The 121,896-nt window shown below is 44.8% G+C and overlaps 1 protein-coding gene and 1 long non-coding RNA gene across 2 annotated transcripts; one reads left to right on the top strand and one right to left on the bottom strand.

Annotated features, from left to right (window-relative positions):
- Nucleotides 1-842: 842 nt before the first annotated feature.
- Nucleotides 843-55,760, bottom strand: LOC309333177 (inositol polyphosphate 5-phosphatase OCRL-like; the record flags this gene model as incomplete). Its single annotated transcript, XM_081846577.1, is given in 19 exon segments — nucleotides 843-982; nucleotides 1,066-1,177; nucleotides 1,992-2,119; nucleotides 2,821-2,905; nucleotides 3,431-3,629; nucleotides 13,267-13,456; nucleotides 14,320-14,485; nucleotides 15,045-15,155; nucleotides 24,273-24,408; nucleotides 37,613-37,722; nucleotides 39,563-39,591; nucleotides 39,594-39,673; nucleotides 46,038-46,280; nucleotides 48,761-48,862; nucleotides 50,124-50,250; nucleotides 50,253-50,290; nucleotides 50,373-50,500; nucleotides 51,710-51,902; nucleotides 55,624-55,760. Coding segments are annotated over 19 exon segments (2,454 nt in total).
- Nucleotides 55,761-70,196: 14,436 nt separating this feature from the next.
- LOC309333298 lies at nucleotides 70,197-70,630 on the top strand. Its single transcript, XR_014152456.1, has 2 exons — nucleotides 70,197-70,346; nucleotides 70,398-70,630. It is a non-coding gene; the product is annotated as an uncharacterized lncRNA (long non-coding RNA).
- Nucleotides 70,631-121,896: the final 51,266 nt, after the last annotated feature.

Below are 121,896 nucleotides of genomic sequence, written 5' to 3'. Positions count from 1 at the left end.
AGGTTACAGAAATACTGGATTCTCGGTGGAGAGGGGAACAGTTAGAGTATCTGGTGGCGTGGGAAGGGGCCCCTAGCTCAGAAAATACCTGGGTACCGGAGGGTTGTTTCGCTGACGAGGGGTTCGTGAAGGAGTTCCACAATTTCTTCCCTGACAAACCCAAGCCCAGGGGTAGGTTTGTCCAACAGGTGTTCGGGCCGACGGATGATGAAGAGGAGTTCTAGGGATTCCTACCGTCGGAAGAGGAGGAGGAAGATGAGGAAAGTGTTTATTGGGGAACCAGAGGAACTGCGGGTTTGCGGGAGGTTTTTGAGGCCACGGATGAGGAGGAGAGTTTTCCAGGTTTCACCCCCACCACTCCGGAGGAGGGAGAACTGGGTGCGGTCGGTTCTCCCGAACGGGGAGGGGCCTTTGAGGAGGGGGTGGATGTCAGGGAATTGGAGGCTGCAGGGGAAACCATGAGGGAGGGAGACAAATATAGAGAGCCCAAGCCGGCATTCAGCAGCGTCTCTTCCTCGTCAGAGGGGGAAACTGGCAGGGGGGAGCCTAAAGCAGGACCCAGCCATTCACAGGGCAAAACGAAAAGGAAGTGTCATTTCCGGGAATGGGCTTGTTGGCAGCATCACAGACGAAAGTCAGATGACTCATCTGGATAGCTGAGTATGGATGTATGTGTTTGATCTCTCGTAAATGGCTTTGAAGCAGACAAATAAATCTTGTGAAGAGATGGCGCGAAGCCCGGAATGTTGCTTTACTAGCTTATCAGCACCCTCACCCCTCACAGGCAGGCACCAGAGAACAGAGGCTGGGCCTTGCCTCTTCCCTCCCAACTTCATCTCCAATCATGCTTGGCACCTTTCGTAGTCATCCGCCCCCAGCAGGAAGCCCAGGAGGAAGCCGATGGCACGCTGACGCTCCTGTGGGCTCTGCTTCGACAGAATGTTGGGCAGAGGCCGTAGCAGGAGGCTGGCGAAGAGGGTGGCTGCAGGGAAGCGAAAACATTTGCATGAGAGGAGGTGGGAGCAGGAGGAAGGCCAGCTCCCAGCCAGGACAGGCAGGCCTTACCTAGCATGTTGCCACTGACGTTGTTGCTCTCAGAGTATTTCAGCAGCTCCCGCAGGAAAGCCACCACGAAGCGGAACACGTTCTGGTGTGACCGCGGCAACTGGCAGATCACCTGCAAGACAGGGAGGGGCAGTTTGGCGTTTCAGTGCAGAGCTTTGCTAGAGGAGGGGCATGGATCACTAGCACGGTGTACTTGTTATGTTTGCAGGTTTAGACCTGGCATAAAAAAAGAATGTTTAAAATGGTAACCGGACTAGAACTCTCCTGGGAACTTTGGGGAATAATACAACTGTAGAGTCGGAAGGGACCACGAGGGTTAACTAATCGAACCCCCTGCAATGCCTAAGGTGGGGCTTGAACTCAGGACACTTAGATGAAGAGTCTTATGCTCTACCAACTGAGATATCTTGGGGGAAGGGCCATAGCTCTGCAGTAAACCACCTGCTTTTCATGCAGAAAGTCTCAGGCTCCACCCCCAGCATCTCCCAGGAGGGTAGGGAACATCCCTTGTCTGAAATCCTGGAGAGCCACTGCTTGTCAATTTCGACAATACTGAGCTAGATGGCCCAGTATATGGCCGCTTCCTGGGTTGGAAATTCAAGCGAGGTTCACTGAAACAGGTGGGCTATTGTTACAAGTCCTGGTCAGAAAGCAAAAAGGCAACATGTGCGCACCCCACCCCCCTCCACAACCGAGAGGGATGGTTATCGAAGGAGACATCAGCAACCTCTGCAGTTAACAAGGCTTCCCAGACCAGACTAGCCCTCCTGCCAGTGTGCCGGTTTACTGGCTTTCAGGGATGTTTTAGTGGATTTCCTGTTACTCGCAGTAACATTTGGACTAGATGACTTTGGAAATCCCTTCTGATTCTATGCTTCTGTACACACCACAGACCAGCCAGGAAGAGATGGGGCTCTGGGGCCGACCTGGCGACAGAGGTGGCTGTCATGTGAGCACTCAAGGCAGCGCTGATACAGTTCATAGCAAAGGACTGGTTCTGGCACTGCCTCCAGGAAGATGAGCAGAGCTTCGGCCACCGAGTGGTCACTGCCAGCTATTGACAGCCTGGCAAGGAAAGTGTTCTGTCCTGTTACCTGCAGCCTGCCTCCTTCCCAGGCTGGTCCAAAGCAAGAAGCTTGGTCCTTATACATCTGGGCCCACCTTGCAAGTTCCCCCTTTTGGCGCAAGGTGGACCTTGAACCCGCAGCCCTGAGATGAAGAGTGTCACGCTCTACCAGCTGAGAAATCCCACTGTAATTATCCCACACCTCCCCTCTTGACGAAGCTGCCTGCAAAGCTGATCTGCCGAGGAAATGTCCTTCTGCAGGCATGGTTTCAATCCAAACAACAAATACTGGTGGTCAACTCCAAAAGTGCGGTCAAGAAACCCTGCTTGCCAAAGAACAATTGAATGCACCCTTGAAGCTCCTTTGCAGCCATGTCTTTACCTGTCTCCACACCTGATACCACGTATGATGCTAGATGTGGGGTCTGCGGGCCTGTCAAGATTCCCCACCTCTGCTCTATCTAGCCAGGCTGATGTTTTCAAATGGGGGTTAAAGCTGTTAAGTTGTTTGGATGCATGACTGAACTTGAAAGTGGGCATTTCATTTTGCAGTGTCCCAGAGCCTTAAGGATGGGGTGGCCTAGGAACCTAAGCCACCAGGTATATAAAAGTGAGGTCCACTCCAGCCAAGAGCGAAAGAAAACCACCAAGCAGCCCTGCTCCCCAACAATGCCCCCCAAAGAGGATACGGATCGTCTTGGGAATGCTGGTGTCCAGGCACTCAATTCTCTCCTGCAGCTCGTCCTGCGTCCCCGGCGTCTGGAAGAGGTCCTCCTGAAGCAGAGTATCACCCATGCGTTAGGAAGGGATGAGGTGTACATCCTGGATAGCATGAAGAACAATCCAGCCTTGGGGTGCATAATGTGAGGTCGAGGAATGCCACAATGGAGAGAAGCCCATCACCAAGAGAGCTGGCACAAGGGCTGAGAATTGTATCCCGCCTGCTTTCCACAGTAGCATTCCTACTACCCTTCTCCTGATTTGGGGCAATGGGAGAGTGAAATCATTCCCTGCTTCTTCTAGTGGCGAGTCTCAGAGAGCCGCTTTGCTAGGGAGAGACAGACAATGGTTGGGAACACTTGGGTTCTTCTGAGCCGCTCTAAGGAAGACCGTATGCTGGATGTCCCACCCACTGCCGCTCCACCAAGGTGCCACTATACTCACAGCAGGAGTTTGTAAGAGCGAGTTGGTAGCTAAGATATAAATAAATTGTGACATTTGGAACCTGCACACCCCAAAACTGGTACTGGATTCTGGCCAACACCTATCCTTTAAATGGTACAGTCCCCCTCAGCTCACCTGGTGGCAGGCATTCTTGAAGAGGTGGTCCACCAAAAGCCAGATCTCCATGGGTATGTGCAAAGGCCACTCAGTGGAGTCATCACCATCCTGGGGTACGATATCCAGAAACTGCTTCTCCTGGAGGTCCAATGACAAGTGGGACTGGCATGAGAGCCTGACAGAATGTGTGCCTGTATGCATTCTTTCCTTGCTCCAGCTGGGTGGACAAGTCTTGCCCTCTGAGGCCACAACTAGGGCTGGGAGATAGCTGGCTTTCAACACGGTGATATATCACTAGCTAAACATTGCAATACACCAATATATCACGATGTCTAAAATAAGATGGAGCTATGTAGAGGCATTGGCTGGCTTCACGGTTTTCCCCCACATTGTTTTTTTTGCATAGTACACACACACATCATGATTCGCAATATATTGCCAGGTCAGAAATTATGCAACCAGTATCACTATATAGACTTCAAGCTGATTTGAAAATATATATAAATTAACATATCACCTGGCCCTAGCCACAACAAGCATCTCAAGTGGGGAAACAAGAAACAAATTGCTCGCACCCCAAATCCAAGCTCCCCCTCCCCCTATTAATATGCAGCTAGTAATCCTCCCACTCCGGATGTGTAGTTCACCCCAAAGCTTACTGAATATGCAGCTGTGGGCATGAGGTTTGGCTAACATTTTATTTACATTGCTGGAACCTGCCCTGGGACCTTAGGGTGAAGGGCAGGAAATAAGTAAGAACAACAGCAACAGAACATGGATGGGCCTTCATAGGTTGATGGGCTGCAGCCCCAGCCAGCATGATGAGATGATGGGGTCACATGTTCACCACCCCTTGTCTAGAGCACGTTGCAGAGGCAGTGGTAGAAACTGAGCAACAGCTGGAGCCCCAGCCCACGACTTTGTCTGGGCAATGCAGCACACAGCAGCTGGTGAACAATGCCTCCGGCCTCCTTCCCATCTTCCTCTCCAGAAATGTTCAGGGTGGTTAGTTCTATCTCAAGCTACCACATTCAAGAGAAAGAAAAAGAGAGGAGGGGGGAGCAAGAGAGCTTTAGGAGCACAGCAATGGCAAGCAGCCCATCACTAAAAGGAGCTGGCAAGGATGGAGAATTTGATTCCAACTCCACTTCCTCTCATCCCCAAGGAAGCTGTTGATTAGGACCCAATTCATCCCCACCCCCCGCCTCCAATACTCCCCACCCCGTCTTGAGAGAGAGAGAGTGTGTGTGTATTGGTGTGGGGAATGACACATACTGTATCAGATTCTTAGTGCAAGAGTAGCTGATGCATGCTAAAGAACACAGGAGCCTTGCTAGGTTAGATCAGCATTTTGTTCCCACAATGGCCAACCACATGCCCTTGGGAGTCCATAGGGACACGGGGACAATAACACTCTGTCCATCATGTTCCCCAGAAACTAGTATACAAAAGCATGTGGTTTATGATAATAGTGGCAATAAATAGCCCTGACCGGTAGCCACTGATAAACCTATCCTCCATGATTCTAAATGTCTACAGCTGTCCAAATTGACAGTCACCACTGTCTCCTTGATGAATCCCTAGCCGGAATTAAGATTGCCGGAAGAAATATCAACAACCTCAGATATGCAGATGACACAACCTTGATGGCAGAAAGTGAGGAGGAATTAAAGAACCTTTTATTGAGGGTGAAAGAGGAGAGCACAAAATATGGTCTGAAACTCAATATCAAAAAAACGAAGATCATGGCCACTGGTCCCATCACCTCCTGGCAAATAGAAGGGAAAGAAATGGAGGCAGTGAGAGATTTTACTTTCTTGGGCTCCATGATCACTGCAGATGGTGACAGCAGCCACGAAATTAAAAGACGCCTGCTTCTTGGGAGAAAAGCAATGACAAACCTAGACAGCATCTTAAAAAGTAGAGACATCACCTTGCCAACAAAGGTCCGTATAGTAAAAGCTATGGTTTTCCCAGCAGTGATGTATGGAAGTGAAAGCTGGACCATAAAGAAGGCTGACCACCGAAGAATTGATGCTTTTGAATTATGGTGCTAGAGGAGACTCTTGAGTCTCTTGGACTGCAAGTAGATCAAACCTCTCCATTCTTAAGGAAATCAGCCCTGAGTGCTCACTGGAAGGACAGATCCTGAAGCTGAGGCTCCAATACTTTGGCCACCTCATGAGAAGAGAAGACTCCCTGGAAAAGACCCTGATGCTGGGAAAGATGGAGAGCACAAGAAGGGGATGACAGAGGACGAGATGGTGGGACAGTGTTCTCGAAGCTACCAGCATGAGTTTGACCAAACTGTGGGAGGCAGTGGAAGACAGGAGTACCTTGTGTGCACTGGTCCATGGGGTCATGAAGAGTCGGACACGACTAAACGACTAAACAACAACTGTCTCCTTGTGGCTATGATAATACACCCAAGTATATCTGATTTTGAGAGGAGTGACATTTCCCTGAGCCACCCCAAAGCAGCCACTACTGCTTCCCAAATGCCAGTGCTCAGGTGGTAAGGGTAAGCCAGAGTGGCATAGCCTGTGCAGCAGTTGCTGAGCACAGAGACAAGGAGAAAACTGGCTCTTGGGGCCAGAGGGGGCTGGCGCCTGCATCATGAGACTGGGCTTTCTGCCTCCCATGCTGCCAATCGCAAGCAGACCTAGACTCAAGCAGAGCAAAATCAGTTACAAGTAGTGATGGCAAATTCTGGTTTCGTCTCCGTTCTCCTCTTCCGAGTTCTACAAGGGCCACGTTGAGACTAGGGAAGAGAAAAAAGCAGAGAGCTAGAGCCTGTTGAATGGTTTCTTTAAATGTAAAGGTTAATCATTGTTCCACTCGATGTGTATGTCTTTAAGGGGCCAGAGAAAGGGCCAGAGCATAATAACGAGACCCAGCTTTACAGCTGTGAAACATAGCAGGTGCTGCTGAGTTGTACTGATTAAGGTGTGTCAGCAATTGGGTGTAGTATATAAGGAGCAGCACCTAGCTCTCCCATTACCCTGGGGGATGGGTTGGTGGTTGGGTCATGTTTGTTTGTTGATGTATTTAGTGTAAATGGAGTTTTTGTTTTTCTTATTAAAACCTTGTTTAAGTTATTTTTGAGTCCCTTTTTAATGCATGGTCTCCCCAGCAAGCTCTCTGCAGTGCTACCATACTGCAAATAGGCAACATCTTTGGTTATGGGCCCAGCTGCTGAGTGGATGACTGCATATTTTTGGACTCTGAGAAAGGTTTGAAAACTCCTTCTCCTGTTGGTGTAGTTCTGTGGGTCTGGAAGAGCTCCAGAATGGTTGATCGGGTTCCAGAAGCTGAGAAGGCTCTGGTCTTTGCACAGCTAACAGATGAGAACTATAGTTTATGGTCTTTTCGGGTGGAGGCGCTTTTGACCTCTAGAGAAGTATGGACCTATGTAACTGATGACCCTCCTGACCCTGTAACAAATGCTTGGTCGAAAGGAGATGCGAAAGCCAGGGTGATAATTAATTTGGCAGTCAGCGACCAGCAAGTAGTCTATATAAGGAATAAGAAAACTGCCAAAGAAATGTGGGACAGTCTTGCAGCAGTGCATGTTAGAAAAGAGTCAGTGTCTGCATTGACATTTTTCAAGCAGTTGTACCAGACTAAGTTGCAGCCTGGTGGTGATTTGGCAGCACACTTGAGACGTCTGGAGGCAATATGCGGCGAATTAATTCGAAGGGACATGGACATACCTGATATTCAGTATGTTTTTATCATTCTTTGTTCCCTTAACGAGGACTTTGATGGTATAGCTAGCCAGATATCTGCCGTTCCACCAGCACAATTAACTGTGGAAGGGGTAACGGCAAGATTAATGGGCGAGTTGGATAGAAGGGAGGCTTGTGCCATAAGCACTCCTATTTCCAGAAAGAATGAGGAACGCCATATGCAAACTTGTGGTGATACAACTGCATTTAAAGCTGCCAAGCGTTGTTGGTTCTGCAATAAGCAAGGACATTTTGCAAAGGACTGCAGATCCAAAAGAAAGCAAAGTACTCTTAAGCCTGTTTCTGTTCGTCAGTCACGGTTGTCAGCCCAGCAGTCGACATCGTACTGTAAAGACAGAAACGAGCCGCGAGCTTTTCATGCTCGGACTACAGATCCTAAAAGAATTAAAGGTGCCAAGTGGACGTCTTTTATTGTGGACTCAGGAGCATCTCAGCATATTTGCAACGATCGAAGCTTGTTTATTTCTTTCGAAGAGGAAATTGGTAATGTACATTTCGCCCATTCACAAGTCTTACAGTCACTTGGCAGGGGTACTGTTAAACTTGACTCTTTAAACATTACAATAGCAAACTGCATATACTGCCCATCAGTGGACAATTTATTATCAGTAAGGTGTTTTGCTCATCAAGGCATAAGTGTGCGTTTCTTAAATTCAATGTGTGAGTTTTTTGAGGGGAACAAACGTCTATTGTATGCCCGGGACTCTGATGGTTTATATAGACTGTATTTTCGCACCTACTCCCAATTGCCTATAAACTGCAGAGCAGCACAGTCAAGCCAGGGGTTGAGGAATGTAAGACCTCATTCCGGGTGTGTCCACGAGGCGCACAGAATTCTAGGACACCTGAATTTTGCTGATGTAATTAAGACAAAGAATATTGTTAATGGCCTCAACTTAAAACCATGTAAATTCTTTATGCAATGTCTATCTTGTTGCAAGAATAAGATTAAGGTTGCACGCAAGGGTAGGTGCTCAGATAGGAAAGTAACTGAGCCATTTGAGCATAGACGCCGCTGAAGGTTTGGTATGCAAATTAAATAAATCCCTCTATGGCCTGCACCAAAGTGGAAGGAATTGGCACCAAACTTTAGCAAAAGAATTGCTGGATATTGGTTTTTCACAAGGAAAGGCAGACAACTGTGTGTTTATAAAGGAAAGGGCAAACTCTGTAACAAAAATATGTGTGTATGTAGATGATGTGTTAATTTCTACAAAAACTAAACAGGAATATGAAGAGGTAGTTTCACAGTTACAGAAGAAATTTGATGTGGTGGAATTAGGCATAGCTAAAAATTACTTATCCATGCAAATTGAGAAAGGCGAAAATGGATCTTTTCTGGTTCATCAAACTGCAAAAATTGATGACCTTGTTGAAATGCTACGTTTCAAATCAAATCAAATTTTATTAAACGGTCACAGACCAGATTGGTTCGTACAGCTAGTCAGCGAAACATAACACCGGAAAAAACAAAGGACAATTTCAATACAGATTAGGCCATAACAACAATTTAAGATTGGACAGCATGAATAAGATTAAGTATTTGCCTTCGCCTGCATGTTGACATTGGAAAGCTCTTGTTTTCTGCGCCTGATGGCGGCTGCACAGAATTTAGCAACATTGATCGTAATTACAGGAACCTTATCTTCTACCAAGGCTCTCATACATTGAAGTTCTGATTCATTTTTAAGCTTTTGTAGAACTGGGGCAATAAAGGTCAGGCGTAGATCCTTGTAATAGCTACAGTGCAGCAATACATGCAAACTTGTTTCCACTTCCGATGAACCACATGGGCAAACACGTGACTCATATGGTTTGCCCTCATATCTGCCTAACAGCAGGGCAGAGGGCAGAACGTTTAATCTGGCCAGGGTAAAGGAATGTCTGTACTTAGGTATTTGTAAATCAGCCAGATAGTTTGCGGGTGAGAACCCTCTCCCAAAGTCTCTAATTGTGGCGTGTTTATCCATTTTGCCCATATGACATTGCAGCTCTATGTCCCTAATGCGCTGGAGCACTTGACTTTTGGCTCTCTCATATCCTGCCGCTATCAAGGTCTGCGGGGAGAATCCCAAGCTTCTTATCTTTTCAAACAGGGAAGCTTTCCAGGTAGAATGAAAGGTGTCTAAGAGTGTTAAGGGCGCCAAACCGGCCGGGAAAAAAATAAGTTTTAACCAGTAGTGTATCTTTAGAATCCACAAACGCGCGTTAACGGGTGGTTGTCCAACTTCTAAGCGGACAGCTATATTAGATACACAGGGAGGGATCCCCAATAAACACCAATAGAATTTTGCTTGAAATGCCTCCATAGGCGCAAAATTTTTAAAACTGCAAACCTGGGATCCATAAGTGAGTTGTGGGAGTATTTTTGCAGCAAAAACCTGGGAGGCCGCTGGAACGTATTTTCCCCCTTTCCCGGGAAAGAATCTTGTAAGGGCTTTGTTGGCCCTTCCTGCGTTGGCAATGGCGTTTTTCATCTGTTGGTGCCACGAGACCCTTTCCTGAAAAGTTATTCCCAGGTATTTGAAAGTTGCTACCTGGTCAATAGGTTGACCATTAATTCTCCATTTGTGTTTCCTTCTTTTTTTTGAAAACACCATAATTTTAGATTTGCTGTAATTTATTAATAGTTGTTCCGCTTGACAATAATCAGCAAGTGATCTCAAAAGCTTCCTCAAGCCAACGCAGGAAAAGGAGAGTAGGACTGCGTCGTCCGCATACAGAAGCACCGGGAGGGGCATACCTACCAGTTTGGGAGGGTGGGCATTTTCTTTCGCCATGTTTACTGCTAGAGAGTTAATATAAAAATTAAATAGCATTGGCGCGAGGACACATCCTTGTTTAACCCCATAGTGTGTTTGAATTTCTTTAGTTAGATGGCCTGACCGATCGCATCTTACCCTCACCCTGGTGTTTTCGTATAGACCACGGATAAGGCGTAATAAGCGTTTATCTATGTTTGTAGCGCCAAGCTTTTCCCAGAGTCTATCCCTTGGTATTAGATCAAAGGCCGATTTGAAATCCACAAAAGCTGCATATAAAGACCCCCCTTTTCTAGAGTATTTGTCTGCCAGGTGTTGAAGGATAAGGGCCTGGTCTATAGTTGAACGCTTTGCTCTAAAACCAGCTTGAGCTTCTGATAGAATATGCTCTCTTTCCATCCACTCCACTAATTTGTCACATAAATGAGCAGCGTATAGTTTGCTGATAATACTTAATAGACTGATTGGTCTATAGTTAGCTGGCTCAGATCTGTTTCCTTTCTTGAATATTGGAATGATGATGGCTAAACCCCAGTCCTCAGGGATAATAGCTGTTTGATTTATACTAGTGAATAAGGCGGCTAGCACAGGGGCCCACCATTCAACATTTGCCTTAAGAATTTCTGGTGGGATATTGTCAGCACCCGGGGCTTTCCCTGATTTAAGAGATTGAATAAGGCCAGTAATTTCTTCTGTGGTTACAGGGGGCCATTCCTTGCCAAATTCACTTGAAGCGGGAAGCAGAGCTGGGACCAGTTGATTTGATGAATATAATGAGAGGAAAAAGGCCTCCCATGCTCCAGCAGGTATAGAGTATTCGATTTCGATCGGGGAGTCTCTCCAGCTTTTTGCGATTGTTTTTCAGAACGTGGCAGAATCTTTCCTTCGGGAGGCCTCCACTAGGCACTGCCATTCCTTCCTTTGTGCCTGGAGCTTTTTCTTGTTAATCAAAGCTTTATAACTGTGTTTTAACTCAAACCAGTCTAATGGAAGCGAAGGTAGGTTCGCTGCTCTATAGTTCCTGTACTTATCCAGCAGGAGGCGTTTCATAGCCATGCATTCTTGGTCAAACCAGGGTTTGGATTTATTAGAGTGTAGAGATTGCCGTGGCATTTTTTTGTTAGTCAGATAAGGTTGTAGGGACGAAATCAGTTCCCGGAACATGTCTAATCTAGCCTCAGGAGTTGGGAAATTAACGAGGTTCTCCTTTCTAGCAAGAAAAGTATCTGAGTGAAGTCTTTCCGATATTTCATCACTCCGATATTTCATCTACGTTTAGAAAATGCAAATAGGAAGGAAACGCCCATGGTGTGTGGTTTCACCTTTACAGGTGAAGATAAGCCATTCCCTAACAAAACTTTGTATCGTTCTGCTATAGGCAAGCTAAATTTCATTCAAAGAATCTCAAGACCAGATATAACTTATGCTTTTCACTTTCTGGCAAAATTTGTGGAAAAGCCCACTACGCAATGTTTCTCTGCTCTTAAGAGAGTGGTAATGTACCTTAAACATACCAAACATTATAGGTTGCAGTTTACATCCAGTATTGACAAAGGTTTTGAAATTTTCTGCGATGCATCTCATGCAGTGGAACAAAATAATTGCAGGGGTGTGTCTGGTATGGTGTTTTGTTATAACGGTTGTCCATTTGAATGGAAGTCCCAGACACAAACCATTATTTGTCTCTCCACAACAGAGAGTGAATTATGTGCATGCATTCAGGCCACTCATGATGTGGAATGATATCTGCAAGTATTTGCAGACCTACAGATTCAAGTAACACTACCAGTAAAAGTTTACCTTGATTCCCAGAGTGGACTCGCTATCCTGTGTTCAGAGACCAATACGCAGCGCACTAGAGTCTTGAGATTACGTTTGCAATTTGTAAAGAAACTAATTGCTGATAAAATGATTGTATTTCAATATGTTCCAGGTGACAATCAAATTGCGGACATTTTTACAAAAGCACTTCCAAAGGTTACACATGAAAGACATGTACAAAATATGCTTTATGTTTTTGTTCCACAATGATGAACCGCAGGGGAAATGTTGAATGGTTTCTTTAAATGTAAAGGTTCATCATTGTTCCACCCGATGTGTATGTCTTTAAGGGGCCAGAGAAAGGGCCAGAGCATAATAACGAGACCCAGCTTTACAGCTGTGAAACACAGCAGGTGCTGCTGAGTTGTACTGATTAAGGTGTGTCAGCATTTGGGTGTAGTATATAAGGAGCAGCACCTAGCTCTCCCATTACCCTGGGGGATGGGTTGGTGGTTGGGTCATGTTTGTTTGTTGATGTATTTAGTGTAAATAGAGTTTTTGTTTTTCTTATTAAAACCTTGTTTAAGTTATTTTTGAGTCCCTTTTTAATGCATGGTCTCCCCAGCAAGCTCTCTGCAGCGCTACCATACTGCAAAAACTCAACAGAGCCACCACGTGGACTGGATTTGAGTAAGAAAGCAGGCAGGTGTGGGTTGCCTGAGAGGAAAGTGAGGTTGGTGGGGTAGTGCCTGGTTTCCCCTAAGGGACCAGCTGCCACTGCATGGAGCAGCTGCTGATCGTTGACAAGGGCAACTCCATTTACGTGCCTTCGAGGCACATGCACACTGCCGCAAAGCTGGAAGGGGCACTTGAAGGGGCAAAAATGTCCCCCCCAAGAGCACAAAAGCGGCAAAGTGGCATGGAAACAGCATCTCGACTCCCTCCCAGGAGCTTTTGCATCGACCTTTGAGGCCTGTGGAGAGTTGGAGCAAGGAGTTTTGCAGGGAGTCTGGCAAGTGCTGCTGGTTTTCAAAAGGCCTTTCAAAAGGGTTTCCGGAAGTTTAGAGGGTTTTTGCAGGCTTTTCCAATGCTGTCCCCAATATACGCAATTTCATTTAAATGCACGGTACCTCGGAACTCAACCCCCGTGTAAACGGGGCGTTGCCTGTACCTGATTTGAGCCCACTACAAGAACATCTAGAGGATATCAAACCAACTGTTACCTTTTCTAGGAAGCTGTCTTCTCCCTGAGATCAGAGGAGGAAGGCAAGAGCAAAAGACAACCAAGGGTGTTAATGGCACAGGCCCTGAGAAGAGAAAGAAACAGCCCGTTGGCTGAACAGTATCTGGGCAGATGGCAGGGAAATGCACACGGTTCAGTGGCCCTGCGAAAGGGCAGGTGGGAGGACCAGAACCTGGGATGACTCAGTCAAGGCAAACAAAGGGCATGAACAGCACACAGGAAGTGGATGCACAGCTACAGAAGCTGAAGCTGAATGCAGCGGAGGACCCCCAGCCCCCACATTTCTGAGTGGAAGAGCAGCTGTTTTTCAAGCAGGCAAGCAGAGTGGGAAGGGTAGACATCCAGCACAAGGCTTCCAAGGAGGTCCCGTAGCAGCTTGGTAGGTAGCTCCCACTGATGGTGAGGAAATAGTCCTTGCCATGGTCAAGGTGAAGGACAAAGATAGCCTCAATCTTATCTTCTCTTGAATTGAGAAGCGTCACAGAGTCCTTGCTGACATACACATCCAGGGAAATGTCCACCGTCTCATCTAAAATGGGAGGAAGTCAGGTAGATACACTCTGGCATAGCCAAGTTTGTTTGTTTGTAAATTAAAAGTTAAGATAGTGAATAATTTAACAGAAGGACACAATATGAGCATGCTGGATCAGGCCAATGGCCCATCTAGTACAGTGTCCTGTTCTCACAGGTGTATGTGGGAAACCTTAACTTCAAGAATTAGGAAAAGAAGCTACTCAATTCCCACCCCCACCCCACTTTCCTCTCTATTCCTCCAAAGCAGCAGCTGCACAGAAGATGGTTACAGGATACTGGGGGGGGGGGGTGTAAGAGAAAGTGATCCTAACAAAAGAATATAAAAAGGGAAAACATTTATTTGTCTCCTAAAGAATTTTTGCACCCCCAATGTAACTTTCTTTTTTAGTCTACATTTCATTGAGTTTTTAAAAGTTTGGCTAGTTCTATATGTTCCCCAATATATTTTTGTTCCTCCACAACGTAAAAATACGCATTTTTTTATTAAAAAAAAGTAATTTTTTGACGGACTGCTCTCACTGGTTCCCTGCGATGCCAAAAGGTTTTTTGGGACCCTTCAGCATTTTGGGGCTTCAATTCATTTTTGTGTGTGTGTGTGTTTGTTTAAAGCTGGTCACACACACTTTTACACTTTGGGCTCACCTGCTTTGATGTGTGGCTCTTGGAGGCTTGAGCATGGGGCAATGTAGCCCAAAATGTTAAGCCTCCCCTGCTCTACAAAACTCCCAAGGTTTGATGGAGGAGGGTTGGGAAGAGGAGGAGAAAAGGGGGGATGAAAAGGAAACAAAGGCCTTCCATAGATGACCCTTGGGGTCCCTTTCCAACTCTACAGTTCTCTGATTCCAGAGAGAGACGCGCTGGGCTCCAAGTATCCCTCGCAGGGCTCAGTGCGAAGCCATGGCTTACAATACTGGCTGTCACTGAGCTTGGGGATAAAGGAGAAATGGAGGGTGACCTGCCCGTTGTTTGTGATCTGGAACTTCTCCTTCTGCAGCTGCCGGAACTTCACATTCTCAAACGGAAACTGCAGAGCAAAGGGGGGGGGGGAGAGAGAGTGCTTGCCTTCAGATGGCAAGGAAACGTGCTCCAGGGGGAAGTTTGTCCTTGGTCCCGGGCTCTCATTTAGGGGACTGCACATGCAACATGTCTAAACGCCACCACACAGTGGCCACGTTTGTTCTTGAGTGTCTATGTGGGGCTCTCCAGATATTGCTGCACTTGCAACTTCCCATTGCCACTGGCCATGTTGGCTGGGGATGATGGGAGTTGTAGTCCAACATCTGGAGGGCACCACGCTGGCTACCCCTGGAGTATTTGCCTGTGAGGAAGAGGAAGAGGCTGCAGCTCAGTGGAAGGGCATCTGTCTTGCATGCAAAGGTCCCAGGTTCTATCCCCAGCATCTCCAGATAGGGCTGGGAGAGATCCCCCGGAAATCCTGGGGAACCACTCGGAGACAGTATAAACAAGACTGAGCTAGATGGGCCAAGGGCCTGACATGATATAAAGCAGGCTTCTCCCCCCCCCCCTGTCTTTTTGCAGCAAATCCTCTTTAAGGGGCTGGAGAGGATCCTATTCGTCTTTACCTCCCTCCTGCTGAGCTCCAGTGAGGGAAGGAATTTGTTCTCCATTCTGTCCATCAACTGAACAATATCCTCAAACACTTTCCGGTACCGTCGGTCATCCACAACCTTCTCCTATGGGGGGGGGGACAGAGCACATTTGTTGGGGCTATGGACTAAAAGGGGGGCATGTGTTAAGAGAAGAAATGCCTGATGCACCCCCCCCCCCGTTCCCAGCCCTGAAAGAGGCAAGTACTGGAGGGGCCACTAGGGGAGCATCAGAAGATGGCTGACAATAACATCTCTCCGACCCACACGAGGTAATTTGGAGGCTGTGATGGGAGTAAATAGCCTACCTACCCCCCCAGGATTGTGGGGTGGGACTGCCCTTGCCTGCTGTGCCCTATACCACCCCCAAATTTGTGGGGATGGGGGCACTAGGGACAATGCCCTCCTGTGGGATTTCGGCGCTCCTGGACGCCATCTCTGATCCGCGCCACTAGCTGCAAGAACTTCAAAAGAAACAATTTGGATGAAGCGAATGCACATATTTCAAGGAAGAAGGGGGAGTAAAGACTGCTAACAGAAGAGATCTCTGATAAAACAAGAAGAGTCGAAGGAGCAAGTATAAATCATGAGAAGATACGCCAAGACTTGGTATGTCAAAGGGACTGATGGGGGAGGGGGGAAAAAACTTCCTTTCTTTCTTTTATGTGATTAAACAAGAACCCCCCCCCCACCACAAGTCAGAAATGTCGTTTTAAGGACTTAAGCTGTGGATTTAAGGCTGTGTGGAGATAAACTTTCAAACCAAAGCATGTTTTGAGAAGAGCATGGAATGTATAAGGGCTTTGGAATGACGCAGTTAAAAGTGCCGTCGCCATATTGGGAAGTTCTGTAGGAGGACTTAAGTCTGGGAGGAGAAATAGAGAAATAGAGCTGTTTTTATATTGTGGGTGAAACGCCTCAGAGGGACTTAAGAACGACAGTTCTGTAATTAAAGATGGAAAAAGTGATGTTATCTATGAAGGCGATGATATATGGAAACCATCTCGATTTGAGGATTGGAAGAACGGAAAAATTCACACAGGATTATTATTGGTGTTTATCGGCTTAAGGAGACTATCAGAAGAGATCATAAAGAAAAAAGAGAAAATATATGAACAAGAGGTGATGTGGAAACAGCAAGATAAGATTGGATAGAATTATGAACTTTGTTTGGACTGATTTGGACATTAATGCAGTAGCAAGAAGATGATCAGAATCCCCCTTCGGATCTTGAAATATGGGTCCCCTCAACAAAATTTAAAATTCGGCTTTGTAATTTGGAATTTATGTGATGTGATGTGATTTGATTTGATTTGATTGGCCGGTTAATAAAAATTATTTTAAAAAAAGAAAGAAAGAAAGAGGCAAGTACTGTAACTCTGGGAGCTTCCCCAGGGATGGCAGCGGTTGCGTGGCAAGTCCCCTCCCCCCAAGTGAAATGAAGACACTGGACACATTTTTTAAGGTTAATGGGCGTAAAAGGCCACAACTTTATTGATTACAGGAATTGGAAGGTATTGGCCTTAGGCATTGGCTCCTATCGACTACCCGGCATGGGGACCGGGAAGGGTTATCCACCAGCCGTGGGAGTCCTGTTGAAGTACGCCAACTAGGATCCCATGGGTGTCACCGCTCGGGGGCGTGCCGGAGGCCCTCACCTCCCTAGGTTTCGGACAGGGCAACGCCCTCCGGAGTCCTCTACCAGACTACCCTTTTCCTTGGGGGAAGGTGATGGTGCTTCCTTCCCCCCTTCATTTGCATAACAATTACCCCTGCCAATGCCTAACCGCCAATCGAGCAAAGCTCGCCGCCAATACCTTCAAACCTGTAACCAACTCCTAATCCCGGCCATGATGTCCCCCAACCAAATGTCATTTCCAGCATCTGACAGATGCATGCCATCAACTTTGTAGAGGGCCTCGTTGCTGTAATTGATGGTGGGGTGGCTAATGACACACCCACCCAGAGCCGCCACTCTACGCGCCACAGCCCGCTCCAACACTTTTCTTGCTCTATTGATTGCAACCGGGCTCAAGCTATCCCTCCATGTCCTCCTCTCAAGCAACGAGGACCACAAGATAGTGATGTTTGGATAAACCGCCATCAGATCAGCAACGTCATCGAAAATGTTCCATCTCAAGTCTATAGCTTTGTGGTATGCTAGGTCATTCTCCCCCAACTGGATAACCAAGGCATCAGGTGGGCCCTCAGAAGCAGCTCTCGCCATCACGGCTGGCTTGAATTTGTTCCAGCGCATCCCTCTTCGCGTAATCCAAGCCACCTCAACATTTGAAGGTAAGTTCAAGTTTTGCCCCAAACCAGTGCTCATGGCTCGATTCTTAGCCCAATGCACAATGCTGTGGCCCACCAACCAGATGCGCACCCTCATGTATTCTGGAAGGAAAATGAACAGAAAAACCCAGGTCAGGAACCAGGCAGCTAGTCATAGATTCTTTCTACCATATGCTTTATACGCATTAGATTTCCACCGCCCCAAGTCCTTTATCCTCTCAGTTGAGAACCCAAGGTGTACCGCAGTGGTAGCGGCTCCAATCCGAAAGGAGTGAGCCGCAAATTCTGCCGCAGGCAGCCCAAATGCTGCCAATGCCATGCGCATCACGCAAGTAAACTGGTGCCTGGCCAAGAGCGATCCATCCGCGTGAATCAAGAAAGGGCCGGGTCTGTTGGGTCTTAAATAGAGGAAACGCCTAGTATCCCTAACCGGGCAAGGTCCACTCCCTTGTGCCGCTGGTAAGCGAAGGAGGGCCCCCTTACCCTGCTGGTCCGTCTTAGAGCTCCGTACTTGCACCATCAGGTCAGTACTGGACAGGGTCAGGTCACTTAGGAGGATGCCCCTTTGGCTGTGGGCCGCCCCCCCTTCACATACAACCTCCCCTATACGGAGGGCACCAAAGAACGCCATGGAATAAGCAGCTGAGAATAGGCGAGCTTCATATTTTGACCAGCATATTGTTCTTAATTTCTTATGGATCTGGGTCAGAATGTCAAAGGTTATGGGCCTCCTCTTGTCAGTGCTAGGGGGCTAGAGCCTGCACCAACCCTCTAAGGCCTTAGGCACTACAAATTCAGCGCACGGATCTGTGGCAAACAAGGCTTTACAAAAGTATGAAATCCCTGCGGACTGGATGTTAAGAGTCTTTGGTGCCCTGCCCAGCTCCTTCAGGTGGGCTAAGTAGCGGAGGACCTCCCTCGTTGAAGGAACTGAATCCTGCCTCGCATTGGGTATACTGTTGCGAAACTTTAGGAAGTTGGCCCACGCTTTCTTATAAGATCTCATTGTGAAAGGGGCAGCTGCACCCAATACTCCCTTCATCACTTCTCGCTCCTGAGGCTCCAGAGATGCTCCGGGAAAGGCAGCGGTGACTGTTGTGCATCCGGCGCTAATGAGCGAAAACGCTCCATCTGAAAACGAGACAGAGCATCCGCGATGTCATTATTAACGCCAGGCATGAATTTGGCTGAAATATATATATTCTGCTCAAGGCACAAAGGACAAAGGACCGTAACAGGTTTCCCACTCTGGTGGAATGCGCAGACTGTCTAGAAAGAACCACTACTACTGACTGATTGTCTGTATTGAAACAAACCCTATGATTGCGAAAGTCAGCCACCCATAAATGTACTGCCACTACAATAGGAAAAAATTCTAAAAATGTAAGGTCTCGAGTAATGGGCTTGCCCTGCCAGTCTGCAGGCCACCTTTGAGCGTACCACTGTCCCCTGAAATAAACACCAAATCCCAGAGAACCCACCGCGTCGGATTGCACTTGCAAGTCAGCCTTGAGAGCCATGGTATCTTGCCATAAGGATATGCCGTTATACCTGTCGAGGAATTGAAGCCAGACTCCCAGATCAGACTTAACTTCTTTGGAGAGGCGTACCCTATGCTGGGGCGCCCTAAGGCCCACTGACAATCTGGCCAGGCGGCCACAAAAGGGCCGGCCTGGTGCCACCACCCTACAAGCAAAAATTTAAGTGACCTAACAGAGATTGAATTTGTCTAAGGGTAACCACCTTTAGGGGCAGGAGCTGCTGTATCAATGCCTTAAGGGCGACCAGTTTTTCCAGGGGGAGCCTAGAAGTTTGGGCCACGGTGTCTAACTCAATGCCCAAATAGACCAGAGATGTGGCTGGGCCCTCCGTTTTTTCAGCTGCCAGTGGTACTCCGAGGTCCCCTGCTAGAGTTGTGAATGCCTCCAAGAGGGCAGAGCATCGCTGTCTATTATCTGCGACCAGAATAAAGTCGTCCAGGTAATACGACCCGCCCAGCGACCCTGTCCTGAAGCACAGGGCCCAATCGAGAAACGTACTAAAGGACTCTAATGCTGAGCATGTGACAGAGCAGCCCATAGGCATTGCTTTGTCAATGAAATACGCCCCCTCAAATCGAAACCCCAACCAACGGAAATCTGATGGATGCACCGGCAGGAGGCGGAATGCGGACTCGATGTCACATTTTGCTAGAAGTGCTCCTCGCCCAAATCTGTGAATCATTTTAACTGCCTGGTCAAAAGAGGCGTATTTCACCGTACACAGTTCCTGAGGTATCGCATCATTGACAGAGCCTCCCCTTGGGTAAGAGAGGTTGTGGATCATGCGAAACTCCCCCGGAGCCTTTATCGGTACAATGCCCAGCGGGGATAAGTGAAGCCCCTCTGGGGGGGGGGGGCTCGGAAAAGGGACCTGCAACCCTACCTGCCGTGATTTCCTTCTGTATCTTTTCCTTAACTATCCCAGGCCTTTCCCATACAGACCTCTGATTTTGGGGATCCCCAGTGTTGGGAGGAAATGCCACGGGGATTCTGAACCCCATGGAGAATCCTTCCCAAAGGTATTTTGCGGCTTTTCTATCGGGGTATTGATCTAGGAGGGTTTTGAGGGGCTGGAGACGGATGGGGGAGAAGGTGAGACCAAGATACAAGTTACTGGTGGTTACTGGGTCCTTGGTGAGAGGATCCGGGGGCACCTCTAGCATTGTTGTTGAAGTACCCCCTGCCCCCCCGAAAGGGCTGTTGCTTATTCTTAAAGCACGCAGAGGCGGGGTGATTTTCCAGGCACTGCTCACATTCGTGAAGATACTTACAGGAAGGATACGAACACACACCCCTGTTGTACTCCCAGCACTGGCGGCGCCGTTTTGCCTCTGTCTTACCCGACTTGGCCGATTCCTGGTTCTTCTTTTCGATGTAAGGGCCAACGTCCTCGCCCCAGTAATTAGGGTCCCTTAGGTCCCACCGGGTGGAGGGCAGGAGAGAAGCGTTTCTACGAAAATTCTCATCATAGGTTAATGCCACGGTCTCACTCGCCAGCGTGTGAGCCCGCCTCACGTGAGCCAAATAAGCAACCAGATCCATCGAACGTTTGGGGTAAGCTGCGCAAATTACTCCCATGAAGACCTGGTACCCATCCAACCAGTTCTCAAAGGTGCACTCAGCCCTAGGCGTCCTATACCTCCGCTTACCGAAAGAGCGCTTCTTTTCCCCTTTCCCAGTTAACTTGGTAGGAGGGAGAAGGGTAAACATATCTGCAAAGTCGCCATTAAGGATCTTATTCCTCTTCCTCTGGGACAAATGGTTCCCTAATATAAAATCAGTAGACTGATTGGTGGAAATCTTTACATCTTCTACCAACGCCCCATCCTTCCATTCCAATGTTCCATTGAACGTCTTACAGTGCGAATTAGCTCTTCTTTCATGCGCCCAAAGTGGGATCCCATGATTATCTTCCCCAAAACCCCAGTATCCATCCATAGGACCCTCGCTATCAGAATCAGAGGAAGACGTACCTGACTCATCCTCCGACTGCTTGCTTACTTTTCTTCTTAGCTGACATGTGCTTCTTCTTGGACTTTCTTTTGCCCCCTTGTACCTCACTGTTGGCTGAGTTCTCATTGGCCACTGGCTGGGCGACTTGGGGTTCCAGCTGTTCTGTATCAGAGTTGGAACCCGAGCTACCCTCCGTAGAACTGTGCTGCGGCTGCTGCTCCTGAAAAACACTGGGGGAACCTACAGCCTGTGACATGGTATTACTGCTGGCCCCCTTTGCAGGCACCTTTCCTTTACCGGCACTCTATGCGGGTGCCTTACCTTTACCGGTGCCTGAGGTGGGTTTCTTAGCAATGGCTGATTGGGCGCGAGTGTTGGGGCTTCCAACTGCCGTGGTCTCTATCTGACCGCTGACCGACGCAGCGACTGATGTGCCCTGTTGCTCCTGACTGTTAAGGGGAGTATCGGGTATAACCTCCTGTGAAGATTCCGGTGCTGGAAGTGCCAGAGCCCTCGGCCTACACTGCCTATGAAATGTTTCAAAAGCCATGAAGAATTGAGCAAAGGCTTGAGGATCACAGGGCATAGCCGGTAATTGAGCGCCTCCATTACCCGTGGAAGATCCCAGCTGATTACCGGTGGAGGAAGCCTGCTGATTACCCCCAGAAGCCATTTCGAAATAAAAAAGACACAAAGAAACCTTCTAATTATCTGCGAACCACTAGCTCAGTATTGTCCACACTGGTGGAAATGCGTACCCACTAGAAGCCGCTCAGAATGAACGACCGCCCAATAGGTATTAAAGTTAAGGGTTGTTCAGTTATCAGAGGTGAGAATTATCTCAGGTAGGATTTAGTACCAAATAATTACTGACACGCTATCCTTGCAAGAAAAAGGCAACACAGAGGGCTAGCTCAGTATTATGTACCCTGAACACTAGCAAATAAGAGCCCCTGGTTGCTTTTGTATGAGCTTGGGACAACAGTCCCCGCGGACTCTTCCCCACTGTAAGCCACTTAGACAGCAGGTCTTATAACAATCCTGACCACCTTAGATGCTTACCAACTGGGTGGCCTAAAATGCTTTGGTTTATTTATTTATTTATTTATTTGTTATTTATTTATTGTTTTTGTTTTGTTTTGTTTTGTTTGGTGTTTGGTGTTTGGTGTTTGGTGTTTGGTGTTTGGTGTTTGTTTGGTGTTTGGTGTTTGGTGTTTGGTGTTTGGTGTTTGGTGTTTGGTGTTTGGTGTTTGGTGTTTGGTGTTTTGTTTTTGTTTTTGTTTTTGTTTTTGTTTTTGTTTTTGTTTTTGTTTTTGTTTTTGTTTTTGTTTTTGTTTTTGTTTATTATTATATCTATCTATCTATCTATTTTATTTTACTTTAGCAACACAGTAGTTTTAAATTATTCAGCAGCGCCACTGCTGAATAACCAGAATATAAGCTCCAGGCACTTAAATGTAATGAGATGCAACTAACTTATGAATCAGCTCCCAAACAATTATCCCTAAATGGATGCACCCAGCACTTTAACTTGAGGCAAGCTGTGCCTTAGCAGTACTAAACATATGTTGCCCAATAACCGGAATCCTCCAACTAAACAGCCTCTCTCTGAACCGTGTAAAGCAAAACAATCAAACTACAGATCAGCCGCCAGATAATTAAACCTTCAAACAATACACCCCACACTTAGATTGCGGCACTGCTGCGGTGACAGAAAAATAACCTCGGAAAAACAGCACGCCAAACAATGCTCAAGCACTTCAAGTGAATCGCAATACCGCGACCTGTAGCCCGTGGGTAAACCTTACATACTTAAAAAGGACTTAAGTTCCCAGGCTTAAAGCTCCCCTGCTATTTACCGCCCCGCTCGCAGGAGCGATGAAGCTTACAATGCTGCCCAAGATTTAGCGCTATCTAATTAGGCAACCCCCTGCGTGGGCGACGTGCACCAGGTAATGCTTCTTCGAAACAAAAATGCCCCTGAACTGAAAACCGCTAACGAAAACACGCCCTCAAACTAGATGGTTGCAGGCGCTAAAGTAAAGGAATGAGCAAATGATACAGTAAAGACAGTGTTGTCCGTTTCTAGTACCTTACTAAAGATAGCCTGCCCACAACTCGCCACGTGGCCTAAAGCAAGATGGCCGCTGGAGCTTCACTGTAAACCACAATGCAGCACGCCCTGACTGTCGGCTATAGAACCTCACCAAAAATGGCCGCTTGCACTTTACCACGGGGCGTAAAACAAAATGGCACTCCCGTTACCCTGGCAACTGTAAATAAACCGGCGACCGAAAGTGATACTGTTAGAATTACCCTGCTCTCGCAAGATAAAGCTGCCAAGCCCCCCCTTTTTTTTAGAATGGAGGCCTCCTGGCAGAAAACGTCGCAGGGCGGGCTGCGCTGTTTACAGTCCTCCTTGCTTGCTCGGTTCCCGCCGTGCAGATTGCCTTTGGGACCAAGGAACCAGGGCAAAATAAGGCAAGGCACAGTTAAATGGTGCCTAGTGCGGGAGGGAGAAGGAAAGAACAGCCACGGAAGACCCGCTCGGTATACTTCACCCGTATTCTGGACCGCACGCTAATCCAAGGATTTCCCTCCGGGTAGCACAGCTCACCGCAAGCGAACCCAATAAGTGACCGCTGCAATACTCCCTAGTCCGGCAAGACCGCAGAGCCTGAGCGCCGCTGCACTCCCTTTCGAACCGTTCGTGCGCCCTGACCCTCTGCTACCAGCAACCACGCTAAAGCAAAGCAGTGATTTCAGCTCTGACTGAGACCAAAGTCCTGACAGTGATTTCAGTTATTGAGCGAGGTCTTGCCGAGCACGAGGGAAAGGCGAGTCCACGACGGTACCAGGCGAAAAAACTGGTCAGCTGGAATGGAGGCAAAGAGGGCTGTCCCCGGGCGCGCTGGCCTTAAATGGGCTAGGCCATGCCTCCCCAGCCCGCCGATTGGCGGGCTGGGTCGCAGACACTCCCGGGGATTCCCTCGTTCTTGCGGGGGCCTAAACCAGCCCCCGCGTGTGTGGGGGGGGGCCGCAACCCCACCTCCTCTCGAGCTCGGAAGTGGCTCTGTGACTTCCAGACCCAATGGGCTGAAGCCAAATGCTCCAAGCCAAGTGCCACAGAAGCTCCACTGCATGAATGGAGCCAACTGTTAAAGTATACAGTTCAGCCCATGTGGTCTGCCATGCCTGCAGGAGCAGCGTGTACTCAGAACAGTGGAGAATGGAAGCATAGGGATTTAACAGAGCCAAAACCTGCCCACTCCTTGCACCAGAAGTCATTTGCTAAGGAGGAGCTCTGTGGAAAGGGGCCTGGTTGTTGGTCAGGGCCAGCCCAGATTCGAGGAGGTGCCACATAGCAGGCAACTAAAAACCCTGAATAGACGATAGCCCTGGCCAGGGCAGGTGTTACCCCTGTGAGGAAGAGGGAGCTGACGGGCTTGTGGTCGCTCGTTTTCAATTCCATGTGGCTTTGGTAGCTGAGCTGATTCACGCTGCCTCCCCTCAAGAGGATTGGGTCACACCATGCTGGCACACAGCACTTCCCACTGCAAGGAGGCAGGAGAGACACCAGGACTGTTGGACTGGCTGAGGCAACACACAAGGCTCACACAGTCAAACTTTGGCTCCACACACGGTCTGTGATCTTGACCATGGTCAACAGCTGGAGATGATTGTTGGGATTCGCAGGATGATGGGTAAGTCTGCAGGCTTCAACAGGCTGATGCAATACTCTGTGAAGTGCTGGGTCAGAGTGACTCAGCGGGAATGTGATTGGCTATCACCTGTTTTAAAAAGGAAAGCCTGTGCAACAGTTGTGTGGTTGTGCTGTGGTGTGGTGGTTGTGCTGTGGTGTGGTGGTGCTGTGGTGGAGAGTATTCGTTTGCCTTAAGGAGCAGGTACTCTGTATGGACTGTTTTTGTAAATACTTGTATATAGCTCACATTAAAAAGACTGCACTGAAAAAAACCTGGGACTCTGAGCGTTTCTGCTGAAAGTGCCGTGAGGAATTCGCGACAATGATGGGGCTTGGGAGTCCAACTTCTGAAGGGGCGGACCTTGCAGGTGTGCAGGTATTTTGCCTCATGGAGAGAGTTGTTAGGAAATCAAAAGCTGCCTTCTACCAGGTCAGAATGGATTTCTGACCTACCCCAGTTTTGACTCCTACATTGCAGGGGGTTGGACTAGATGACCCTCGTGATCCCTTCCAACCCCACAATTAATTAATTAAGTCTACTCTGGCTGGCAGCAGCTCTCTGTGGCCCAATCCTTTTTCAGGTGGAGGTGCCATAGAGTTTCAACTTGAGACTCTGCATACAAAGCATATGGCACACCACCAAATTATGATCCTTCCCAAAAGCAATGGGCCCTGTTATTTTTGTTCAGACACTATTTTTTCAGTGATCCAAGCTTCAAGAAATGTAAAAATACCCTTTCTGGCACCTGAAATGCTGCCCAAAGGAGCCTGCCGTTTTCCGGCTTCGTCACTACATGTTCCGCCTGTCCTTTTGTTTTCCCCATTACCACAGCAAGAGAAATTAAACTAGCAGGCCTAGGTGGCTTCTTACAGTTGTCAATAACCACAATAATATGTAAAATCATGGATGGTGAGGCTCAATGGCCACAGAACATACTCCACCAACAGAAGCAGTATGGCTTGGAGGAGGGGAGTGTGCTGTTGCACTCAGGTCCTGTTTGTGGGCTCCCCAAGAGGCATCTCATTGGCCAATGTGAGAACAGGATGCTGGGCCAGATGGACCAATGGCCTGATTCAGCAGGGCTGCTCTCATGTTCTTATGCCCTGGCAGACTCATCTTGAGAGAGCACCAAGTCTAATTCCCAGACTTCCTTGACACAAACAGGATTCTCATTCAGCCTGCTGCACCTTTCAATGAACTGCAACACCGGTTATACACACCATGAAACAGAGGGTGCTGGTTATCAGGACAAATGTGGGGGAAAGGCTGCTTGTGGAAAAGGAGCCAAAACATTTCCAGAGACTTTGAGCAGGGATGGGTTGAGGAAGACAACATATCACAGCCTTGCATTTCACAACTCGCCTAGCAGCCTTTGGCAACCCGGAATTCCATGCAAGCAAAGTGAGCAGGTGAAGGAGAGCTGGATCTCTCTCTTCCTCCGTGGCTTGGTGTCCATTCTGGCTGCAGAGGAAAGGAAGTCCGTCCAGCCCTCAACTCTAGCCCTCCTCCAACAGCTTGCTTAGCAGAAAGCCATGTTTTTATTTATTTTATTTATTTACGGCTATTAGCCCATAAAATATGTACAAACATAAAAGCACAGAAGCATAAAAACCAATACATCTAACAACAGAAGGGGAACACCACGATGCAAGGGTGGGTCATTGAGCAGTGACAAGTAACAGCTTGGGGCCCGGAAAGATCCAAGGGACGGTTCACAGAAAAAGGAGAACTGGAGACGAGATCCGTCATGCACTCTCATCATGACTGTCCGATTAGTTTTTGTTGTTGTTGTTGTTTTTTGGTGGTTTTTGTGTGTGAGATAACCGCATTCAGGAATCTCGCCACCTGCAGAGTTACAGAAGGATCTGTATCCTGCAAGAGCAGTGCGGCATGTGACCCAACAGGCCTGCCAACCAAGCGCAGTAAAGCAGGACCCAGGAATTTAGTCCTAGCTATGCTATGTAAGGGACAGTTGAACATTATACGAGGAAGAGATTCAATTGTTTTCCCGTCACACTCGCATAGCGGAGACACCAAACCCTTGGAAAATCTGTAGCTCAACAGGTTCGATGGAAAAACATTGAACCTTGCACGAATAAATGCAAGTCGGTGTGGTACAGATGAAAGAGATGACATGTATGATGGAAGGCCAAGTGGTGGGGTTATTCCGTGATACCTGGGGGAGCAGACACCCCCACCCCTGGAGAGGTTGTGTTGATTTTCAATGTCTGCTAATCTTTGCTCAATAAGGCTTTTGGCTGAGCGTAGGTTCATCTTTAAGGAGTCCGCTGGGGAAATTCCGATGCTCAGAAGTTTGGCATGGATTTTTCCTACCCACGGGTTAACAAAGTCATCCCGCCAGAGGCACTGAAAGAGGTAATGGTTGGGAAGCCTATGCCAGCTGGACAGCCAATAGCCAAAGACTCGCTTCCAGATGACCGTCTCCAATGATGCAATCCTTAACTCCAGATGTATGGCTGCATTGTTCACACACATGGGGAGTTTCAGGAGGCGACGGAGAAACTGATTCTGCAATGTCCCCAGCGATGTTAAATTGGACCCTGGGGCCCAGAGCGGGGCAGCATAACAGAGGGTGGAAACCACTTTTGCGTGGTACACCTTCAATGCAGAAGGGATGTGGGAGGCTCCGTCGGCCGCAAAAAATTGGAGTAGAGTGTAAAGTATTGTTTTCCCTTTGTTCAGTAAATACTGTATCTGTGGCTTCCAGCTTAGGTTATAGCGAAAAAAGACTCCCAGGTATTTAAATTTGAAAACCTGTTCTAATTGGACTCCATCTAACTTCCAGCTGTAAGTTTTCCGAGACCTGGTAAAGACCAGTACTTTTGATTTTCCATGATTAATTGTCAGGTGGTTGAGTTTGCAATAAGCCGCAAAAATCTTTAGAGCTCTGCATAAACCGACTCTAGAGTAGGAAAGGATCGCTGCATCGTCAGCATATAAGAGCAGAGGGCAGCGAAAATCAGCTAGGCGGGGGGCATGAATGTTGGCTTGAGACTCACTCAGAAAGAGCTTCATGTCGCTAATAAACAAGTTGAAGAGGAGTGGGGCCAAAATGCAGCCTTGGCGCACTCCTCTATTTATTGGGACCTCATTGGATAGGTCTCACTCTAGCCGACGACCCGTGGTGTAATTGGGTTATAAGCCATAACAGCCTTCTATCTATGCCCCATCTCTCTAATTTCTTCCATAGACAGTTTCTTGGGATACTGTCGAAGGCGGCCTTTAAGTCTATGAAAGCAACACATAGGCGCCCCCGACTCGGGGCAGAATATTTTCTGGCAAGATGATACATAATTACCATATGGTCAGTGGTCGAATAATTGTTCCTAAAGCCCGCTTGCTCATGGCCAATCAAGTTTGAGTCGTATGCCCAATGGGACAGCTTAGACAGCAAAAATTGTGCATAGATTTTCCCGATGATAGACAAAAGGCTGATGTTCCGATAATTCTCTGGGTCAGCAGGGGGACCCTTTTTATGGACTGGTACGATCACGGCCTCCTTCCATGACCTAGGGATAAGCCCCGTAGAATTAATTGCATCAAAGACTTTGGCCAGAATTTCAGCCCACCACCTCGGTTGCGCAACAATAGCCTCAGCAGGGACTAAATCCGGCCCAGGGGCTTTGCCCGTTTTCAGATCTAGTATCAAGTTCATTATCAGTTCTGGGTCGGTAGAGGGCCACAAAGGTAGATGGTCGGCTCGGAATTCCGTGGGTGAGTTGGATTCCTCTGCCAAAGAGAAATATTTACTCAAGAATTGTTCCCATGTGGGCGCAGGGATAATCGCCAGTGGGTACTTCCTTCCTCTTTTGTTTATCAGAGCCCAAAATTCCTATGGTCTGCGGGATCTAGAGGCCGCAATCAAGGCTCGCCAACGCTTTTGGTACCACTCGCGTTTGGCCAGCTTTAAAGTCTGTTTGTATGCTCTTTTGGCTTGTAAATAGGAGGGTGGTAGAGCCTGGGCATTAGAGTTTTTGTATTCATTATAGATAGAATGAAGAAGGGATCTTGCTTGTTTGCAAGAGGTGTTAAACCAAGGGGCCCCAGTATTGCAATGCGCCACTTTCGCCTTTTGAGGAGGTGATGTAAAAAAAGTGGTAAGGTTTGTTATAAGAAGGTTAAAAAGTTTCAAAACCGAATTGAAATCTTGTAAATCAGTAGTTATTTGAGGTAGATAGGCAATGATTTCCCTATGAAAAAATTCCTGGTATTTTTGGGCCACAGCCTCCGACCATTTGATCCCTCTTATTTTGGTCGATGATGAGGTTTCCAGAAGGACTGAGTGTTTATAGTCCTTCTGGCACCGGAACAATGACAAAGTGGTCACTATTGGAAGGTGATCACTGAAAGGTTGGTTTTCAACTTGGAAGGAAAGTACATTAACGGCCAAATTTGCAGAGATCAAAAAGTAATCGATAACACTGTTAGATGCTAGTCCCAGGTGAGTAAACTCCCCCGGTATGTCGGGGGGGAAGGTGCCGTTCAAGAAGACTAGATTCAGGCGAATGGCCATTTGGTAAAGAGTCACTCCTGCTTTGTTTACTCTGTTGTCCTTTGAAGTTCTAATTCTGGCATGTTCCAAGTCAAAGTTGTCCAAGCATGGGGGAGTCCACCATTTGGACTTGGTTAGTGGGTCCCAATTTGTGGCAATACGAGCATTAAAGTCTCCCCCAATTAAGGAGTACGAGTTAGGGCATTTAGTATGACATGACAATAGGTGATTTTCAAATGATTCCCATCTCCAATCAAGATCAGGTGCAGAGCCTTCAGGGGGGAGATAGACATTAGTAATTAATAATGAGGACTTCCCTTCTGCGATCAGTCCAGATAGAGCAAAAGGCGGGGAAGCCCGTACCAGAGTGAATTTGGCGTGAAGTTGGAGTGAGATCCCAATCAAAAGACCCCCTTTGGGGCGACCACCTTTCAAGGAAGGGGAGGCCGGAAGTGTTAGAAGATCGAAGCCGTCTATGGTAATCTCTTCCTCATCCCATGTTTCTTGGAATAGGATGATATTAAATGAATTTATGTACTTCCTGAATTCGGGATCTGATTTTTTTGGTTCTCCAACCAGCAATGTTCCAGCTAAGTATTGATAATGTCAGATCCTTGTGCTGTCCCGGTAATTGTCACTTTGAGTTGTTTAGTAGGTTCTTGGAGGTAGAAGGAGGACCCATAAAGAAATCAGTAATTTTAGTTTGTGCGGATAAGGTCTTCTTCTGTGTTGATCGAATCCATGATTTGGTAACATTAACAGGCAGGGAGGGCTTTGCCGGGGAGGAAGAATTAGGCAAAGTTAGTGAGGTCGGATGCTGTTCATTGAGGTGAGTAGTAGTAGGTCGTTGATGGGCTATACTAGTAGATCCGTCAGAGTTGTCAGTCTTAACCAGGGTAGCGCTAAGAGGTGTTCCAGCCATCACTTGTAGTTGCTGCGCAGATGGAGAAGAATTATCACGCAGATGTATAGAAGGACGTGAACGTGGGGATGGTGCATGCATAATCATTTCCTGGTGATCTTCAGACAGGGTAGATTCTAGCTCTGGCATTGAAGCAAAGGATTCATCAACTTCCATATTTTGATTGGACATAAGGTCTGAGACGGGAGTGTTGAGTTTATCGACTTCCTCCACGGTAGAATGGTGCTGTTGGTCAACAGGTGACTGCTGATTCAGATCAGTAGGGGGTAACAAAGTAGCGGGTTGAAAGCTTGTCAAGGCATTTGATGGAGACGCCTTGTGGGACGTGGAGCGCCTGCTCTCCTCTCTCGTCGGCATAGAGGGGTCCCCTTGCGATAGGAGTCTTTGTTTGAGTAGATCCAATCTGTCGAGAATAGCCTGCTGTTCTTCTGAAGGGAGTTTTGCATAAGAGGAGATAAGATTTCTCTCTTCAGGGATATTCCAATCTCCGCTTGCAATTGGATCATTCCTCAGCGTAACTAGATGGACACTTGGGATCGCAGGTGGAACAGGGGGTAGCCGGCTAGGTGTTTTTTCATTTATAATAGGGACAGAAGGAGGTAACGAGCATTCATTGCCGGTTAAGATGTTGGCAAAAAGAGGTTTGACACTCGTGTCCTTAAAGACTCTTGTTGTTACAATCTCCCAGGCTGCCAGCCGGTCTTTTTGTCTTGCAAGAAGATGTGGGATCCTTGCAGACTGGAAGGAGAGCATAAATTTCCTTGGCCAGGGCGTGGCATTTAGGGGTACTACAGATATAAGATCTATCTGGAAAAAAGGGATATTTAGCAAATCACGTAGGTACCCTTTAGCCATCCTCAGGTTATTCCACCTAAGTCTGGGGGCGTCACGGGAAAAAATGGATAGACATATTTTATTAGGTTGAAAAATCAAGGATTGCTTGTTCCTTTGGGGCAGTGGCAGCCTGCTTCTAGAACCCTTAAGGTGAGATTTCTGGTCATGTTGTCTCTTTAAGGCACTTACAAGCTGCACAGGAGATTGATGCAAATTAGATAGCTCAGTTGAGGAAGATGGATGAGTCAGAAGGGCTTGTGAAAGTTTATTCAAAGATAAAGAAATCCCTTCCAATTCCTTGAAAATGAAGCTTAAAGTCCTGATTACTAGTTGTATTTGATCAGGTACTGATTCATGGGCAGTTTGCCCTGATGCGTCCTGTTTTAGTGACGGCGAAGGTGTAATTAAGGTGTCAGGGAGGGGAGGGCTTCCCTATGGCTTCCATCCCCCCCTGGATCAACTGGCTTTTCCAGCTCCCCTTGATCATACAGAGGCCAAAAGCGGTTGTATGTTTCGACCGCAGAAACAATTACTTGCTCTGTTTGGCTGTTATTGTTAGTACGTGGTGAGGGAGATTCAAGCTTTGACTGCTTTACTCTTGAAGGTGAACAACCTTTCTCAGCAGATCTTGGTCGCTTGCCGTGACCCATTTGTCACTGTCTCACTGACTACGGAGGTTAAAAGTAGAGATAAACGGAGATAAAAAGAGAACTTATCTTTTGTGGACACAACTCCTCTGCTACTCCTCCTCCACTGCTCAACATAACCCAGTCTTCAAGGCGGCGTTTCTAATCAGCAGCAGGCTTTCTCAGCAGAAGGTTTGAGTATCCTTGTTAATACGTATATTGGCCACGACTGGCCAACAGTAGAGATAAAACGGTTAAAACTTCTGACAGAGGTAAAATAATTAAAAGTCTAATAAAAACAGCTATAAAAACGGCTATAAAAGGCTGTAAAAGGCTATAAAAGGTTTGCAATCCAGGAGGGTTCACGGAGGAGAAGTTGTTACAGCCGCCATCTTGGAAAGGCTTCCATCTCGTTCTCATGTTTAAAATATATTTTTTACTGGACTTCCGGAGGCGGCGCGAACGGTAATGGCTGCCCTCTTCTAACCGGGAGAGGGAAGCTCCGCTGAGAACGGGTCGTCCGCTACGGCGAAGCGGAGACCCACATTGGAAAACCGCAGGCGGCAGAAGCCTGCGGTTTTGGGACCCGGCGGGCGCCAGGAGCTGCCCCCAAAACGTTGAAGGAACCCCGTAAGGGGCTCCGGATCGCGGAGGGGGTAGCGGCGCTGAGGGTCGTTCCGCAATCAACGGAGCGAAGCCGCGTAGCTGTTGCCGGTGAGCGCTGACCTTTCTTCCTGAAATTTTTGTTTCGGAAAGCAACAACCCGTGAGTAATAAGGACTTTTAAAAAATCTAAAGACTTAAAAGTTACTGAATTTGGCTGAAAGCGGAGTGACGAAAAAAAAGGAAGTCCGTCTTCCGCTGCTACTGAACTTCAAAGCAAAGAGCAGGAGGAGTGGAGGCAGAGAGTGAACTTTTAATCTAATGGATCTGAGCACCCATTGAACTTCTTTTGAAGTAGAATAAGGACTGTAAGCATTGTGCCTATTTTGCTTTCTGAGGAAGAAGCTGTCTCTCTGCCACGGGCAGGGAAAGGAGAAACTGAGGAATTACAATTGGAAGATATGGCCTCAGGAACAACTGCCTCTATTTTAGAGAAAATCTATGAAAAACTGGAATCTTTGGACAAAAGAGTGGAATCTTTGGATAAAAAAGCCGATGAGCAAACATTTAAAATCGACCAAAACACAGAATGTTTAAATAGACTAACTGGACAAGTGGCACAGAATGCACAAGCAATTGGAGAATTGAAGGAGGCTGCAGGTGAAAATCGGAAACTGGCTGAAGATACCAGCCAAAGACTCGGAAAGTTAGAGAAAGAGGTAAGACCACTCAGTAAACAAGTAGGTGAACACCAGACCTACCTTTCTATGATTGAACTGCGGAACAGGGAGACCAACTTAAGGATAAGGTTGGTACCAGAAGTGGAAGAAGACAACTTAGCTGAGTTTCTGACCAAAATATTTTCCAAGTCCTGGAACCTAGAGGAAAAAGACTTTAAAATCGTATCAGCTTTCAGGCTTGGAAGACTTATAAAGAAAGACAAACCCAGAGACTGTTTGATAACATTGAGATCAAAGGAGGAAAGGGACAAGATCTTGGGCCTGCACTATGGAAAGTCACTGGACATCTTGGACAAAAGAATTGAAATTTACAAGGACATTCCTAAACAACTTTTGGATCTTAGATCTGAGTATTTGGAACTAGCAAGATTGTTGAGGAGCAACTCAATCATCTTCAGGTGGGATTTTCCCCAAGGATTATCTTTCACTTTTAGAGGGAAGAAGATTAAAATTAGAACACCGGAAGACAAAGATAAGTTTCTGACTGCATACGGAGAGGACCTTCACAAAGGACTTGAATTACCCTCGGGGCCTGAACCACCAGGGGTACCTGCACCCTCGGACCCTGAAGACCCGGAGAATAAAGTACCACCCCCAGAAAAATAACCAGATTTATTCAGGATGTCTCTGCAACTTTTGAGCTGGAATATAAATGGCTGTAACATTCCGGAAAAAAGGAGGAAAATTTTTCATATATTAAAAAAGGAACAATTGGACATTATTTGTTTACAAGAAACACATGTGACTAGGCTCCATAGAAAAGTGTTAATAAACAAAAGACTTGGTCAGGAATTTATATCTTCAGACACAGTAAAGAAGAGAGGCGTGGTGATATATGCAAAAGAGAGCCTGTCACCTAAATTTTTATTCAAAGATGAACATGGAAGAACTTTGGCAATCGAAATACAACACCAAGGAGAGAAGATTTTGTTATTAGGAATTTATGCACCAAATGAAGGGAAATCGGAATTTTATAAGAAGTTGCATGAGACTATGCTGGAGTATCTGGACTATGACAACATCATTATGATGGGAGATATGAATGGGGTCGTATCAACTAACATGGATAAGTCACAAAGTCAAAATGTCACGAAAGATGGCAGACTACCAAAGACCTTTTTTGAAATGACAGACAATATGGACTGGATTGACATTTGGAGAATGAAGAATCCCTTGGGAAAAGAAGGTACATTTTTCTCTGAAGCCCAGCTGACTTGGACAAGAATCGACCAAATATGGATAACTAGAGGTCTGGCACCCAAGGTCAGGAAAGTGGAAATCTGCCCAAAGACCTGCTCCGACCATAATGCACTGAAAATGGACATGACATTATTACCAACCGGTTCCTTTAGATGGAAGATGAATGACAATTTGTTTAGAGATCAGGAGATTATTAAGAAGGCCCAAAAAGCTTTGAAGGACTACTTTGAGATAAACATGAACACCATGGTGGAAAAAAGAATTATTTGGGACGCAAGCAAAGCCGTGATGAGGGGGTTCTTGATACAACAGAATGCTGTAAAGAAAAGAACACAAAATGAGAGGAAAGATAAGATCTTGGAGAAAATTAAAGAGTTAGAGAAGAAGTTCAGATCAAATCCGAAGTCACAGCCGATTCTGAGAGAAATTAAACTCCATCAGGCACAATATTCTAAACTGATAAACCAGGAAATAGAGTGGAAGATTAAACTAATGAAACAAAAAACTTTTGAATCGGCAAACAAATGTGGGAAACTGCTGGCTTGGCAGTTGAAGAAGAGACAAAAGTTAAATATAGTCACAAACCTGGAAGTTGAAGGAAGAAACATCCAGAACCCCGTGGAGATTAGAAAGTGTTTTCAGAAATATTTCAAAAAATTATACACCCAAGGGCCGCAGGATGAGGTTGAGATTAAACAATTTTTGGAAAAAAATGGACTTAAAAAATTGTCACAAGAAAATAGATCACTCCTGAACAGTAAAATAACACGACAAGAGATCGAACAAGCCATTCAGAACATGAAATTGGGCAAATCTCCAGGGCCAGATGGCCTGCCCTCCAAGTATTATAAGACACTAAGAGACTATTTGATACAACCATTGATGGAGGTCAGTAATGAAATTATGGAGGGAAAGAAGGTGCCGGAATCGTGGAAGGAAGCTTTTATCACATTGATACCAAAATCAGAAACTGAAAAGACACAACTCAAGAACTATCGTCACATCTCCCTTTTAAATGTGGATTATAAAATATTTGCTGATGTTTTGGCAAGCAGACTTAAAAGAGTTTTAAATGAAGTAATTCATAAAGATCAGGCAGGCTTTCTCCCAGGTAGACACATGTTTGCTAACACAAGGAACATTATTGACATTTTAGAACTTTTGCAAACAGACATAAATACAAAAGCAGTGTTAATTTTTATAGACGCGGAGAAGGCCTTTGATAATATCTCGTGGAAATTCATGAAGGGAAATTTAAAAGAAATGGGAGTGGGACGGGGTTTTGAGAATGGAATTGATGCAATATATTCAGAACAAAAGGCAAAACTGATAGTTAACAATGTGGTCACAGAAGAGTTTAAAATTGAAAAAGGAACACGACAAGGCTGCCCGATTTCCCCTCTGTTATTTATTTCGGTTCTGGAGGTGCTCTTGAATCTGATTAGAGGGGACCGGTTGGTGCAAGGGATTCAGGTTGGAGCGAAACAATATAAACTTAAAGCTTTTGCAGATGACCTAGTTTTCACTCTGCAGGAGCCAGAACCTAGTACGAAAAGAGTATTGCAATTGATTCAAGACTTTGGTCGGGTGGCGGGATTTAAATTAAATAAACAGAAAACTAAGGTGCTGGGGAAAAAATCTGACAGACACAGAGTCAGAATGGTTTCAGAGAGAAACAGAATTAACTATGGTAAAAAAAGTAAAGTACCTAGGGCTAAACATAACAGCAAAAAATCTGAGTCTATTTAAGGATAATTATGAAAAATGTTGGTCTGAAATTAAGAGAGACTTGGACAGTTGGACAAAATTGAAGCTTTCTTTGTTAGGCCGAATTGCTGCTATTAAGATGAATGTATTGCCAAAGATGTTGTTTTTGTTTCAAACATTGCAAATTGTGGACAAGACGGAGTGCTTCCGGAAGTGGCAGAGAGATATTTCTAAATTTGTCTGGCAGGGCAAAAAGCCCAGAATTAAGTTTAAGATATTAACTGATGCAAAAGAAAGAGGGGGCTTTGCCCTGCCAGACTTAAAGTTGTACTACGAGGCCGCAGCTTTCTGCTGGCTAAAAGATTGGCTACTTCTTGAAGACACTGATGTACTAGATTTGGAAGGTTTTAACAATGCTTTTGGTTGGCATGCATACTTATGGTACGACAAAGTTAAGATCAATAAGGCCTTTAAGAACCATATTGTCAGAAAAGCAGTGTTCAATGTCTGGACAAAATATAAAGACTTATTGGAAAACAAAACTCCAAGGTGGCTATCACCTCTGGAAGCTAAGGCCCGAAAAAGACCCAATATGGAGGCCAAATGGCCAAAATATTGGGAAATATTAGAAAAAGATGGAGACAATTGGAAATTGCAGAGTTTGGAGAAAATGAAGGATAAAGTGCGAGACTGGTTACATTACGCTCAGATTAAAGAAGTCTTTAAAAATGATAAAAAGTTAGGGTTCCAGGTGGAGAAATCGAAGCTGGAAACAGAATTGTTAGAACCAAAGACTAAGGTATTATCAAGAATGTATAACTTGCTGTTAAAATGGAACACACAAGACGAAATGGTTAAATCGGCTATGATAAAGTGGGCACAGGACATTGGGCATAACATTATGTTTGAGGACTGGGAAAGGTTGTGGACCAATGGGCTGAACTTCACTGCATGTAATGCTTTGAAGGAAAATGTAATGAAAATGATATATAGATGGTACATGACCCCAGTTAAACTTGCCAAAATATACCATTTGTCTGATAATAAATGTTGGAAATGTAAAGAAAAAGAAGGAACATTCTTTCACCTCTGGTGGACCTGCCCTAAAGTGAAGGCCTTCTGGGAAATGATATATAATGAGTTGAAAAAGGTATTTAAGTATACCTTCACTAAGAAACCAGAGGCCTTCCTCCTGGGTATTGTCGGCCAGAAGGTGTTAAAGAAGGACCGAACATTTTTTATGTATGCAACAACAGCAGCAAGGATACTCATCGCTAAGAACTGGAAAACTCAAGATCTACCCACACTGGAAGAGTGGCAGATGCAGCTGATGGACTATATGCAATTGGCGGAGATGACTGGCAGAATCTGAGACCTGGGAGAAGAAAGGATTGAAGAAGATTGGAAGAAATTTAAGATTTATCTACAAAAATATTGTAATTTGGTTGAATGTTAAGAAGGATGCTTGATCATAAAATAATTGGCCACCACTAAATTAGATTGGAATCTGATGATAAGTGAGATTAAGTAAAACATAAACCTTTTGGAGAATTGTTAGACTATATTTAAATGAGCGGAAATAAGATTGTAAACAAGATGATAAATTGCTTGAAAAATTTTTTAACGATGTAAGTGGGAGCAGGAGACGTGAGGAAGTCCAAAGAAGTTATGAGATTTTGTTATGATATAACTAATGTTGTTTATTATTTGTGCATTTCTTTTATAAAAAAAACCTTAATAAATATCTATAAAAAAATAAAATAAAATATATTTTTTACTAGCCTGCTCAGGAGGATGGAAAGGCAGGACACTAGTAGCATCTCAGCAGACTAGGAAAAACAAACAAGCCTTGCAGAAGAATGATTGAGAGGACTTACTTACAAAGGCTCAACTATCAAGCAGGCGCTTACTTGGAGTTCCAGCGATCTGTTTTAGAGTCGAATTTGTACGTTGGGATGAACTTGATCTCTTCCTCTGTGAAATCAGCAAAAGCTGTCTTTTGGGTACGCTGAATGTTTAGCTAAAGCCAAAAAGAAATCGCTTATCAGCAGAGAAGCAAAAGACCCCCTGTTGCTTGACAATGGAGTCTATTAACAGCCACTGTTGTGCTGGAAGACCAAGGTGAAGTACTAGTAGGGTAAAGGTAAAGGGACCCCTGACCATTAGGTCCAGTCGTGGCCGATTCTGGGGTTGCGGCGCTCATCTCGCTTTATTGGCCGAGGGAGCCGGCGTACAGCTTCCGGGTCATGTGGCCAGCATGACTAAGCCGCTTCTGGCGAACCAGAGCAGCGCACAGAAACACCATTTACCTTCCTGCCGGAGGCGTACCTATTTATCTACTTGCACTTTGATGTGCTTTTGAACTGCTAGGTTGGCAGGAGCAGGGACAGAGCAAGGGGAGCTCACCCCGTCGCAGGAATTCGAACCGCCAACCTTCTGATTGTCAAGCCCTAGGCTCTGTAGTTTAACCCACAGCGCCACCCGCGTCCCTACTAGTAGGTTAGCCAGGTGCAAAAAAAGGGGTATACCTGCTGAAATCCTATCTTATACACAATTATTAAAGGTACAGGATGCTTGTGCATTTTTGCCCCATGTCATCTTAAATTACTTTGCTGCATCACATGACAGGAAAATCCTCTAACTCAGGAGCAGCAGACACGTGGCCCTCACAATGCTGCAGAACTACAATTCCCATCATCCCTGATTACTGGCCATGATGGCTGGAGCCAACAGGAACTGCAGCTCAGTAACATCTGGCAGACCACAGGTTAGCCATACCTACAATATGCAATGTTATAGGTACCAATAATCCATACAAACTGTTAAAAACCACCAGAATACACCCCGACACTATGAACAACTGCAAAACCATCCTTTTGCATCCTGCGTTGGCTCCCAGTACATTTCTGAGCACAATTCAAAGTGTTGGTGCCAACGTTTAAAGCCCTAAATGGCCTCAGCCCTGAAAGAGTGTCTCCATCCCCATTGTTCAGCCCAGGCATCAGGGTCCAGCACCGAGGGCCTTCTGACGGTTTCCTCACTGTGAGAAGCGAAGTTACAGGGAACCAGGCTGAGGGCCTTCTGAGTAGTGGCACCTGCCCTGTGGGACACCCTCCCGTCAGATGTCAAGGAGATAAGTAACTATACAACCTTTAGGGAAGTTTTTAATGTTTTATGATGGTTTTGCATATGTTGGAAGTCTGAGGCTGCCCCCCCTTGCCTTCCTTGCAGCATCCTTCTAAAAGGGCTAAGGCATGACTACTCTCACAAAGTTTAAATTAACCATAAGGTGCAGCAATCAGGCCTCTGTTTCAACACAAAATACCAATGATCCTTATGCCAAGTGGGAGAAAGGTAGTAAACATTATGAACACACAAACCTTGGAGAGAAAAATTAAAAACAAAAAGCATCAGCAATTTAATTTGATTTAATGGAAGTATCTGCTGATAAGAACATGTGAGCAATGCACATTTTCCAGATAGATGCAAAACCTAGAGCAGGAAACCTTAGACCTTTAGATATTGCTGGACAGCAGCTATGCTGGGGCTGATGGGAGTCCAACAAACATCTGGAGTGTGTGCTGAGCTAGGAAAGCCCTCTAACTGGGAAATTGCAGAGCAGTTCTATTTATTCCAAGGCAACCCTCCAACTTAATTGGGACTTGTTTCTAATTAAGGTTGCACAAAACTACAACCTTAAAAAGCATTTGTAGAAGTCACAGTCATTCTATGTTATAGCTACACTTTGCTCCTAACTGTCTGAAAGTGGTTTCTCTAGCCTAGGCTGGGGTATCCCAGACAGAGGAAATAAACAGGGCAATATCTTAAACCACCACATATAACACAAATATCTCTCTCACCTGGTCGTAGGTCAGAAGTCTCTGAAGTCATTTTTAGTGATCAGAGTTTTCACATCGTTGGCATCAGGAAGGCAAAGCCTGTAGCTCAGATCACCCAACCAGATGACAATGCTGGAAAAAAGCAATGAAACCACAGCTACAGGCTAGCTCACAGGGTCAGGGGGCGGGGGGCAGCCTGCTGCCACTTCCTGCAATATGCAGTAAGACTGATAACTAGGATTGGGCAGTATGTGTGAGGAGAACCTGAGCTTACAGGGTTAAACAGCTCAGAATGTGCGTCCTGCCTACTGTGGGGTGGAGAGACTCTGCGTCACATCAGAGAGTCTCAGTCCTTTGTTCTATTCTGCTTTTGTTTTTGTCTGGGACAGACACATTTGTACGATGTTCCATACTCTACTAGATAATGGATAGTTTCTGCTATAAATAAAGTGCTTTTAGTTTTAGTAACTCTGCATGAGAGCCTGATTTATGCATATCGACGCACAGAAGACAGAGGCTTATTTTCTGCCCACTGCTAGATTCTGCTTTTGCTCAGAGCTTTGGAATGCCTTTGAAGGCCTGGCGCAGCAAGGAAAGCCCGCCGGACTGTTATCTCTCTGAGCAATAAATTACTTTCAGAGGCTATGGAGCCAAAGTTTTTACGCTGTCAGAGAAAGCCTGCTTTTATGTGCTGTGTGCTGAAAAGCTTTTGGCTGCTGAAGAAGGAAGCCCAGCTCTGAGACCCTGCCTGGAGTAAAGCAGGGGGTCTCACTGGCTGCAAGCTGTGTGCTGCAAGGTGTCGCTGGAGGCCTCTCCTCGGAAGCTGGCTGGTACGCGTGAGTACTTCTGAGCCCCAAGGGAGGACTGGGGGAGGAGATGGCTGCTCTCCAGGAATCTTATGATGTCCCGTTTGAGAAGCTCAACAGCCAGAACTGGGAAATCTGGGCCAGAAGAGCACGGGGGTTGTTTTTGGCCACAGGGCTCTGGAGTCCATTCCAGAAGGAGCCGGTCCCACCCATGAAAGCTGCTGCTGGAGCTGGTGCAGCAGACGTGGAGGCTGCTCTGCTGAGAGAGAGAGAGAGAGAGAGAGAGAGAGAGAGAGAGAGAGAGAGCAGTGAGAGCTCTGTATGCTGAGAGCAAGTGTGGATGCTTTGCTGTTGCCCCACCTGGAGGGTCTCAAGACTGCTCAGGCCACCTGGCAGGTGCTGAAGAGTCTGTGTGAAAGCTCAGCAGGAGCCAAGGGCCGAGGGGAAGCCAAGGACCCGGTGGGGGCTGAAGGCCACATTCCTGAAGATACAGCTGGGAGTTACTGCTTTGTCTCCGAGAGGCCACGTCATGTAGAGGCCCAAAACCAGAGTGATGGGGAGCATGCAGGCCCAGACTGTGCACCCAAAGGTGGGGGTGCAGTGAGTGCAGGAATGGCTGGAGGGGAAGCTGCGAGAGCTTTTGCTACATGCTGCTGTTATTGGTATGGCTCTCCCTCCCACCTCGTGAGAGACTGCCCAGTGGAGGTGCAGGAAGGGCCCAAGGTTGTCTCCCGGAGCAACCAGATTAAGAGCTCTTTGAAACGTGGGAAGCAAAAGCCAAAGACAGCTGGCAGAGACGGCCCTGAACATAAACATTTAGGAGCTTCTATGGCAAGAATCAGGAGCTGTGAACAGGACGCTGTGCTGTTTTTTGTGATTGACTCAGGAACTTTGCATCATCTCGTGCCCTCTGGTGGTTTTCTGAGGAACTGCACCTCTGTAGTCTCTGGAAACTCTGTCTGTTTGACAGATGGGACTAAGCGTGCTCTGACGCAGACTGGTCACTGTTTTGTTCTTTCTTACAGAATTTGATACAGGCGTTTGTCGTTCCTGGACTGTCCTGTGCGTTGCTATCCATCGCCGCTCTTGTTGCTGACAATTATAGAGTCTGTTTTGAGAATAACATGTGTTTTATTTCCAGGGATAGGCAACAACTAGTCAGTGTGGAATGTAAAGATAGGCTGTTTGTGCTAGAAGCTTCTCTTGCAGGTCCAGATGCCACGGAGGCAGCTCAAGCGTAATGTGCCAATGTTCCAGTCCATGATGCGTGTGCTCATCTCTGGCATAGATATATGGCTCACGTGTCATGGGGTTACGTGAAGAAGATCCCAGAATGCACTGAGGGGTGCAAAATGAAATCCTGTGCTAAGTTTCTTGAGTGCAGAGCGGGTAAGCACGCAAAGGTGAAAACGTGCCCATACCCAAGGTCTGAAAGGATGACCACTAGGCCTTTTCAGTTAATACATGCAGATCTGTGTGGCCCGGTGTCAGTAACCAGTCTGGGCGGGGCCAAATTTGCATTGGTGCTGATAGATGATTTTTCGAGGAATGGCTGACTGTTCACTCTTAAACACAAGAGTGAGGCTGCACCGCTAATCAAAAATTGGATTGCGGCAGTGGAACTGCAGTTTTCCACACGCATGCAAAACTTTCAGAGTGACCGTGGCGGAGAGTTCACCAGGTCTGCGCTGCAAAGTTTCTTCCGCCAGAAGGAAATTCAACACAGGTTGACAGCTCCACACAGTCCCCAGCAGAATGGCGTTGCAGAATGCTGGAACAGAATGCTGCAGGAGATGTCCGCAGCATTGCTTTTTGATGCTGGGCTCCCACAGCGCTTTTGGGGGGAGTCTTGGTGGACAGCCAATTTTACCTTGAACAGGTCGTTTAATTCAGTGGTAGGGGACACACCCTATTTTCTGCTGCATGGCAAGAAGCCCAAGGTGCATTTCTTCTGTGTTTTTGGCTGTGAGGCTTGGGTCCTCATACCAAAGGCCAAACACAGAAAGGGTGGCCCTAGGTCCCAAAAGATGATTTTCTGTGGGTATGAGCCAGGGACCAAGGGGTGGAGATTTGCTTATCCATCAGGGAATCAGTCCAGAATTCTGCTCAGCAACAGTGCTGAATTCTGTGAGCAGAGTGGGTGGACACACATGCATGGGAACCCTGATATTCTTTCAGAGAGTCTGCTTGACTCTGCTGATGAAGAAGAGGAAGAGGTTGAACCTTCTGTTGAGGCACAGAGTCCAGACCCAGATCATGTAGAGGGGAGAACTTCTCCTAAGGCTGTGAAGCTTGAACACAGCAGTGCTCCTTCTTCTCCCATAAGGTCAGCTGAGAAGTCCAGACGGTGCAGCAAGTCAGAGGGGGAGCTCTCTGATGCCAAGGACATTCTGGCTGGCCCTAGTGGGTCAGAGGGGGTATCTGAAGTTGGGTTGCACCGTTCAACTCGGGCAATGAAAGGGAAACCTCCTGACAGGTTTGCAGTCACTAGTGTGTGGGTTGGTATGGCACAGTGTGAACCTGAGAGTTTCAAGGATGTTCAGAAACTGCCTCAGGAAGAAGCCAGGAAATGGCATGAGGTGATGCAAAAGAAGATGAGCTCAATGGAGTCTCTAGGTGTGTTCTCCCTCACGAAGTTGCCAGCGGGCAAACAGGCCGTGAGTAGCCGCTGGGTTTACCGTCTTAAACCCACAGCAACTGGAGAACCACAGTACAAGGCTAGGCTAGTAGCCAGAGAGTTCACGCAGCGGAAGGGGCTGTATTATACTGAGGTATATGCTCCTACTTCCAGAAGTGAAACTCTGCGCATGCTCTTAGCCATTGCTGCACAAAGAGGTTTGCTGGTGCATCACTTTGATGTGGATGTAGCCTACTTGAACTCACACCTCCAGGAGGATCTGTACATGCTTCCTCCTCCAGGGTTTGAGGGCAATGAGCAAGGTACTGTATGGAGACTTCACAAGTCAATTTACGGTTTGAAACAATCAGCCAGGAATTGGAACTTGTGCCTGAATGAAGCTTTAGAGAAGCTAGGTTTCAGGAAGATTCTTGCTGACAGCTGCCTGTAACTTAAAGGGTCAAGAGAGTCACAGGAAATGGTGTTAATCTTTGTTGATGACATCATTTACACCGCAAGGGCAGACAAACAGGTACAGAAGTTTGCCAAAGAGCTAGGGAAGCGGTTTCAGCTCAAGAACCTGTGTGCAGTAAAGATCTACCTGGGCGTGGAGATAGCTAGAACTGAGGATGGTAGCTTCTTGCTCAGTCAGAAAGGCAAGATAGAGCAGTTGCTTGAGAAGTTCAGAATGTCTGATTGTGCAGGGGTTAGGACACCCATGGAGACAAGCTATGTGATGGACAGTCAGCAAGCAGAACGTGCTGAGTTCGAGAACGCTGTGCTCTGGGTAGTCTGTTGTATCTCTGGGTAGTCTGTTGTCAGCTCTGGGTAGTCTGTTGTATCTGTCCCAATGGAGCAGACCGGACATTGCTTTTGCTACCAATCAGCTCAGTAGGGAAGCTTCAAAGCCCAGTGTAAGTGCCTGACATGGTACCAAGCGTTTACTGTGTTACCTGCAGGATACCAAGACTTCAGTCTCAAACTGTCAGCTGTAGGTGAGACGAAGCTCACATGCTGAGCAGACAGCGACTGGGCAAATCTGGATGACAGGAAGTCCGTATCCGGGGTGGTAATAAAGTTTGGGAAATCTCTTGTTGGGTGGAAGTCCCGGAAGCAAAGTCTTGTTGTGCTGTTCTCTACTGAGGCTGAGTTCAGCACACTGTCAGATTTGTGCCGGGAACTGGAGTTCTATAGATGCTTGGTGCAAGAGATCTGTGGGGATTGTAGCTTGCCCATCACTGTTTGGGAAGACAATCAACCCTGTCTGAAGCTAGCAGAATCTGGGCAGTTTAAGGCCAGAACCAAGCATCTACACATACTTTTCCAGAATGTATGTCAAAGTGTTCAGTCAGGTTTGATACGGCTGAAATATTGTGCCAGTCACGATAACTTGGCTGATGGTTTTACTAAACCATTGAGCTTCCAGCATCATGGGGAGTTCTGTGGTGGTTTGGAGTTGGGGTAAGTGGTGATACTTGCTTGCCCCCAGTAGTGCAGGACGAGAGGGGGTGTGAGGAGAACCTGAGCTTACAGGGTTAAACACCTCAGAGTGTGCGTCCTGCCTACTGTGGGGCGGAGAGACTCTGTGTCACATCCGAGAGTCTCAGTCCTTTGTTCTATTCTGCTTTTGTTTTTGTCTGGGACAGACACGTTTGTACGATGTTCCGTACTCTGCTAGATAATGGATAGTTTCTGCTATAAATAAAGTGCTTTTAGTTTTAGTAACTCTGCGTGAGAGCCTGATTTATGCACATCGACGCACAGAAGACAGAAGGCTTATTTTCTGACCACTGCTAGACTCTGCTTTTGCTCAGAGCTTTGGAATGCCTTTGAAGGCCTGGCGCAGCGAGGAAATCCCGCCGGACTGTTATCTCTCTGAGCAATAAATTACTTTCAGAGTATGATCATATTAGGCTAGTGCTCTGTGAACTACACTGGCTCTTGAACTGGTTCCAGGCCCAATTCAGAGTATTCCATTTGGCCTTTAAAGTGTTTCAAGGTTTGGGAAAAGGGTACCAGAAGAAGGCCCACTTATTTTTGCACTGCCTCTCCACTGACTAGAATCTTTAGCAGGGGCAGCCCCTTCCCAGGGAACACCTGCTCTTTCAAGTATGACAGGGCCTTTTCAGTAATGACACCCTACCTTTTAGAATAATATTCCCAAAGAGGTTCACCTGGCCCCTGCTTTGATGTCCTTTCAGCAAAGACATTTAGAATTTCCCCTGGTTCTTTAATTCATGGGTAGGGTGCTTGTTGCCCTCCAAAAACTGCTGTAGTACACAGGAACGTAGGAAGCTACCTTATATTGAGGCAGACCATTGACCCATCAAGCTCAGGACTGACTACATGGACTGGCAGCAGCTTTCAGGCAGAGATCATTCCCAGCCCGATCTGCACACACTGGTGACTGAGCCTGGAACCTTCTCCATGCAAAATGGCTGCTCTGCTTTTGCATTACTGCCCTTAACAAATTGCAACTCCCACCCCCCTGCCCCACCCCAATCACTGGAGAAGTTGCCCACATTTGCTATAATCTAATCTAATACATCTCTGCCACTAGGTTTATGTTGCTCTCTTTAGATCTGCTGCTATTAAGGTACTGTTTAGATGCTTTAAATTATCTTGAGGTGCATTTCTGATTATTATTTTAAATAAGCCACTTTGGGGACGAAATCCCCACAATTAATGAATTAATGAATGAAGCCCAGCACTCGCTTCCACAGATGTTTAGTATCTGTCTGCCCTGAATGAAGCAGGAGCCTACAATGCTGGGCACTTCTGGCTGCTCTAGTAGAAACCTTAGTGGTGCAGCTGCAGCAGCAGGGATTGCCGATACTGCACCCTCCTGGTGTTGCTGAAGTGGAACTCTCATGAACCCCAGTCAGCAAGGCCAATTCTTAACAATTATGGGAATTTTGGTCTATCAACATTTGGAGAGCACTATGCTGCCTACCCTTGAGCTACACACAGGCAGGAAAGTTACAGAAACGTGACTCAATTTGCTTCTCCAGATAGCGGAGACCAACAAGTTACATCAGCCAAGGCTCTCTCCCTCCAAGCCCTCGAAACGCACTCATGTTTCATGATTGTCAGCTGCGGCAGACCCTGGTCAGGGGGCAGGAAGCTCATCTGGGCACAGATATCCTTGTAATTCTGGTTTCGGTGCTTGAAGTCTTCCACGTGGGCAGCAAGGTGGGAATTGACAATGCAGAAGCTGGTATTGTTGAAGACAAACCTCACAGCCACACACCCCTTATTATCCTGCAGGGGCGGAGCAAAGATGGCTGTTAGCGAGCAAGCAGGAAAGAGGGGGAAACTGGTTGGCAGAGATTATAAAAACAGATAGACAGATAGAAAGATAGACGTAGGGAATTCCACTGTCAGGGTCTACTCCCCATCTTCCCCATGGTGCCTGTGCCCACTGTCTCCCTCATCACTTCCTTGATGCGGCTGAGCTGGTCCTTCTTGACAAAGATAATAATAATAATAATAATAATAATAATAATAATAATAATAATAATAATTTATTATTTGTACCCCGCCCATCTGGCTGGGTTTCCCCAGCCACTCTGGGCGGCTTCCATAAAAACCAGAAATACACTAAAATATCACAGATTAAAAACTTCCCTGAACAGGGCTGCCTTAAGATGTCTTCTGAATGTCAGGTAGTTATTTATCGCTTTGACATCTGATGGGAGGGCGTTCCACAAGGCGGGTGCCACTACCGAGAAGGCCCTCTGCCTGGTTCCCTGTAGCTTTGCTTCTCGTAATGAGGGAACTGCCAGAAGGCCCTCGGCGCTGGACCTCAGCGTCCGGGCAGAACGATGGGGGTGGAGACGCTCCTTCAGGTATACTGGGCCGAGGCCGTTTAGGGCTTTAAAGGTCAACACCAGCACTTTGAATTGTGCTCGGAAACGTACTGGGAGCCAATGTAGGTCTTTCAAGACCGGTGTTATGTGGTCTCGGCGGCTGCCCCCAGTCACCAGTCTAGCTGCCGCATTCTGGATTAGTTGTAGTTTCCGAGTCAACCTTCAAAGGTAGCCCCACGTAGAGCGCATTGCAGTAGTCCAAGCGGGAGATAACTAGAGCATGCACCACTCTGGCGAGACAGTCCGCGGGCAGGTAGGGTCTCAGCCTGCGTACCAGGTGGAGTTGGTAGACAGCTGCCCTGGATACAGAATTGACCTGCGCCTCCATGGACAGCTGTGAGTCCAAAATGACTCCCAGGCTGCGCACCTGGTCCTTCAGGGGCACAGTTACCCCATTCAGGACCAGGGAGTCCTCCACACCAGCCCGCCCCCTGTCCCCCAAAAACAGTACTTCTGTCTTGTCAGGATTCAACCTCAATCCATTAGCCACCATTCATCCTCCAACCGCCTCCAGGCACTCACACAGGACCTTCACCGCCTTCACTGGTTCTGATTTGAAAGAGAGGTAGAGCTGGGTATCATCTGCATATTGATGGACACCCAGTCCAAACTCCCTGATGATCTCTCCCAGCGGCTTCATATAGATGTTAAAAAGCATGGGGGAGAGGACGGAACCCTGAGGCACCCCACAAGTGAGGGCCCAGGGGTCTGAACACTCATCCCCCACCACCACTTTCTGAACACGGCCCAGGAGGAAGGAGCGAAACCACTGTATAACAGTGCCCCCAGCTCCCAGCCCCTCTAGACGGTCCAGAAGGATGTTATGGTCGATTGTATCAAAGGCCGCTGAGAGATCCAGCAGAACTAGGAAACAGCTCTCACCTTTGTCCCTAGCTCGCCGGAGATCATCAACCAGCGCGACCAAGGCAGTTTCAATCCCATGATGAGGCCTGAATCCCGATTGGAAGGGATCCAAATGGTCCGCATCCTCCAGGCGTGCCTGGAGTTGTTCAGCAACCACGCGCTCAATCACCTTGCCCAAGAATGGAAGATTTGAGACTGGGCGATAGTTGGCCATACTGGCCGGGTCTAAAGATGGTTTTTTAAGAAGCGGTTTGATGACCGCCTCTTTCAGCGGATCTGGGAATGCTCCCTCACAGAGGGAAGCATTCACCACCCCGCAGAGCCCATCGCCCAGCCCTTCCCGGCTTGCTTTTATTAGCCAGGATGGGCAAGGATCCAGGAGACAGGTGGTTGGTTTCACGCGTCCAAGCAGCCTGTCCACATCCTCGGGGGTAATGGATTGAAATCGATTCCATGCAACTTGACCAGACAGAGCTCTAGCACTCTCCCGCCCCAGCCCTGCTCCCACGGTGGTGTCTAGCTCCTTCCGAATATGAGTGATTTTATCTGCAAAAAACTTTGCAAAATCGTTGCAGGAGATCTTGGGGTCTTTACAAAGCCCCGGTGGTAAAGGTGGTTCCGTTAAATTACGAACCACCTGAAAAAGTCTCCTGCTACTATTTTCTGCAGATGCAATAGAGGCGGTGAAGAAAGATGAGCAACATCATTCCGACTAGACGCACCAGCTGCACCTAGAAGATGCAAGGTACTGGGATGTCTACCAGCTTTGTTCATTGCTTGCTGTCCTGGGCCGGCTGGATGCAGATAGGAGTGGCAGGTGGCACCAACTGGGGATCCCCCAAGGGAAGAAGGCTCAGAGCCAGGGAACTGGTGGGGGGTCGTCAGAGGGAGAAGAGGGAGCAGACTGTGAGCAAGAGGAGGTGTTGGAAACTGAAGAGGGAAGAGGGCAGGAAGATTCTGTGGCAAACAGCAGTCCAGAATCAGGACCTCAGTTTAGAAAGTAGCTGTGTGGAAACAAAGACTCTGAGAGAGGGCTCTCTGAAAAGCTATTATGTCTGCTCACCCAATGCAGTAGATATCTGGGGGTTCAGGGTCACAGTTCAGCCAAGGTTCCAATCCACTGTCTGGAGACTGCCCATTCACATTCCATGTCCCCACGAAAATCCTGCAAGGAAGAGAAGGATGTGGAACTGCAGGAATAGGACTCCAATCTGAACAGACATGCTGGTTAAATATGCAAAGACAACAGGAGTGTGCAAGGGCAGGCAAGATCAGGACCAAGAACAAACAAGTAATACCAGCCACTTCTTCCTCAGCTTAGCTATTCGGGGCCCCAAAGGAGCTTTGCTAATGAAAGAAAAAAAGCTTTTTCCTTGTATTTTTTAAGATGTGTCAGCCAGCTTGATATCTAAGCACTATCCCAGTAGCCACAGGCAACCAGAAATTCTTTGAAGGCAAGTGAGTTGGTTGATCTCTCCCTTCTTCCTTCACCTGGCAACCTGGTTTCCAGGCTGGCTTTCCGGGAGCAGAAAACCACCTCTCAGATCTGCTGTGCCAAGCTTGTTTGCTAGAAGATTACCCCGTAACACTCTTGTCCTCTTTGCAAACCTCCTAAATGGCTAGCCTTCTGTGTTTCCATGCTGGGCATGAAGGAATGGGCATTCCCCACTCTGAAAACAGCACAGAAATACAGCCTGTCTAGTAAAGGGGTAAAAAGAGCAAGCTAAACAGCCTCTGTAAAACAGTAGCATCTGAAGCTGCTAACCACATACTGATAAACATATCATAAAAGCAGACATGAAAAACAAATGGCCACTGCGTACTACTAACGGTACAAGGAAATAACCAAAGCAAAAACTTTGTCTGCAGTAGTAAGCTTAGCATTATAAGGATGACCCACACCAAGTTTTTTGGGGGGTGGGTCACACCTCCCTGTCCTCCAGCACAGCTTCTAGGAGGAGTTCCAAAGGTTTTGCTTCAGTTTTGGATTAACTGCATCTTGTCACAATGTCTGAAGCTGCACAAACCGCTTCATTTGAACCATGGCTCATTGAAACAAGCCAACTTCCAATCATGGGTTTACAAAGCTGGTAAAATTAACCACCATAGGATCTGGACACACCAAACTGTGGTTAATTTAAAATACAAGTGGAAGCTTCCAAATAGGCTTAGGGTGGGGGAGAGGTGTGCAAACCTGGAGGAGAGGCTGCCGTCCTGCTCATAATATGAAGCCACGGTTCAGTATGTGGCACCAAGGAAAATTGCCCACCACAGCTAATACTTTCCATTACCCACCCATGTGGCCTGAGTGAACAGGACAGACTTTGCCTGGCACCCAACAATAAAGCTGTCATGTAGATGTCGCTTTCTCCAGCCCCAACTCTGATACAGGTTCCACTGGTGTTTGCACTTTTGCATGATCTGACCTGAAATTCTGGGTGTTGACATATTCCTTCTCTCTCTTGGTGAGGACGTGCTTGATGAGTCCCTCTCTCTGTCCGGACTGCGTATGTGTGGAAGGCACAAAGAGCTTGCGCATAGTGTGGGTCATTGGGGTTGCTTCTTGCTCATGCTCTCCTTGTCACGGATACGCCTCAGGGAGATGAGAACAGAACTCAAGTAGTCCTTAAAAGCAAGGAGGCGGGAGGGCACAGTACACCTCTAAGGCAACTTACAGCCTGCTTGGTGGCAGCGGTGGGGGTGGAGGCTCCCGGCGGGCACTCATTTGCTGATTCTGCAGGTTTCTTTCCTTCTCCATGAAGTTATCCTCAAATCCCAGAATTCCGGAGAGAAGAAAAGACTTCTGAGGTTAGAGAGGCTTCAGAACCGTTTGGGGAAGTTTCGGGAAAGGCACTTAGAAAATACTTAACTGCAGGAAAATGTTCCTGCCTCCCCACAGCACCACATTTGTCGGACAATTGCCTCTCAGCTTATGCATGTTTAGGAAGGATTGTGGAGGCAAGAGGTCCTCCCCTCAAGGCCTTTTCCTCTAAAGGAGGTAGACTGGTCTTCTCCAATCCTCTGGCCACTGCTGAGTTTTCCAAACTTGCTGGAATATTGTGTGTAGCACCTTAACAGCATCATCTTTAACAAAATTTAATAGTTCAGCTGGAATATCATCAATTCCACTGGCCTTGTTATTAGCAGTGCTTTCTAAGGCCCATTTGTCTTTGCTCTCCAGGATGTCAGGCTCAAGGTCAGCAACCACACTACCTGGGGTGTACGAGACATCCATATCTTTCTGGTATAATTCCTCTGTGTATTCTTGCCACCTCTTCTTGACGTCTTCTGCTTCTGTTAGGTTCTTTCCACCTTTCTCCTTTATTATGGTAACCTTTAGTTCCTCATTCTTTCAGCTTTAACCCTTTTCCCGCCTCTATTAATAATTCTCTGTACGTCGGCCAATTTCCTCTCTTATTAAGAGGTTTTAATGCTAATTCTTCAACCGGTGAAAGCCACCATGGAGTTTTGGGGTCTAAAAAATCTTTATGTTTATTCCACACTTTTATAAGTGTTTTTCTTCTTATATGATTATGAAAACCTTTGTGTGTTTTTTATCTTTCCCGTACCATAAATATGAATGCCAACCAAATCTATTATCATGTCCTTCAAAATCTATTATTTCATCTCTCTCTAATTTAATCCAGTCCCGAATCCACGTGATGCAAGCTGCTTCATAATGCCATTTTAGGTCTGGAAGGGAGAAGCCTCCTCTATCTTTAGTATCTATAAGTATTTTGTATTTTATTCTAGGCTTTTTCCCATTCCAGGTAAACTTAGAAATATCTTTCTGCCAGTTGCCCTGCCCTCGCATGAAGTCTTGGGTTTGCAATTTTGGGAGAGGGAAGACTGTCTGCGGCGCTAGGGAGTGGGAAGGCTGGCAAGGCCCCCTAGATCTAGAGGCCCTAGGCTTCAGCCTACTTAGCCTATACATAAATCCGGCCCTGCCTATGTCACAGTGATCACAGGCCCATTGATCACGTGCAAGGCATTCTGCATGTTGGGAAGGAGCCTCCTGTTCTGGGCCAGGTGGAAGAGTGACACCAGCAGAAGACTGGGTGGTGGGGTCGAAGCTGATCCCGGGGAGCACGTGAGGAGTCAAGGCTTCCCGCATGAAGGCCTCGCTTCCCCTAGAAGTCCCTGCCTCCTGGTCTGTGTTCGCTTTCTTCTTCAGGTACAGCGCCAGCATGTTCTGGATGGTGCACCTGCTTTAGGGGGAGAGCTTGTAGAACTGGCCCACACTAGAAGACTAGCCATGAGACGGGTGAGACTCCTGCAAGGCGTCCCCAAAGTCAGGGGAACATAAGCGCATTTGAAGAGCTTTGCTGGGTGAGGCCAAGGCCCATTCAGTCCGACATCCTGTTGGCATAGTGGTTCCTTCCAGATGCCCGTTTTTGTCGATTCATGATTGTTTCTATTCATGATAGTAGGAGGGCAGTTATATGCAAGACTGTATTCAGTAATGTTTGTGCCTGCAAAGCTTTTGGGATAGACATACTCCGACACTTCCAACCAGTGCCCCCTAACTTCCAGCTGAAACAAGGTACCTTTTTCATACCACAAATGTTCTTCACTGGTGAACCATGGCGTCTCAAATTCCAGGGGAGCCCTGTACGATGCCAAAATTCAGTGCCCCCACGCCTCTCAACGTCCATTCAACATCATAGTTGTGGTGTCCCCTGTGGGGCCCGCAAGGCTTCACGCCAGTGTGACCAAACCAGTTGCACTCCCCTAAATCCACGTAAATGTTAGGAGGGGGATTTGTCCCACTTAAGTTGCACTTTATAGCTCAAGAGGGCCCCTCTGGCTGATAATAATATAGTAGCACAGGGGACGCATCACAGAACAACTTGCAAAGCAAAATGACATGTAGCTGGTCCACCACAATTGCAATATTATTGCATCAATGACCTGCAAAAAAGTCTGCAACAAGTCACTGACTGAAGTAATAGTGCCGTAGTGGGCTGTAGTCCAGGCACAGGCAAACTTGGCACCCGGCTGTTTTGGGACTACAATTCCCATCATCCTTGACCACTGGTCCTGTTAGCTAGGGATGATGGGAGTTGTAGGCCAAAAACATCTGGAGGGCCGAGTTTGCCTATGCCTGCTGTAGTCTATCATGCTGAAATCCTTCAGGAATTGTGTGTCCAGCTCCATCCAGGCACGCTGTAGAGCTGCATGGATGAGAGATGGGCATATTCGGCCAGTCAGGGGTGAAGAGCTTGCAAGATCCCCTGTACTGAGCAGAAAAGCAAACTCTTTGGCCTCCGAGATCTCTCCCAACTCTCAGCAGCCCTCACTGTGAGCCATACTAGAGGAATTTTGTCCTCCTTTTGCTGAGCTACAACACAGGAGCTCACACCTAGGTGGCCATGATGTGGTAACCCTGGCGAAGCATTGCAGAGCAACTGAGAAAGCAGAATGATGTTTGCGTGGACAGTCCATTAGAAAGCTGCACTATTATTGCATCGATAGCACATTGCAGAATACGGCCCCCCTCCACGCAAAAACATCCCTCTGGAGGGACAGTAGCTTTCATTTCGGAGGTTGTGGTTTTACATCTTCCTATTTATTTATTTATTCAAAATTATTTATTTATTTCATAAAATTTATACACTACCAGATGGTAAGAAACATCAAAGCCGTTTACAGAAAGATAAAACCATAAAATCAGGAAAAACCTACAGTACATTAAACACTGAAGAAGTGAATACCAGAATAAATCAGAACTCACTCCCAAGGTAAGGGGAAGAGACATGGCTAAGATGGCAGGACAGCTTACTCTATGATGTTAACCCCTTCATGCACTAATTAGACTGAAGCATGTTGGTTATATGAGACTGGTTATCCCACACAACATGCTCTCACGCAACCCATGCCCTCCAACTGAAACCCCATTTCCTGGACAATATCAACATTGTGTTTTGTGCCTGTGAACTGCACAGTGAATATTTTTATTAGAAAAGAAAACAGCCCGGTGTTTCAGCTTCTCAAAGTTGTTTTATTCAGTGTGATGCTAACAGCTTGTCACACCCAAATCCTCCAAAGGAATCTGCCAAAGTGCTTTTCCAGGCAAAAGGGAGCAGAGGGAGAGAAAGAAAGAACCTCAAATTCACTAGACCAGGGATGGGGAATTCTGTGGCCCTCTAGATGTTGTTGGATTCCATCACCCCTGACCGTCGGCTATGCTGGCTGAGGCAGAAGGCCATTGGATCTGGCAATATCTGGGAAGCGTGCTTGGAGATCTTCCTTACCAGGTGGCTCTCTGGCAAAAACACAACAGTACTAATGGCCATATGGAACCACACCTCAAAGCTGGATCAGACTTCCCAGATCCTGTAGCCTACATCAGGAGGAAGACTGGGGCAGATGGGCCTAGAGTGGGAGTCAGAGCTGCTCTTAGGGCTGCATGTCTGAAGCATGGGCAGAAATCTTTGGGTGTGAGGTTGCATGGGGCTGTCTATTTGTGTTTCGGTGATGCCAAGCCACCAGCCAGCCACAGGCAGGCAACCAACTGGCTTCAGGGGCAAGCTCCTTTGCAAAGCCAGTCTGACTTCACCAAATGCAATGGCAGAGTGACCATTCGGCCCGTGTTCTGCTTCGCTGTGAAATGGCATGTGTTCCTCAACCCAGAGAACCTCTCGTTCAACGTCAAGCTGGTCTAAGGAAGAAAAGCATAAGAGTTAGTCTTGAATCCCCCCACACATGTGCTGGGAGATGCCTGCACACCGCACACGTAAAGCACATCTCCTCCCACCCACACCCAAAAAGTCCTGGGAACAGTGGTTTGTTAAGGGTGCTGGGAATCATAGCACTGTGAAAGGAAAACTAAGGTTCTTAGGATTCTTTGGAGGGGGTGGAATGTTGAATACACAGCGGCCACATGGACAGACGGACGGACACACACACACCAGCATAGGTTCAACTTTTAGCACACCTGAACTTTAACAAAAAGTCTTCAGCCTGGGTGACTGAATTTATGGGACTGGCAGAGATGACCGGCAGAATCCGTGATCAGAGGAGAGAGACAGTGGAAGAGGACTGGAAAAAATTTAAAACATATCTTAAGAACTGTTGCAAAATCTCAGACTGATAAAATGTCAAGGGGTAAGAAACAGAGAATTATAGCTGTAAATATTTAAGTCAAGGAAACCTTGAGGGAAATTAAATATAGAAATGGAATGAAGGATTGCTAAAAAATTTGAAACAAGGGTGCAGTGAAGGGGAGGCATGGGGAAGTCATGTGTTGTTTGTGAATGTTTTTATTTGTGTGTTTTTTGTTTATGAAAATTAATAAAAATTATTAAAAAAAAAAAAAAGCCTTCAGCCTGGTGTCATGCAACCCTTTGGCAGGGGCAACTTATCATTTTATTGATTTTCCATAACAACAATTAAAAAGGCGGACAATCTTGCAAAGGAGTGTTGCCATTTAAACTGCCGGTGTGACGTAGGAACCCGTACAAAGAGAAGGAACCAACTACCCAGAGTCTGCTTCCGATTGCCCTTGTTCTCCACCTCCCTCTATCCTAATCAGCCGCAAACAAGAGTTCAGATTTGAAAGCCTTGTTATCACCTCATTCATTTCAATTAGCCAGCTGCTCTGGCAGATGACATCAGTTCCTTCCCGCTCCCAATATTCCTGCTCCTAATCTGGTTAGCCATAGCCCGGAAGCTGAATCTCAGGGGAACGCCTTTGGGCTGGGAAGGGCTCATCTTTTCTGGGCCTCTTCTCCCTCTCAGGAAGGGGTGCTTGGCTCCTGGCCTGTGAAATGCGCGCAAAATGTCAAGATGCCTTCTTTCCAGGGAGCCAAGGAAGAAGGATGGAATTTGTTATACCTCCAAACCTTCCCACGTTAGACATGCAGGAGTTGCGTCACCTCCAACTTCCTCAGGGATGAAGCAGCTACAAAAAACGAAGCATCCCACCTGGGCACGGTTTCTGAGAGAGCAACAGCAGAAGACCCAGACTCTGGCAAGATGAGCATTTGCCCAGGGGATTCTGGCCGGTCCATGAGGGCAGACAGGGGATGGCTGCGGTGGCCGCCAGCCCCTTCCCACTCCATCTCAGATACAGAACACATTTGCTCTGCCACTCCTTGGCTCTGGCGCCACCTACTGTTGGCCTCCTTGCCTTCCACCCTCCCAGTCCCAATGAGCACCATCCACCCCTGGTCCAGAGACGCAGAGCAGTAGTTAGGTGATCTTGCGCCCCGGCAGAACCGTCCAGATTGCGCCCCCTAGCCACGGACAAGTTAGCTCTTCTTTCTGCCTCTCCTTCAAAGAAGGAAAATAAAAATAAGATCAGTAGAAGACAAAGTAAATTTTTTGTATAAATACGAAGAAGATCTGCAGAAGGGACTTGGAAAAGAGCTAAGAGCATTGGACAGAAGATCACCAGGTTGATGGACTATATGGAACTGGCGGAAATGACTGGCAGAATCCGATACCAGGGAGAAGAGTCGGTGGAAGAAGACTGGAAAAAGTTTAAAGATTTATAGAAATATTGTAAAATTAATGAATGTTAGAAAAATGTTAGAATGAAGTTATATGGCTTTAGTAGAAATGTTATAAGGAATTAAGTATAAATAGATTATTAGAGTATTAGGAAAAATAAGGTTAGAATATGTTAAGATAATTATAGGACAGAAAACAGAGGAAGATGGAAAGGAATTGCTGAAACAATTAACAGAAGTGGAATACAAAAAGGGAGGTGTGAGGAGGTCGTTGAAACAAGTTAATGAAAGATATGACATTGAAATTGTATGATGTGTGTTAAACTGCTTTTGTTTTGCTTTGTTTAATTTATTGTGTTAGTGCTGTGTAATGTTTTTATATTGTATTGTATTGTCTTTTTTTCTTTCTTCTTTTTTCTTTCCTTTTTGTAGTGTTTAAAAGTAATAAACATTATTTTTTTTAAAAAACACACAAAATATTTATACGAGAAGGTAGACACCCTAGCATTTGATTCAGAATAATAAATATAACAAACTGATATGGAAAAAGGAGAAATGGGTAGAAGTTGAAATGGGCAGATTTCCCCATCCCTCCTCAGTCCTGACTTGCTTCTTGAAGTGCTTGTTCCCTCACTAGTAACAATAGGGACACTTCCAAGGAGGTCTTTGCTTTCCTTGTCCAGGTCTGCTTGATAGGCCAGAATTTCCCCTCTCTCTTTCCTCCGAATCTCCAGGCGGCGACAGATCTCTCCCTGACAAGAAAAGGGAAAACTCAGCTTTGATTGAGACACAAAGAGGGGAGATGAATATTATACTGGCTTTTGGGGTCCAGTGGCCTTGCTATAATAGGAAAATAATTTACTGCAGGAAATAAAAATACAGAGGTTTTCAACCCTTTGGGGTCCATGGCTCCCTGGACCAACTCCCTTCTTTCTGCGGCACTCCTGTGGGGCTCAGGAGACCAGTTAGGTCCCCCGTTGCTTGCCGAGCTTGCCTCCCCTCCCCCTTTCTCGAACAGCCTCCCTTGCGGAGTGCTCTCTCAGCCTCCTCTCCTCTCCCCTCTCCTTAGGAGTCCTCCTCTTGGTCTCTGAGCTGCCTCTGCTGCCCCCCAGGGGCCTGGGACTTGCCTGTCCATTCCCAACAGCAAGGGCCCCTCGCCAGTTGGCTTGCTTCCTCTGAGGCCGCCTCAGCTCCTGGCAGCCCACACCCCCTGGCCAGCCCCAGAGGCACCATTCTCTGGGGGAGAACAGCTGGGCAAGCCTTGGGGAGGCAGAGATGGCATCCGAGGAGGGAGGGAAGGAAAGAGGGACAGAGGCCAGTGTCTCCCGCGGCACCCCAGCTGCAGAACTGGGATGGGAAAGGTTTCTAGTCCAACTAACTGGTCTGGAGAAGAGGAAAGGCAGCCATGCTTGCTCCTTTGTCTTCTCCGAGGAGACTTCCAGCCTGACTTCTCATCTTGAGGCCCCAGGGAGAAGTGGGAAGAGGAGGAGGAGGAGGAAGTGTAGCACCCTGCTTGTGGTTAACGCTTAGCTGGAATGAAATATTCAACGCAGCAATAGAGAAATTAAAATAGTAATTTATTTGTCAGACAAATAAATAAGAGGCACAGTGGTACATGGTTACCAAGCTCTGGCCTGGCCTCCTGCCATTCTGGCCAGCACTTATATTCCCTTAATCCAGCCCCCTTTGCTCCTCCTGTGGCTGCCTCTGTCCAATCAGCCTGGTTGAAATTCCTATTGGCTGTTTGCTAGAACCAATCACAAAAAATACACCCACAAAAGATACACCCATTTCCTTGCCCTTATAAGGGAGACAAAGAGCTATATATATGACATATAAGTAATAATATATCTTACATGGAATCTTAATTACCAGCTCACCTCTTGCCCTTCTTGCCCTATTGCCTTCTAAAACAAATGTTTAATCTTACATTTTTATGTTCAACAGATGTCAAGGATCTTGAGTTTCACATCAACATTGAAAGATTTCCTTCATTTAATGTTTCTAAACAAATGCCTGACAACTATATATCAAGACTGCTTGGATGGCGTCTTCTGTCTGGCAGGGGGGGGGGGCTAGGCTCATTTGCCCCTCTGGTCTCCTATTGCAATATGACTCTATGAAATAAGAATCTAGCATTCCTTAAATCCTTTGCATAATTACATTTAAGCCAATATATTTAAGCTAATATATTTCATACATTTATCATAGGTAGCCTCTTAAAAGAATAAAGCTTTTCAAAGTAAAAAGGAAGAAACTCAGTAAAACAGCTTTTAAAAGAAGCCTCTTCAGTTTAAGAAAGAATGGCTTTAGAAAAAGACTTCCCCAAAAATGCTCTCTTTCTTCTAGCTAAATGTTTTTCTTTCCATTTGCTCCTGGCCTTTCAACCTTAGAAAGAAGATCTGGCTCATTTTACTGGGAGGCACATTAGTATTATCTTACCCCATTCCTAATGGTGTTTTTTCAGCCTTGGGGCAGCATATGTAATTCTCCCTTTTTATGACTTTAAGAATTGTTTTTCTACTATAAATCAATGGGGCCCTCTTGTCTTAGGAGAATGGCCAAGGTTTTCTCTGCCTGGCATGAAACATTTGAAAATCCTTTTTTAAGCTCATTTTTAAATACAAGCCTTGATTGAAATATATAGAAGCTTTGATAAAAATGCAGGCTTATGGTTAGGTGCCTCATTCCCCCCTTTCAAGCTCAAGGACCTTCATCCCAAGTGTCCTTGATAGCTTGACCTTCATCATATTCCTGAGGTAAAGCTCTGTATAGGGCCATGATATGAGGTAGAGTTTCATTTGAAACCATCTTGCTAATTGTACTTCTAAAACATGAAATGATACATGGCATCATACATAAAACCAATACTACTACTGTCAAGAAAAACAAGCAAGACAATAGTATCCCTTTGAGTCCTGTGACATTAGGTAACCAATTGGTGAGCCATCCCATATCCCATCCTTCCCATGTTTGTACTGGGACATGTGCTATATTCTCCATCTTTGTGGCCAACACACGGATTGCCTCACCATTATCAGAAATGTTAAAGCAACAGGCATTCCCTGTCAAGTTCAAGACTCCACATAGGCCTCCCTGCCTGGCAAGTACATAATCCATTCCCATTTTCAGCTGCAAAATGGCGGCTCTACTTTCATCCAACTGTTGTGCAATAAGTCTCAAACTCTGGGCCGTTGCATTGGTTACAAGTTCCACTACTGCTTGCAATCGAATTATTCTGTTTAGATTATAAATAGGATCCCGTGCCCCTTGTATGAGCTCACCAGGATTCCAGGAGGCAGGATCATAATAGGCTATAATGCGCTCTGGTGGCCAATCATCAGTACCGCTCCAACTTTGGGTACTTCCTCCTGCTATATGAGAAATATCAGCATTCCTTCGTGTTCGCCTGGCCGAACTAGTGGGCATAATCCACATTGGTGGTAATACCCAACCCAAGAAACAAGTCCCACTCCATTTGGAAGGGAGTTTCTTGTACGCCCATTCTCCACATATCCACCACAACCATCGGGTCTGAGGTTTTTGGTACGGGGAATACAGAAGGCGAAATACCAAAAGGGGTAGAGAGTTTACAGTGCAGTATGTTAGATTGCCTTTCTCTGTCACAGTTATGTTCCACACCACTTTCCATGCATGAATAAAAGGAGGTGCACAGGGCAAGGTATTCCGAGTTCGATAGGTAGTACCGTGTGCCCAGGTATGACTATTCTTCTTATAATCCCAAGTATAGTGACAATGAGAAGAGCCTATCATGGGAGAATCAGCTGCATCTGATGATTTATGTACACAGAATTCCCCTTGTACAGGTATAACTCGTAATGGTTTAGTTGAGTTCCATCCGGGGAAATTCTGTATTTCAGTTTGGTGTGGCATTTCGCTTACCATACCAATAGCATCTAATGGTATCGGTAATAAGGGCATACCTCCCTCTGAATCATCTGGCCCAAGAGAGCAAACAAGGCAATTGGTCCTATTTGCAACATTAGCTACCATTTCAGCTAAACCTACCCACATATTGTGGTCATGGCTGAATCCATATTTAGCCAATTTGGTCAGATTCAAGGACCCTTCCCCTTCCCAAGGGATCAGGATTAATAATAAAATCATGTTGATGTCTAGTATATGCATTCCTTCCACAAAAGATTACCTTATTGTGATAGCAAATAATTATTAGCCCCAATATAATTCCCCCAGTGACAGAAATGGGGAACCACCAAGACCAAAACATATATCCCGAGGATCCCCAATGAGTAATATCTCTGATAATTGTTCCACAAGGGGGGCAGTCAATCAATTGTATTAGAGAATCTTTCCGTTCACAGTCGCTGGTTCAGACGCTCCTCAAGCTTCAGGCGTGCGCAGGTCAGCCAGCTTCCAGGTTGTGGCTGCAGCAGGCCGGTCGTCAAATGTTGCCCGTGACCTAGCCCGTTCCCGGTAGGGCTAGATACAGGGGTTTTTGGAGAGAGTTAGTTTTAAAGGATTAGAGGGGTCACCTTTGCACGTCCAACTGCCTTCGGACTTCTTCAAACGAGAGTGATGAATCCAGGGGGTCACCTCAGCTACCTTCACCGCTGTTGGAGTAGAGAGCAAGACGGTGTAAGGTCCACGCCACTTAGGTGCAAGTGGATCACGTTTCCACTCTTTCACCCATACGCTATCGCCAGCCTGGAACTGATGAATCGGCTCGGCAATGCTGCACGGCGTGCGCTCGAGGGCCCACCTGTTAAGAGAAACAAAAACACGGGAGAGAGATTGCACTTGTCCCTGTGTCACATGATCTCCTATTTGTTTAAGGTCAGCTGGAATATCCTGAACAAAGGAGGGCGGTCTCCCATACAGGAGCTCAAAAGGTGACAACTTAAGTCTTTTTGTGGGTGCACACCGAACACGAAACAGTGTTATGGGTAACACATCTACCCATCCCAATCCCGTTTCCTGGGTTAATTTTGCCAATTGGGTTTTCAGAGTCCGATTCATTCTTTCAGTTTTCCCTGAACTCTGAGGCCTATATGCTGTATGCAGTCTCCATTTTACTTGTAGGACTCGACATACTTCTTGTACTACTTGATCAATGAACGCTGGCCCATTATCACTTCCAATGCATCTAGGTAATCCAAACCTTGGGATCAATTCAGTGAGGAGTCTTTTAGTTACCTCTCGTGCCTTTTCAGTTCGGGTGGGAAAAGCTTCAACCCATCCGGTAAGAGTATCTACAAACACAAGGAGATACTTGAATCCCTTAGAAGGGACCAGCTCTGTGAAGTCCACAATTAGGCTTTCCATGGGGACGTATCCCACATGCTGAATTCCAGGAGGTTGTACCGGTCCCTGCCTGGGATTGTTTTTAGCACAAAGAACACATTTCTGTGAAATGCAAGTTGCTAATTGTGATAGATTAATAATATACAACTTCCGACTGAGACTCTCTCTAGTTGCAGTACCGCCAAGGTGAGTAGATTCATGATAATTTCTTACAATTGTGCCTGCTAGATGATGAGGTACATAAATCCTATTGTCCGGCAGGATCATCCAACCGTCCTTCACAACTGCTCCTTCCTGTTCAGCCCACTTCCTCTCTTCTGGGGTATAGTGAGGTTTAACATCTTCTGGAACTACCTCTGGTATGAGGGCTGCTATAAATCCTCCCACAGGCTTTTGGGCTGCCTCTCGGGCTGCTTTGTCAGCAGCATGATTTCCTCTGGTTATTGGATCCCTTCCTCGTCCATGACCTTTGCAGTGCATTACAGCAATCTGTTCTGGAGCCCATACTGCTTCTAACAGGATTTCTACTTCAGGTCCATATTTCAAAGCCTTCCCGTGGGCTCCGATTAGACCTCTTTCTTTCCATAGAGCTCCATGTGCATGCAGGGTTAAGAAGGCATATTTTGAATCAGTATAGATGTTTGCCTTACATCCGGCTGCCAATTGCAGAGCTCTAGTTAAACCTATAAGTTCAGCCTTTTGTGCTGAGGTGCCAGCAGGCAAAGCCTCAGCTTCCACAACTTCCTCATTGGTGACCACAGCATATCCTGCTCGTCTGGCACCTTCATGCAGGTAACTGCTACCATCCGTATAATATACAACATCTGGATTTTTCAATGGCTCATCTTTCAGATCAGGTCTACTGGAATAAACTTCATCCATTACTTGGAGACAATCATGTGATTCTTCATCATCTACCTCTGGTAGGGGCAGCAAAGTCGCTGGATTGAGCATATTCACTACTCGTAGATGAATCCTGGGATTTTCACACAATAGGCCTTGGTATCTAGCCATCCTTGGGTTCGTTAGCCAATAACTACCCTTATATTCCATGAGTGTCAGAACAGCATGAGGTACATTCACATACATCGTCTGGCCAAAGGTAAATTTATCAGCTTCTTTGACAAGGCTCGCAGTGGCTGCTACTGCCCTTAGGCATGGAGGCCATCCTTTTGCTACTGAGTCCAATTGTTTAGACAAATAAGCTACTGGACGGTTCCAACTTCCTAATCTCTGGGTCAGGACTGCCGCTGCAATCCCATTCTGTTCATGTACATACAGCTGAAAGGGTTTTTCCGAATTAGGCAATCCAAGGGCTGGTGCCTCCATAAGTCGTTGTTTGATAACTAAAAAGGCTTGTTTCTGCTCAGGTCCCCATACGAATGGGTCCTTTTCTGCACCTCGAGTGCTTTCATGTAAGGGCTTGGCCAGACTACTGAAATCAGGTATCCATAGTCTACAAAACCCTGCTGTTCCCAGGAATCCCCTAAGTTGTTTTCTTGTGGTAGGTTCCTTGATAAGGCAAATAGCTTCTTTCCTCTCTGGTCTCAATGCTCGTTGTTGGTGTGAGATGTCAAAGCCCAAATATTTGACCTTTTCTAAACATAACTGTGCCTTTTTCTGGGAAACTCGGTAGCCAGCTTCCCAGAGCAAGTGGAGCAGTTCCTCTGTCCCTTCTTTACAGGTATCAAAATCCTTTGCCGCTAGTATAAGATCATCCACATATTGCAGAACCACCTTTTCTCCCGGTGTTGAGGGGTAACTTGTTAGATCCCTCGCCAAGGCAGTGCCAAATAAAGTTGGGGAATTTTTGAATCCTTGGGGCAATCTTGTCCAGGTTAGCTGGCCTTTTGTTCCTGTCAAAGGGTCTTCCCACTGGAAGGCAAATATAGGTTGGCTCTGTGGTGCCAGCCGGCAACAGAAGAATGCATCTTTCAAGTCCAATACAGTAAAAAATGTTGCTTCTGGTGGGATCAAACTCAGCAAGGTATATGGGTTTGGTACATTTGGGTGCAAGGTCTCGATAGCCTGGTTTACGAGCCTCAAGTCCTGCACTGGCCTGTATTCATCTGTCCCAGGTTTTCGAACAGGCAAAAGGGGTGTGTTCCATTCTGATTGGCAAGGTTTAAGCAGACCATATTTTAATAGGCGGTCCAAATGTTTCTGGATGCCCTCCGCTGCTCGCCGGGGTAAGGGATATTGCTTTACAGATACAGGGGTAGCCATAGGTTTTAGGGTTACTACAATTGGAGCTATATTCTTAGCCATTCCTGGTGGGCTATTTTCGGCCCATACTCCTGGTGGCACCTGTAGAGTTCGGAGGAGCTTGTTTAATTCTGTATCCAATGTGGGTTGGACTTGCAAGGCTGACATTAGGCGCCATGATTGTTCCTTAGGTACTGAGAGGGTAATTATTCCTGCTGCTTTTGATGGCAGTTTCATTTCTGGACCTCGAGGAGTGAAAGTGATTTGGGCCTGCAATTTGGACAGCATATCTCTGCCTAAGAGAGGTATTGGACACTCAGGTATATACAAAAACTGATGGGTTAAACGATGTCCCCCAATCTGGCATTCCAAAGGTTGGAGGAAAGACCTCTTAGCTGACTGTCCAGTGGCACTTTTAATGATTACACTTTTGGATGCCTTTTTCTGCAATAGTTCTGGGAGTACTGAGTATTCAGCCCCAGTATCAATCATAAAGTCTATTAAATGGCTCCCTAATTGAATCGTGACCGTGGGCTCCTGGAAGCCTAACTTTATGGAGTCCGGTCGTTCCTAGTCTTGAGTAAAATCCTCTTCTGCCAGTCCAATGAAATTGTCTCTACTCCGTCCCTGTCCTGGTCTCTGATATCTTCCATCTCGGATCATTCCCCGTCCCCGTCCCTGGTTTCTTGGGCCGGAGCCTGGGCCTGGGCCTGGGCGTACTTCTTCCAACCTCAGGGGTTCAGGACACTCCCGCTTCCAGTGACCCTCCTTCTTGCAATTTGCACATTGATTCCTTCCCAGTGGTGGATTCCTTCCTCGCCCTCGCCCTCGCCCTCCATTTAAGGGGCGGTGGTCTTGCTTCACTGCTGTGGCTAGCATTACCATCTTTTCCTTCTGCCACTTCTTCTTCTCTTGCTTCTCAGCCTCATCCCTATTCCGATAAACTCGGCGTGCAATGGCCATAATTTGGCTCATCAGCATCCCTTCCCATCCTTCTGATTTCTGAATTTTCTTACGAATGTCAGAAGTGCACTGGGCCACAAATGTAGCAGTAATCATTCTACTGTTTTCAGGGGCTTCAGGGTCAAAAGGAGTCCATATACGATAGGCTTCTTGCAGCCTCTCTAAAAAGTCTCCCGGACTCTCATTTGGTTTCTGTTCTACTTCTGAGACTTTAGACATATTAGTGGGCTTCTGGCATGCCCTGCGGATACCTTGCACAAGTGTCTGGCGGTAGGTGGTAAGTCTGGCCAGGTGAATTGCATTGTTTGGATCCCAATTAGGATCTTCCAAGGGAAAGTTATCTTGGAGATGACGGTCAATATTATAAATATTTCCCACTCTGGCCTGCTCACGCAAATATATCTGTGCCTTTTCAATTATGTCTCTCCTTTCCTCAGTGGTGAACAGAGTATTCAGGAGCTGGCGGCAATCTGTCCAAGTAGGACTATGAGTATTTACTATTGAAGTCACCAAGTCCATCATAGCCTGAGGTTTTTCTGCAAAAGATGGGGTGTGTGTTTTCCAATTCATCAGATCTGTAGTTGTGAATGGAATATATTGCAGGGTCGAAGTTCGAGGTGGCCGTGGTCCGGGTTGCCCATTAACCAGCGCAGGCTCCTCAAGTGCATCAAATACTCTTCTAAGAGGGGCTACTACGTGACCTTTCTCTTCACTTTGCTCTAGGGGCCTCAAATCATAGGGGATGGTATCTGTCGCAAGGCGTTCTTTTAGCAGCTTTATACGCCTGGCTGTATTGCTTGCTGACCGAGCAAGGTCTCCCTGTAACTTCTGTAATATTTCTCTGGGACTTGGATGTACAGGGGTTTGGGGTGGGCAATCAGTTGTTCCACTAAAGGAGACTGTAGATGGAGGTCTATTAGGAGTCACAGGTGGAATAACCACTTCTGCTTGGGCTTTATTATAGGACTCCAATGCCTCCTGAAGATATTTATCATAATCTATCAAGGAATCAAACTCTGTGACTCCACTCCCATTATTCATTCCAGTTTCTTGCCTTGGGGTTACAACTGGTGGAGTGTTTGGATTAAGCTCCCTTCGATGTGGAGCATAGGGTGGAGGTGGAAGCACCTCTTCCTCTGGCCCCTCAAAAATGGGTTTGAGTTTATTTGGCAAGATTCCTTTCCTAGCTTCGGCTTTTACAGCCAATAATTTGCATCGTTTGACTTTGCATTCCCTTATCCATGGAGGATTTTTATTTAATGTGCTCAGCCAGGAATCTATATATGGAAATTGTTCTGGGCACCCTCCAGTTTCTTTGGCGATATCAGTCCAAAGTTTGCTCACTAAATTTATATCAAAAGTTCCCTGAGATGGCCATCCAGTATTTTGTTTTGGCCATTCTAGTTCACATAACGTTCTCAAGCGCTCTGGCGTCATTTTGACTCCATATGCCCCTGAGAAGGCTTTCTTAAAATTATTTAACATACACTCAAGAGGTGTATTTTCCCCCTTTGAACCCCCAACTCCCATTGTATGGCCCTGTGAAGTATCCACTCAGTCACTCACAGACGCGCTTCGTGGGTTTCCTTGCCTAGTGAAGTCGCCTTACTAGGAACCGAAGTACTGCCCACTCCACACTCAGGTCAGCTACAGATTGCTCTGTACTTTCTCACACATACAATGCGCTGGATACTTCACCACACTCTACCTCCCAATTTTTCCCTTTCCCTACACCAGATCACCATCTGATGTACCCAACCACCTAGCGTACTCAGTTTCCCCTTACTGAGACGCAGAAGTTTGATCAAGACTTCTCTTCCTCCTAATTAATTGGAGGGCCAAAAATCCCTTTGTGCACTTACCCTTGGTTGGTTCCCTGTTTCCCCTGGTCCGTCGCCGCCAGTGAGCAGGGTATCAGACAGACGAGTCTTCTGCGTTCCCCTGGAAAAATTTACCAGTGCGCGCTTTGGGTAAGCAGTTGTCCTCTCTCTTGTACCCTGCCCAGTAGGGCGAAGGGGCTGCGTTCCAGCAGACCACTTATCCGAGTCACGGCACCATAAAATGTAGCACCCTGCTTGTGGTTAACGCTTAGCTGGAATGAAATATTCAACGCAGCAATAGAGAAATTAAAATAGTAATTTATTTGTCAGACAAATAAATAAGAGGCACAGTGGTACATGGTTACCAAGCTCTGGCCTGGCCTCCTGCCATTCTGGCCAGCACTTATATTCCCTTAATCCAGCCCCCTTTGCTCCTCCTGTGGCTGCCTCTGTCCAATCAGCCTGGTTGAAATTCCTATTGGCTGTTTGCTAGAACCAATCACAAAAAATACACCCACAAAAGATACACCCATTTCCTTGCCCTTATAAGGGAGACAAAGAGCTATATATATGACATATAAGTAATAATATATCTTACATGGAATCTTAATTACCAGCTCACCTCTTGCCCTTCTTGCCCTATTGCCTTCTAAAACAAATGTTTAATCTTACATTTTTATGTTCAACAGATGTCAAGGATCTTGAGTTTCACATCAACATTGAAAGATTTCCTTCATTTAATGTTTCTAAACAAATGCCTGACAACTATATATCAAGACTGCTTGGATGGCGTCTTCTGTCTGGCAGGGGGGGGGGGCTAGGCTCATTTGCCCCTCTGGTCTCCTATTGCAATATGACTCTATGAAATAAGAATCTAGCATTCCTTAAATCCTTTGCATAATTACATTTAAGCCAATATATTTAAGCTAATATATTTCATACATTTATCATAGGTAGCCTCTTAAAAGAATAAAGCTTTTCAAAGTAAAAAGGAAGAAACTCAGTAAAACAGCTTTTAAAAGAAGCCTCTTCAGTTTAAGAAAGAATGGCTTTAGAAAAAGACTTCCCCAAAAATGCTCTCTTTCTTCTAGCTAAATGTTTTTCTTTCCATTTGCTCCTGGCCTTTCAACCTTAGAAAGAAGATCTGGCTCATTTTACTGGGAGGCACATTAGTATTATCTTACCCCATTCCTAATGGTGTTTTTTCAGCCTTGGGGCAGCATATGTAATTCTCCCTTTTTATGACTTTGAGAATTGTTTTTCTACTATAAATCAATGGGGCCCTCTTGTCTTAGGAGAATGGCCAAGGTTTTCTCTGCCTGGCATGAAACATTTGAAAATCCTTTTTTAAGCTCATTTTTAAATACAAGCCTTGATTGAAATATATAGAAGCTTTGATAAAAATGCAGGCTTATGGTTAGGTGCCTCAGAAGCATCCCCAGAAGAAGTGTGCTCCCCACCAGTAGGTGCTTCCACCCCCCCCCACACTCCTAAATCTGCTTCTAACAGATATTGGGGGGGGGGCATCCTGCACCATCTGGTCAATTCCCGGTGTTAGGAGAATTAGAAGGTCTAAGATATAAACCCCCTTCGTGGATCACTGCCTTGCCGTGGCGAAGGGGCTTGAATAACTCAGAGAAGCTATGAACTATGCCGAGCAGGGCACCCAAGATGGACAGGTCATAGTGGAAAGTTTTGCCCAAACGTGATCCACCTGGAGCAGGAACCGGCAAGCCACTCCAGTATCCCTGCCAAGAAAACTCCATGGACAAAGACAAAAGGCATATAAAAGTTATGACGCTGGAAGATGAGCCCCTCAGGTCGGAAGGCGTCCAACATGCTATTGAGGAAGAGCAGAGGACAAGTACAAGTAGATTCAGAGCTGATGAAGTGGCTGGGCCAAAGCCGAAAGGTCGCTCAGTTGCGGATATGCCTGGAAGCGAAAGGAAAGTCCAATGCTGTAAAGAAAAATATTGCATAGGAACCTGGAATGTAAGAACCATGAACCTGGGTAAGTTGGATGTGGTCAAAAAGGAGATGGCAAGAATAAATATTGACATCCTGGGCATCAGTGAACTAAAATGGATGGGAATGGGCAAATTCAGTTCGGATGACCATCATATCTACTACTGTGGGCAAGAATCCCGTAAAAGAAATGGAGTGGCCTTCATAGTCAACAAAAGAGTGGCGAGAGCTGTACTGGGATGCAATCTCAAAAATGATAGAATGATCTCGATACGAATCCAAGGCAGACCTTTTAACATCACAGTAATCCAAATTTATGCACCAACTACTGGTGCTGAAGAAACTGAAATTGACCAGTTCTATGAAGACTTACACCTTATACAAATGACACCAAAGAAGGATGTTCTTCTCATTATAGGGGATTGGAATGCTAAAGTAGGGAATCAAGAGATAAAAGGAACAACTGGCAAGTTTGGCCTTGGAGATCAAAACGAAGCAGGGCAAAGGCTAATAGAGTTCTGTCAAGAGAACAAGCTGGTCATCACAAACACGCTTTCCCAACAACACAAGAAACGACTCTACACATGGACATCACCAGATGGGCAGCATCGAAATCAGATTGATTATATTCAGTCTACATCCCAATCCCAAAGAAGGGCAGTGCCAAAGAATGCTCCAACTACCGCACAATTGCACTAATTTCACACGCTAGCAAGGTTATGCTTAAAATTCTACAAGGCAGGCTCAAGCAGTATGTGGACCGAGAACTCCCAGAAGTGCAAGCTGGATTCAGAAGAGGCAGAGGAACCAGAGACCAAATTGCAAACATGCACTGGATTATGGAGAAAGCTAGAGAGTTTCAGAAAGACATCTACTTCTGCTTCATTGACTATGCAAAAGCCTTTGACTGTGTCGGCCACAGCAAACTATGGCAAGTTCTTAAAGAAATGGGAGTGCCTGATCACCTCATCTGTCTCCTGAGAAATCTCTATGTGGGACAAGAAGCTACAGTTAGAACTGGGTATGGAACAACTGATTGGTTCAAAATTGGGAAAGGAGTACGACAAGGCTGTATATTGTTTCCCGGAATTAAGATTGCCAGAAGAAATATCAACAACCTCAGATATGCAGATGACACAACCTTGATGGCAGAAAGTGAGGAGGAATTAAAGAACCTTTTAATGAGGGTGAAAGAGGAGAGCGCAAAATATGGTCTGAAACTCAACATCAAAAAAACGAAGATCATGGCCACTGGGCCCATCACCTTCTGGCAAATAGAAGGGGAAGAAATGGAGGCAGTGAGAGATTTGACTTACTTGGGTTCCATGATTACTGCAGATGGTGACAGCAGCCACGAAATTAAGAGACGCCTGCTTCTTGGGAGAAAAGCAATGACAAACCTAGACAGCATCTTAAAAAGTAGAGACATCACCTTGCCAACAAAGGTCCGTATAGTAAAAGCTATGGTTTTCCCAGTAGTGATGTATGTAAGTGAAAGCTGGACCATAAAGAAGGCTGATCGCCGAAGAATTGATGCTTTTGAATTATGGTGCTGGAGGAGACTCTTGAGAGTCCCATGGACTGCAAGAAGATCAAACGTATCCATTCTGAAGGAAATCAGCCCTGAGTGCTCACTGGAAGGACAGATACTGAATCTGAGGCTCCTATACTTTGGCCACCTCATGAGAAGAGAAGACTCCCTGGAAAAGATGTTGGGGGCTCCTACTCCTTTTAACATTTTTAACTTTTTAACTTTTAACTTTTTAACCTTTTAACCTTCTTCTTATCAAAGTTTGGCAACCTGGGGTTTTATATCAGAGAACGTGTGATGTTGGTGCTGTAAATTAGATCTAACGAAGTCGAACAGCTTAACAGCGGCCGCCCAGCCTATTTCAAGGACTTGTAACTCTAAACAATTTAATTTATCTTTTGAACTTTTTTCGAACTGACTCTGACTCAGGTTTTGACTCACCGTTTTAAATGAACTAAGGGAGGTGAAGCTGTGTTGGAGGAGTGTTCCGTTTGTGCTTGCCTCTGCCCTCCTGGCTTGTGGGTCCAACTGTGCTGTGTGCCTGCTCTGTCCTCCCAGCTGTGGGTCCGGCTGCCCTGCATGCCAGCGGTGCTCCTGGACTGAGACAGACTGGTTGAGTACTTGGCATGGAGCCTGGGTCAAGATATATTACTCTGCAGAGGACTCAATTGAAAGGCACCTAGGGAAGCCAGAGAGGGGGGTTCCACCCTCAAGACACCAGAGACTCTTAAGCCACAGGGCTAGCAGCTGGTTGTAGCAGAGGAGAGGTATCATGCTGTGGCCCTGAGAACACCAGCTGCGGGGAAACAAGAGGACTCCTGATGCCAAGAGGAACACCTTCTCTGCCACTACAAGTGCTAGAGCAACAGCAGGAGGAGGGCCCCCTGAGACCATCGGGCATGGCATTGTCATCGAACAGGCATTTACTGAGCCTGCCCCGCCTTCCTTTGCCCATCCCCTGATGTCGCCTGGTTGTTCAGGTTGGCAGATTCAGAGATCATTCGAGCAGACTTGAGCTGGCACGTGATGCTACAAGAACTTCATCTGCTACAAGAACTTTTTTTCTTTCCTTTTTCCCCTCCCACCTTCCTTTGCCATTTGTTTTAGTTTTTATAGTTCATTTTTTCGTGATAATATTTAAGCTCCTTGCTTACTGTTAGGTGTTTGATTGTTGTTCTTTTGCTATTTAAGTGTTCTTTCTTTCCTTAATGTATGTTATATGGTAGTTTTGTTTAGTGGTGGAATGTTTTGGGGTTTATTTTTTATTTTTTAATTCAATTAATTGGTTTGTTTGATATTATAATAGTAGGCTGACATAGAATATAATAGTTCCATACAATCAGAGAGGTAGCTGATGTTTAGTTGGTCTGTTCTACTCGACTAATTAGAGTTATCGAGTTGCTGATACTATAAGCAGAACAACTAGGCTGGGAAAGAATAACATCAATTGCCATCAATGGAGGCTAGTATTAGGCTTGGGATTGCTACCGTGGAGGGGCGAGGGAGGTATGGCGGTGGGAGCAGATGTTATAGGCGAAGGGGATTGAGATACGGATACGCTCATACCCCTTCCAATCTGTGCCCCATCCCGAGGGATGAGGGTAGGGTGAGCAAGGATTACTCACCTCCGTCACTGGTGTTGTGCAATGCCAGGTCTATAGGCAACAAAACCGCCACCCTGCGAGATTTCTTTACCTCGCAGGGGGTTGACCTGGCTTGTGTGATGGAGACCTGGGTGCACAAAGGGGAAACAGTTACCTTATGAGAGATGGCGCCCCCGGGTTTCTCTGTCCTCCACCAGTCGCGGACTGTGGGCCGGGGGGGAGGGGTGGCATTACTAATCCGGGAAGGTCGTTCTTTCAGGGCTCTACCATCGCCGATCCCCGGCATTGAATGTGTTGGCCTAGTGTGGGGCTCCAAGGAGAGCTTGGCTGTCTGGCTGGTTTACCGGCCACCTAGGACACCAGCAGCCACCCTGTCAGGCCTACTGGAGGTGGTGGCCGGCTGGGCCTTGGAATTCCCTAATCTATTGGTATTGGGGGACTTCAACATCCATGCTGATGCCACTCCCATGCTGATGCCACAGGCTCTGGACCTGGTGTCTTCCATGGCGACACTAGGGCTCTCCCAGTTTGTTTCGGGCCCCACACATCAAGCAGGCCACACACTGGATTTGATCTTTGGCGTAGGTATAGATGTGATCATGTCTCCTTCGATGAAGGTGCCATGGTCTGATCACTACGCTCTGAAAGCCAGGATTGACTTTCCACCCCCACCCTGCTTCGGTGGCGAGCCGATTTGGGCTCGCCCGCAGAGGCTGATGGACCCTGATAGATTCCGCCAAGCCTTGCAGGACCTTGCTCCCCCTGGCTCCGATCTGGTGGAACGCTCTGTCACAAGAGACTAGGGCCCTGCGGGACTTGACATCTTTCCACAGGGCCTGCAAGACAGAGCTGTTCCACCAGGCCTTTGGTCAGGGCACAGCCTGACTCCCTCCTTTGGCAATCTTCTCAGTATCTCTAGCCCAATGGTTGCCATCAATTTGACTTGAATTAATTTTATAATGAATGATTTTAGAACGTTGTACTATTTTATTATTGTTAGCCGCCCTGAGCCCGGCTCCGGCTGGGGAGGGTGGGATATAAACACCCCGATATGCACCAGCTTTATTCCCAGTTTGTGATCCAGCAACAGACAAACATACAAGAGCTGATTTACATGTATTTTTCTTCTTTGCTGGATTGGGGCATAAGCACTGAGCCCTATCTTTGTTCTTACCTTTATTCAAACGGTTCAAGGCTTCTTCAATGGAAAGTCAGTCATCTTTTGTCTCTTCTGGTTTGTTTACTACCAGTAGCCAGCAAAGCTTGTTCTGGCACCTTAGAATTCTCGTGTCTCTTCATAACAGTTTGGGGAATTAAAAATTGGTTTGTCCTGGGGGCGCTGAAGCTGTGTTCTGGCTTGAAAAGCCAGTGAGACCACTGGGCCATCGAGTTCTGTATGGTCTGCCACAGCCAGCAGCTGCGCTCCAGGATTTCACAGCTCTGTTTCCTATGAATGGGTTGAAACTGCCGCTTTTTGCATCATGTGCCTCTCCCAGTGGGCCACCCCGAGCCATTTCCTGTATAGCGTCCTACATCCCATGTAGTCCTGCTTCTTCCAGCTCAATTCAGTTCATTCTGCAACTGTGCAAGTTAGGCCGCATCTGCTTTATGCATTCAAAGCACCATCATGCCCCTTGACATTCTAACAGTTGCATCTTTGTATTCAATCCCTTCAGCACCTTGGACAGCAGTCTCTCAAGGCTCAGCCACAGTTACCTTGTGCCCCATGCTTCCTAGGCCCAGGTCCGTGCTTTAAAGGCACTGTGTCCGAGTGTTTTGTTGTCCCCGGGCTTTCTAATTGTGACTCATTTTCAGCATCCCTTTCCAGGGCAGCTTTATTTATTTCATGTCTTTAAGGAGTCCTCTGTGCGTGGCAAAGGCTTGTTGCTGGGACAATAGGAGGCTGCCTTATACTGAGTCCCACTATGGCTCTATCTAGCTCAGTCTTGTCCACAATGGATGGCAAAAACTATCCACGGTTTCAGACAGAGGACATTCTAGCTGGAGATACAACAGATTGAACCTGAGAGCTTCTGCATGTAAGCAGCTGCTTTACCACTAAGCTATGGCCCTTCTCCCATTGCTTCTGCCCTGAATGAACTGCAAGCCTGTCCTACAGTCCTCCCAAAACTCTCTTTGGTGGCTACACTCTGCAGGAGGTCATTGGTTGCAGAAGTTGAGCTGTCTGCAAAAGTGACTGAATCCGTGAGAAGGCTGATCTGTAATGAAATGCTGACTTTCAGGCATCTCTTGAAGACCTTTTTTATGCCAACAGGTCTGTGCTATCATTTAAACATTTCTTGAGCACCCAGACATTTGAATTCTTTGGACTGATTTTAATGTCCACCCTCCACCCGCTTTTGTACATTGCTCTCTTTTATGACATGCCCTAGCTTCTGAGAAGCCTTTTGCTCAAACCAGTTAGACATGACATGAATTAGTCGTTTTATCCACCCGGCATGTATGGAACAGACCCTGACGAATCAAATGACAAGGCATAATTAATCCCCCAGCTGAACTGAACAGGGAGCAGCAGCTGGGGTAGAACATGCAAACAAGAAATTATTAGTTCAAGGTACAGAAGCCCCAGAACACCCCAGCCACATGGAGTTAAGAATAGCAATTCCAGATTAAAGGGCTTGCATCTGAGACATTTGTTCCTTCCTTTTTTCCAAGACAGGTGATGTTCCTACGAATACATGGGAAATTTTGAAAGGACCGTGGGCATTTTCCCTCCGCAGCTGAAGATCCAGAGCTATCTGAAGAGGGGAAAATACCAGGTCTTGCTCAGCTGGAGATGTCTTATTTCCTTTGAAGATATAAGCTGATGAGAATTTTAGGCTGCCGGGGGTGGGGCAAAATCTGAGGATGGGAAAAATGATATCACTGGCAGTCACATGGGAGGCTGCTGAAAATGCACATGGAGAAACAATGGGTCCTTGTACTGAGGGGACTGTTTGACCTGCAGGAGGAAGCCAGTTGTTGAAAGGGAACATGGATCTGAGAAGGAGCTTCGAGGGAGATTTCAACATCCAGCTGGAGCCATCAATGGCAGTTCGTCACTAGTTTGGAGTTGGGGATTCTTTTTCAGTCTTAAGGGCCATATTCTCCTCTGGGAAACCTTCCAGGGGCCGTGTGCCTGTGGTGGGAGGGGCCACAGGTGAAAGTGGGTGGAGTGGGTGGAGTAATTTTGCCTGCAAAAATAAAGAAAAGGAGTGAGAAGATAACAAATCACCACTCAATCTCTGGGATCGGGCTGTCAAAATAGTAGAACTGCCGTACCGAGATCGCGCTGTTTAAGGACTTTTAATATTTGACAGCAAACTCTGCAAGGAAGATACTTTGTTTTTAAAGGGACTTGAAACTGTTTTCTTCTTTGAAGGGGGACCTGGGAGAGTCGGGAAAAGATACTTTATTGCACATGTACTTTGCTACTGTGTCCCCCTAGTGGAACTTGGGAATTGTAACAACTGACTGAGAAATACTTTATCTTTAACTGGCCTGGGAAACTTCTACTGCAAAACAAGCCAAGGCCATGGGATTGACCTTGATTCGAAGACAAAGTGTTATGGATTTGTCTGAGCTTAAGAAAACAAGATCAGGCAAGATCATAGCGCAGCAGCGTAGGCCATCAGCATCTGGTCCCCCTGTTCAACAGGGGGAGGACTCTGCACATGCCGGTTTAAAAGGCATGGCATCTGATGAGGGTTCGAATTCAGCACTAAGTAAAATATTTGAATCACTGGAAAAACTTAGCAAACAAGTTGCTGATGTAACGATCAAAATTGACCAAAACACTACAAGTATTAATAATTTGGGACAGAAGGTGAATTCAAATACAGAATCTATCGAGAAACTCCTGCAGGAATCTACGTTGAATCGAAAAACAGCTGAGGAAGCAAAGGAAAGAGTACTGGCAGTAGAGGAAAAGTTTCCACCGATAAATAAACAGCTTCAGGATCATACCTCTATGCTGTCTATGATTGAATTGAAGGAGAAACAGACAAATCTGAGGATCAGGGCGGTACCTGAAGTTGAAAAAGGTAGTTTAAGTGATTTTCTTACACAGGAATTTGCAGGCTTTTGGAACCTAGATTTGGAAAAGCAAGAATTTAAGATAGTAAGTGCTTTTCGACTTGGAAGAGGAGGGAGAAAGATTAAGACAAGAGACTGTTTGATTACTCTTCGAACAAAAGAAGAGAGAGATAAAATATTGAGCCTGCATTTTCAGAAGACTTTGGAAATACAAGAATCAAGAATAGAGATCTTTAAGGACATCCCGAAACATCTACTGGAGCTTAGAGCTAACTACGGAGATCTGGTGGCCTTGCTGAGAAGAAGTGGAATCATTTTCAGGTGGGAGTTCCCTCAAGGCCTCTCTTTTGCCTTTAAAGGGAAAAAAATTAAAATAAGATCAGTAGAAGATAAAGAAAAATTCCTGAGAGAACACGGAGAAAACCTGCAAAAAGAAGCTGAAGAAGAAGAGGAGCCAATAGCATCGAAGCCAGGAACTTTACCAATATTACCATCCTTGTGGTTGGACAAACCAAAGAAAGTGACACCACCGACAGAACAAGAACAGCTACTGGGTGCAGTTGGAGGAAAGTAAAACAACTACACCATGTCTCTGCAACTGCTAAGCTGGAACATTCGCGGTCTTAATTCCCCGGAAAAAAGGAAAAAAATATTTCATCTATTAAAAAAGGAACAATTGGACTTGATTTGTTTACAGGAAACACATGTGATAAGGCTACACAGGAAAGTATTGATTAATAAAAGATTAGGCCAAGAATTTATTTCGTCGGACAAGGTTAAAAAGAGAGGAGTTGTAATTTATGCAAAAGAGAGTTTATCACCGAAATTTATATTTAAGGATGATCAAGGAAGATTTGTGGCAATTGAAATTCAAGTTCAAGGAGAGAAATTTTTTGATAGTAGGAGTCTATGCTCCGAATGAGGGGAAATCTGAATTTTTTAAGAAGCTGCATGAGACATTGGTGGACTTTCTGGACTATAACATTATAATGTTGGGAGATATGAATGGTGTGGTGTCTACAAATATGGACAAGTCACAAAGACAGGTAGTGACAAAAGATGGTAGACTACCAAAAACTTTTTTTGATATGACTGACAATATGGACTTAATTGATACATGGAGAACCAAAAATCCCTTGGGTAGAGAGGGGACTTTCTTCTCTGAAGCCAAAATGACATGGACAAGAATTGACCAAATTTGGATATCTAGAGAACTGGCTCCCAAAGTACGGAAAGTGGAAATCTGCCCTAAAACATGCTCTGACATAATGCTGTGAGATTGGAGACGAATTTGGAAGTGGAAGGAAAGAATATACATAACCCACTGGAGATTAGAAACTGCTTCCAGAGATATTTTAAACAACTATATACACAAGGGCCACAGAAAGAGGTTGATATAGACCAATTTCTAAGAACAAATGGATTACAAAAAATATCTCAAGAAAATAAGACAATGTTGAACTATAAAATAACAGAACAGGAGGTGGAAGGTGCCATTCAGAATATGCAGCTGGGCAAGTCTCCAGGACCTGACGGTTTAACCTCCAAATACTATAGATCCCTGAAAGATTGGCTAATTCGACCATTGAAGGAGGTATGCAATGAAATTCTGGAAGGGAAAAGGCGCCAGAGTCGTGGAAGGAAGCTTACATCACACTTATACCGAAAACTGAGTCTGAAAAAACACAACTTAAGAACTACCGCCCCATATCCCTGCTTAATGTGTTTAATGGGGTTTGGGGTTGCTTGTGCGTAAGGGACAAACTGCTCCAAGCTGAGTAGTTTGGTTAAAACCTTCCACTGGCTGGACAGTCAGTACTCCGTGACTGTCTCAATCACTGGCAGCATCCGTCAGTAGGCGTTTCCTGAATTTCCTCCAACATAAGAGTTCTTTGACACCAACTCGCCGCCTAGCTTCCCTGCGCGGAAGCTTTCTGCGCAGAGTGGGCGTCCCAAGGGGAGGTCCTGTGCTCTCCTCGCTGGTCTCGCTGGAACCGTCCCTGAGCCTTCCCTCCGAAGTTCCCTCCGCCTCCCTTTCCTCTCTGGTGTCACATCTATTTCCTTCCCCATCAGAAGCTCTCCCTCTCTCCTTGCTGGTTCCCTCTCCAGCGTCATCGGGGAGCCTTACCACCCCCCTTGGCTCCGATGGCAGTTCCCTGACAATGTGGATTACAAAATTTTTGCAGACATATTGGCCAAAAGACTGAAAAAAGTTTTAGTTGACGAGATCCATAAAGATCAAGCCGGCTTTCTCCCGGGCAGACATTTGTCAGATAATACGAGGAATATAATTAACATTTTGGAGAAGCTACAAGTGAATATTAATACTAAAGCAGTTTTAATATTTGTAGATGCGGAGAAATCATTTGATAATATTTCCTGGAGTTTTATGAAGAAAAATCTTCAAGGGATGGGGGTGGGTAAAGGATTTGAAAATGGTATAGGTGCGATCTACTCAGAACAAAAGGCCAAACTGATAGTCAACAATGTGGTGACAGAAGAATTTAAGATAGAAAAAGGGACACGACAAGGCTGCCCAATTTCCCCACTGCTCTTTATTTCGGTCCTGGAGGTTTTGCTAAACATGATTAGAAGGGACCATTTGATTAAAGGGGTACAGGTCGGAGCTAAACAGTACAAATTGAAAGCTTTTGCAGATGATCTAGTATTAACATTACAGGAGCCAGAATCTAGTACTAAAACAGTATTGGAAATGATTCAGGATTTTAGTCAAGTGGCAGGATTTAAACTGAATAAATCAAAAACCAAGGTTTTAGAGAAAAATCTAACACCGTTAGAAAAGGAGAGTTACAGATAGGTAGCCGTGTTGGTCTGCCATAGTCAAAACAAAATAAAAAAATTCCTTCCAGTAGCACCTTAAAGACCAACTAAGTTAGTTCTTGGTATGAGCTTTCGTGTGCATGCACACTTCTTCAGATACACTGAAACAGAAGTCACCAGACCCTTCTATATAGTGAGAAGGTGGGGAGGGGTATTACTCAGGAGGGTGGTGGGAATGGGTGATTGGCAGATAGCTGTGATGAGCCTGTTGACGACTCTGCAATAGGTCTTACAAGAAAAAGCAAGGGGTGAGAAGGTGAAAAATGGCTTTGTCATGTATAATGAGATAAGAATCCAATGTCTTTGTTCAGACCAGGTCTCTCCGTGGTTTTAAGTTTGGTAATAAGTTGCAGTTCAGCAGCTTCTCTTTCCAGTCTATTTCTGAAATTCCTTTGTAATAGAACAGCTACTTTGAGATCTTGTATAGAATGTCCAGGGAGATTGAAGTGTTCTCCTACTGGTTTCTCTGTCTTGTGATTCCTGATGTCAGATTTATGTCCGTTTATTCTTTGGCGTAAGATTTGGCCTGTTTGTCCAATATAGAGAGCTGAAGGACACTGTTGGCATTTGATGGCATACACAATGTTAGACGATGAGCAATTAAATAGTCCCGAGATGGTATGTGTGATGTTGTTGGGGCCAGTAATGGTGTTGTTCGGGTGTATGTGGCAGCAAAGTTGGCATCTGGGTTTATTGCAGGCTCTGGTGCCAGTGTCCGTGTTAAGTCTGGTGTAGTATTATTGTGGGTTAGGAGTTGTTTAAGATTGGGAGGCTGTCTGTAGGCAATGAAAGGTCTTTCTCCCAGAGCTTGAGAAAGAGAACTGTCATTGTCCAGGAGAGGTTGTAGATCTCTGATGATGCGTTGTACTGTTTTAACTTGGGAGCTGTACGTGATGACTAGAGGTGTTCTGTTATTTTCTTTTTTGGGTCTGTCTTGCAGCAAGTTCTCTCTGGGTATCAGTCTGGCTCTGTTGATCTGTTGTCTAACTTCATCTGCTGGGTATTTTAGTTCTAAAAAGGTTTGCTGTAGATCTCTTAGGAGAGAGTCTCTGTCTGTAGAATTGGAACAGATGCGGTTGTAATGTAGTGCCTGGCTATATATAATGGACTGTTTGGTATGTTTGGGATGGTAGCTAGAGGCATGTAGATATGTTTGTCGGTCAGTTGGTTTATGGTATAAGGTGGTGTCTATGCGCCCATCCTGTATTTTTATAGTAGTGTCCAAAAAATGTATTTCTTGCATAGATTGATTCATTGTTAGGTTGATTGTGGGGTGAAAATCATTGAATTTCTGGTGGAAGGTGTCCAGGGTCTGTTGACCATGTGTCCAGATGATAAAAATATCGTCAATGTATCGCAGGTACAAGAGAGGTTTGAGTGGGTAGGAGTTTAGGAAACGTTGTTCTAAATCTGCCATGAAGATGTTGGCATACTGTGGGGCCATGCGGGTGCCCATTGCTGTGCCGCTGATCTGAAGGAACAGGTCATCACCGAATTTGAAGTTGTTGTGGGTAAGGACAAATTGGCAGAGTTTGGTAGCAAAGTCCGCTGTGGTTTTATCTGAAATGGTGTTCCTTATAGCTCCTGAGTAATACCCCTCCCCACCTTCTCACTATATAGAAGGGTCTGGTGACTTTTGTTTCAGTGTATCTGAAGAAGTGTGCATGCACACGAAAGCTCATACCAAGAACTAACTTAGTTGGTCTTTAAGGTGCTACTGGAAGGAATTTTTTTATTTTGTTTAGAAAAGGAGAGGTTTCAGATGGAGACAGGTTTAACATTGGTTTAAAAAGTGAAATACCTGGGGGTAAACATGACTGCTAAGAACTTAAATCTATTTAAAGATAACTATGAGAAATGTTGGTTAGAGGTGAAAAAGGACCTTGAAATATGGTCAAATTTGAAGCTTTCCTTGCTTGGCCGAATTGCTGCTATAAAAATGAATGTATTGCCAAGAATGCTGTTTTTGTTTCAATCACTGCAAATTTTGGACAAAATGGACTGTTTCAAGAAGTGGCAGAGAGACATTTCTAGATTTGTCTGGCAGGGCAAGAAGCCCAGAATAAAATTTAAGATACTAACCGATGCAAAGGATAGAGGTGGATTTGCCCTGCCAGACCTTAAACTTTATTATGAATCAGCAGCATTTTGCTGGCTGAAAGAATGGCTGCTTCTTGAGAACACAGACATTTTGGATTTAGAAAGGTTTGATAATGTTTTTGGGTGGCATGCATATTTGTGGTATGACAAGGTTAAAGCACATAAGGCATTTAAAAATCATATTGTCAGAAGAGCACTGTATAATGTCTGGACAAGGTATAAAGACTTACTTGAAAATAAAACCCCAAGGTGGCTATCACCTATGGAAGCGAAGGCCTTGAAAAAGCTCAATATGGAGACCAATTGGCCAAAATACTGGGAGATTCTGGAACAGGAGGGCGACAAACTGAAATTGCAGAGTTTTGAGAAGCTTAAAGATAAACTGCGAGACTGGCTTCACTATTTTCAAATAAGGGAGGCGTACAATCTGGATAAAAAAAATGGCTTCCAGGTGGAAAAATCAAAATTGGAAACAGAATTGTTAGATCCCAAAACTAAGAATCTATCAAGATGTCTAACTTGCTGTTGAAATGGAATACTCAGGATGAAACGGTTAAATCTGCTATGATAAAATTGGCACAAGATGTTGGACACAACATTATGTTTGCTGACTGGGAACAGTTATGGACCACAGGTATGAAATTTACGGCATGTAATGCCTTAAGAGAAAATATTATGAAAATGATATACAGGTGGTACATGACACCAGTCAAGCTTGCAAAAATATACCATCTGCCCGATAACAAGTGTTGGAAATGTAAAGAGACTGAAGGTACATTCTTTCACCTTTGGTGGACGTGCCCAAGGATTAAGGCTTTCTGGGAGATGATTTACAATGAAATGAAAAAGGTATTTAAGTATACCTTCTTGAAGAAACCAGAGGCCTTTCTCCTGGCCATGGTCGGCCAATTGGTGCCAAAGAAGGATAGAACTTTCTTTATGTATGCTACAGCAGCAGCAAGAATACTTATCGCGAAGTATTGGAAGACACAAGATCTGTTAGTGTTTTCAGAACTCACAGGGTTAAAGAGTTCTGTGTGACGTCCCTCAATTCCTGTCGCGTGACTCAGAAAGAGGGAGGAGTTGTTCCTCACTGTTCCGTCTCTGCTTCCGAGGGAGACGGTAGCCATGGCTGCTAGCAGCCCAGGAGAATCTGAGAAATGCTGATTTGTTATTTTTACTGCTGTAATAAAGACTGATAAACAAACACACTAGAGATTGGGTGTGTTTGCATGTTTTACACCGGGACGCAATAGCTCCGCTGTGTTTTACTCTGCATGTCGTGGCTGAGCGAAGAATCGGTGCAGCTTGAGGGAAACGTGCCGGACCCGGAGACCGCTGTGAGCTGCGCCTAATTGGGGTTGCAAACCAATTAGCCACGCCTTTTTTCACAGGTTATGGACGCTGATTACTGCTATAAAGCTGTTGCGAAGTGTGCCGGTGTGTTTTTTGAAGTCAGCTGGGAAGACGCTGAGTCCTGCCTGACGCTGAAAGGCAGAGCAGCTGGCTGGAAGAAGCTGAACAGGAGCTGAGAGCTGAGAGCTGAGAGCGGCTGAAAACCGGGTGCTGGAAGAGCTGACTGGTTACGTGAGTACAGCTGGGGCCCCGGAGAGAAAAATGACGCAGTCCCAAAAGCATGGCTTTGAGCTTAAGCTGCCATGTGCGAAGTTGACGTGCCAAAGCTGGTGGGAGTGGAGCTTTCACGTAGAACTTTTCCTGGTCGGAGAAAACCTTTGGGAAGCAGTCCACCCACAGAAGGCGGCTGGGGCAGCTATAAAGGCTGCAGAGCTGAGTGAAGCTGAAAAGCGTGTGCTGGCTTTTCTGGCAGAGAATGTGAGTGCTGATCTGAAGCATGTTGTCCTGGATGCTGAGAGGCCTGAGGCTGCTTGGCTGGCACTCCGTGAGGCTTGTGAAGCAGGAGTGGAACGCAAGAGCCAAGACGTGGCCGCATCCGAAGGGGAGAGGCAAGATGGCGCTGGGCACATTCTTGAGAGCTGACACACAGCTGAGGAAAGCTGTGAGCCCCCAGAGGGGGACGAAGAGACTATTGCTGGCAGCGGTATGAATGCTGCACTGTACCTGTGTGAGGAGCCAGGACAGAGGCCAAGCGTTGGGAGCCCTTTACCCACCAGAGGGGGTGCAGGAAAACGTCCTGGGAGCCCTGAGAGCAGTGGGGGGGGGCAGTGAGCGGTGGAAGCTCAGAAACGGCTTGTTTTCCAAAGGCAGCCAAGAGTTGTTTTCGTCTTCAGCTCGGTTCTTTGAAGCTGCGGAGAGCTAGACGCTTCAAGGCTAGCCACCTGCACAATGTGCAGATAAGCCCTGCAAAGTTGCGTGGGAACGCAGAGGCCAGTCCGGTCTCCAAGGCAACGGAGGAAGTTGCTTCAACGGAAGCTGCCAAGGTCCTGAGCAAATCTCCCAACAAGGGGGAGTTGGCTGCCGTGGCGACCAGAGAGAACAGCTGCAGAAGCCCAGAGGGAGGGGGCAGCGAGACGTTTGTTGCTATGGCGATGTTGAAGGACAGCTCTGAGAGAGACAATGACCGATGCTTTGTAATCGACTCAGGAGCGAACCGCAACCTGATTCCAGAGACCCCTGCTGTCGAGTTGTGGAATTGCAAGGCAATTCCAGCTGGAAAAACTGTTCAGTTTGCAAATGGGGAAAAGAAAAATGTAACTAACATTGCAAATGTCTTTCTTTCTGTTTTGCAGGAGCAGGTGGAGGTTTGCACTGTACCTGGGATGCATCACTGTATTTTATCTGTCCCTTATTTGTTGCAGAAGGGGTTTAAGGTTTGCTTTGAACATGATGCTTGTACAATCTCCAAGGGAGGGAAGCAGCTGGTCAGAGTTGAAAAGGGGCAGAATGATCTCTTTATTCTTAAAACGCCTCTGGAGGCTGAGAGGGCACAGGCTATGCGTGCTACAGTTCCCACTCATGTTTCATGTGCATGTGCTTGGCACAAGAAGACAGCCCATAGTTCTCTTGAAGAACTTCAGGTGCTACCTGAGTGCACTAAAGGCTGTAAAATTCAGGAATGTGGAAGAGCCATAAATTGTAAGGCTTGCAGAAAGGCAAAGGTAAAAGGGTGCAGTTACCCCAGGGTGGACAGGGTAACCACAAAACCTTTTGAGCTTGTTCACATAGATCTGTTGGGCCCCATGGAAGAGCCTAGTCTGGGAGGAGCCAGGTTTCTGCTAACGATGCAGGATGATTTTAGCCAGAATTCCTGGACCCATGCTCTGAAATCCAAGGGAGATGCAGCACAACTGATTAAAAGTTGGGTTGAGGAGGTGGAACTAAGGTTCTCCACCAAGGTACAGGGAGTTCGAAGTGACCGTTGTGCAGAGTTTACTGGGTCTGCTCTGCAGAAGTTCTTTCACCAGAAAGGGATACGTCACAAGAGTGAGCCTGCGTCTCCTGTTAGCGTAATGCAGAGAATTCGAAGACGCTTTAAGTCAGAGGGGGAATCCCGTGATGCAGAGGACACACCTGCTGACAACAGTGAGTCAGAGGAAATACCTGAGTTTGTGCCCAGGCGGTCCAGTCACACAACGAAGGGCATTCCACCTGAGAGGTATCAGGCCACAGGGGTGTGGGTTGGTTTCGCACAGTGCGAACCTGAGACTTGTGAGGATGTTCCACAGGTGCCTGAAAGGAACGCCAAGAGAAGGCGCAAGGCATTGGGGAAGGGATTGATCTCACAGAGGTCTGTAAAGGTAAACACCCAGGTCACCTCAGGAATGGAGGGAAGAGGGGGTGTTAGTGTTTTCAGAACTCACAGGGTTAAAGAGTTCTGTGTGACGTCCCTCAATTCCTGTCGCGTGACTCAGAAAGAGGGAGGAGTTGTTCCTCACTGTTCCGTCTCTGCTTCCGAGGGAGACGGTAGCCATGGCTGCTAGCAGCCCAGGAGAATCTGAGAAATGCTGATTTGTTATTTTTACTGCTGTAATAAAGACTGATAAACAAACACACTAGAGATTGGGTGTGTTTGCATCTTTTACACCGGGACGCAATAGCTCCGCTGTGTTTTACTCTGCATGTCGTGGCTGAGCGAAGAATCGGTGCAGCTTGAGGGAAACGTGCCGGACCCGGAGATTGCTGTGAGCTGCGCCTAATTGGGGTCGCAAACCAATTAGCCACGCCTTTTTTCACAAGATCTACCCACCTTGGAAGAATGGCAGATGAAAGTAATGGACTATATGGAGCTGGCGGAAATGACTGGCAGAATCCGAGACCAGGGAGAAGAGTTGGTGGAAGAAGATTGGAAGAAATTTAAAGACTATTTGCAGAAACATTGTAAAATTAATGAATGTTAAAATGATGTTGGATTGAAATGAAACGGTTTTAGCAACAAGGTTAAAAAGAGTATGTAAAAAATGGACTGATAATCAGATGAAAACATGAGGCTATAATATGTTAAGATATAGAATGAAGATAAAAACAAAGAGGGAAAGGATTTGCTGAATCAATCATGTGAATTGGAATACGAAAAAGGGAGGTGTGAGGAGGTCAGGAAACATGTAAACAAAATATAAGATATGAAAAGATTGAAATTTTTTTCATTTTTTTCTTCTTTTTTTCCCTCTAATTGTTTTTTATTCTTTACCTTTCAAGTACTTTATTTTTTCCCTTTGTATTTTTGTATTTGTAACTTTTTCTTTGTTGTTCTGTAACTACATTCTTTTTTTGTTGGTAAAACCTCAATAAATATCTTTAAAAAAATAAAAAAATAAACAAGCAACAGGTTTAAGGGAGACTGAGGCAGCTGAGGAGGAGGAGGAGGAGGTGGTGGAGGCTGAGGCTGCAACAGATCCCCAGGCACCTGCCATGTCCACTGTTCCCTTCTCCCCTCCTCCTCTGTCCCCAGGAACAAGGGAGGCATTACATGGAGCAGAACAAAAGGCACAGAGAGCCCCTCCACGACTGTTGGGAAGTCAGCCGACTGGGGAGGAGCCTTAGGCTAGGGATGCCATATTTCTAAAAGTAGAAACCAAGACACCCCGAAAGCTGTGGAGCTATTTTTTAGGAAGACCCCCAAATTGTTGAGCTTCTTAAAGGAAGACCCAGAAGCTGTTGATGTCTGATAGCCCTACCTTAGGAGGAGGCTAAGATCCTCCGTTCTGGCAACTGGGGCTAGTCCTGCCTGTGGAGTTTCTCTCTCGGGTTTTGTCTCTGTGAAGAAAGAGTCCACCTTACTGCTCATCTCTGAGTTTTGATGCTGAACTGCAGTTGAATCAGCCCTGACAGCCAGGCTCTGGACAATTGAGCAGATGAGACCACAAGGGGGTCCAACAGTCAAGAAGGTGGTTTCTGCCCGTGCTGTAGAGGGAAGTGACGAGCAGTGGGGCTCATCCACCTGGGAAGGTAGCTCATTTAAGAGAAGGAAGTCCCTGATCCTAAACCTGATTGATCCATTTAGCCCAGTATTGCCCACTTCCAGCCTGAGTGGCAGAAGCTCTCCAAGGTCTTGGGCAGAGAAAGGCTCCTACCTATATTGAGCTTCTAACTGCAGGTGCTAGGGACTGCACCTGGGACCTTCTGCATGCAATGCAGGTGCTGACACACTGAGGCTATGGCGCTTCCACAAAACCTTCAGTTATGGGCAGGAGGCACTACTCAGCATCATTATATCCCACCCTTCCTCCCAAAGGAGTCCAGGGCAGCAAACCCCACAACAGTTAAACAACCAAAACATCCAAAAACAGTTCCTACACAGAAGCAGACTAAGAAAAATCTCTACTTAGAAGGCTTCTTGAAAGAGGAAGAGGAAGAAGGCATTGAAAAAATAGCAGAGAAGGGACCCCCGATAAGATGGTACCTGCAGGAAGCTGTCATCTGGGTATCATCAATTGGGTATATAAGGAGGGCATATATGGGCTTCCGGTCGATCGCGGAAGCGGGCGCAAGCGGGATTCATCTCTCCGGAGAGAATCCGGCTTTCCAGAGGGAAAGGGGGGATTGCTAGGGTGCTGCAACCCCCCAAAATACTCCTGGAGGGAGATCCAGGGGTCCGGATCCCGGCAGAGTGGTTTTTGCGGTCTCTCCGTCGTCAGGTAACCTTTTTTGAGGTGAAGAGAACGGCGAGATTGAGACGCTGGCACAGCGGGACGCCATTTTCTGCCCTCGGAAAGCGCAGCCCCAGGCTTGCATGTCTCAGTGATTGATTCTCAAATACTAAGAAACCCGAATTTAATTGGAAATACCTATCAGGATACGAAGATTTGGAGTGATTCGGAAGCAGCGAGGTTCAGAAAGGAGGTCAGCCTCGTCTGGAGTCTAATTTATATGCAAAGACTACCCACAGAGCGGAAGGAACAGTGAGTTACCTCAAACGGGATTTTTTTTTAAAAAAAAAAAAAAATTATAACTGACATTTACTTAATTAAAGAACATGGATTGGAGTTGGGAAGGGGTAAAAATCCTGAGTAAGAACGTTTTATTTGTCTTTTTGGTGGACCTCTGAGATCGCGGGAAGAGGAAACTTCTAAGTAACTTTTTACTTTTGATTTTAAAAGAACTGTGCAGTCAAATTGTTTGGAAGCCTTCCTTTGTTGTTTTGGGCTCTTTTTTTAGTTTTTGTTTTGTGCCAAAGCAGTGGTATGAAGAAGCGAGAAATTAAAATAGACTGAACTGTTATTTCTGTTAAGTTGGCTAATTTATATTGGAAAATAAGGAGCAGAGGGAAGATATTTACCCACCCACCCCTTGCTTCTGTCTTTTGAGGACACTGAAAGAACAGAGAGTATCACCATTCCCTTTCTTTTTTTGTCTTTCCTCTTTTGTTGCTCTCCTTATTGATATGCCAAATTTCTTTTTGGGACATTAGACTATTTTTATAAAATAAAAATTTTCTGTTCCCTCTCCTCTCTATCCATCTCTGCTGATCCTTCATTTCTTATAATTGTTTTGCTTTGGTTTGGTTTGAGCTTAGCTGCTCTTTGAGATCTGTAACTCTCTCTTTGCCTCTGTTAACCCTTCCCTCACCCCCTCATAATTTAAATTGAATATCTCTTCTTTGAGATACTGTATATTTTTAAATTTAACCTTTAAGATATCCCTCTGTCATCTGCTTTATTCTCTGAGTTGGCTTTATAATTCTGAGTTCCTAGTTGTCTACCTTATCACTCCTTTAATTTTCTATTATTTATGGTATTATTTTATTCTCCTTCCTCCACTTGATGGATTATAATTGTATCGGTTGGATTAGCCAAGCAAGTGGCAAGAAAATTTAACTTTTAAAATATTGGATGCTATAACTGGGATTGAGAATTATTAAGAAAATGTCCCATTCGCAGAAAAAGGGAGGTGAAGGGGCGACACCTGGAGAAAGAAGAGGATCTAAACAACAACAACAACAACAACAACAATAATAATAATAATTTATTATATGTACCCCAGCCACTCTAGGCGGCTTCCACAGAAACCAAAAATACACTAAAATTGTTGGGATACTGCCAGGGAGACAAAGGCCATCATGACTCCATGTCGCCTCCGGACGATCCATCGATCTCCCGTAGATACAGTATCAGTCAATTAGCGACACGAGCCTCAGAAATAACATGCCACATTCCAAGGCTGGTGCACGCTCTTTCAGCAGAGTTCGCACAACGAAAGATGCACTCAGGAGAGCATTATTTACAGCTTTATTCAGCGTTGATCAGAACAAAGAAAAAACATGACTGCCTGCTTCGATGTTCAGGCACAGAGAGAGAAAACAACAGCTATATAACAAAAGAGAAACATCCTGTGAACAGGAAATACGCAGGCTGTGACACAACAACCTGTTCCCCTTTTAAGGTGGAACGGAAATATCCTAACAAAAATATCACACATTAAAAACTTCCCTGAACAGGGCTGCCTTAAGATGTCTTCTGAATGTCAGGTAGTTGTTTGCTTTGACATCTGATGGGAGGGCGTTCCACAGGGCGGGCGCCACTACCGAGAAGGCCCTCTGCCTGGTTCCCTGTAGCTTTGCTTCTCGCAATGAGGGAACCGCCAGAAGGCCCTCGGCGCTGGACCTCAGTGTCCGGGCAGAATGATGGGGCTGGAGACGCTCCTTCAGGTATACTGGGCTTTAAAGGTCAACACCAGCACTTTGAATTGTGCTCGGAAACGTACTGGGAGCCAATGTAGGTCTTTCAAGACTAGTATTATGTGGTCTCGGCGGCCACCCCCAGTCACCAGTCTAGCTGCCGCATTCTGGATTAGTTGTAATTTCCGGGTCACCTTCAAAGTTAGCCCCACGTAGAGCGCATTGCAGTATTCCAAGCGGGAGATAACTAGAGCATGCACCACTCTGGCGAGACAGTCCGCAGGCAGGTAGGGTCTCAGCCTGCGTACCAGGTGGAGTTGGTAGACAGCTGCCCTGGATACAGAATTGACCTGTGCCTCCATGGACAGCTGTGAGTCCAAAATGACTCCCAGGCTGTGCACCTGGTCCTTCAGGGGCACAGTTACCCCATTCAGGACCAGGGAGTCCTCCACACCAGCCTGCCCCCTGTCCCCCCAAAACAGTACTTCTGTCTTGTCAGAATTCAACTTCAATCCATTAGCCACCATCCATCCTCCAACCGCCTTCAGGACCTTCACCGCCTTCACTGGTTCTGATTTGAAAGAGAGGTAGAGCTGGGTATCATCTGCCTATTGATGGACACCCAGTCCAAACCCCCTGATGATCTCTCCCAGTGGCTTCATATAGATGTTAAGAAGCATGGGGGAGAGGACAGAACCCTGAGGTACCCCACAAGTGAGAGCCCAGGGGTCTGAACACTCATCCCCCACTACCACATTCTGAACACGGCCCAGGAGGAAGGAGCGAAACCACTGTATAACAGTGCCCCCAGCTCCCAGCCCCAATAGACGGTCCAGAAGCATGTTATGGTCGATTGTATCAAACGCCGCTGAGAGATCCAGCAGAACTAGGAAACAGCTCTCACCTTTGTCCCTAGCTCGCCAGAGATCATCAACCAGCGTGACCAAGGCAGTTTCAGTCCCATGGTGAGGCATCCTCCAGGCATGCCTGGAGTTGTTCAGCAACCACTCGCTCAATCACCTTGCCCAAGAATGGAAGATTTGAGACTGGATGATAGTTGGCCATACTGGCTGGGTCTAAAGATGTTTTTTTAAGAAGCGGTTTAATGACAGCCTCTTTCAGCGGATCTGGGAATGTTCCCTCACAGAGGGAAGCATTCACCACCCCGCAGAGCCCATCGCCCAGCCCTTCCCGGCTTGCCTTTATTAGCCAGGATGGGCAAGGATCAAGGAGACAGGTGGTTGTTTTCACACGTCCAAGCTGCCTGCCCACATCCTCAGGGGTAGCGGATTGAAATTGATTCCATTCAACTTGACCAGACAGGGCTCTAGCACTCTCCCGCCACAGCCCTGCTCCCACGGTGGTGTCTAGCTCCTTCTGAATATGAGTGATTTTATATGCAAAAAACTTTGCAAAATCGTTGCAGGAGATCATGTGGTCTTTACAAGGCGGTCCACCTGAAAGAGTCTCCTGCTACTATTTTCTGCAGATGCAATAGAGGCAGTGAAGAATGTCTTCGCCGTCGCTATCGCCACTTGGTCGGCTCGACGTTGAGCTCTAACCTGTGTCCGGTCAGATTCGGAATGAGTTTTCTGCCACCAACGCTCTAGCTGTCTCAACAATTGTTTCATCGCCCTCAGCTCCGAAGAAAACCACGGGGCTGTCCCGGCTCCATGCAATCGGAGAGGGCGCTTTGGAGCCAGGCAGTCGATAGCCCTGGTTAACTCCGCATTCCAGCGGGCCACCAGGGAATCAGCTGAAAGGCCATCAACATGGGATAAAGCATCCCCTACCACTCTCTGGAAGCCAATTGGATCCATTAAGTGGCGGGGGCGGACCATCCGAATTGGTCCCACCTCCCTGCAGAGGGGAAGGGTCGCGGAGAAGTCCAGTTGCACCAGGAAGTGATCTGACCATGGCACTTCTTTTGTTTCACTTCTACTTAGTGTCAGATCACCCACGTCACTAGAGGTGAACACCAGGTCTAAGGCATGTCCATGACTATGAGTTGGGCCAAACTTATTCAGGGACAGCCCCATGGAGGCCATGCTTTCCACGAAGTCCTGAGCGGCCTCTTGTAAGGTCGTGTCAGCATGGATGTTAAAATCCCCTAGGACAACCAAACTAGGTGTCTCCAGGAGAACATCCGCCACGACCTGAAGCAGCTTGGACAGGGAATCCTTGGTGCAGCTGAGAGGTTGGTACACCAAAAGGAATCCTGTACTGCCCCTATTGCCCAACTTCCAGAACATGCACTCAGAAAACTGGGTCTTCCCAGTAGGACGCCTGATGCAAGCTAGTGACTTCCTAAAAATCACTGCAACCCCCCTCCCCACCCACATGACCTGGGTTCCTGTGCGTAAGAGAAACCTGGTGGGCAAGCAGCGGCAAGGACAGGCTCATCTGCTTCCTCCAACCAGGTCTCTGGCACACATACCAGGTCAAATCCTCCATCCACAATCAGGTCGTGGATGGCAGTGGCTTTATTCATCATTGACCTGGCATTACACAGCAACACCTTCAGGTCATGTAGGTTTCCCCTGTTGATTCCAGTATTCATCCAGTCAAGGCCAGACCCGGAGGCAGGGATAGTCTTCAAACAATGACTAAACCTGCCTCCTCGGTAATGACATGGTCTGGTCTTAGCGTAACTCCTCCTCTTGCCCATGATCACCGAGATCGGATGTCCCAGTGCTCCCCCCCCCCCGTGGAACTTGTCCCAGCCATCGTGTTGACTGGGGCCCCACTCCCAGGCAGCCCTGATCCCGCCCCTTAAAAACAAAACACAAACTATACAGAACCAATAAAACAAGAGACGGAATCGAAAGGAGATATAGTAAAGATGTTTGCAGAGATAAAGAGAGACATTAAGCAAAGTGCGAAAAACTTAGAGACAAGGTTGGAACAGATGAACAAAAATATTGATATGACAGTTAATGAATTGAATGGACAAATGAAGGAGATGACAAAGAGAACACAGAGTCTAGAAGAGGGAATGAAAAGAACAAAATTAGAGATGAGGGAGGTTAAGAGGGAGGAGGAGAAGATGAGAGCCGAAGTTTCAGAAATTAATAAGACGCAAGAAGGTATATGGGATGCGATTGCTATGAATGATTTGAGGCAAAGAGGGGGGGATTTAAGGTTGAGATCGGTACCTGAGGTACAAGGGGAGAACATAAGGGAGAAATTGACATCAGAAATTGCACAATGGTTAGGTATGGAAGTGGAAGATGTGATGAAAACAATTCAAAGTGTATTTCGGATTAAGACAAGATCTGTTAAAGCAAAGAAATTTCCAGGCGATTGTCTAATCATTTTTAAAGACAGAGAAATGAAGAATTTGATATTACAGAAAAATAGAGAAAAAAGATTGATAATTGATGGAAATTCTATAATCATCTTTAAAGACATTCCACTTCGCTTGTTGAAAAAACGAGATCCTTACAAGCCATTGACACAAACTTTGAGGAAAAACCAAATTGAATTTAAATGGGAATTCCCAGAAGGGATTTCCTTTTTTCATAAAGGGAAAAAGTTTAAACTTACAAACCCAGATGAAACACAGAAGTTTATGAGAAGATACAAGGAATTGGGAAGAGAAGAAGAAGAAGCTGGAGCTGGAGCGGGAGCAGGATTTGGGGGCCCGGCGGGAGCGGATGGAGGGGAGAGGGATCGGAAGGAGAAATTAGGAGACAGAGAGGAAGAAGAACAGGAAGAAGAAGAAGAAGAGGGACAGGGAAAAGAAGAAGAAGAAGAACAGGTTTAAGACTTTAACTTATTTGATTTACAAAAAAAGAACACAAGATGGCGCTGAAACTATGGACTTGGAATATTAATGGGATCAACGATAAAAAAAGCAATAAAATTGAATATTATCTGAAGAGGAATAATTTGGACATTATTTGTTTACAAGAGACTCATGTGGCGAGAAGACATAGAAAGGTATTAATTAATAAGAAATTAGGAAATGAATTTATTTCATCAGACAGAAGCAAGAAGAAAGGGGTGGTGTTGTATATAAAAAACAAATTGGAAGCTCAGCAGATTTTCAAAGATGAAGAAGGTAGGGTTATGGCAGTTCAAGTCAAATGGCAAGGTGAAAAATTTATAATAGTTGGGATCTACGCACCTAATGGAAATAAAACTGATTTCTACAAAGAATTGGAGGAAAAGTTACTTGAATTTATGGACCAGAAAATTATAATAATGGGTGATATGAATGGAGTGGTGTCAATGGAAAGGGATAGACTAAGAGCAAGTGGGAAAGTTAAAGAAGGGAAACTACCTAAGACTTTTTTTTCAATGATTGAGAATTGTAATTTGGTAGATATCTGGAGATTAAAACACACATTAGAAAAACAATTCACTTATCACTCAGAAGCAAATTAGTCAATGTCAAGAATCGATCAGGTTTGGATTTCTAGTGAATTAACACCAAGAATTTCTAAAACTGAAATACAGCCAAAGGTAATGTCGGATCATAATGCAATAAAGTGTGTTATAAAAGGAATAGAAGAAAAATCCTTTCAATGGAGAATGAATGAGAGTCTTTTGGATGATCAGAAAATAATAGAAAAGGTACGTAAGAACTTAACAGACTATTTTGTGAACAACTGTAATAAGGGTACGGAAATTAGTACCATATGGGATGCCAGCAAAGCGGTGATGCAGGGTTTTTTTATTCAGCAAAATACGATTAAAAACAAATTTAGAGGAAAAGGGAGGAAATAAATTTTAAAACAAATAATGGAAAATGAGAAGAATTTAATTGAAAAACCAAATAATTCGAAAATAAAGCAAAATATTAAAATATTACAAACTCAATTTGCAATGATAATAAATAAAGAAGTAGAATGGAATATTAAAAGAATGAGACAGAAAAATTTTGAATTTGCAAACAAGTCTGGAAAATGGCTGGCATGGCAAATTAAGAAAAGAAAGGAACAGAATACAATTAACAAAATTATAGTGGATGGGAAAGAAACAGATAATCCGAAAGAAATTAGAAAAGGGTTCGTAGATTTTTATAGACATTTATATAAAAGAACTGAGGAAAAGTGATATTAAAAAAATAGAATAATTCCTGAGGAAAAAGGAGGTGCAAAAAATCCTGACTGATAAAAAAGACAGACTGAATGACCCAATTGAAACAGAGGAGATCAAAGAAGCTATAAAAGAATTGAAAAGTGGAAAGACACCAGGACCGGATGGATTCACTGCAAGATACTATAAAGAAATGAAACACATCCTTTCTGTGCCAATGAAACAAGTTATGAATAATATATTAAAGAAGGGAGAATTACCTGAAACATGGAAAGAAGCATATATTACATTTATTCCGAAGCAAGACTCTGATTTAATGCAAGTAAAGAATTATCGGCCAGTTTCGTTGTTGAATAATGATTATAAATTATTTGCAAGCATATTAGCGAGCAGGATGCAAAAAATACTGAAAGAAATTATACATAAAGATCAGGCAGGTTTTCTTCCTGGCAGACAGATGAAAGATAACATAAGGAACATAGTTAATATTATTCAATATCTGACAGCCAGGAATGAAAAACAAGCAATGTTAATTTTTGTGGATGCGGAAAAAGCCTTTGATAATATATCTTGGGAATTTATGCTTAAAAATTTGGAATTGATGGACATGGGTCAATCCTTCCTAAATGGTTTAAGAGCTATATATACTGAGCAGAAAGCAAAATTGATTGTAAATAATATAACAACAGACAATATTGTAATTGCTAAAGGCACAAGACAAGGATGCCCCCTTTCTCCACTATTATTCATACAGGTACTGGAAGTACTTCTAAAATCAATAAGGAAAAATGAGTTGATAAAGGGTGTTACAGTCGGTCGGAATGAATATAAGGTAAAAGCCTTTGCTGATGACTTGGTATTAACAATTGAAGAACCATCAATAAGTATTAAGGAAGTACAGTGGTGCCCCACAAGACAAACGCCTCGCAAGACGGAAAACCCGCTAGACGAAAGGGTTTTCCGTTTTGGAGGTGCTTCGCAAAAACGAGCGAGTTCCTGCGGGGGTTTTTTCCCTCCCCCCCTTTTCCTAAGGCCTAAGCCGCTTATCAGCTGATCCGCTGATAAGCCGCTTATCAGCTGATCCGCTAAAAGCCGCTTATCAGCTGATCCGCTAAAAGCTGCTAAACCACTAATAGCGCTAATCCGCTAAGCTGTCAATGGGCTTGCTTCACAAGACAAAAAAACTGCTATACGAAGAGCCTCACGGAACGGATTAATTTCGTCTTGTGAGGCACCACTGTAATAGAGAAGGTAGAACAGTTCGGTCAAGTGGCAGGTTTTAAATTGAACAAAAGGAAGACTAAGATATTGGTTAAAAATATGGAACAGGAACTGGTTAAAACATTGCAACAACAGATAGGTATAGAAGTGGTTTAAAAAATTAAATATTTAGGATTTTGGTTAACTCCCCAAAATATTGATCTGTTTCAAAATAATTATACACCAATGTGGAATAGTGTGAAAAGAGACTTAGAGGTATGGGGAAGGTTGAAATTACCATTCTGGGGAAGGATATCAGCAATAAAGATGAACGTGCTACCAAAGATGTTATTTCTGTTTCAGACAATTCCAATAATCAAAGGGGCAGCAATATTTAAAGAGTGGCAGAAGATAATTTCAAGATATATCTGGCAGGGTAAGAAGCCGAGAATACAATATAAGTTATTAACAGATGCTAAGGAAAGAGGAGGCTTCGCCCTGCCAGACTTGAAATTATATTATGAAGCATCGTGCCTCTGTTGGTTGAAGGAGTGGATGAAATTGGAAAATACAGAACTGTTGGATTTAGAAGGTCATGATAATAGATTTGGGTGGCACGCATATTTATGGTATGATAAGAAAAATGTCCATAAAGGATTTGGAAATCACATACTTCGAAGATCTCTTATTGAAATCTGGGATAGGTATAAAAACCTATTGGAATAAAAAACACCACATTGGTTGTCTCCATTAGAAATGATGTGTGTAAAAAAGGTCAATATGAGTGGGAAGTGGATAACATATGGGGAATTGGCAATTAAAGAAGGAGGAAAATGGAAATTGAAACCATATGAAGAAGTGAAAGAGTATGTTAATGATTGGTTACATTATTATCAAGTTAATGAAGTGTTTAAACAAGATATCAAAGAAAATGGTTTCTCTGAAAAAGAATCGAGGTTTCAACAAGAAATATTGAATAATGACTTTAAAATTGTGTCTAAAATGTAAAAGTTACTGCTTGAATGGCACTTGAAAGATGAGGAGGTAAAATCAGTTATGATTCATTGGGCAAAAGACTTAGGATATAATATTCAGTTAAGTGATTGGGTCAAACTATGGAAAGAAGGTTTGAGATTTACTGCATGTAATGCATTAAAAGAAAATGTGATGAAGATGATGTATAGATGGTACATCACACCAGTTAAGTTAGCAAAAATGTATAAAGTTAGTAATAAATGTTGGAAATGCAAAGAAAAAGAAGGAACATTTCATCATATGTAGTGGGAATGTAAAAAGGTGAAATGTTTCTGGGAGATGATATATAATGAGCTGAAAAAAATGTTGAAATACACTTTTATTAAAAAACCAGAAGCAATTTTTTTAGGCATTGTTGGAAATGATATAAACAGGAAAGATTGTAAGTTGTTTTTATATGCAGTAACAGCAGCAAGAATATTATTGGCCCAAAAATGGAAGCAAGAAGAACTACCAACATTAGAAGAATGGAGGATGAAATTGATGGACTGTGCAGAATTAGACAAGCTAATTCTTGGATCCGAGACCGGCGGGACCAGAGGTTTACCGAAGACTGGACTAAATTTACTGAGTATCTGAAAAGTATTTGTGATGATCAGATTACGTTTGTAGGACTACAAGAAGTTCTGTGAGGAGTAACTTAAGAAATATTGTAAAAATGGAAAGGGAGAAACGATTTGTTAGAAAATGTAAAGGCAATATTAAGTTAGGAATTGCAGGAGAAATAATCAAGACGGAAGGCTATCAGAGATGCTGAAGGAAGTCCAAATAAGGATATATGTATAATAATTTGTGTGGTATGTCTTTAAAATTTTTGTATGCTGAAAATTAATTTAAATTATTATTATTATTATTATTATTATTATTATTATTATTATTATTATTATATATAGGGTGATATGATTTTTCAGGTGTCTTGGCCTCAACCAATACCTCGAACTATCTTTTTTTTTATATATAATATTTTTATTGAGTTTATGAAATACAGAAAAAAAGAATAGAAGACAGATATAAGAAATAGAATAAAAAAGTTGCAGATTTCCATGTTCTTTTTTTCAACAAATCTAATGGACTTCCCCGCATCCTCCAAACCCTGTGTTCTCTGTGATACAAAACATCAGCAATTTGTTAACTTATTTCAAAACTTATTGTATCTTTCATTTTATCATGTTACCTAGTTTCAAAAATGTTGTAACCCAAATCTTATACGTTTTAGCTTAAACACAATAAAGTTATTTCATTATTCCACCTCTGACTTCTTGTACCTTAATTTTCATTTCATTAATTTACAATTGCTGAAGCTAGAATTTCCTAAAAAGTGCATTTTTTAACATTCATACAACTTATAATGTTTTTTCAAATAGTCCTTAAATTTTTTCCAGTCCTCCTCAATTGTTTCTTCTCCCAAGTCTCGGATTCGGCCAGTCATTTCGGCCAGTTCCATATAGTCCATCAACTGCGTCTGCCATTCCTCCAGCGTGGGTAAATCTTGTGTCTTCCAATGCTTTGCAATCAGGATCCTTGCTGCTGTGGTAGCATACATAAAAAAAGTTCTATCTTTCTTAAACACTCTCTGGTCCACAATGCCGAGAAGAAAGGCCTCCGGTTTCTTAGGTAAGGTAAATCTAAGTACCTTTTTTAGTTCATTATGAATCATCTCCCAAAAGGCCTTCACTTTCGGGCAAGTCCACCAGAGGTGAAGGAATGTCCCTTCCGCCTCTTTACATTTCCAACATTTATTGTCAGACAGGTGATATATCTTAGCAAGCTTGACTGGGGTCATGTACCACCGGTATACCATTTTCATAATATTTTCCTTCAAGGCACTACATGCCGTAAATTTCATTCCGGTGTTCCATAACCTTTCCCAGTCTTCAAACATAATGTTGTGCCCCAAATCCTGCGCCCACTTTATCATGGCGGATTTGACTGTCTCATCCTGTGTATTCCATTTAAGCAGCAAGTTATACATTCTCGAAAGTAATTTATTTTTTGGCTCTAACAGTTCCGTCTCTAGTTTCGATTTTTCCACCTGGAATCCAACCTTTTTGTCCACTTTAAAAACCTCCTGGATTTGAGCATAGTGCAACCAATCTCGCACCTTGTTTTTTAGTTTTTCCAAGCTCAGCAACCTCCAATTGTCTCCAATTTTTTCAATTATTTCCCAATATTTAGGCCAGTAGGCCTCCATGTTAAGTCTCTTACGTGCCTTAGCCTACACCGGTGAGAGCCACCTCGGAGTCTTACTCTCCAATAAGTCTTTATATTTTGTCCAGACCATCAAAATTGCTCTTCTGACGACTTCTGGTCGGCGCCAGCGTTTAATGGCGGTCCTTGCCTCGAGCTCCGAGGCAGGACTGCTCCGCGAGTTCGGGTCTTACCCGCTACGGCAAGCGGGGGACCCCTAAAATCACAGGCGCTGAAGCCTGTGAACAAGGAGATTCGGTGGGCACCTTTGCGCCCCCCGGTATCGTGAAAGAGCCTTTTTAAAGGCTCCGGAGCGGCATCGGGGCGAGCGTGGTGCTGAGGATCGCTACCCAGCTTGCGGAGTGAAGCCGCGTCGCCATTGACGGAGAGCGCCGATTCCTTTCTGAAACTACTGATTGGCAACAACAATACCCGTGAGTAAGAACGGAAAATTAAGGAAACTGGACTTTAAAAATTTAGAAGATTTGGCTGAAAACGGGAAAGGCAAAATTAAGGAAGTCAGCCTCCCGGAACTGCATGAGTAACGGAGCAATGAAAAGACTGAGCTGTATTTAAAAGGAAAGCTACTTTAAACTTTACCAGACCAGACATCGAAAGGATCTCCCCCCTGTAGAGCAGGGGAAGGGGGGGGGGGAACAGAATTAATCTAACCTGTAAAAGAAAGAAAGAGTTATGAACGGGGAAACTTCCGCTGCCGACACTTCTGGCCAGACTGCCGGAGCAGCGATCGCCTAGAAAAGGAACTGTCAAATGAGCTGTCAAAAGATAGCGGTTACAAAATAAGACCTACTTGAAACATAATAGCGGGACTTTGGTGGATTAAAGTTTTAATACCATAAAGTGCTACAAAGTAGGGACTTTGGTCGGACTTTTGGTTGGACTTGTGCTTTTGGAACTTTCCGTTTCTTTGTATAGCTGTTACCTCTGTTTGGATACAATTTCTCCCTCTAGAGGGCTTCAGTTGCATTACGGTGTATCCAGCGGGATTTTCCACTTGTAACTTTCCTGTGTGAACGACCTTGAGTTATGAGCAACCCGCTGGAAGAAATTTCAACAAGAAGTAAAACAAAGCAGGCTCAAAAACAAGTTCAAAAAAGAGGTTCTATATCAGGAGCAGCAGCTGCACAAGAGAAAACAACAGCAGCATCAATGGATTCTATGACACAGGCTCTACTCAGAATAAATCAATCTTTAGAAGTACTTACTAAGCAGTCTGCAGAGCTTACTAAACAGTCTACAGAGAACTCTAAGAAACTGACGGAGCTGACAACAAGACTAGACCTGAACACAACGACAATATCATCTAATACAGACTCTATCAATCGTTTAATCCAAGAGAGCACGGAAACAAGGAAAATAGCTGAGAGTGCCAGGACCACTGCTGAAGAAACCAAGGGAAAATTTGCGCCTATTGCAAAGAAAGTACATGAACATGATGCAGCTTTAGCCCTTTTGGAATTGGAGAGGAAAAGTAAGAACCTGAAATTGAGATTGGTACCAGAAGAGGATTCGACAACAGATTTGGGTGGCACGCGTATCTTTGGAAAGAAAAGAAGAAGGGATATAAAACTTTTGAAAACCACATCTTCCGGAAATCGTTATGGGAAGTTTGGGACAGATACAAAAATATATTGGAAGGGGGGGTGCCACATTGGCTATCCCCGTTAGAGGTCATGGGGGTCAAAAAAGAAAATATGAGAAGCGATTGGATTACCTATGGAGATTTGGTGGAGAAAGAAGGAGGAAAGTGGAGATTAAAACCATACGAACAAGTCAAAGAATATGTCTTTGATTGGCTGCATTACCATCAAATAAATGAAATGTTTAAAAAGGATGTGAAAGAAAAGGGGTATAAAGAAAAAGATTCGAGATACCAAACAGAGATAGTGAATAACGACTCCAAAACAATTTCTAAAATGTATAAAATTTTGTTAGAATGGCACACAATAGATGAGGAGGTGAAAGTAGTTATGATTCAATGGGCCAAAGATTTAGGATACAACATAGACCTCGGTGATTGGCAGAAAATATGGAATGAAAACTTGAAATTTACGGCATGTGTCACATTAAAAGAAAACGTAATGAAGATGGTTTACAGGTGGTATATGACACCAGCAAAATTAGCAAAGATGTACAAAACCTGTAATAAATGTTGGAGGTGTAAGGAGAAGGAAGGTACATTTATGCACATGTGGTGGGACTGTAAAAAAGTAAGGGGGTTCTGGGAGATGATACACAATGAACTAAAGAAAATGCTAAAATATAGCTTTGTTAAGAAACCAGAACTCTTTCTGCTGGGAATAACAAGAACGGATATAAGTAGGAGAGACTGTAAACTGTTTCAATATGCTATCGTCGCAGCAAGGATATTGTTGGCCCAGAGGTGGAAACAAGAAGAGGTTCCGACTTTGGAGGAATGGAGGTTAAAACTAACAGACTACGCAGAGTTAGACAAATTAACAGGGAAAATTAGATACCAAAAAGACCAGAAATTCATTGAGGACTGGGGGAAATTTACAGAGTATTTGAAAAACATATGTGAGGATAGCACAACGCTAGCGTGTTTCAAAGAAGCTTTGTGAAAATAGAAGGAGTATTGCCAAAAGGCAAGCAAGGATAGAAATATAACATTTAATGGCAATATTTAATGAAGGAATGTGAGGAGAGGATTTGAACTACGAAAGATTGTCAGAGAAGTTGAGGGAGGTCCAAACAAGGCGAAATATGTGATATATAAATGGATTGGTTTATTGTTTTTTATGGAAAAATTTCAATAAAAATTTATTAAAAAAAAAGAGATTGGTACCAGAAGAGGAAGAGGACAAGCTTGGGGAATTCCTTACAGATAAATTTCAAGATTTTTGGAATGATGAGCTAGATGGAGAGGAAGATGAATTTGTAATAACTACAGCCTTTCGGATTGGCAGGAAGCAAGGCAAGAAACCAAGAGATTGCCTAATCACCTTGAGATCAAAGGAACAAAGAGATAAAATATTGAATTTACATTTCCAGAAGGCCTTGGTCATTAAAAACTCCCAGATACAGATCTTCAAGGATATTCCTAAACACTTTTTGGAGGTCAGAATTCAATTTAAAGATTTAGTTGATTTGCTCAAACAGAACAATATTCCATTCAGGTGGGAATTCCCACAAGGGTTGTCCTTCAACTTTAAAGGGAAGAAAATTAAAATAAAAACAAATCAGGATAAAGAACTTTTTCTGGAAAGAAACTTAGAGGATCTTCAGAAAGGAACTGTTAGTGAGAGGGAAATACCGGACATTTCAAACTTATCATTTGGATTGAACCAAGCACCGACCGAGGAGGAGCAACAACTTGGTGCAGTCGGTGGAAGAGGTACCCAGCAATAAAAATGTCTCTGCAACTCCTGAGTTGGAATTGTAATGGTCTAAACCATCCCCGAAAAAGGGGCCAAGTGTTTCATATATTAAAGAAAGAACATTTAGATGTAATTTGCTTACAAGAAACCCACATTGCCAGGACACATAGAAAACTTCTAACAAATAAGAGATTAGGACTAGAATTTATCTCATCAGATAGAGTCAAGAAAAGAGGAGTAGTGATTTATGTTAAGGAAAAATTCGAGCCAAAAATGATCTTTAAGGACGAGCAAGGAAGATACCTGGCAGTGGAAATTCAAATCCAAGGAGAAAAGATTTTGATTGTTGGAGTTTACGCACCAAATGAGGGGAAGGCTGAATTCTTCAAGAAGTTGCATGAGACTTTAATGGACTTTTTGGACCTTAAAATTATAATGATGGGCAATATGAATGGAGTTGTCTCCACAAACATGGACAAGGCCCAAAGACAAGTAATATCCAACGATGGAAGACTACCAAAGACTTTTTTTGAACTGACTGACACTATGGACTTGATTGACATTTGGAGAACTAGGAACCCTCTGGAAAGGGAGGGGACTTTTTTCTCTGAAGCAAAAATGACATGGACTAGAATCGACCAAATATGGATTTCTAGTAATCTGGCATCAAGGGTTAAAAAAACAGAAATTTGCCCAAAAACCTGCTCCGACCATAATGCTGTGAAGATGGAAATGAGACTGACAACAGCTGGAACCTTTAGATGGAGAATGAATGACACTCTTTTTGGAGATGAAGAAATTTGTAAAAAGGCCCAAAAGACACTTAAAGACTACTTCGAGATAAACCTGAGATCAGATGTCGAAAAAAGAATAATTTGGGACGCAAGCAAAGCCGTGATGCGTGGCTTCCTAATACAACAGAATTCAATAAAGAGGAAAAAACAGAATGAGAGGAAAGAGAAAATTTGGAACCTAATAAAAGAAGGGGAGAAGAAACTGAGATCTAAGCCTAAGTCTCATGAGATTTTAAGAGAAATAAAGTTTTATCAAACACAATATATGGAACTGATGAATCAGGAAATAGAATGGAAAATAAAACAAATGAGGCAAAAGACCTTCGAGTCAGCAGATAAATGTGGGAAGCTACTGTCATGGCAATTGAAAAAGAGACAAAAGCTGAATACGGTGACATCACTCGAAGTAGATGGGAAGTTTATTAATAAACCAAATGAGATAAGTAATTGTTTTCAAAGTTTTTTCAAGAAACTGTATAAACAAGGGCCAAAGAATGAACAAGAGATAGAAGAATTTATTGAAAAATATGGCCTGCCAAAAATTTCGGAAAAAAACAGAAGGAGTTTGAATGAGAAAATTACAGATCAAGAAATAGAGAGTGCCATTCAGGATATGCAACTAGGGAAATCACCAGGACCAGATGGACTAACTGCGAGATACTATAAAGCATTGAAGGAATGGTTAGTACAACCATTGAAAGAAGTTTGCAACCAAATCTTGGAGGGGAAAAAGGCTCCCGAATCGTGGAAGGAAGCATTCATCTCACTTATACCGAAGACAGAAACTGAGAAACATCAAGTCAAGAACTACCGCCCTATATCACTTCTGAATGTGGATTATAAAATTTTTGCAGACATTTTAGCAAAAAGATTTAAAAAAGTTTTGTTAGAGGAGATTCACAGGGACCAAACAGGCTTTCTACCAGGTAGACAATTGTCAGACAATGTGAGGAACATTATAGACATTTTGGAACTTCTGGAAACTGACATAAATAGAAAAGCTGTGTTGATTTTTGTGGATGCAGAGAAAGCCTTTGACAATATCTGCTGGAGTTTTATGAAGAGGAATCTCCAAGGGATGGGGGTAGGCCAAAATTTTGAAAACGGTATAGGTGCAATATATTCTGAGCAAAAGGCTAAACTAATTGTAAATGGTATGGTCATGGACGAGATCCCAATAGAGAAAGGGACACGACAGGGATGTCCAATATCCCCCCTATTGTTTATATCGGTACTGGAGGTTTTCCTGAATATGATTAGAAGGGACCAGCTGGTTAAAGGAATACAGGTCGGAACTAAACATTATAAGTTAAGAGCATTTGCAGATGATCTAGTTTTGACATTGCAACAGCCAGAAGCCAGTACAAAAAGAGTTTTGGAATTAATTGAAATATTTGGTCAAGTAGCAGGTTTCAAATTAAATAAACATAAGACAAAGGTGTTGGAAAAAAATCTAACGATGGGGGAAAAAGATAGTTTCCAAAGAGAAACCGGTTTGGAAATTGCAAAAAGAGTAAAATATCTGGGGGTGAATTTAACATCTAAGAATGTGAACTTATTCAAAGATAATTATGAGAAATGTTGGTTGGAAGTGAAGAAAGATTTCGATATATGGTCTAGGCTGAGACTTTCCTTGTTAGGTCGAATTGCTGTAATCAAGATGAATGTACTGCCGAGATTGTTATTTTTGTTCCAGACATTGCAAATTTTAGACAAGATGGACTGTTTCAAGAAGTGGCAGAAAGATATATCTAAATTTGTCTGGCAGGGCAAAAAACCCAGAATAAAATTTAAGATTTTGACTGATGCAAAGGATAGAGGGGGCTTTGCCCTGCCGGACTTAAGACTTTACTATGAAGCAGCAGCTTTTTGCTGGCTGAAACAATGGCTACTTCTTGAGAATACAGATATTCTGGATCTGGAAGGTTACGATAACAACTTTGGTTGGCATGCATATTTATGGTATGACAAGGTAAAGGTTCATAGAAACTTTAAAAACCATATTGTCAGGAAAGCACTGTATAATGTATGGAACCGATATAAAGATTTGTTAGAGAGTAAAACCCCCAGGTGGTTGTCACCAATGGAAGCCAAGGCGGTAAAAAGACTGAACATGGATTCAGACTGGCCAAAATATTGTGAAATTATAGAATATGATGGAGAAAAGTTGAAACTACAGAGCTTTGAGAAATTGAAACCTAAAGTCCGAGACTGGTTACATTATTACCAGATTAATGAGACCTTTAAGCAGGACAGGAAACTAGGATTCCAGAAGGAGAGGTCAAAGTTAGAAACAGAAATGTTAGAACCCAATACTAAGAATTTGTCTAGAATGTATAATTTGCTGCTAAAATGGAACACACAGGATGAAACGGTTAAATCAGCCATGATTAAGTGGGCACAAGATATTGGTCATGATATTATGTTTGCTGACTGGGAGCAGTTATGGACCACAGGTATTAAATTTACGGCATGTAGTGCCCTAAAAGAGAATATAATGAAAATGATCTATAGGTGGTACATGACCCCAGTCAAGCTTGCAAAGATATATCATTTGCCCAATAACAACTGTTGGAAGTGTAATGAATGCGAAGGAACTTTTTATCATCTTTGGTGGACCTGCCCGAAGATTAAGGCCTACTGGGAAATGATCTATAATGAAATTAAGAAAATCCTTAAGTGGACATTTGTAAAGAAACCGGAGGCTTTTCTCTTGGGCATGGTAGGCCAAATGGTTCCAAAGAAAGATAGAACATTTTTTATGTATGCAACAACAGCAGCAAGAATTCTTTTGGCAAAGTATTGGAAGACTAAAGAATTACCTACTCTGGAAGAATGGCAGACCAAGGTGACTGAATTTATGGGACTGGCAGAGATGACCGGCAGAATTCGTGACCAGAGGAGAGAGACAGTGGAAGAAGACTGGAAAAAATTCAAAATCTATCTTAAAAATTGTTGTAAAATTTCGGAATGTTAAGATGTCAAGGGATTGGATATAAAGAATTACAGCTGTAAAAACTTAAGCTTAAGAAAATTTTAAAGAGAATTAAATATAAAAATGGATGAAGGATTGCTAAAAAATTTTAAAACAAGAATGCAGTGAAGGGGAGGTATGGGGAAGTCGTGTTATGTTTGTTTGTTTTTTGTTTATGTTGTAAAATTAATAAAAATTATTTTTTTTAAAAAAACAAAATTGCTCTTCTGACAATGTGGTTTTTAAACAATTTGTGAACTTTAACCTTGTCATACCACAAATATGCATGCCACCCAAAAGCATTATCAAACCCTTCCAGATCTAGGACATCAGTGTTCTCCAGTAAGATCCAATCTTTCAGCCAGCAGAAGGCTGCAGATTCATAATATAACCTCAAGTCTGGCAGGGCAAATCCCCCTCTTTCTTTCGCGTCAGTTAGTATTTTAAACTTTATTCGGGGCTTTTTGCCCTGCCAAACAAACTTGGAAATATCCTTCTGCCACTTTCCAAAACATTCCACCTTGTCCACGATCTGTAGGGCCTGAAACAGAAATAGCATTTTCGGCAATACATTCATCTTTATAGCTGCTATTCGGCCCAACAAGGAAAGTTTCAATCTTGACCATATTTCCAAATCTCTTTTGATTTCTGACCAACATTTCTCATAATTATCTCTAAACAAATTCAAATTTTTGGAGGTCAGATACACCCCTAGGTATTTTACTTTTTTAACCACATTTAGTTCTGTTTCTTTCAGGAACTCATCTGTTTCTGTAGTTGTCAAATTTTTTGCTAGAACCTTAGTTTTTTGCTTGTTCAGCTTAAATCCCGCCACCCGACCAAAGTCAGAAATCAATTCTAACACTCTTTTAGTACTAGAGACTGGCTCCTGTAATGTTAATACCAAGTCATCTGCAAATGCTTTCAGTTTATATTGTTTCACTCCGACCTCAATTCCTTGTACAGACCGGTCCTTTCTAATCATGTTCAGTAGCACCTCCAGAACTGAAATAAACAATAGGGGGGATAGGGGGCACCCCTGTCGTGTCCCTTTTTCAATTTTAAACCCCTCTGTCACCACATTGTTTACTATCAATTTAGCTTTTTGTTCTGAATAAATTGCTTCTATTCCATTTTCAAACCCCCGCCCCACTCCCATCCCTTCCAGGTTTTTCTTCATGAACATCCAAGAGATGTTGTCAAAGGCTTTCTCCACATCAATAAAAATTAAAACCGCTCTAGTATTAAGATTTGTTTGTAGAAGTTCCAAAATGTCAATAATGTTTCTTGTATTATCAAACAAATGCCTACCAGGGAGAAAGCCGGCCTGGTCTTTATGGATCACTTCATTAAGTACTTTTTTAAACCTACTTGCCAGAATATCCGCAAAAATTTTATAATCCACATTTAGGAGTGAGATGGGGCGGTAGTTCTTAAGCTGGGTCTTTTCAGTTTCTTGTTTAGGTATCAATGTGATGAAAGCTTCTTTCCACGTTTCTGGTGCCTTCCTCCCCTCCATAATCTGATTGCAGACCTCCAACAGAGGTTGTATCAAATAGTCCTTCAAAACCTTATAATATTTGGAGGTAAGTCCATCAGGGCCTGGAGATTTGCCTAATTGAAGATTCTGAATGGCACTTTCAATTTCTTGCTGTGTGATATTACTATTCAGGGATGTTCTCATTTCCTGAGGTATTTTTTGTAATCCATTAGTTTTAAGGAATTGATCCACCTCGGAATCTTTCTGTGGCCCTTGTGAATAAAGTTCTTTGAAATATCTCTGGAAACACTTTCTAATTTCCTTGGGTTTCTGAACCATTCTCCCTTCAATCTCTAGATTTGTAACTGTATTAAGTTTTTGTCTCTTTTTCAACTGCCATGCTAGCAGTTTCCCACACTTATTTGCTGATTCAAAGGATCTTTGTTTCATTTGTTTAATTTTCCATTCCACCTCTTGATTTATCAATTTCGAATATTGTGCTTGGAAAAATTTCACTTCTCTCAGCACTTGTCACATGTGTTTCTTGCAAACAAATAATGTCCAATTGTTCTTTTTTCAAAATATGAAATACTTTTCTTCTTTTTTCCGGAGAATTTCCGCCATTTATATTCCAGCTGAGAAGCTGCAGAGACATCCTGGTTTAATTAGTGGGTCTTACAGTGGGGTGTCTAAGTTTCCCTCCGATCCCGGAGGTGGTAATTCTGGTCCAGATCCAGACGGTGTAGGTTTTGGTGGTGGTCCCGGTGGTGGTGGCCAAGAAGCTGCAGCTCCTTTTTGGAGGTCCTCCTCGTGGTCGTATAGGAACTTCTGCTGATCCTCAGGTGTTTTGATTCTTACTTTCCTTCCTTTATAGGTAAATGATAGTCCTTGCGGAAACTCCCACCTATAAGGAATTGCGTTGTGTCTCAACAATTTGGTCAGGTCTGTGTAGGTGGTCCTAAGATCCAATAGATGTTTGGGTATATCTCTGTAAATTTCAGCCTTTTTACCTTCTATCTCCAAAGATTTTTTAAAATGTAGGCCTAATATCTTGTCTCTTTCCTCTCTTGATCTCAAAATAACCAAACAGTCTCTGGCCTTATCTTTCTTTACCGATCTTCCCAGTCTAAAAGCCGTCACGATTTTGAAATCTTTGTCTTCCTCAATTCCCCAGAATTTGGAAAATAAAAGTGTCAAAAATCCCTCTAGATTACCTACCTCCAATTCTGGGAAGATGGCCCTTAACCTGAGATTATTTTCCTTACTTTTCAGTTCAACCAATGACAGGTAGGCTTGTTGTTCCCCTACCTGTCTTTTCAGAGGCCTTACTTCCCCCTTAATCTCATCAACCTTTTTATTCGCCTGCTCTGCTTTTTGATTGGCTTCCACAGCTAGTTTATAATTTTCAGCCGTAGCTCCTTGCAAATTCTCAATTGCCTGAGTATGCTGGGAAACCTGATCAGATAGTTTACTAATAGAGGATGTAGCTTGGTCAATTTTTGATGATTGATTGTCCACCTTTTGGTTTAAAATTGCCAGTTGTTCCAAAATTTGTTTCAGAACTGTTTCAGATCCTCCAGTTGCCATGTCTTCTGCAGCAGGCTGCTCAACTTCCACCTCCTGTGCAGTCAGCACAGTTGGGACAGATGATCTACGTTGATGAGTTAAAGTTGTTTGAACAAGTTGCGCAGATTTCTTTTCTTTTTCTTTTTCTTTAGCTTTAGCTGCTCTTGTTTTCCCTGAGCCGCTCATTCCACACCTGCCTCTGTTCAAGGTCAAATTGTCTTTTATTCCATAAGGGAGACAAATCCAAAATGTAAACAATTAAACCACAGAAAATCTCAATAAAGTACAGTTCCCAGGCCTCTATATCTCCACGATCCTCTAGGGGGAGTATTTCAGAGTTTCAAGGAAGGAGAGAACTCTTTTCCGCCATTGAAGTTCCTATATTCCCCATATTAAATCTTTGTAATTCCGGAGTACAAAAGGAAGGTTCCCAAGACTTTCTATTTCTTGAATAAGGGCCACAAGGTGTCAAGAAAGGTCCCAGCAACAATGTTTAAGCGTTAGTGTCTCAGTCTATGTAACCGTTTAAACTCCAACAACAGTATCAGCAGTTTGACAGTTCTCTATTGCGCGCTGACAGCCCGACGACTAGGTTGTCCCTTTTAACTCCGCATAGCTCGAAAATAGGAAGAAAGTTCCAAGAATAAAATCCACAAGCTTAGCAAAGATTTCCCTTTTATCTTCTAAATACAAAGTCTATCAATGCACCTTTGTTCTGCTTTTACGATCCCTTTTAAACGCTACAGCACTCTTCAGAGCCCTTGCTTTGATCTAGTTAGCAAGATCGGGAGACGGACTTCCTGTTACTCGCCTCCCGTTTTCAGCCAAAATCCACAAATTTAGTCCAATATTTAATACCCCTTACTCACGGGTCTATAACTGCCAATTCCGGTGTTTTCAAGAAGAAAGGTCAGCGCTCATCGGCAGCAGCAGTGCGGCTTTGCTTCCACGAAAAGAGCGATGAACTCACAGCGCCGCTCCCCCTTTCACGTTCTGGAGCCCCTTACAAGGTTCCTTCTTCGTTTCTGGGGGGGCTTTTGGCGCCCGCCGAGTCCCACGGCCCCAGGCTCGCTCTGCCTGTGGTTTTTCTTGGTGGGTCTCCGCTTTGCCGCAGCGGACGACCCTTTTTCGCGGAGCCCCTCTTCACAAAGTAAAGAGGACCGCCATTGCCGTTTTGCGCCGCCTCCGGAAGTCCAATACCTCGAACTATCAATTAACCTCCTCAGTCTCCTTTATGCTTCTGATGAAATAGGCTATGCCTGCACAAGTTTTTGTTATGTTGTCCTAAAATGCCACTACTCTTTTGTCTCTTCCTTCTGAAGGATCCCGGTGAACAAGCAAAAAGCCCTTGAAACACACACACACTCACGAGGACAAGACAAGACAGGGCTGTGCACCACAAACCATCCCAAAATAAGCCTCCATTCCCCATCAATCAACATTGGGCTAAAAGCTATAGAACACAAAGCTAAATGACCTAAAAACTGGTTTTGATATAGCCTTGGTGTTGCCTAGTCCCTCAGCCTTGTGAGTTTGGGAGCTAGTCTGCAAGGGTGAAAATCTAATGGAGGATTCCATTGTTGAATTAACCAAGCAAGGGTCATAGTTGCCACCTATGTACCTTGTGGTTGCTCTGTGCCAGAGGGCAAATGAGGGTGGGCCTCCTCCCTCGCCTGGCTGGGAATGAGAAAGGAAAAGGTCAGAGTTGTGTGAGAGACCTGGGCTGGAAGTTGGCAGAAGTCACAGAGAGAGAGCCATGCCTGATTTCTTCTTGATTCAAAGGCTTTAACTGGAAGAAGCAAGACCTTCTGGGGCATTAATGCTGTGAGCCTCTCCATCTTCGGCTCAGGTTGTATATGTGTGTGAATAAACCATATATCATAAAGACACCACAGTCTCTGCTGAGCCTCATTCCAAGGAAACTTGCTCTAACAACCTCACTAATGCAGCTCCTTCAGTCCTTTAGTTCCCCTTTCCATGCCGTACCATACAAGGCTTTGCCAGTATTTTCAGGGTCATCTTCCACCACATCTTTCCCCAGACATAGGGTTGCCATATGTCTGGGGAAACCCGGACATGTCCTCTTTTTGGGGACCAACATGCCTATCTGGGCGATTTTTTAAATTTTAAAGGAAATGTCCAGGTTGAGGGGGAGTTGTTGGGGTCTCGGGCTCAGGTGGCTCGGGATTGGGCTGCTCTGCCCGTCATGGCCCCTGCCAGCCTGAGCTGGGGAAAGGGGCATGGCAGTGGCGACCCCGCACACCTCTGGAGGGATGAAAAACTTATCGCATTCCACTTTCTCTACACTATGTGTTTACCCCTGACCGTGTCCTCCCTTACTCATTTCCCTCCTAAACTAGAAAGCCCCAAATGTTTTAGCTTCTCATCTGGGAGTTGCTCCAGCCCCTTGATAATTTTGGTTGCCCTCTGCTGAACATTCCTGCCCCCCCCCAAGCTCTGCCTTCAACTGCAAACGTGGCAGACAATACCTTCCCAAAAAAGTTCAGTTTTACTTTTAAGGACAGGAAATTCTCCTGCAGGCCATCTGTGCTAAAGAGAGGGTGCAGATATAAGTCTCCTTGTTTTGGACCACCTAATTTGCATAAAAATAAGACAAGATTAAAAGTGTTGAGTTTTCCCCATCCCATGGAAAAGGAGCAAATGAAAAATCCTCTCCTGAGCTCTGGCTGCTACTTCCTGAGCATGAGAGATGAAAAGGGCCTGTATGGATTTGGCAAAGTCAGCATTCACAGTTCAAGAATCACACTTGGCTCATGACCAAGGGTGTCAAAAAATAGCAAAAGCCAAACTTTTGGCTCAGAGTTGAAATGCTGACGTTCCTCTTCTCTATGGCCTGCTGGTCAGCGGATGCCTTGACCAAGACCTGGTTGTCTAACTTTAGACCTTTCGCCTACACCTGCTGTTCTGGACTATGAAACTACAGCAGCAATTCAGCCCTTGGCTCACTGCAAATCATGTGTGCAAACACAGAACCTGGCTTGGGGCTGCTTTGCCTCTGACTTACTTTGCAACATCCTCTCCCTCCAGAGGAATCTTGCTTTGAACAAAAGTAACCCACAGTGGAGGATCAACTTCACTTTATAAGCCCTGCCCCCCCCCACTCCACCCCACATATGGGGGAAATAATACTGTTATAACTGACCTCTCCTGAGGATCCCTTGCTGTTACTCTGTGAGGTCCAAAACTTTTCGTGACTCCACCAAGCCCCAAACATTGTGGTCATTAAAAAAATATATGCCTGCACCCGCTTTTACACTTCACTGGCACTTACTTTGAGATGTTGACCATAAATCAGTGTGGCCCTCAGCCTGAAATGGGATTAGCTATCGCTGGTCTGCCCCTTAACTCAGAAGTTGCTGGATCCACATTTCAAAGCCTGCCTTAAGACAGTAAAGCATATTTTTCTACAGCTGAGGTGGGGAATCTGTGTCCCTCCAGATTTTGCTGGTCTCCAGTGCCCATCACCATCATGACCAATGGTCTGAGGTTATAGGATCTGGAGTCCAGAAACACCTGGAGGGCCTGAGCTTGAAATTAGGAGTGTCAGTTTTTCACTCTGGGCCTGTGACATTCTGAACAAAGGGACAGTCTCTGCAAGAGCGCTCCAATGCTGAAATGAAAAATATGGCATGTCAAACAATAGCTTGGGATCACACATCCGCTCTGGAAGTCCTAAGGCCAGATGTGTGGGAGCTGTTTGGGCTTACTCACTGATCAGAGAAAGGAGTTCTGGGCACATCCTTATTTTAAAAAAGCATTCCCTTCTTTTCTTTTCTTAATTTATGCAAGTGGGGTCTGAAACAAAACGTTGCAACTTGGCAAGTACTTATGCCCAAGGCCAGCCTAAGACATTTTGCTGCCTGAGGGAAAGGACAAAATGCACTGAGGTCAGCTGGGTTGTTAAAAAAGTAGCGGGCAAGGCACGTGACAGCTCTCTTCTCCCACAGAAGCCGCCTAGTCAGGAGGAGGAGCTGAGGGGAATACTTTGCTGATAAATCTCATGGTAGTAATGTGCCTAGATAATTAACATTTTCTGTACAAGTATGAAATTGGTATTGTTTAAACAGTTGAACAAAAATATGTATTTCCTAATAACATCAACTCCGATTTGGACCTATTTATAGTATGTCCTGAGATTTTGCCAAGACATCTATATTTTGTATTATCCTCCAGACATGCCTGGAGTTGTTCAGTGACCACCCGCCCAGGAATGGAAAGTTTGAGACTGGACAATAATTGGACATAATGGCCAGGTCCAAATATGTCTTTTTAATAAGCAGTTTAGCATTCACTTCTTAAAGGGGGTCCGAGAAGACTCCCTCACAGAGGGAAGCATTCACTAGCCCACTGAGCCTATTTCTCAGCCATGCCTGGTTCCCTTTTATAGCTAGGATGGGCGAGGATCAAGGAGACAGGTGGTAGGTTTCACTCGTTCAAGTCTGTCCACATCCTCAGAGGCAACAAGTTGTAATGGATCCCATCCAACTTGACTAGACCCAGTGGCGTAGTGGGCTGCGGGGGCACAGGGGCAGTCGCCCCAGGCACAAAATTGTTAGTGCTGCCTCAATACAGCTGCACGCTTCCATCACTGGGGTCCGATGACAACGGCTTGTCCATGTGATCAGGTAAGTGACCTCTCCAGACAATGGGGTGGCTCTTCTTTTCTTATCTCTGTGGCTGTGATCCCCTGGGTGATGTGGATGCCATTAGGCAGTCGAATGCGCATGCATACTCCGTCTGTTTCCCTCCCTCCTACCCCCTCCTCCATGTGGCCCCGGGAACTGGCAAGCCATCCTATGTCTCTGACTAGGCAGAGCTCTGGCACCCTCCTACCTTGGTGGAGTCTACCTCTTTCCAAACCTGAGCAATTTTATCTGCAAAAAAACTCATGACAGGAGTCATGACAGGAGATCTTGGACTCTATCTCAGACCCTGATGGAAAAGGTGGTTCTGTTAGACCAGTGTTTCCCAACCTTGTGCCTCCAGCTGTTTTTGAACTACAACTCCCATCATCCCTGACTAGCAAGACCAGTGGCAAGGGATGATGGGAATTGTAGTCCAAAAACAGCTGGAGGCACAAGGTTGGGAAACACTGTGTTAGACTATGAACCACCTGAAAGAGTCTCCTGGTACTGTTTTCACCAACAGATCCAGCAACAATGGTCCTCCTCACCGTCTCTATCGCCACTTGGTAGGCTCGACGTTGAGCTCTAACCCGTGTTTGGTCTCATTTGAAGTGGGTTTTTCACCACCAGCACTTTAGCTGTCTCAGTAATTGTTTCATCACCCTCAGCTCCAGGGGTAGAACCACAGGGTCATCCAAGTGCCATGCCATTGGAGAGGGTGCTTTTTAAGGTTTGTGGAGCAGCACCCTCTTATTCCCCACCACCAAATGTGCTTTCCATGTGTTTGGCCGTCGTCTATTGGGTCTCCCCAGATGAATTTGCTATTAGAAGGAGGCATGTGAAGCCATAATCCTGGAAAGAGATTCTGGAGAGAAGCACTCGACCCAATTTGAGCCTTTGATTCTGTGAGAGGCGCCCAGTGCTTGGTCTTACTAGCTGCAGCTGAACTTTAACTATGTTTACAGCAGAGGAGCAAGTCCTGGAGGGCTGGCTTCCTATTCTGCCTCTATGGGTGAGTTGGCATTGATGAGGAAAATTCCGGGGTGTGAGGCTACTCAACAGCTCAGCTCGTCGGGCAGAGCCCACGGGTACTTGCGGTCAGAAATGAAGGAGATTCCAGCCACAAATTGGAGCAAAACAGCGGTCAGTATACCAAGATCTTTTTTTGTTGTGCAACAGGTTCCCACAGGAGTAAGAACCCCAAACATGGGGTGACATTGACTTTTAAAACTTCCCACGGTCACCCAGAATACATTGCGTACAGAGTCACGGACACATCACTACTACCTCAATAAAGGGTCGCAAAAGGGGAGGGTTACACAGGGATTAACAAGATTAACATAGGCCAGCGGTAGGCAACCTAAGGCCCGGGGGCCGGATGTGGCCCAATCGCCTTCTCAGTCCAGCCAGCGGACAGTCCAGGAATCAGTGTGTTTTAACATGAGTAGAATGTGTCCTCTTACTCAAAACGCATCCCTGGGTTATTTGTAGGGCATAGGAATCCGTTCATTATTTTTTTCAAAATATAGTCCGGCCCACCACATGCTCTTGTGGGATGTGAAACACAAGAGCAGTCAAGTACAACATTCCTAGAGTGAACATGTTTACACATGGGGAGGAATGTTTGTCCAGCCAGCAGGTAAACTTCCTGTTTCCTTCTGGGCTGGGAAAACTTCCTCTACATGTGACTAAAGGTGGGTGTGGCCTCACCTGTGCAGGTAACGACAAAAGCACAGGGCAGGGCAGCCATCTCTCTCTCTTTCACCACATGCATGGAAGAAGCAACATCTGCTTAGCCAAAGATGCCCTCTTGGCTTCCAGCCAAGAGAGGACAAAGGGACTGTCTTCATATGGAATACTTTCCAAGTGTATGTTACTTTTCTAAGCTAAGTCTGCCTTTTGGCATCCGATTGTGAACAGAATGTGAGTAAACTCTTTTTAGACTTTTGTAGAAGACTGTGTTGTGTCTTATCTTTTATGAAGGAATAAGGGGAAAATACCAGAACAGTTATTATAGAGGCTTTACACAGGTATGAAATTTACGGCATGTAATGCCTTAAGAGAGAATATAATGAAAATGATTTACAGGTGGTACATGACACCAGTCAAGCTTGCAAAAATTTACCATTTGCCCGATAATAAATGTTGGAAATGTAAAGAGACCGAAGGCACATTCTTTCACCTTTGGTGGACATGCCCAAGGATTAAGACTTTCTGGGAAATGATTTATAATGAAATGAAAAAGGTATTTAAATATACTTTTTTGAAGAAACCAGAGGCCTTTCTCCTGGGCATGGTCGGCCACTTGGTGCCAAAGAAGGATAGAACTTTCTTTATGTATGCTACAACAGCAGCAAGAATACTTATTGCAACGTATTGGAAGACACAAGATCTACCCACCCAGGAAGAATGGCAGATGAAGGTGATGGACTACATGGAACTGGCGGAAATGACTGGCAGAATCCGAGACCAGGGAGAATAGTCAGTGGAAGAAGATTGGAAGAAATTTAAAGATTATCTACAGAAATATTGTAAAATTAAGGAATGTTAAAAAGATGTTGGAATGAAGTTACATGGCTTTAGCAGAAATGTTATAAAGAATTAAGTATAATAGATTGTAATTGGATTAAAGGAAAAAATAATGTTAGAATTTGTTAAGTTAAATGATAGGACAGAAGTTTGAGGAAGATGGAAAGGATTTGCTGAAACAATTAATCGAAGTGGAATACAAAAAAAGGGAGGTGTGAGGAGGTCGCTGAAACAAGTAAAAGAAAGTTAATAACATTGAAAGTATAGGTTGTGTTTCTTTTTTCTTTTCTTTTTTTAATTGCTTTTGTTTTATTTTTGTTATGTATATGTAATATTTTTGTTTTTGTATTGTATTGTAGAGGTGCTTAAATTTATCTGAGCTCAATGTTCATTAAAATAGTCTTTAAAAGGAGTCTTTAAAAGGAGTAAGATAGTCTTTAAAATAGTCTTTAAAAGGGGTAAGAGAGAGTAAAAAGATAAAATCAACGGGCTCACATTAGTAGAGTGCAGGTCGCCATCATACCTCTATTACTATCCTGGAACGTTGCTGGGTGGCAATCGAAAACAATGGACAAAGACGTTCTAACCTACGTATCACAGTTCAAGATCATTCTGCTCCAAGAAACCTGGATGCAAAATCCTTTTGACCTACACAATTATTTTGCTTTCCATTCCTGTGCCTCAATCGGCCCAAAAGGCAGAAGACCGGCGGGAGGTCTGAGCACCTTCGTATCGACAGATCTAGGAACCTCCCCCACCCAATTGAAAATCGATAAAAAATGGATTTTGGCTGTGAAAATATTCTCTACCCACTTTAAGATCATATGCATCAATGTTTATATTCACCCACTCATGAAACAAACTGATCTTAAAAACATCTGGAACGAACTGGAAGACTGCATTCTCCTTGTCTCAAATAAGTTTCCCTCTGCCTCCCTAATTATTGGTGGGGACTTTAATGCAAGGTTAGGCCATTCAGACGAACAGCTAATCAACGAAAGTGGAATGGGTCCCCTAAATGCTAATGATGAACACTGGCCCCTATTCAGGCGTCATTCACTTGACCCAGTTACCAATTTCGCTGGTACATGTCTCTTTCTAATGGCACTTAGATTAAACCTTGTCATTTTAAACGGCCTCTCCTCGGGAGACTGTCCTGGCCAATTTACTTATTGGTCAGGCTTAAGGCATTCTGTTATTGACTACATCCTTGTCTCCCAAGAACTCTTTGATGAATATATTGAATTTACTGTAGATATAAGAACCGAAAGTGACCATCTCCCCCTAAATCTTAAAAGGACTGAATTTTGGGAACTCTCTAGATGTGGGCTCGCCCCACAGTCCCCTGATCCTAATGTTCTACAACAAATAGGCAGATCCAGAATTAAATGGTCCCCTTATGTTAATAACAATTTTAGCATTTGGACACAATCAATGGAAGGTCAACTCCTCTGGGCTGATCTGACCTCCAACGATACTGAAGAGACCTCCCCAATTGACCATTATAACACATTAATCCAAAAACTCCAACCGTTATTGTCAAGACTCGGGAGATCTAGCCACAATGAGTCCCCTACCAACAAAAAATGGTTTGACCGCGAATGCATCCAGGCAAAACTTACACTCAGGGAATGCTTTAAGGTCTTCCAGCAAAATCCTAACCCTATCACTAAATTAGAGTTACAACTTTAAAAAAGAACTACAAAGAGTTAATAAAAACCAAAAAAAGAACCGCAGACTCTCTCATCTGGCAGGCCCTCATAAAAGCGTCAATAGAAAAAGACAATACCAACTTCTGGAAAATTATCTCCAGCCAAACCAAAGCTCCTAACGAGGGCACAATAATCCCTGCAAACTCATGGGAAGAGCACTATAAAGTGCTGTTTAGGGAACACCGACCTTCTGCGCTGCTTAACATCCCCTTAGACAATGATACATCATGGCCCCCAACATCTGAAACTGAAATCACTTCATTAATTCTACAAATGAAATCTGGCAAAGCCCCAGGAAGTGATTTCATTGTCGCTGAACTTCTGAAAGCGCAAATAAACTGGTGGGCCCCGGTTCTTGCAAATCTATTTTCATATATAGATAAGACAACTGAAATCCCTAAAGATTGGGGACTGGCTATAATTGTTCCTATATTTAAAAAGGGTAACCCCTCTGACCCATCTAATTATAGACCAATTAGTCTTCTGAATGTGATCTGCAAACTTTATACAAAACATCTATGCCTAAAATTATGTGAATGGTTAGATCATAATGATTTACTAGAAATTGAACAAGCAGGGTTTACATCTGGACGTTCCACCATTGATCACTGCTTAGTGTTAGATTATTTTGTCTATAAGTATGTGAAACATTGGAAAAAGTCACTGTATGCGGCCTTTGTAGACCTAAAGGCAGCATTTGATTCTGTATCCAGGGGTAGGCTCTGGGCCAAATTGGCCAATATGGGTATTAACAGAAGGTTATTACTTCTGATGATTAAGCTTCATGAGAACAATACCCTCCAGATAAGACTTGCACAGGACGGCAGACTCTCTAGAGAAATCCCAGTCCAAAGAGGAGTTAGACAAGGATGCCTATTAGCCCCATTTTTATTTAACATCTATGTTAACTCCCTGGTCACATGCTGCCGTGAAATCGAAACCCACCCCCCCGTGTTCTCTAACGGCAGAAAAGTACCAGTTTTAATGTATGCAGATGACGCTGTTCTTCTCTCTCAAACCAAAGTGGGTCTGAAACGTGCCTTAGTTTAGTGACCAATGTAACACTGAACTGTTAACAATTAACTTTGCCAAAACCAAAATTGTACATTTTAACCGCTCCTTCAGGAAAGATAATTGGAGCGTAAAGGGAAACGCCATTGAACAGACTAAGACCTTCCAATACTTAGGCATTACTTTCTCTTATAATGCCAAATTGTCAACACACCTGACCACAGCAGCTATATCAGCAGGAAGAAGTGCAAATGCCATCCTTAGATTATTCAGAAGGAAAGGAGCTGGCTTCCTCCCGATGGCCCTAAAAGTTTTTCAGGCAAAATCTTTAGTCCAACTCCTGTATGGCACTCAAATTAGCCCCTCTGCCAACCTTAAGACCCTTGAAACAGTACAATCAAAATTCTTAAGATCACTATTTGCTACCCCAAAGTGTACACCTAATGCAGTCTTAAGGCAAGAGGCAGGACTACCCAGAGTGGAATTAAAAGTCTGGGAGCAAGCAATATCCCTCTGGCTGAAAATCCATTACAATCCTAAGGGACTGCTACCTTGCTTCCTGGCCGCAGTTCCCTATCCTCCTTGGCTTATGCAAATAGCTAACAAGATCAAACAAATTGGCCTAAACCTTGAAAATCTTTTTCTCGGAACTCAGAACAAGGCAAAGGCAATTATCATTCAGAGACTTTACGATGTCGAATTACAACAAGAAGACGCTCTACTCCCGGAGACATATAGATGTTTAAAAGCTTGGCCTAACTTTGCAGCTGCCCCTTACTTAACTAACATCACTAACGAAGCTTATAGATGGGCTTTCTCTAGAGCCCGCTTTGAGACAATGCCCTCAGCAGTGCTGTACGGCAAATTCACGCGGGTACCAATGCATGCACGTCTCTGCCCCTGTATGCCTAATAAGGTAGAATCTGTCACTCACATCCTTCTATTTTGTGAATTTTATAGTGAAGAACGAGCTCAACTCATTTTGCCGCTTTTATCAAAATTTATACCCCTACAACATTATTTGGAATCCTCCCCCGAAATTCTACGAAAATACCTTCTGGAAGATTCCTCAAGCTCAATATCATATGAGGTGGCCAAATTTTGCACTTTAGCAATCAGGAAGCGTAAATTTCTTTTGTTGAGTGGCACACTGCGAAGTTCCCTTGTGTAATCTTTTTTCTTCTTCTTCTTCTTCTTGATGTTGTTGTTGATTTCTTTTTGTTTGGTCTTGTGGTGTTTGGTGTCGCTGGCTTTTGTCGCAATAAAACTTGGTCTGGTTCACAGGAAGAGAGCCGTGAAGTCACATATTCAGTCACCAGATATTGCGCTGCCATGATAGATATTTGACGAATAATGATCTATGCTACAATTCAATCCTAAACTGAAGGCCCATATTATTAGATCCGCACTTCTGAAGCCCAACCCATATAGCTGTGTTAACTGATCTTTTAATCTTTTAATCTTTCTTATAAATTTTTAGACCCATTGTCTATCCTTAATTAAGTACTCTATGTATATGTTTAAATCTACGTTTGGTTCTAGCTCCTATTTATTTAATAATTATTCGCCTGGATTCATACTGTTATACTATCTATGTATATGTTTTGTTTATGCTGGTCTATGACCGTAATAAAGTACTTGACTTGGCTTGTATTGTATTGTATTGTATGGGTTTGTTCTGTTTAATTCTTTTTCTTTTTCCTTTCTGTAACTTTCAAAACTTTAATAAATATTTTTTTTAAAAAAAAAAATATTATAGAGGCTTTAGCGAGCCTGAGCAAATGCATCCACTGCAAATTTTAGAAGAGGGGAATGTTACTTTGCTAAATTGTGGAACTTGTTAACACAAGTTGGATAAGGATATAATCAGACAATATATCCTCTCCTGCATCCCTGAGCATTCCCAAAGCTCTGAGGGACGGTGGACCAGCCCACAGCTGGAAAAGGTTGCTGACCCCTGACATAGGCAAACATGTCCAGACTTTTCACTCAGTACAAGCTTAACACAGGCAAACATGTCGAAGCAACTCTTAAGTAAAGTTAAAGGGACCCCTGACCATTAGGTCCAGTCGTGACCGACTCTGGGGTTGCGACACTCATCTCGCTTTATTGGCCGAGGGAGCCGGCGTACAGCTTCCAGGTCATGTGGTCAGCATGACTAAACCGCTTCTGGCGAACCAGAGCTGCGCACGGAAACGCCGTTTACCTTCCCGCTGGAGCAGTACCTATTTATCTACTTGCACTTTGACGTGCTTTCGAACTGCTAGGTTGGCAAGAGCAGGGACTGAGCAACAGGAGCTCAGCCCGTCGCGGGGATTCCAACCGCCGACTTTCTGATCGGCAAGCCCTAGGTTCTGTGGTTTAGACCACAGCACCACCCGCATCCCTCCTGCACATCCATACCCTGGGGCAAGTCTGGTGATGGGCTCTTGGTTTCTTTGGCCAGCTAACTGCTCAGTAATTGTCACCTTTGAGCACTTCCCTAGGTGTACACGTGTCCTCACGCTTGAGGGATTATGGCGGGAGATAGAGGGGGAAAGAGTCCTTTCCTTAAGGGCAAGAATGGCGTTGGAATGGAGGAAATTGATGCAGGGGGTTGATTTTTGAGGATTTTCTGAAGTGAGGGGCTTTTCCTAAGCTGGCAGTCCATAAGGGAAGTGGCTTGACAGATTTCTTGCAACAAAGGATCACTTTTGGCAATAGAAACCAGTTAACGGGCTTTTGATGGACTGAGTCCATTGTTCTCTCAGCAGGCGGCCATTCAGGAGATTCTGTCCACTAGAGGCCGCTATCCGCTATCCGCTATTGGCTAGCTGTCCAAATCCGATGCTTTTGATTGGTCTATACGCAGCAGTATGTAAATACAGAGTTCATTCCCAAGTCCCCGTTCATATTGATATGGTTTTATACCAGAAAGAGGGAAGCAGGGTCTTTTATTAATTAAATAAACTGCGACAGGGGAAGGAAAGGGCTTTCCCGAGCTCATTGTCCCGCGCCCTAGGTATGTGGAGGGGTTTCTGGGGAAGGCGAGATCCGTAGCGAATTTCCCCCTCGGAAATTCCGTATAGCATATTCTTTAAAAAGAAAAAGAAAAAAGGAGGGGGGAGGGAGAAAAGACTGAAAGGGAAGAAAGGTTTCCTCTGTTCCCCTCCACTCTTCCAAATTAATTCCGAGCTGAGGTGCAGAGCTCTTTCCTCCCTTGTGACCTCCCCACCCTCCTCCTCCTCCTCCTCCTCCTCCTCCTCCTCCCTTCCACATAACTGGCTGTGTCACCTTGCCTGCCAATCATACCTCCCTTTGAACTGAAGCAGATTTCCATCCCTGTTTGTGCCAGTTCTGGAGTCTCAAAGCCGAGGACCTAAATCAGCCCAAGGAAAAGGACACCCTTCCTACCCACGCAAAAATGCAACTTTCATTGGTCTGTTTGCTACTGGACGTGGTCGCCAAGCTTGGCAAAAGGGGTTTGTTTTTTCTTTTCTTTTAAGAAGCGAAGCAATAGCTCATTTGCTTGCGAGTGTGGGAGTCTGCAATTCTTGGTGTTCCAGGGCTTTTTGCAAGTTGGAGTTGCCTCCAGTCCAGCCCGGATGTAAGAACAGTCCTTCTGGATTAGACCAGTGGATGATCTAGTCCAGCACCTTGTTCCCCATAGTTGCCCAGCAGAGGCTCACAGCAAGCCCATCAGCAGGACCTGAGTGCAATGGCCCTCTCCCACTCATATTCCCAAGCAGGGCCGGACCTCTGATGAGCCAGAGTGAGGCAGCTGCCTCAGGCGGCCGATGCTGAGGTGAGGGGATTGAGCTGGGAGTGGCCTGTGGCCTGGCCTGTACCCCT

The sequence above is a fragment of the Podarcis erhardii genome (assembly GCF_964252035.2).
Source record: "Podarcis erhardii genome assembly, chromosome: W".
Lineage (NCBI taxonomy): Eukaryota > Metazoa > Chordata > Lepidosauria > Squamata > Lacertidae > Podarcis > Podarcis erhardii.
This window is presented reverse-complemented; position numbering and strand designations above follow the sequence as displayed.